General features: G+C 33.2%; 10 protein-coding genes and 2 long non-coding RNA genes across 19 annotated transcripts; 8 read left to right on the top strand and 4 right to left on the bottom strand.

Annotated features, from left to right (window-relative positions):
- Positions 1–2,532: 2,532 nt before the first annotated feature.
- Positions 2,533–3,630, top strand: LOC108212861 (uncharacterized). Its single transcript, XM_017384575.1, has one exon. It carries the CDS (start codon positions 2,533–2,535, stop codon positions 3,628–3,630), a length of 1,098 nt encoding a protein of 365 aa, XP_017240064.1.
- A 3,819-nt stretch (positions 3,631–7,449) lies between these two features.
- Positions 7,450–29,424, bottom strand: LOC108214180 (uncharacterized). Of its 2 annotated transcripts, none has more exons than XM_064089912.1 (24): positions 29,287–29,424; positions 27,232–27,588; positions 25,452–25,600; positions 24,291–24,530; positions 23,814–23,923; positions 23,435–23,512; positions 23,249–23,355; positions 22,284–22,378; positions 22,092–22,219; positions 20,202–20,305; positions 20,053–20,130; positions 19,870–19,948; positions 19,621–19,789; positions 16,571–16,641; positions 16,312–16,392; positions 16,161–16,231; positions 15,416–15,512; positions 15,268–15,327; positions 14,686–14,740; positions 14,206–14,600; positions 12,708–14,126; positions 12,010–12,576; positions 11,828–11,886; positions 7,450–7,833 (listed from the first exon to the last, which is right to left on the bottom strand). In XM_064089912.1, the coding sequence occupies exons 2-24, from the start codon at positions 27,573–27,575 to the stop codon at positions 7,626–7,628; spliced, it is 4,764 nt and encodes a 1,587-aa protein (XP_063945982.1). In that variant the 5' UTR covers positions 27,576–27,588; positions 29,287–29,424; the 3' UTR covers positions 7,450–7,625. The 2 variants fall into 2 exon arrangements, with proteins under 2 accessions (XP_063945982.1, XP_063945981.1); XM_064089911.1 differs by lacking the exon at positions 7,450–7,833 and adding an exon at positions 10,771–11,292.
- An 8,198-nt stretch (positions 29,425–37,622) lies between these two features.
- Positions 37,623–49,382, bottom strand: LOC108214846 (vacuolar protein sorting-associated protein 51 homolog). Its single transcript, XM_017387062.2, has 20 exons — positions 49,023–49,382; positions 48,042–48,181; positions 47,767–47,821; positions 47,547–47,654; positions 45,473–45,571; positions 45,263–45,340; positions 43,556–43,633; positions 43,095–43,247; positions 42,828–42,928; positions 42,640–42,707; positions 41,802–41,875; positions 41,533–41,599; positions 41,102–41,220; positions 40,478–40,738; positions 40,239–40,355; positions 39,290–39,361; positions 39,145–39,195; positions 38,748–38,978; positions 38,494–38,673; positions 37,623–38,255 (listed from the first exon to the last, which is right to left on the bottom strand). Exons 1-20 carry the CDS (start codon positions 49,212–49,214, stop codon positions 38,154–38,156), a joined length of 2,346 nt encoding a protein of 781 aa, XP_017242551.1. The 5' UTR covers positions 49,215–49,382; the 3' UTR covers positions 37,623–38,153.
- A 1,917-nt stretch (positions 49,383–51,299) lies between these two features.
- Positions 51,300–53,457, bottom strand: LOC108210596 (cytochrome c oxidase subunit 5C). 2 transcript variants are annotated; one of them, XM_017381950.2, is made up of 2 exons: positions 53,331–53,457; positions 51,300–51,818 (listed from the first exon to the last, which is right to left on the bottom strand). In XM_017381950.2, exon 2 carries the CDS (start codon positions 51,789–51,791, stop codon positions 51,600–51,602), a length of 192 nt encoding a protein of 63 aa, XP_017237439.1. In that variant the 5' UTR covers positions 51,792–51,818; positions 53,331–53,457; the 3' UTR covers positions 51,300–51,599. The 2 variants fall into 2 exon arrangements, with proteins under 2 accessions (XP_017237439.1, XP_017237440.1); XM_017381951.2 differs by having other exon boundaries at positions 51,300–51,811; positions 53,331–53,456.
- A 2,198-nt stretch (positions 53,458–55,655) lies between these two features.
- On the bottom strand, positions 55,656–56,585 carry LOC108214042 (uncharacterized). Its single transcript, XR_001805469.2, has 3 exons — positions 56,392–56,585; positions 56,246–56,303; positions 55,656–55,837 (listed from the first exon to the last, which is right to left on the bottom strand). It is a non-coding gene; the product is annotated as an uncharacterized LOC108214042 (long non-coding RNA).
- Positions 56,586–60,097: 3,512 nt separating this feature from the next.
- On the top strand, positions 60,098–63,302 carry LOC108214044 (uncharacterized). Of its 2 annotated transcripts, none has more exons than XM_017385818.2 (2): positions 60,098–61,945; positions 62,059–63,302. In XM_017385818.2, the coding sequence occupies exons 1-2, from the start codon at positions 61,071–61,073 to the stop codon at positions 63,173–63,175; spliced, it is 1,992 nt and encodes a 663-aa protein (XP_017241307.1). In that variant the 5' UTR covers positions 60,098–61,070; the 3' UTR covers positions 63,176–63,302. The 2 variants fall into 2 exon arrangements, with proteins under 2 accessions (XP_017241307.1, XP_017241306.1); XM_017385817.2 differs by having other exon boundaries at positions 60,272–61,945; positions 62,056–63,302.
- A 4,378-nt stretch (positions 63,303–67,680) lies between these two features.
- Positions 67,681–70,726, top strand: LOC108213565 (uncharacterized). 2 transcript variants are annotated; one of them, XR_010290198.1, is made up of 3 exons: positions 67,681–68,682; positions 68,788–70,104; positions 70,297–70,726. XR_010290198.1 is itself a non-coding variant. In XM_017385369.2 (2 exons), exons 1-2 carry the CDS (start codon positions 67,820–67,822, stop codon positions 69,911–69,913), a joined length of 1,989 nt encoding a protein of 662 aa, XP_017240858.1. In that variant the 5' UTR covers positions 67,681–67,819; the 3' UTR covers positions 69,914–70,271. The 2 variants fall into 2 exon arrangements, 1 of the variants encoding a protein (XP_017240858.1); XM_017385369.2 differs by lacking the exon at positions 70,297–70,726 and having other exon boundaries at positions 68,788–70,271.
- A 1,226-nt stretch (positions 70,727–71,952) lies between these two features.
- LOC108215267 (uncharacterized) lies at positions 71,953–74,718 on the top strand. Of its 2 annotated transcripts, XM_017387688.2 has the most exons (3): positions 71,953–72,605; positions 72,741–73,374; positions 73,493–74,718. In XM_017387688.2, exons 1-3 carry the CDS (start codon positions 72,500–72,502, stop codon positions 74,616–74,618), a joined length of 1,866 nt encoding a protein of 621 aa, XP_017243177.1. In that variant the 5' UTR covers positions 71,953–72,499; the 3' UTR covers positions 74,619–74,718. The 2 variants fall into 2 exon arrangements, with proteins under 2 accessions (XP_017243177.1, XP_017243176.1); XM_017387687.2 differs by having other exon boundaries at positions 71,953–73,374.
- Positions 74,719–83,139: 8,421 nt separating this feature from the next.
- LOC108215266 (uncharacterized) lies at positions 83,140–85,560 on the top strand. The gene is made up of 2 exons (XM_017387686.2): positions 83,140–84,159; positions 84,266–85,560. Exons 1-2 carry the CDS (start codon positions 83,285–83,287, stop codon positions 85,389–85,391), a joined length of 2,001 nt encoding a protein of 666 aa, XP_017243175.1. The 5' UTR covers positions 83,140–83,284; the 3' UTR covers positions 85,392–85,560.
- Positions 85,561–88,414: 2,854 nt separating this feature from the next.
- Positions 88,415–90,659, top strand: LOC135151436 (uncharacterized). Its single transcript, XM_064089885.1, has 2 exons — positions 88,415–89,358; positions 89,538–90,659. Exons 1-2 carry the CDS (start codon positions 89,332–89,334, stop codon positions 90,591–90,593), a joined length of 1,083 nt encoding a protein of 360 aa, XP_063945955.1. The 5' UTR covers positions 88,415–89,331; the 3' UTR covers positions 90,594–90,659.
- Positions 90,660–95,734: 5,075 nt separating this feature from the next.
- On the top strand, positions 95,735–101,689 carry LOC108210425 (uncharacterized). 3 transcript variants are annotated; one of them, XR_010290196.1, is made up of 7 exons: positions 95,735–96,018; positions 96,275–96,339; positions 96,537–96,620; positions 97,791–98,009; positions 99,024–99,316; positions 99,622–100,318; positions 101,248–101,689. It is a non-coding gene; the product is annotated as an uncharacterized LOC108210425 (long non-coding RNA). The 3 variants fall into 3 exon arrangements; XR_010290195.1 differs by having other exon boundaries at positions 95,772–96,018; positions 100,029–100,318; XR_010290197.1 differs by having other exon boundaries at positions 95,776–96,018; positions 100,121–100,318.
- Positions 101,690–105,927: 4,238 nt separating this feature from the next.
- Positions 105,928–107,544, top strand: LOC108210815 (uncharacterized). The gene is made up of 2 exons (XM_017382236.2): positions 105,928–106,247; positions 106,363–107,544. Exons 1-2 carry the CDS (start codon positions 105,940–105,942, stop codon positions 107,489–107,491), a joined length of 1,437 nt encoding a protein of 478 aa, XP_017237725.1. The 5' UTR covers positions 105,928–105,939; the 3' UTR covers positions 107,492–107,544.
- The last annotated feature ends 1,142 nt before the right edge of the window (positions 107,545–108,686 follow it).

The following is a 108,686-nucleotide window of genomic DNA, read 5'->3' as shown; positions in this document are numbered from 1 at the left end:
ACAATGTTTTAATCTTCCACAAAGAAAGAAAGTGATATTTTCTAGCTATATTAATTCATGAGTTTTAACATAACAAGTACAAAAAAGAACTAATAAAGCAGTAAAGTAAAGTCTGCAACTTCATGTTATTAAAAACAATGTAACTGAAAAACTTTGCTGGTGGTTCCTATAAAACCTTTAACATATAATGTATCAAGTGAATTAGAAAAACAATAAATAAGTTGCTTAATATTTTTGGAGGAAGCAAATTATGATCCGCTTTTCTATTCAATAAGGATTAAAATCAATAAATATGTCTTAAATACAGAACTAGGTGATTGAGGAGGTGTTAAGTGGAAGAGTTTAGCTCTCATGTGTTTATACTCACTCTATTGATAATAAGAGTGAGAGTCGGGTTAAGACTTAGAAGCGGCTGATCGGTTATAAGAAAATATGATTTAGGGCTCTGTCTTGAAATTTTTATTTTGTATGTAATATATTAATAAAATATAATATATTATAAGTAAATATAATATATAATATATAATATAGTTAAGCATGAATCGGATCGGATCGTTAACAGATCGGATTTGACCATATCCATATCCATTCTTTATCGGACCGGATTATTATCGGATCGGATTATTAGCAGATCGGATTATTTTAATAAGGATCCATATCCATTTATTTAACCACGGATCGGATCGGATCAGATCGGATATCCGATCCATTTACAGGCCTATCCATGGCCTTTCTTTCTTTTACATTAATTTATTTATTCTTATTTTTCATTCCTATACAAATTATGTCCACATCAAAATACTCCAGCCATTCTCTTCCGTAAAAGTTATTATCAAGATATTTATAATATGATAAGCATGTTTTAATTGAAGGAATATTCACATTGTCAATTGTTTGACATCATTTTCTTGCTGTATCTGTATTATTTGGATTTTGCTTATGTGTAGATTACCAGACTGTAATCTATCACCAATGTGTGTGTAATGTGTATAGTGGCTTTACATTAGTCTTGTGTCCCAATGAAAGGAGAAGAAGAAATTGATCTATTATTGAATGCTATGGTGGCTACTATTACTATGGCATGATCCAAAAATTGTTAGAATATGATATGATTCTCGTAAGCCCTTCTCCTAACCCCTCGTGATTTTGGGAGAATTGATCGCTTAACATGATATCAGAGTTCGGGCATGTGAAGACAATGATTTTGTGAATAGGCTTGGCTATAAACTCTGCTTCTACAGCCAGATTTGGCTCTATATTTGCTGAGACTTCATGTCTGAGTTTCAACTAGTCACGACTACGACAAAATAATCGCAGAAATGTTAATTGCAAGCACAACGCGAGCCGCAGAAAGGAAAATACTGATTTTTTTTATAAAAAAAAAATCAAACTGAATTGAATGATGTGTTCTGTTATACAAGTATGTGGCAAAAGAATCTATTCAACAAATCCTGGGAAATATTGTGCATTGTCCTAACCATACTCGAGTACACAACTGGAATTCAGGCCATGTCCAGCACATAAAAGATGAAGAAAACACCTCCAAAACATGAGTAAACATCTCACAACAAGTGTTCCAACACTCATGTGAAAACTTTGCCTTTCGCAAACACACGACTTGCCGCATGAAGTACAAGGTTTAAAGAACAATGCAATGCCTGTCCCAAACAAGCACAAATTTTACTGGAACAGCTCTCTTGGGAGCTTGTCAAGTAATCAGACACTATTTCTCTATGAACTTCTGTAATCTGTATAAATTATCTTGTGGGAGAGAGAGATGTAGATGATCCAAGGAAACAAGCTCGTTTTCCTCGTTCACAACAATCGATTGTCACTTGTAAAATTTCCTTACTGGTAAAGAGTGTTGTCTTCTATGCTTCCAAGTTGATGATCATGCTGCATATTGTCTTACAACTTGCATTATTAACTTATCTATAACAAGAATATATACATAGGCAAATTGAAAAGTATGTACACAAGAATCTTGTATTACCTCTGTTTAAACAAAGGATTTGCACCAACATAAAACTTTGACATTTCTAATAATACCTAACCATGAATTTTGCAATATCAACGAAATACAGAGCATAAAAAACTGATATATCTGATATATTTTGACAATTAACAAGTGCACCCTATTTATATAAAAATATACATGAATCTATATCGACAATGTTCTGTAACATATCTATATTGAGAATGTCCTTTCACAAAAGACTATATTGAGAAAAGAATCGCAATTTAACAAAACAAATTAAAAAAATGACAATTTAGAATTAACCATAGAAAAGCAGGAATTTAGGCAACATCTCATAATACCACAATTTGCTCCTTCTCTGTTGTTGCTTCCCCCTTTCTCTCCTCAAACCCTTTGTATCTCAAGAACTGCCATTTTCTTCTTGGTTGGGAGAAGAGAAGAAAAAAAGGTTTACAGCCAAATTTCTCTCTCTCCCCAGCCCATATGCCATGCTTTCATCATTCACCAGCGCCTTCAAATAAGAGCCATAGTTATGCAATCCTTAATAACGATCTATGAGAAAAATCTTGTTTGATCCCATTGGAACAACATTACCACCCCAATTACCACCTTCCCCTGCCCCCGCCCCTTCCCCTTCAGAACCATATTATCAACAATCAAATGACTTCTATGGTTCTGTCTACAACTACTTTTTACCTCCTGGTTTACCAGAGGACAGTGCATACGAAATGTCCACCATTTCAATAGTTATATGTCTGCTCATCCTCTCTATCTGTTCTCTCCTCTTCATTTTCCACCTCCGCCTTAGATCACGATGGTCTCACCATTTACAAAAGTTCAGCAGCGCATGGTCCTTAAGAGTGCTCCTTGTTATGTATGTTGCTCTTTGGGCATCCAACGAAATTCTCAGATTACCATTTTTCCGTCGGCGTTACATTTACCCGTATTTGCCACCTTTAAATCTAGCCCAAGAAGTCAATCTATGTAAAGCATACGTGGTATTATCCCTCGGACTGTACGAGCCTGCAATCCTGGCCACCCTTCTTTTCCTCTTACGAGTCTCAGTCAAGAAACGTTGCCCTAGTCAACTATCAGCAATCGCCAAGGTTGGTAGTATGTGCTTACCAGTTTTTTTGGGCCAAATACTTGTTGTCTACTTTTCTCCTCTCCAAGCGCAGCTACCAGAAATCTTCTACCGGGGTTCGGTGATTTCAAAAGATCTTCATGGGAACACCAATGTGTACTGCACATATCCTTGGTCAAGTACAATTGTCTTTGCATGCTTTGGAATGTCGTACACACTGGGATTTTCATTGTCATGCTGGGAAGTTTTGTCTGTGGTGATCAATAAATCAATAATTTATCGGATTAACTTTCTCGCCATGACCATCAATTCGACGATTCCTCTACAAATCGTGTTTCTTGGATTGTCTGCATTCTCGTCAACCGGAAAGGTAGCATCTGAAGCCATGCTAATCGCTATGTTCTTTTGTGCTGCACTCTGCGTAATTGTTGGGCTGGGTACTCTGGTTATCAAACCCACTGCTGATGCACTTGCCTCTGTAGTTGATTTTCACCGGTCAAATGCAAGGGTCCACATTCGGGACTTGGAGTTTGATAAAAAGCAAGAAGAAAATGAACAGAAACAATGACAATGAGCTTAGGATCATGGTGACTAGGGCATCATGGTCCTCTTGTAATTCACAGGGTCAGAATGGGAAAGTCTGAGGGGTTATCAGCCTGTGCAAAAAGCTTTTATTTTGTAACGATAGATTGGAACAGGAATATGCAAAGTGACTCTTACAAATTACATCAATCTCCCCAAAAAAATGTAGATAAGTTTTTTTTTTGAAATTTCTCTTCAGTAAAATAGCTAGAATTTTGAATGTTTTATAGTTGATAATATCTCTTTATGAAATTAAAAAACGTATATATATATAATCATTAATTACTAAAGGACACCAGCTGATATTGCTCAATGTTCATCAGAATAAATCTGGCTTCTTAATACGATCCTTTAATTTCAGTCAGAGCTGGGCACCCAAAAAGTGTTCCCAATTTTTTTTTCTCAAATCTGGTTCGCAATGTATGATTGGTTTTAGACACACTAGCAATAATGTGACCCCCTATATGAACCTAAACCATCCAATTAAACTTGGCTATCTGTCGTCATTTGCTAAAAAAATTGGGAACAAAATATGGGGTACGTAGCATTACTCTTTCCATTAATGTATGGATTGTTGATTAGCTATAAACTTGTTGAACAAAGATTTGACCACCTTAACTACCAGAATGACCTGGTGAAATTTCGCTACTGCCTACATTACTGCCCCAAACACAAGCATGTGGCTTCCGGTACAAAAGTATCTTCAGCTTAACAGAAACCTACATGGTTATACCCTCAGAAATGCAACACCAAACATAATGTCAAAATGTATCTAAGATTAATATATACAACCAATTTTACCTCAATTACGCTTCGGTATAATCCCACTGGACAAACCAAACAAATGCGATACCTAGAGGGGAGATAGAGAGGCGGTTTCTCTAAAAGCTAAAGCGTGTTTGGCTGAGCTTAAAATTGTGACTTATGACTTAACTGATTCAATATGATAAGTTGTGAGCTTAAAACGTCTGTTTGCTAATTTTGACTTATTAATGACTTATGGGTTATTAAAAATATAAAAATAAAAATAAAAGTGATATATGAGTAATTTATGACTGATGAGTAACTTTTATATATAAAAATAAATTTTAAAAAAATTAGATAACAAACAATTCTCAGCTTAAAGTCAGAAACAGTTTGTAAGTACCGACCATAAGCCAGTAATCATGTGCTATCAAGGAAAGAGAAGTGAACATATAGATATATGAAAATTCTTTATAATTCTGAGCATGTAATTATCCATAAGATAACCTATTCTGTGAACTTTTTGTATACGCAGACTAAGTACAGGTCATTCAAAGTTATCATCACCGTCGCCAGAAAGAATTGTTCAAGTTTCCTAGAGAAAAGCCAGCGAATTTACCTGCAATGATGATCAATAGTACGAATAAGCAAAAGCTGCTGGTGACGGCGGTTTGTAGTATCTGTCGCCGCCGTGGCTTCGCGATACGGCAAAGCTTCCAATTTCCGGCCATATATATATATATGTATGTATGTATATATAGCGTGTGAATTGAGTGATTACAGATCAAAATTGAGTTGAAGTAGCTGTATGCCTGTATGTATAGTTGTATGCAGAGGTGTGTGTATATATGTTCAGTGGACTGGGAGTGTGTTGATTATTATGATGAAAGAAGAAGAAAGATTAATGTATTTATATTTACATTATTAAATATGAGGAAACTATTTATTTATTTATTATAATAATCTTTTGGAAATTATGCATTATGCATTTGTTATTTTGTTTGGCTATACCGTCAAAAGACTCAAAACACAAAATATACTAGATAAATGGATAATAGTTTGGATATTAATTTGGGTAAATATTTTTGTTTTACACCGAGTTCTCTTGGAAAGTTTAGGAGGTCATGGACAAAATGGCATATCATCTTCAAAAATGTTTTTAAAATAACTGATTGTTTAAAAATATAAGTTGTTTGACTTTTTGATACACAAATCTAAATCCTTTGACCGCATAATTAAAATTGTTATTTTTAAAAATTTTTTTTTGAATAAAAGTACATGATTAATATTATAATTCGAAAAAAAAATTATAAAAATAATAATTTTAACAAGACAGTCAAAAAATTTAGAAGTGTGTGCCAAAAACTCAACCGACCTATATTTCAAAACAGAAGGAGTAACAGTGTAAAATTTGTTGAATTATACCCTCGTTTGCTTCTATGGTGATGTTAACATATGAAACGGTGGTCCCTTTATCATTCGACTCATATACATGTCAAAATTTCGACATTCAAAAGGTGTACTCTATCCAATTATTAAATTATATGTTTATGTGATTTTTGTTTTATTAGTGTATACAATTTCATATGTTTTAATAGTGTTTCGTTAGAACTCGGATTTTCTTATTATTTTATATTTGTGCATGATAATTAATTATTGGAGGTGGTGTACAATGATTTAGTTTTGTTTGTTGATTTATCTAGAAGATGTGAAAGTTGGAGAGCTTTAGTCAATATATTGTGTGCATAGTATGTTGTATTTTAACAATTTATTTCGAGTCACAAGTTTATTAGAATTTGTGTTTTTAGGCTTGTAGGGGTAAGAGTTTGTATATGGTTTGTGTTAGTGACAATGACAAGTTTTTGATGATTAGTGACAATGACGAGATTATGATGATTCATTGTCGATGATGATGAGATGGTTTTATCACTTAGTGTGATTTTGAATAGAATATTATTGATTAATTTGTTTGCATGATTTTAGGTTTTGTTTTGTAAAACTAGTAATTTCCTTTAATTTTATTGAATTGACTTTATTAGAAGTAAATGATGATTTAATTTTCAGTTATATTATATGGCTAGTTGACTTGCTTGATTGTTGTTTTTTTGAATTTATTTTGTTTCTCTTGGTTTTGCTAATAAATATTTGGTCTAAATGTTTTAATCATCATTGATTAGAGTTTAATGCAATTTATTAACTGGTGTACAATTACTTGCAGTCTTGATTAGGGAATTTATAGAATTTATTTGTACCATTTATTGGTGGCCATGATCGGTGGCGTAGATTTTGGCCTTCTATACGGCAATTTGGTGCCATTTTGTTGGCTTGATTATCATATTTAATTTATTTCTTAAATTTTTAGTTATTATTATATTTAAATACTTATATTATTAATTATCTTCTTAGTATTTATCTAGCTTGTAATATATATCTAACCAATGGTATCTAGCCAAAGGGTCTCCCTTTGGTTAGATATACTTTCTGTTTTTTATTTATCATCTTATTTTGACTAATTATTTTATTTATCTTTTATACACTATACCATCTTTTGACAGACTATTTTATTTTAATAATTAAATTTATTAATTTTCTGATATTAATGAATCGTATTGTTTCAGGGATGAGGTGGAAGTAGCGTGGATTTGGAGCTTGGGACATTTTATTTCGGACATTAAGTTTTATTGTCTAAACTTCCGGAGATATTTTCATGTCTTTTGGTTAGATAATAAGCTTTTTGAATGAAAGAAACTCCTCGGAGTACTGGCGTATTATCGATACGAGCAAGTGAATTTCTGTCAAAAAAAAAAAAAACTACTTTCATTAATAAATAAGATACCAACTGTTATCCATTAATTCATATTCACCAACTTTTGCCATTTTTTGTGTCAACAGAGATCAGAGCTATATTTATGTACAAGTTCGGTGATCTAAATAAATGAAAGTTCATAATTTCTTACTTTAAACATTGTAGCCATATCTTCACGGATTGTTACATTCATTTAACAATCTTTGAAAACAAACAAATTCCAACCAATTAGGGTTGCTTGTCGGAAACACTATCTAGCCGGAAGTTTCTACGTATGGTCATTGATTTCCTGTTTATATGTACCGTAAGATGAAAAGTTCTACAGATACAACCATTCCCTTCTTCCCTGCTATTTCTCTCTACAGCTGTGGGAACACGAATTAGTTCTACAAAACTGGACTCGTCAATTACAGGAGAAAATTACAGTTATATTAAGATCTTTGTTGGAGCTTTGAAAATGTATTTGTAAATGAGTCAGAGAGCCGGGAAAGTTTTCTTGAAAGTTCTGCATTTTTCCCAAAATAAAGCCGGACATTGTTTAGCATCACCATGACGTCATGTTCCATTGCTCTCAAGCTACGGTAGTAGTTGTTCTCTAACCTTTGCTCAATAATTATAAGAGACAACGGAACAGGAAACCTGCAACAATGAATACCAATGAACCTTAGAACAAAAGAAAAAAATCTCTACTGTTGCCTATAAATACCGTATTACCCCAATATTACATGCACAGTGGTGATATTTGTACCAGTTCAATTGTTTTTGCTGCAACACATTGCTAACTTTCTTCAAGATTACATTTTTAATACAAGCGACCTTTTTCATTTTTTTATAACAAGTCGAGGCAGACCCAAGAATGTCCAGACCCCAGGGTTTATGCATCTTTGGCTATTTGTTTAGGCCGATTGGTAATAACTTATAGGATTTATAATTTGACAAAATGTAAAACCAGGATCAAGTCATATTTACTACTGTTCAATTGTTCATGATCTGACAGTATCATATTGGTAATATTAATGTGGAGAAATTCCTATGAGAAACTAATTGGCTGCATCGATTGAAATAATCAAGCACATTGTTTATTAGCGACAAAATCCCTTGGTTGCCTCTAATAGGAATCCAAAAATTGTGTTGTATGCTTTATGTCCTCTCTCTGTTTCACAATAAACATTCTTATTCTTTCTTCCTTCTCCGAAAGTACATTCCCATGGTTTATATTTAATATCACTTTTAGGAATACCTGTTCATATACTCTGATTTCTGTGTAACTTGATTCAACTTTGCAACCCCGTACTTATCCTGTAGAAAAAACATCCCATTAGGTAGGAGGGATGGAGGGGGAGAGAGAGAGGGATGGAGGGAGGGGGAAAGAGAGGGAGGGAGAGAGGGAGTATATCTCTTGTGATTGTGTCCATTTCTGTTCTAAATACTGCAGCTATCTTGTGTCAAGGGCAATTATCTTATGTTTTATAAAATTAGAAAAAAGAAGCATGACTATACTATTACCCAGAGGGCCTTGATTAGCATATACCGGTTGATTATCAGTGCCATGATAAAATAAAAAGTTAGGTATAGTCAAGTAGGTTCCAGAAAGCTTTGGGCAGGACAAATTTTTCTTGCAGGGCAACAGTGTAAATTATCCATTACACTAGACCTTCCTCTTTGTTTTAGATATCTCTTTGGCCATGTTTGTTTGAAAGGATTATAATTTCGGGATAACTAAATTATTTTTAAAAAGGATTATAATTTCATGGGTTTGCATTGCAGTTACTTTTTTTTTATACATTTCCATGGATTTATAATACCTTCTCTCAAAATGATTATAATCCCATAAAAATGGGCTAAAACAATGATTGGGACAAGGATTCATGGGATTATAATCATATACAATTGAGAAAAATTAGGTAACAATGCGAGAATTATAATTTCTTCAAACCAACATGGACTTTATTTATTACACTGTCAAAATTACTGTGGTACTGCCTAAAATGTGTATCTGCGAGCCAATGAAGATATTTTATCCTGAATTGTTTTCTTGCCGATTTTATAGTCATTATCTTATGTGATATTTCTGTTAATTCTTTCTGTTGTCAGTTTTAAAGATAAATACCCTGTGATTATGTATTCGACGGATATTTATGTATGTTCTGATTTATTATTGATGTGTTTAGGTGGTTTCAGAATGAGTTGGCAAGAGATATGGGTTATACTGCTGCAAGATTTGGGCATTTATTGTTTCCTACGAATGTATACGAGCCTGTTTGCTCAATTAGGTCATACTGTTTGAAATAGGAGTAGCTTTATTGAAAGTTTTTCGAGTTAATACCTTCATTGCAATGTTGGCAAAATCCTTGTGTCCTTAGTGCTCTTAGCCCAATCTCATGTTTGTTTTGCTCAGGGGTTGGACTCTTTAATCCCTAATAAAACATGGTCGAAATGGGTATAATTTAGTCCTCTTTTACACGTAAGATTATTAATCTTACGCCCTGATTATCATTAAAAAGAATACTATGTAATATATTTATGAATGCATAGTGATGTCTGATATAGCAGTTGCTAGGGGTTAACAGTGGGTTTGCCAGTCCTTAGATTATGCACATTAGGACCTGATGCTTACCAGGTAACTGATTTCTTGTATTGTTCCTTGTTTGTAGTTGCACAGGATAGAAAATCTAGCACAAACATGGCCAGCAGTAGAACTGGGACCTCACAATCGCGCATTCATTATGTAAACTAAAGTGAGTTCTCTTTCTCGGATTATTCTTTTTGTTTTTTAAATGTAGTGTCACCATTATACTAACATGATTTCCTGCACATACATGACAGGTATATAAATTGATGAGGCAACAATACTGGTTCCAATTTCATTTTGCTCTTGCCACTAAGCTAGCAGATTACATGGCCAAAGAGCGCAAAGTCGCAAACACTTGAAATGTCAGGATATATTTGAAGACATAAAAACAAGAGCTGGTGCTTGTTGAATCTACATTTTACATTCTGACAGGTGCTTATCTTAGCTCATCTTCTCAAGGTTGTTTGGAGCGAGCATGTACCACCTTGCACCACCTGCAATGGCATGATCGAGCTGGGATGATACAAACCCAGACTTAGTTTGCACAATTTTCTATTCAGAGCTCTTGTTAGCAATCCAGGAGACTCTGCAAAACATAACTTTAAACAGACAGAATTTGTTTATCCCAATTTGTCGACATTTGGGCCTGAGATACACGAGGATATATCTCGTGGTTTAATTTGGCTACCAAGTCATCAAGATGTATTAGAAAAAGAAAGAATTGCATGATTGAAATCCCAGAGTATCTCCAAGAGAATAATTATATATAATTTTCTAAATTATAATTTTTCTTTGTTGCATTGTATATATTATCTCACTCTTCATACAACACTCTATCGAGCATGTTTCTATCGATCATATTTGTGTACGGCAAAAATAATATGAGCTTCATGCCAGGCCTATGCCTTGCACGGACACTAATAATGCTAGTTAATTCATATTCACCAACTTTTACCATTTTTTGTGTCAACTGAGATCAGAGCTATATTTATGTACAAGTTCAGTGATCTAAATGAAAGTTCATAATTTCTTACTTTAAACATTGTAGCCATATCTTCACGGATTGTTACATTCATTTAACAATCTTTGAAAACAAACAAATTCCAACCAATTAGGGTTGCATGTCGGAAACACTATCTAGCCGGAAGTTTCTATGTATGGTCATTGATTTCCTGTATATATGTACCGTAAGACGAAAAGTTCTACAGATACAACCATTCCCTTCTTCCCTGCTATTTCTCTCTACAGCTGTGGGTACACGAATTAATTAGTTCTACAAAACTGGACTCGTCAATTACAGGAGAAAATTACAGTTATATTAAGATCTTTGTTGGAGCTTTGAAAATGTATTTGTAAATGAGTCAGAGAGCCGGGAAAGTTTTCTTGAAAGTTCTGCATTTTTCCCAAAATAAAGCTGGGCATTGTTTAGCATCACCATGACGTCATGTTCCATTGCTCTCAAGCTACGGTAGTAGTTGTTCTCTAACCTTTGCTCAATAATTATAATAGACAAAGGAACAGGAAACCTGCAACAATGAATACCAATGAACCTTGGAACAAATGGGAAAAATCTCTACTGTTGCCTATAAATACCATATTACCCCAATATTACATGCACAACTATCAATTGTTTTTGCTGCAACGCATTGTTAACTTTCTTCGAGATTACATTTTTAATACAAGCGACCTTTTTCATTTTTTTTTATAACAAGTCAAGGCAGACCCAAGAATGTCCAATTGGTAAATAACTTATAGGATTTATAATTCGACAAAATGTAAAACAGGATCAAGACATATTCACTACTGTTCATGATCTGACAGTATTGTATTGGTCATATTGGTGGAAATTCCTATGAGAATACTAATTGGCTGCATCGATTGAAATAATCAAGCACATTGTTTATCAGCGACAAAAGCCCTTGGTTGCCTCTAATAGGTACCCAAAAATTGTGTTGCATGTTTTATGTCCTCCCTCTGTTTCACACTAAACATCCTTATTCTTTCTGGCTTCTCTGAAAGTACATTCCCATGGTTTATATTTAATATCACTATTAGGAATACCTGTTCATATACTCTGATTTCTGTGTAACTTGATTCAACTTTGCAACCCCGTACTTATCCTGTACAAAAAACGTCCCATTAGGTAGGAGGGAGGGAGGAGGGGGAGAGCGAGGAAGAGAGAGGAATGGAGGGAGGGACAGAGAGAGAAAGAGAGAGAGGGAGGGGGGGGGGGGGGGGGGGACCTGATTTTTTTCTGCTGATTTCCACAACTTATACAAGTAAGACATCATCTTATCTTTGCTCTCACAATCTATGGAGGGCTGCTCCCATTGACTGTCTGGGTCATGTAATTCCCATGGACTATGTTGCTGAAAAGTGCCTCCAATCGTATATCGAACACGAAATCTTTCCCATGGACTACCAGGGAAGTCAACGGATTTATCTTTAGATTCAACAATCCGACCATCCCACCACCTGCCGCCATTCTCATTATCTTCCCTCCACCAGATGCGACATTTATCTCTAAGAGCCCAGTTTCGATCAATAGCAGCATCATAGCGTGTTTTCTCAACAACGAAATCAGGGAAGTCAATCAGGTCTGGTAGGGTTAACTCAAATGTTTGGCCCAATAAGATTGAATCTGTAAATTTAAGTGTAACTTTACAACAGGTCTCCCCTGACCCTGGAACTGGGGCATAATCAAGACCTTCCACCAAACAAGTTTCTACGACTCGTATTCTTTCTCCAAACAATTTCCAAGGAACCTTATCGTATGAGCATTGGCTTTCATCAATATACTCCTCATGGCCCTGAAAATAATAGAATACCAAGCACAAATCAAGTGCACAGTAAATCAAATATGAATATTCAGAATTACAGTGTAGTGCTTCTGTACTAATAAACTTAAAAAACAAATGAAGAAAAATGTAGAACTGCATACCTGTCTCAAGTAAACCACTATGTCACCCGATTGAGGAATGTAGCGATGACCCTCCTGCTCCGACAATAATAGCCAATTAGATTTTCTCTGTGAAGTCTTTAAATTTCCAGCAGCCAACAGATGCTTATCATTATTGTTATCAATGCCTCTCTTGTTCCTGGTGGACCTAGGTCTGGCAATCGTTTTTAAATTAGACATCCATTCATCTGATCGGGGATTGTGAAATATTGTTTTAGCGTTTGCTGGTGTCCCTGCTTGGAGATTACCCTCTCCCGCCATGAAAGTGTGGCTAATGTCATTTTTCTCCCGTAAAGGTCCCTTCAGTCGCAAGGATCTTGTTTTAGACCTCACTCGGGGTACATCTTCACATTGCTCAGCTCCTGCATCCTGTTTACCATCACAATTATTCGAAGTACTTTGATCTATATTGATATTAAAGCCTTCTAGATTGTTTCCCAACCTATCCGAACTGAAAACAGCATCACTCATTTGTATGCTTCTATCAAAGTGCGAACTGGGCTCTAAACTACTTTTCGATTTAATCCTTAACTTTATAGGTTTAGGTGCGGGGTTCTCTTTTAATTTATGTGAATGACTAGTTCCAACAACAAAATCAGGGTCTGTACAAACTGTGGAATCCCCCGCCAGTCTCTGGCCTGAACCAGAGAAAGAAGTGCCATCATCATTCATACATATGCTCCTGTTGACGCCATTGATTTTACTTCCAGACCGACCATCAAGAGCCTCTTGATATTCAGTGCAAGATTTAACTGCATTGATATCCTCGCTTATTTCATGATCTTCACTCTGTCTCATTTTGTTCAAGTTATGGTTTCTTGACAGCTCTGGATCATTTACAAAGGAAGAAGTTTCTTCACTAGGTCCAGGAAAGAAAGATGATGATTCATTCTGGTTGTTGCCCTGGGATATGGTGATTTCTGAAGGCACAGATTTCTTCCGATCTTTAAGAGAAATTTTCAGGACCAACCTCTTCTTGTTTTCACCATTCATCTGAGTGACGACATGCTCAGGTGGCTTGATTACATTGCCAGACGTGTCCATTGATCCATGCTTGACTTTAGGATACTTTCTATGCACAGTCCGCACGTTTTCATCTGATTCATCGCTTTGACCATCCGAAGCTTGTAAAAATGACTCACTTTCAGATAGAACATCTTCCCACTCTTCTTCATCTTCTCCAGTAGTAGAAGCTTCAGAAATCTCGGAAAGTACATTTGATGCACTGCGTGCAGCTATTCGCTGTGGTCTTAATGACATTGCTGTGGATGACTTCCTCCTTTTGCTTAAGCGAGTGGGTCTAGATTTCTTACGTGGTCTTCTACTACTAGATGCATTGTCGTCATGGTCACCTAGTTTCCTACTCTTAACAAGCCTCCCAGGTGAAGTCATCGACCCAACCTAGAAACAAGGAGTACCAACCGTTAGCTAGTGAAGGCAAGGGATGCAGACTGACCTGCAATATAAAACTTGCTTCTACCTGAAGATTTTTTCGTTTTGATCTACGAAGGCCGTGTCCATGAATCCTTGCAGCCTTATTGTCTTCTTCACTGCACTCTGAATCACTAGAAGAACCATTACCTAAATTGCCCTGCTCATCACCACTGTAAATTTCCTCAGCTATATCATACTCTGAATCAGTATCATCATTTATAACATCATTTTCAAGTTCAAAGAGCGTAGCATCTAAGAATTCTGGAATGGGCTCAAACACCATGTCCAGGTCAGCTAAAGGCAATAATTGATATTCTTGTCCTAGGCCAATATATGCACCCGAAGAATAATTTATGGATGATGGGCGCCACTCAATACCCAATGCACCAAGTCGACGCCGCTGATATATATTTTGATAAGGTTCTGGATATGGAACCATACCTATATTTTTCAGTGGCAGAAGCAACAATTCAATAAAAATTATCTCACAAAGGATCATTATAAATGATTTGAACAACAAACATACTTGAATCGCAAAGTGGATCTTGAATATTTCGGCGATATGTAAGGAGTTGTGTTTCCTGCATCATGTGTAGTACTAAGAGTTAAGTTGCAATAATGCTGTAATGTTACAACAGAGGTCCTAAGAATGGTAATCATTAACATGCAAATGTCACACACGCTTAGAGGAAAGAATAATAAAGAAGCATTAGTTCAACTACTTGAAGAAACAACTTTCCAGAATACTACAACAGAAGAAAGTGTACAAAAGATGTAAACGGCCCGATACAATTTGAACTTATTAACAGTTCTGGAAGCTTAATAATATCTATTTAAAAGGGTTCTAAGGAGAGATGATTTAAAGAGGTCATATAGTAGCCAACTACGGTCTATGAAGCTTTAAAAAATACTCCTTTCAGGCTTCAACCCTTTCTATAATTTATTCAAATTTTCAGCCTAATATTTTTCTTCTTCCAAGGTCATGAACCAACATCCACATTGCAATAGATATTAAAATAGTTGCTTCTTTACCAATAGCAAATAAAAAAAGCACATGCACTGATGGCGGACGTCGAAGACACAATATTGGAAACAAAGAGATATTAACCTGATCAACAACATTTCCTTGTTCGTCCTGGATAAGGGGGAGGTAATCTCCAAGAAAGAACTGTAGAATTATAATGCGAAAAAATCAATATGCTGTCTCACAGAAACCAGTCATCCAAACAATATAAAAGATGTGGCAAATTATATACCTGATCATATTTGGCATCCTTTTGACTCTCTCCTTGGCCAGTGTTTATTAGATAGATTTGCCCCACGTCATCGGAAAGTACTATAGACGTCCCATCACTAGTTGCATTGCAGAGTAAACAATTCCAACAGAAAACAAAATGAATGCAAAAAAAAAAAAAAAAAAATTGTCATTAAAGTGTTGCAAGAGGTTCATTCCGTAACAGCTGGAAAAAAAATGCAGCAACTTCGTATTTTGCTAATGAACATGAACCAGGTTTTCAACTATAGTGTATTAGTAGTAAAATAGTCCTAGATTTTATGATGTAGATTTAATTTTAATTAGAGTTTTGACAAACTATTTGTATAATAAAAGATGCTAATCATAGTATTAACTGTGTTCACACGTTAAGCCGTGTCCCATGCTATTCCCAAACCACTCAACCTTCTCTAAGTTATCACTAAACAGCATCACCAGAAAAGCTCTTTGAGAGCTATTTATTTTTTTCAGTACAGCTAACCCACTCACTCTTGCAATCTATTATTCTAGTATTGTCAAAATTTAGGGTATTAATTTACAAGGTGGTAGCCTACAACGGAATAGATACCACATGATTCATAGTATGGAGAAAAAGTCCACAGCAATATAGGGAGAGCATGTAATGTCTCTATGTAATTTGCTTTACATTTCTAAGTAACAGACCATGTTCTCTTTTATAGTAATGAAAGAAGTGATAGAGATAAAAAGGTTCTCTGCAGATTACTTACGGTGAAAACTTCCCATCAACCAACTTATACCGTCCAATTTCATATATGTGAACAGGTGTGCCTTCCCATATCTAAAATTCATCACAGCACTGATCTTAACATGGGAATGACAAAAGAAAATATGTTACAATAAATAAAGAAAAAGGCTCACATCCCACACTATAGTTTTCCCATCATATCCAGCACTCATAGCGATTCGAGGATTAAAAGGATGAACATCCAGAACATAGGTCTGTCGAAAAGCATAAAGGACAAAGCAACATGAAACCAAAATGTTATAACATTCATACAAAGTATAGACTAACAGACAACCAACAAAATAGTACGAAGATTAAACTGAAGTAACAGAAACAACAGTTTAGAAAGAATTTGATTTGAGTCGACTGGCTCCATTAATAATAAGCACTCACAGATGCACTATGGCCAGTCAGAGAATGTACCAAACTACCATCACTAGCATTCCATACACATATCCTGCAATCTACAATGGATCAAAATAAAGCTTGTGAGAATAGAAAAAAGATCTATGCAGAAGAAACAAATTTAATGACTATGAAAAAAGTGGAAGATCAAAGTTTAAGGTTCAAACTTTAAGATATTTTATAAATAGAAAAGAAGGTATTTTATAAATGGAAAAGAAGGTTTCTATGGAATCATATCATAGCTATTAATAAGGTGACATTGGTTACAAATATCCAATTTATAATCTACTATAACACTTGCAGCTTAAAACACAGGTAAAATACACATGATTCTTGGATCCTCAAAAATGTATTCTCTTCATTACGTTAATGTATTTAAGTAAAAGTAAAAAAGAGGCTGCTACTACTGATTACAGTATATCAATTTCTACCACTCAGTTCCAAAGCATGAAGTTAACTAGCCTTCTCTGTTTCCTAAAATACATCATAAACTTGTACAATCTTCTAAACTCGCAAATTAACACCCTATATTAAATCTACCTTCTCTTTTATAGTTTTTTAGACCTTTAATAGCTTCTAATAGATAACAGAGAATATTTAATATACAACGAACAAAGTAGACGACTATACTTGCGGTCTACATTCTTCAATTACTAAAAGTAAGAACCGAATCATATATAATTATCCCATATGATGCACACCATTTCAAATATTTGATTACTTGTGTGCTAATACTTGATTTTACTGATTTATTTATTTTTGTTCTTCCAAATATTTCCAATCTTATTTAATATAATGTCCAAAAATAATTGTTATATTGTTAATCATGTCAATTCATTCATTTATATAATATGCTATATACTATTATAATTGAACCAGACAAGAGAATAATTTGTAGTTCGATCAACCCCTCATTTCATTTTTAGTTATCCTTTCCATTAACCGCAACTCCTAGATTTTCAAAACAAATAGATGAGAACTGTCAGATATAAAATTAAAAAACGATTCTATATTTTATTATTTTAAATACTATCAAAGCTTGGGTTCGAATCCCATCAGCGACATATTAACTTAGACATAACTAAATATAATTAGACCTGGCACTTTGCTACACGACGAGAAACGACTCGAAATACACAGATATCTAAGAAGCACGAACACGGATGCGGTGACACAGGAAACAAATACGAGGATACGGAAATTTACCAATTATTAAAAGTCCTGGATACAAGACTTGACAGAGGAAGTGATAATAATAAAATAGGATTTATATATGTCCAACTTCATTCATAATATAATAAAACTTTCTTCACAATAAATGGTGATTAAATATAAGATTCAAGATTCCATCTGACGCATGTTTATTCCTAGAATCCATCTGATGCATTTTCATTCCTAAAATCCAATTGATGCAATACTCGGGTCTCTTTCATTCCATGTTTGTTTGATTAGTATCAAGAATTTCTCTATACGAACTCTCTCTTTTTATAGAAGTGTAAAGCATTATTCGCAGATGAGAGGCTATGAAAAAGATGCATGGGGAGTCGGGACTTAACAGCTTATCGAGCCTTAAAAAGCATGTTATTGGGCTTTTTTTTTAAGATTGGTCAAGTCCATGGCCGTGTCACCCCGTGTCGAAGGCAATTCCACTGCATACAATGCGTACCGCGTCTATGACATCCATTTTGAAGAGTCCGTGCTTCCCGGAGAGATGTCGTTTTTGACTTTTAATAAACGAAACACGGGATTACGCGATAAATTTAGTATCAGATAGAGTTTCATTTGAGCACACAAAAGGACACGAAGTAAATATATTTACAAACAATTAATTATGCTTTTGTGTAGCATACACACACACATATATACACAATATATTTTCAAATTTTTATAAAATAGTAAGCATACACACACACACACATATAGTCCATGTTTCTTGTAAAAATTTATATTAATATTTTAATTTACTCTGCACAAAAAGTACACTACAAATTTCAGATCAAACATGGGTTCACATCCAATTATACAATTGCATTTCAGATTAAAAGGACATGACACGAGACGATTGTTGGGTCTACATATAACCAAGAAGCATAACTGTTCCAATATAAGCACATCTCTGGAATGAAAGTATATACAATTACAAAAATTAAATAACAAATATCAAATGTAGTTTGTGCGGTATATAAGCTAGTATTTATTAAAATGCCTGCATATGTATAGAAAATATTACAATATTTTTACTCGATTTGTTTTGATTAGTCAAACTTTGAACTTTACCTTGTATTAAATAGAATTATTGTATGTATGTTACACTTAATATTATTGTTCTTTTGTCTTTTTCCCATTAATATTACACTTTTACGCTTGTGGACAAGTAACAACCACGACTATGATTAACGTTAATCTATATTGTGGACCACACTACTAGACCCACCCAACACTAGCTTAAATTAACACACCAACACCGCAGTATAATTAGTGTGTGGGGGGTCCATACAGGTAAAAAATAGATTGATAAATATTAACTTTAAAAAAAAAACAAGAACAAAATATAATTATTAAAAGATATGCAATAGATAATGGTAAAATTCAAATTACATGGAACAATATATTTTATGTAAAAAAAAATTAAAATTAAAGATAGTTTTCCTTTAGAAAAATCATACAATTAAGAGTTAAAATATTTTTTTTAATAACCTATTATTAAAAACAACTACAAATAACTTGCAATATGAAAACCAAGAAAAAAATATCTTCGGCTCCAAAACTCGCAAACATATAAACAACTAGTGCCGCCATTTAATATAAACGGAAGCATAAATAAATAAATTTCCTTACTTGGAGAAACCTGGGAAGAGTTCTGCTAAAAAAGTTGGAGACAAAAATTTAATAGCTAATGCTTATGTACCAACTAGTATAACCTATCACCGAATCTGTAGCTATTCAATTATTTTCATGTGATAATAGATGTTATTTGCAAGTTCCTCAAGGATAAGATCTTCAAAGAAAAAAGAGAGTAGGTGTGTCAAGTGGACTACCCATGATGGCAGCAAGCACAAAGCGATTATCCAGGCTCCATACAATCATATTTACACCACGAGGAGTTGGAAGTAATCTCTGACGTGGGCCTCCTCGAGGAGGTCGAGGAGGCATTGGAGGAGGAGGAACTTTGAGATGATAAGCTCGTGTCCAGCGCCCTACTTTTCCCTGCATGTACCCAATAATTAAGACTAGAACAGGCAATCTTTTGAGAATCTGAGTTTGTATATCTTGCCAGTATAACTCACCTGAGATCTCCGTGTTCTTGGAATCCAAATGATTGCACTGCCATCACGGGAGCAGGTAACTATGTTCTCATGGTTATACCTAGAATTATAAAAATTTGGAAAGCTTAAGCAGAATGCTTAAGTAGGAATATTTTTCTCCAGAAGAGGGAAAACAAAAAAGGAAATCTCGATGGAGATACAAACCACGTATTTTTAAATTTAGGAATGTTTTCCTCCACAGAAGTATCCAAAATTGAAGACCTTGAAGCCACAGCTGTGCCACTGCACAAATATATATCAGGTATAAAATATGAACATAATCACGTTTTAGCTGTACAAAATGACTCACTAACCTAAACTGTACATAGTTGACATCATTTTCATGACCGGCCAACACATCAATCTCATGATACGGCTGCTCAGAATCATCTCCACTAATTTTGCCAGCACTCCAAACCTGCAATGGCGTGCTTTTTCATAATTCACTAGCCTAGGAGAACCTTAACATGTGTTTTTTATAATTCAGATATGTATGTATGTATGTATGTAGGGGCTTACTCCACTAGAAACCCACTTAAACTAGAAAATAGAAACCAATGATTATAATAACTATATTAGTGATTATTCAGTCTTATTAATTAAATAAATACATATATACAAATGGATCTTTGATCATCACCACCAGCAATGATCTCTAACCGACTATCACCATCAATTGTAGCTATTATCGATGAAACATCTCACATAAAAATCATTACTTTCACATATTACTTATAATTGCCAGATTTAGAGTTCAATCACTAATTTATATTACAAAAATCACTAACATGTGTTGTAATAATTACCGACTTATATTCACTAAATAATGAAACAGAGTTATTATATACATATATACACCATTATATCATCATCTCCCATCTCACCCTCATCGCCACCATCTCCAATGAAGCAGGTGTTGAAAATTTACAATCAAAATTCACGATGACTTACATGTATAGAGAAAAAGTGGACAAAAGAGAGGGAAAGTTGTCGAGAAGACGGGGGCGATGGTAGCGGTGGTGGTTGGAAGTCTTTGCAATATAGGACCCCAAATGCTAATTTCTTCTTCTAGAAAATAAATAAAAATAACTTTATAAAGTAACAATTTATAATTTTATATAGTAAGTTTCTTAATCTTTGAGCCAGTATATATATATATATATATATATATATATATATATATATAACACTATATATATATATATATATATATATATATATATATATATAACTTCTTTTGTTGGTTGGTGGGGGAGGGGGGCTGTAACATCCCACATCGGTTAGAGTAAGAAGGTTTGAACCCTTAATAAATACAAGTCAATGACGAATGCATACCAATTTGTCGGCAATTTGGGCCGACCTGTGGTGGGTTGTTGGGTTTAATATGCATTCAGATTCAGTTGTGGGCTTGGATGGTATAAATGGTATAAGAGCTTGGCTCGGCCAGTGCTGAGGCACATTCGACGAGGACGTAATCTATAATAAGGGTTTCTTGTAACATAAAATAAGAAGGTTTGAACCCTTTGCCGATACAAGTCGCTAACGAATGCATACCAATTTGCTAACACTTTTGGGCCTATCTGTAGTGGGTGGTTGGGTCTGGTAATACAGTCAGTTGCGGGCTCGGATGTTACGGGGGGTTTTACATTTTTTGCAAGATTTTAACCTAGATTGGACTTGTGCTATAATTTTTTTCTACCATCTCAACCAAGACAACATATAAATAGGTTGAAACATATTTATTATTATTAAATTTGAGATTTCGGTGAGCCCCCTCCAGACATATGATGTTCCCGGCTCTGATCATAAGATCATATATGACAGAGAAATTTAACAATGAGTCTCTTGGGCAATATATTTCGCCTAATGAGAGTGTTTAACCATCAACTAACAAATCAAAGAAAATCTTATACAAGATGTGACAGGGAGAGGACGGAGGGAGCTCATGAGAATAATATTTTTGTGCATGCATATAGATACCCAAATGTTTTCCAGGCTTTTGCAGATCAACATCAGGATCATGTAATATAAATTTCCAGAATACTAGACGGGGTTTCATTGGTGACATTTCTTGACCATGTAAAGCACATAAACACAATGGCAATTTCTCTAAATGCAATCCTCTCATGTCTTATTCCCTTGCGTCTATATTCCTGAATTGTATCACTGTATTGAACTATAAGAAAGCCAAGATTTAAACGTACCCTCGCAAAAGTATCAGAGCTACCAGTTACAAAGACCGTGCCATTAGCATTGTAAGCACAACATAATATTTGATGGCTATTTGAAGCAGCACTTGCTGGAACAGTACTTGAGGTGGCATTGTTTTTACCTGCATAAAGTTCAGCTTAGACACAGACATTTCACCACACCAGAAAATATAAAACTACAGTAACCTGCAATGCCATCTGTTCGCTTTGGTAAATAAATGCGAGGAGAACCGCCAGAGGATCTGGCATCCCAGATACGACAGCTCCCATCATCGGACGACCTACAAATATGTGGGAACAGCAATATGGAAATGAATGAAACAAGACAAAAAAGAAAGTTGAATTATCCTTTTTAAGTTTTAACCCAACAAACAGTGACTGTAAAGTAGAGCAGACTAGCATGAATAAGATGCATCAGAAAGTTTTCATGACAACTAAGTCCCATATGGGTGTAAAGTTATGCAAATGCGTGTATAGAAAACCTAATGAGTACTTAACTAACTAAAACTGTGTTCCGCAACTCAGAAAAGGAAAGGAAAGGATAGAAATGAGTTTCTTCCCTGATCTTTCCAGAAGAGGTAAGAAAATTTTGGAGACAAATATATAGGGAACTTTTTCCCAAACCTTTAGCTTTCATTTCCTTCTAAAAAATCACTTTAAAACAAGTAGTAGAAATCAATTCTGGAACACAATTTAAGCACTTGCAGGATTATAGGTTTCTGGGTAATGTAGAAGAATAACATGAAGCCCCTCTTAGCAATGATTACCAGCCATGTCTATGTTTAGTTCTGAGCAATTTGGCGATTGGTTAGGGAAGACAGTTATATAGATATCTTTTAAGATCCATAATTATTAACAGATTTGTACGAGCTACTAAATACAGAATCACAGAAGCCCTCTTTTGCGACAAACCAAGGGAATCACAAGAGATAAATAGCTACATAACTGCCTAAAAAAAAATATCTACAGATCATAGAATGCAGTGATTTATATGAATAATATTTCACATAGGAATCCCAAAAACAAAGGATTGTCCACAAATTATAGCACTGAACCAAATCATAGATTAGCAAATTGGGTAGAAAGCCTAAACTGATAGAACATAAAAAATTGTAGAGCTTGTAATATCAAGCCTACTTATGCGGACTCACGATAAGAGTTGGTAGACAGAATTAGGTCTGGGGCTGAATGCAATAGCAGTAACAGCTGCTGTATGTCCCCGCAGAACAGATATAGGCAACCCATCTGGTAAGCGCCACTGCAACATTTAAGAGTATTTTAAACTACAAGGATGTAAAGTGATTTCATATAAACTGCTAAATAAACAAAGTTCTTACAACTCGAATGATGAAGTCATTTGAAGCAGAAGCCACCAGAGCATTATTGGAACTTACAGCCAAGTCCGTTATGTCACCCTTCATAGTGAAAAAGCCACACAAATATCATAATCCACATTAATCTCAACTATTTTGCTACTTTGAGCTGTTAAGGTTTACATGCAAGACATCTTGCTGATTATCTTGTCATCTTTATCATTTCAGTACAGAAAGCATGTCGTTCAACACAAAAAACTTGAGGTTCAAAATTTTCAATTTTTCCCCAACACAAATTCTCAAGAAGTTGAACAGACACCTCGGTCTTATTAATTAGGAGGTGATTTCAAACAAATTGAGATGGAAAACTACATAATACAGACATCGATAAGTTTAAACTTACTTCATGTCCACGGCAGCTTACGAGGCTAAGGCCAGTCTCCATAGACCAAATCTTGACCAAGCGATCATCTGAACCAGTAATCACATATCTTCCAGTTCGATCAAAAATTGCTGCAGATCCATGTAACAACGTCGTAGATAGCAATTAATTTATATCTTGCTGTAAAGCTCTAAATTGATATATATATATATATATATATATATATATATATATATATATATATATATATATATATATATATACGGGACTCTATATAAGATGGTTCTCCGTGGAACAAAGGCCTATATATATATAACTATATATATACATGGAGACTATAAATGTTAAAAGGGAAACAGAAAATGTTCTGTTAATCAGAGCAACATCTTTAAATCGTCAGGTAAATTCATCACAAATCTAGGAGCTTATACTTATTAATGTCAGCTGGACACATAAAAACAAATCATCACTCTTAATAACTAAGTATGAAAACCCTACCACAATAGACAGCATTCCTATGTCCCCTCAACTTCTTTATGTTTTGCATCTTCTGTACCATGGTTTTTGGCTTAGCGACAGCATAACATGCAAAGCGAATGGATGGAGCACGATGGTGTTTACGGAAACCACCTCCAATTTCCCTTAAAGTTAGCCCGAGGACTTGATCAGCCTGCATGTGAGGCCATCTAAGGTAAGCTGGAAGAGGCGTTCTTTGCATGTCGGCTGTACATTTAGCACCTGCAGAAAAGTAGCAAAGCATTTCAAGATAAACACAAAGAGGACACGAAGAACTTTTTAAGAAAATTTTAAAATTAAAAAAAAAAACAGAATTTTTAATGATAAGCAGCAGAAAGCCTTCAAGCAATTATTCCACACCACTTCACATTAGGATAGAAAGCAATATTTAGCATTAATTGTATGTTTAACTGGATAAAACACATGCTAACCAACTATTTATTAAAATATGAGAAATAGAGCATAAATATCTCATATTAAATTAGTAAACAATACAGTACTATTTCATTGTCTTATAAAAAAGCTCTGTTTATATTCAAATGGTCGTATACCATTTTTAGAATAGACGTAACCGGAAGGACACATACGGATAACTTAGTAGCCTCTTCAATTTTTTTTTGAAAACACGACTCTAATCTTGGAAACAAAGAACAAGTATAGAGAATTCTTATAACTTTTAAGTTCTGGGTGTACAGCCCTTCCACCAAAGAAAAAGTATTGATTGTTAAGAACTCAAGATAGTCGAGTTAGTCAATCAGGACACTTATTTTGAGACAAGGGAAAATCTTCAACTATACCCACACCAACTGCAGCCTATTGCTTAAAAGAGCAAACCAGTCATGATTCTTAAATTTGCCGACAAGTTGATAATTCAAATACCTAACCTGAAAAGTGCATCCCTGAAAGTATATATTTTCCAACAAAGGCTATAATCTTAGGAAAGAAAAAAAATGCGTGTATGCATATTGCATACCAATCCATTATAATAATTAATGTTGGAAGAAGGTTCTTATGTTCTTGCTAGCAACTCAATATAACATTGTTTGCTCTAGCACATATTTAGCGGGGGGAGGGGGGGGGGGGGGGGGGGGGGGGGGGGGGGGGGGGGGGTATGGGACAGGATTTTAAGAAAGGAGCTGTAACCTAAAAGAGAGAAGGGACCATCCCCAAGCAGCGTTGGAACATCAGCAGCGCTTAGATCACATCTATCGTTTATACCCCGCAATGGTGTCGCATTCAGCATCAGTTGTTTCAGCAGCTTCAGCAGATGATCCTTTTCAATGTAAGAATACCTAATAGAGTGAACAAGTCACTGTCAACGGCATACTAAATATAATATTCTAAGGAAAAAGACAAATATAATATATGAAAACCGTAAAACAAATTGGCCTATAACCTAATATAAGACTACTATCAAGGTGCAGTAAGTTTGTGCAACTGCAATTCATGCTTTAACAGCTAATGGATATAGAACTCTTGCATGTATTTAACGGATTGGTAAAAAAATATTAGAAAAGTAAAGAGGCCATAAAATATGGGAGGAATGGTTTAACATCAAAGAGCTCGCAAACCTTAACCAACCTCTCTCAAATATATATATATATATATATATATATGCAAGGCTCCCTGAGATCCATAATAATCAATAATCATGCACTTACAAGATCAAAATGTTTAGATTTCCCACTATTATCATCTTCTGGTGTTTAAAGATAATGCGTAATGGTTTGATCAAGGATTGGCTGATTGCAACCTAGCTAAAGTGCTCAACTGTTATGGCCTTAAAGGAGCTGCTTTTTCAAGTTTTAAGAATTCAAATTTGTGGGCAAACCTTTTGTGAAAACTTCAAGGCCCAAAAACATATCAAAGCTCACACAAAAGCAGTATGTATGTCAACAAAAGTTTCCTCCCATCTTATTTGAATAGTAGCCCTTAACTTTCTTAGTTCTCAAGGAAGCATGCCCCACTCTATCAGAATGTAGTACGTATTAATGATTAAACCGTAGAAAACAGATCATAGTGAGGCATTTTTAAATTTCTTACCAATATCATGTGTAATAAAGTCATTTTTCCTCTAGAACTTGTATTTCTATAGGAAGTTGTTGTGACCATTAAGTAGAAATATTTTGTTTAGTTGACATATAGGAATTACCTCCCCATGGGAATGTAAGATAACAAAAGAGGTTGGTAAGTAATTTCCCATGTTGCAACTTGCAAGGGTTGTCGGGTATTCAAACTTACTAAGAATTTCTACTTCCCTTATTTATTTATGCAACCAAACAACATTGTAAGACGTTACCTCATGGTTATCTAGACGCGCAACTAAAAAAACACCAACTACATTAGTTTAGATTAACAACAAACCAAGAAGTACTTGAAACTTTATAGCAACTCCATTTGGCACCTCATGACACAGTTCCTAGGATATTGATGTGTGTGCTCATGATACTCATAAAAATTAATATATGCGTCAGCTAACAACATACTCTATGTCTACAGGGTACTGACTGAGATACATATATAAAAGAATAAGACATTTACAAATTTACATGCACGTCTCCACAGAAATGAGAATCTCAGTTAATATATGCTCAACTAAGAAAACCAAATGATTCACTTACTGGATAATGACAACATATACAAACAAAACCCGCATCCTAATGAAGTTTACATTTTCATATAAAGAAATAATAAACTACAGACATCTGTAGAAGCAACCTGTAATAACATCAACATATATTCCCATATGCAGCTAAGATGCAAAATGTAAGTCTCAAAATATCTACAAGAATCTGTATACGCTTGGGATAATAGGCAACAAATATAACTACAGAAAAAATAATTAAAAAAAATCATAAGCATATTTAACATGTACAAGATAACAATCTAAGAAGAATAAATCGACTGAAAGCATATTAAATACCTTTCAACTACTTCCTCATACGTTAAAGGAAAAGAACTGTCATCAACATTTCTATTCCCACTCATTGCATCACTACGTGAATACCAAGCGTGATATCTTCTTGGTAAGAGCTGATGCTCTCCAAGCTCACTCCAGAGCTGTCTAATAGTTTTCTGGCATGGCCCAGCAGATAAAAAATGCATGATAAGAAAGTAAACTTCGCTGAGATCAATATCCAGATCTTTTTCAACAGAATGACCGGAAATTTCCTGTTTCTCTTCATCCTTTACGTGTGCTTTGTGCGGAAAATTTAGAGGCACACTTAAAGGATTCTCATTGAAAGATGTGCACTTAAGGAGATCCATTTTCCGGTGCAATCTGAAGCAGAATAACATCTAATTAGAATTTCATTTCAAGAAACAGGAAACAAATCAGTCAGATAGGAAAGAGAAAACGTGTAGATTGATACAGGATACAGTATGTAGACAGCTTTCAAAATCATCATTCATGACAAGTCCAAAACGGTCAAAAATTACAAAAGCAATAGCAAGTCGCCTTTGAACTTGGTGCCTTCTAGAAAATTGCAGTTTGAGGTTTTTGTGGTAAAGTTGTATATTGTTTTCTAAATATGTTGTTTGACTTTTAGAGTCAATACGATACAAATAATTTGGAGATCTAGATTAACAAATAGAATATCGAAATGTTTAACAGCGCTTACAGGCCCTGACAAATGTATGACACTTAAAAAACAATGCACGGGAAATAACAGGAAAAAACCTACATACTATACCAGTTATGTTTTGCGTTCAGATGTCTTATGATATGAGCTAATAAAAAAGATACAGTAAACATTCAAGAAAATCCATCCTTAGAAAGCACAAAAACATAAGCCACTCTAGACAGTAAGAGACACTCTACCATTCTTTAGTGCTTATACAGCTTATATAATCCAGTTCACAAATCTGGCCATTTTCCTCTGTTTTACAAATCGAACTTGATAGTATAATTTATTAAAAGGGAATAAATTATTCTGTAGCCATATTTTTAATCTTTGATATTGTCGAGAAATTTCTTGATGTAATAATGAATCTCCATATAGCAAAGAGAATCAAATATGGAAAATGCAACTGGACCTCGTGGATCAAAAAAATAACAAGAAAACTCTGAAACAGAGAAAAGGTTATTGACATTTTTTCTGACACTCATGTTGTTGTGACATGCCACCTCTTAGCAACTGATATGCCAGTTGCACCAGTAGCATTTTATTAGGTTCACATATGGAAACTTACCAGCAAAACTGATACACGCACACACATGTGTGTGTGTGTGTGTTTTTGCGTGTTTTTAAAAATCACACAGTGGTATAGGTGCGACAACAAGATGAGATACGATACGAAGATCATCCAATCAGTTTGAAGGTATCAACCAACTTAGTATGTGCCGGGGTCCACTATCGTAATCGTAACATCTATCAAAGTTCACGCAAAAGCCATCTGATTCAACATCAGTGATCGGCAGCTTACTTCCACTTATCAACGAATCTAACTCAAAACAAACATATCCCCACACCTCCAAATTCAATGCATTGCAATGTGTTACCGCGTAGTTCCATAAAAATCTCAACCTCCTAAACAGCTGATGGTTTTGCTAAAACAATCATACCATAACAAACAATTACTTAAACAACCCTAACCCCTTGTCATAAATAGCTTAACAACACTTTCTTTAATCACTTAATCAGCCCAGATCAGCAATTACTACCAACAATCGAATCATCGAAAACAAACAAAAAATCGAAAAATCTATTCACCCAGCTGAACCCAAACAAAAAAAATGCAACAAATATATTATATATCCAACACTAGATACATCTAATCTAATCAAACATAACATAATCATAAAGCACAAAAAAATTATATTCAAAAAACCCTAAAATAAAAGCCCTAGACAAAAATAATTAATAAGCGTGTGTCTGAATATAAGCTACTCTACATTAATTAGAAATGATACGTGTAACAGATATAATTGTGTCTGTGTGTATACATGGAATTGTAAGTAGAGATCCGTTACACAAACCTTGTACGAACTGGAATCCTGTAAGAATCCGACAGAGGGTGGCTGTGTGTATATGTGTGTGTATATTTATCGAAAAAAATGGGGAAGTTGGAGTCAATTTGGATAGTGAAGAGAAAAGTTTTTAGGCGATTTTGTATCGGTGAGAGACTGGGCGAAACGGATAGTGAAAATATTTAATATTTGTTTTTCGTTGCCTTATGTGTTAGGTTTGAATTTTAGAATTGTGATAATTGGTCCGAATTTTAGGAAGTTGTTTTGTATATAATTTAAATTTAGTTTTCCAAATTAGATAATTTTTATACTTTGTAAGGTAGGAAGCTTTTGAATTCTGAAAATTCTTTAAGTTGACTTGTCATATTAAATTTCTAATATTTATAGTTTTTCGCAATTTTAATATTTTATCAAATTCAAATTTATATACATTTTGATTATGTCAATTTTGATATTAATATAAATTATTAATAATCTATTAATTCTTGATATTTTATTAAATTTATTAGGATTAATATTTTTATGAAAATAAAATTAAAAAAATATTATAGCTCTTGGAGACATTTTTATATTTCTAGAAGAAAAAAAACCCCGCTATACAAGGAAAGCGTAAATTTTAGTTTAGTATGTAAGTATAAATAATACTATAAACGTAAGAAATATCACCAAAATCTGCGATACATAGTTTTGTTAGACAATCTTAAAGGACAATAAAAAAACGCATCCATTCTATATTACGTTTCCACGTGAAAGTGAAATATAGAATTTAGTTTTTTTTTTCTTTCATTTCATGTAGGGCTGTTTAACGAACCGAGCTGTTCGCGAACAAGCTCGAGCTCGGCTCGTTAAGAGCTCGTTCGGCTCGGCTCGTTAAGTTAACGAGCTCGAGCTCGAACACAAAAAATTGTTCGTTAAGTAAACGAGCTCGAGCCGAGCTTTTAGTATGTTCGGCTCGAGCTCGGCTCGAGCTCGGCTCGAGCTCGTTCGGCTCGCGTTCGGCTCGTTAAAGCTCGAAAAAATGTAATATTTTCGGGTTTTTTTTATAATTTATATATGTTATTGGACTCAGAATTCAACATAATATATATATATATATAGGGGGAGGTTCAAAAGAGACCGAGGCACACCGAGAGACTCGAGAGACCACATATCCATCGTTAGATCAGTTTTAATCATGTGGTCAGAATTAATGTACATTAAAACTGTATAAACTCTCATTAAATCGTATAAGGGCAGTATAGGAACGTTTTAAACTACAAATACACATATACGGACGTTATTTTTGTAGCAATCACATATTGTTTCCCTTAATAAGTTGATTTCGAGTATAATTTATTCTCCTTTAAAAGATTGTGTCAAAGATTGTTTACATGTTTCACGCTCTGACATTTCAGTTTCCATATATGAGCAGTATCCATATAAAGATTATTAATTATATTGTTAAGATAACACATGTAACGGCTTTCTTTTATGATTTCATCAGTCATCACATATTGTTTCCCTTAATAAGTTGATTTCGAGTATAATTTATTCTCCCTTAAAAGATTGTGTCAAAGATTGTTTACATGTTTCACGCTCTGACATTTTAGTTTCCATATATGAGCAGTATGCATATAAAGATTATTAATTATAATGTTTAGATAACACATGTAATGGCTTTCCTTTATGATTTCATCAGTCATCACATATTCTATTGTGATAGAATATCGAGAACACAATAGATAATTTATTGTAAAATTATAAGTATCAATTTTAAACTGAATATCGAACACATACTAGAACACATATGAGTATCTAAAATATTTTATTGTGTTTTACTAATATTAGTTTATTACTCTTTAGTAAAGAATGTTATATTAGGATTCTCTTAAGTGTTTCATTAAGCTAATTTAATATTTTTCGATTGTCATTATATAGAAAGTTTAATGCATTATAGAATCTTTGTTAATGTATAACTAAATTATTTTAAATTAAATTCTATTTTATTTGAAAAATTAAAATAACAAATTAATATATTATATATGACCACCTAACAGACACCTAATAAAGCCTTTAGTAGAATCTTAACGTATTTATTAGGGGTAAGAAAACACCTAATAACTTATTTTCACAAGATTCTCTAAGGTGTTCATTAGAAACACGATAAGAATTTCACGTAGAGAATTGAAAAGGTTGCTATTAATGATTTAATGCTTTAATTTATATCGAGATTCCATAACATGTTCATGATGGTGATAAGAATAAATAAATTTTAATATTAAAAAAATTACAATGATAACAATGAGTTCTTGTAATATCTGTAAAATCTCTTGTATTTATTACTATATTTTCACTGACTAATGACTAATTTATACTTTTTTATATTAAATTATTAACTTAATTTCACAAGATTCTTTAAGGTGTTTTATTTCTCCTTAGTGTTCTTATAGAGATTCTATATTAGTCGAACACCATGCATATCAATATTTTAATTACATAATTTATATTTCTATTATAAATTTGAGAACACCTTAATGAATGTCTATACTAATCAAAATAATAAATTTTTATTAGTAAATTTTAAAAAAAACACAACTATGTATATCTATTATATGGCTACGTAACATGTTAAAGAATCTCTGCAAAATAACATATTGAATTAAATATCTGAAAATTTTAAATTAGTATGTAAAATAATCTATAAAGATATCGCACACTTGGCACGCTGGAGACTTAATGATTTTTTCTTTTTTTTGAATATACCATCTAAAATTAAATAAAACACAAATGTATGCCTAAGTTACATCATAAAGAATATCTATAAAATTAGTAACAAATAATAAATTTGAAAATATAAATTATTCAATAAGATATTTTACACTGGTCGAGAACTCGTGGATTAATATTAATCTTATTGAAATAATTTAAAATATTTATACCTTTTCATCTAAGTTCTAATAAAACAAGATAGTTGATCGTGAAATTACTATCATGTATCTAAGAAACACCTTAAAGAATTTTGTAAAAATAAGTTAGTAATTTTAAATTAAAAAGATATAAATTAATAGGTCAAATATACTATAACGGTAATGAAAAGAATGAGATTTTCCTCTTAAATTATAATAATAATAAATACAAGAGATTTTGCGGATATTACAAGTAAAACTTTATTGATATTATTGTAATTTTAATTTTTTTTTATTTTAATATTAAAATATAATTATTTTTATCACTTTCACAAACACGTTATGGAATCTCCATATAAAATAAAACGTTACATCTTTAATACTAATTTTCAAATCTCTATTCAAATTCTCAAAAAGTCCAGAAATTTTTTTCACATTTTTAATAATAATAAACATTAATTTGAATACCTATTGAAACATTTATTTGAAAAAATTTACTAACGTCAATATCTTAAATATTAAAAAAATATATTATCTACTTTCAACAGATGTTAAAGGGATTATTGATTTTTATTATGTATTTGAAAATTATTAAAGTAGGAATTCAATTTAAATCAAACAAAAATGTTTAATTATTAACCCTCCTTAACGAATCTCCTAATCATATCTTGTCATCTTCAACCACCTTAATAGAACAAGATATTTGAATATAAAATATTTATGGTTCCCTTAAAGAATTTTGTGAAAATAAGTTAGTAGAACACCCTAAAGAATCTTGTGGAAATAAGTTAGTATTTCACTCTATTGAGTGTTTATTTAAATGTTTCACTATATATAATTATTTAACACTTTATTCAAGTAAGTGTTCTATAAATTTAATATAATTTTAATATTCTACCAAAATATATTATAATTATTTTGAGTTCTTTAACTGGTCTACATATATCAATATTATATTATTTAGTAGATTAAAGAATCTATGAATCTTGTCGTGAGATTTCTTTTTTTTTGAATGAGTTGGAGGTTTAGCTCATAAAAGACAGCATATCCAATGAGTTATAAAAGATTTATATAATTGAAACATAATATACACCGACATTAATGGATTACCAAAAATATAAAATTTGTAATCAATTCATTACCAAAAATATGAAGAGTCTTGAATATTTACATATCTTAAAATCAACAAGTACTGCCATAATGTAATGTAATCTCTTTTTTTAAGTATAAATAGATATGTACGTTTCAATTTTCATTACTCATAATTAATGTTAATTAATATTGACTATAAATATCTTTGTACTATAAACTACAGTACTCGAATTCTTTACTTAAAACGTTAAATAATTTTTTGAATAATATGTTCTTTTACTTTAAATTCGGCGAAATTCTTCAACATGTTCTTTATTGAAATCTTATTGTAATATATATGTTGTACTAAGCTTTTTTTAAACGGTGACATGTTTTTAAAAGTGTTCACTTAAGAATTCAAAATTTAACATCCAATATAGATGGAATACAATCAAGAATCCAAGAACAAACCTCCAAGCCGTTAAAAAATTTGAGAACACCAGATAACTTAGGTACAACATCTGTATCTTTTCTTCTACATGAATTTTATGGAAAGCGAGTTATATAGGTTAACAAAAAAGTATAATGACACAAGAAGATGATTGATCATAAATCTTTTGGTTTGGCTATCCAATCGCAGGTGGCAAAGGAGGCAAGATAAATATAATTACTGATCCATATGATAGTGACATCATTAATCCCAAACATGGTTAATGCCAATCGTGGAATCTCACAACTTGCTTCGCAATTCTGCCAAACAAAAACACATTGTCTATGAAAAAAACATTAAGAAACACTATAATGAATGAAAGATAATTCTATTAAGTGCTCTCTCTAATATTTATTTGATTCTAATAAAACTATTATGAAAGTACCTTTGCTGCGATTTCTTCACCTCCAGGCCTGCACATATGGCTCTCTCATGCCTGCACATATGATACACAAGAAAATAAGATACGCGATTCTTTTTAGAGTTCCCTCAACGATTCGTATAATAAAAACAGTATGCAGAATACTTATTTTTTTTCATTAATAACTCAAGAACAAACCTTCTTGTATCCATGTCTGCTGCACTCGTTGTGTTAGGGTTCTGCGCAACTTTGTTTTTGTGCATCTGGTATGATTATGAGATTGTTTCTGATATGGTTATGAGATTGTTTTTTCTAATATGCAGCTGTGCAAAACTTCCAGAAATAAATAAATCCATGATTGACGCGGGCAGCCTAAAATAGGTCAAAAGGTTTCCTTCCTTGCGCCGTACAAGAATCGTATATGTATATCTGATTTTAGTATTTTGCACATCAGGTTGACAAGCGTGCCCTTGAGCCTGTTAAGAGTATACAGATGTAATCAATGGTTGATATTGAGTCTCTTGGGTCTCTCGCAAAGTAAGGTCTCTCTGGAACTCGACCCATATATATATATATATATATATATATATATATATATATTTTAGTGATGTAAACAAAATTTTAGGAAATAATAATTTTATTTGGTTTTTAACAGGCAAGTAGAAGTTTGACTAGTACCGCTAACTAGTGTTTAATCCTAATTTAGTGTTTCAATATTTTAAAAAATATTTTTTACCGATCCAACTGTATGGATGTTAACATATATACATTTTAGTGATATAAACAAAGTTTCAAAAAAATTGAAATTATTAGGTTAGCTATTTTAAGAGTCAACTAGCGGTTTGTCCTTATTTTTTTTCTGGCTCGGCTCGACTCGACTCGACTCGGCTCGGCTCGTATTTGTTCGCGAACAAGCTCGTGTTCGGCTCGTTAGTTAACGAGCCGAGCTTGAACACAATTTTTGTTCGATTAAAAAGCTCGGCTCGGCTCGGCTCGGCAGAAAAAAAATTAAAGCTCGGCTCTGTTCGGTCAAAACTCGGCTCGGCTCGGTTCATGCCTATTGATGTTTCAAAAGTGTCTTTTCGAAGTCATGAGGAGGAAGATGTATCGTGCGTTGACGTAGTGCGACTTGGGTCATACAGGATTTCCCCGTTCTCTCCGCCGATCGAGATATCCTCTATTTTGCCCAAAAAATATTAATCGAATCATCAAAAATTTGGAGCGTGGAGTGAAATTAGATCCATTTTGGAGAGTGAGATATTATCTTTCTACTTACTTTAAATTTTTAAAAAAAGAACTTAGATTCAAGATTAATCTCAATTGTCCTGTATGACCAATCACGCTCTCAAAATTTTATCGCGAAAATTGTCATAAACACGCATGGTTATATCTTTTGGTCCAAAATTGGCACAAATATGGTCAATTCTGAAAATCGAATCGGGGTCGAATTTTTTGGTCCAAAATTAAACGATTATAACTGAATCGATTTTCGCTTTTGATTTATGAAAAATGCATGTTTGATTCGACCCGAACCGTGATCGAAAATACCGGTAATAAATGAAATGGACATGTTTCCTTATTTAAAATACTTTTTTATAATATCAAAAATCAAGTTATCGTGGTGAATTAAGAATAAATTCATACAGAATCACAACGAAGAATTTAAAATTCTTCATTCTTCAATCTACAACAATCACAGATAGGATAATGTACAATTATTAAATGATTATTAACCAAATATATTCACATTGTTATCTTGGAATTGTCATACTATAATTGCGATATCAGATATTTTTCTTTTTAGATCACATTAACTAGTTTCTTTCTTAAATCACACTAGCCCGGTAGTCAAGACGTTAAATATCTTGCATATATTTGTGTGTTATCTTCAAGAAATGAAGCCGGTGAATTTACATGAAATTATTTTGGTTGTTTGTGCGACAATACTTATATAATTGTATGTTATAATTCATATACGGGTTTTCGAGACTTTCTGTAATCTTATAATCCTAAAAATTAATATTTTTTAGGTTCAAACTGGTAATGCATGTTCCTGATCCAAATGGAAAATTCAGTTTTTTTCATCATGAGATCAACCTTAATATCAACAATCATAAACAAGATCATAATTAAAGGTAAACACATACTGCATACGAATTAAAGACATTATAATCTAAGGGTCGCGCTCAAGAGAGAACCAGTCCTTAAAATAGAACCATAGAACCACTAAGGTTCTGCTGCGGAATCCTAAATTTCAAATAGATTTTTAGGATCTAAATCTAAATACATGTTTTTTTCCATATTTTTTCATCGTTGTGTGTGTTCAAAAATAATTTTAAAATCTAATACATAGATATTAACATTTTTTGCATGTGAAGTTCTGTTGCAGAACCCTAAGTCATACTTAAGTTCTGCTGCAGAACCCTGCCTTATAAGGTAAGGGTTCTATGGTTCTCTCTCTAATGGTTCTCTCTGGAACCTGACCCTCTAATCTAATCTGCATGATGTTACTGTTTTCACAAGATTTAAAATTATTACAGAATGGGAAAAGAGAACAATTCTTAGAAAAGTTGAAGAACGTCATAGGAAAAAGCCTTCAAATCATGTCATAAAGTGTGGAAATTTAAATTCATATTATTGATCGACATATTTATTTACCATCAAATAAAACTTTATCATTTTAAGAAATGACAATTATTTTTATCACTTTTGCGGGTACAAGATTCACCTCTCAAGTCTCAATGTTGATCGTATTATAAAAATCAAATTCAATATCAAATGCACACCCTCACCATAATGATGATGAAGAGAAAAAGAAAAATAAATCTAAATTTGTTTAGATCCAAACTATTTTTCTTTAGACATTATCAATTTGATGTAGAGTTCTGGCAATGACTAAGAAGATAAGAAAGGGACGTTTACGTTGGTATGGACATGTTCGGCGCAAATGTAACTCAGCACCGGTTAGGAGAGTCGAACACATATCACTTCGAGGCAAGAGAAAGAGAGGTCGACCTCGGCAAACATGGGCTGATCAATTAAGTTTGGACATGGGAGCTCTAAATCTCACAGGTGATATGACGTTAGATAAGAATTCTTGGAGACGGCGTATTAGAGTAGTTGAGACTCAATCTCATGGTTTACAGAGATTATGAATATTGTGGTGTTATATTTTAAGGGTATGGTTCAGCTCAGACATTGATAGATGCATTAGCGACAGGAGGTTTGGAACATTGTGGAACTCTGTTTTGAAGACAAAGCTCGAATCATTCATTACCAGATATATTCACGATAAAGATAGGTCCCATGTGTCAGTAATCATGGCCAAAATACTATTTACATATATCTCACGCAATATGAAACAACCTCCCTACTCTTCCGCGTAGGGGTATGATCTACGTACATCTCACCCTCCCCGCGTAGGAGTATGGTCTACGTACATCTTACCCTCCCCAGACTCTGCTCTAAGCGAGATATACTGGGTATGTTTACTATGGTTTGATTTATGACAATGTTATTTATTTATTTATTAAAAAAATAAAAAGAATAACGTACGACAATTTCAAATACCATGAATACAAATATTTGGTCTATCTACTTGAGTTCTACAGATCGCAATCGGCAAAATACTACATGACAAGTAACAATATAAAACTGTAAAGCTACATGAGTGTAGAGATATGACAGAGGACTACTTAAATCAATTTGAAGATTCTGCAAATATTACAAAGACCACACGATGAGGAGAATAAATATAAACTTCTTTAGAGATGCTTTTGTTAAAGGAGGACGGTTTCAGGCTTGGGAAAACAGCTGCATCTTCACTCTCTTCAGACTAGTATGCATAAAAAACCAACGAGTCCAGGTTGATCACCAAAATACTTTGGGAACACATTTCTCCTGTTTCCCATAATAAGGCATCTCCTTTTGTTTTTCGGTAGAAAGATGGCAGATCAGACTTTAGACGGATCAGGTAATTGAGGAAGACATAGTAACCCAAATGACATATATGTAAGAGAATATTTACAGCACTGATTCATCCTCCAGTCTATGGGTAAAATTTTGGTTTCTATTCTGAACTCTTTTTTAACTTGGCATGTATAAGTTTGTCTAAAATTGGGGTCTCCAAAGGAATTGGATCAAGACATCGCTCCGCTGCAGCAACAATCACCTGCACGACAAGAATTTCCCACTCAGTTACAGCCACACCCGAACTTGGTTTAAATATAGAAGTAGCAAAAAATTAACTGTAAAAGTTACTTAAATATAGTGATTTTATTCAATCCTTGTTATTTGTGAAAATGCATGGTATTCCTTGAGCACTACGCTAATCAAACCAATCACCAGGCAATAAACGGATTCAAAATAAGAATCAAGGACCGACAAATCCTCGTCACCTTATATATTACCTCATCAAGCAAAAAATCTACAGCGGCTTCATCTTCAGTGATTTCCTTGAATATAATAGTCCTTAGGAACTGAGTATCCAACTGAATCTGCTGAAAGCCACTCCGGTTAAATGTGTGGAGCCTGACAAACTCTTGCAAACTCTTTAAGCAAAGTTTTAGGATAGTTGTTAGAACCGACCCCTGCAAGAAATAAGAAGCTAAGTGATTACTGCTCTACTGCTTAGAAGAGATTTTTCTTAAATCAAAATTCCTACCTGTGTATGTTCAATTTTAGTAAATATTTCCATTTTTTGCTTAAACAACTTTGCCAGATGGGTTTCTAAAAGCTGACTCCTAGCCCTATGTGTGTTTGAGCGGCCCATTCTATCATCTCTTAATGGATTACTGCGTGAAGAAGTTGTGCTTCCATTGCTGTCATTGCGGCGATGCTTCCGATGAGGGCCTTCAGGTAGAATTTGCTTTACTTCAGTTCCTATTACTTGTACCTGGCACAAGAATATTCATTAGTTTCGCAATCAATACATAATATAAAAGGATGCGTGCACTAGAGCTGCATAATATATATAACAGATTAAGTTGTATAATAATCTTAGTCTAGAAAACATGACTACCGAAACTGTAACAAAAAACACTAACAAGAACAGTACTCACCTCCTGAAGTAACAAATCAACAAACATATGAACTTCTCTGGGTTCCTTATGCTGGAATGAATACATATATATTTTAGCAAATATTGATAATAAAGCATCAAGCAATGTCTTTGAAAGTAAAGAATAATTCTACAACCGTACCAACCTTGGCCCAATTTGGCGTCATAAACCTATTTCTCAGAAGACCTGATATATTTTCAGTCCTCATTTTTATATACTGGAGAAAAAAAAGAACAAACATGAGTTTTTAAACTGCATGCATATTATTGTAACAATACTTATATTGTCATTAGTCATTATCATGTAAAACAGAACCAAGCTCAAGAATATAAATATGTGTCCAATGTTGTTAGTGACTATGCACATTCTAAACTCTACATAAAATGCAAGTCCAGTCATGTATTTGCCAGTGAAATAATCATCCTCAATTACTCAAAAAGTATCATGTCAGAATGCATGTTGACACAGATGTGAAGTTCAGTTATGGTTGCGAAGGCTGCCAACCATAATCATCGAAGGACTATTCATCCATATAACTGTGCTGCCTAAGAACTACTTTGACCTGATAACACATTCATATTTCATAGTTATCAAGTTGCCGACATGTCTTGATTGCAAGATGCGCCAACATGGTATATTGTGTGGTACTCCCTCTGTCCCAACCATTTCTTTACAGTTTCCTTTTTGCGATGTCCCATCCAATTCTTTACATTTTAAAACTTACCAAATATAGTCAATGGGTCCCACCACTTTCCCACTTTCCTCCCATTTCACACTACTTTTACTCCACTATCTCCCTTTTATACATTAAAAATCAATGGGTCCCACCACTTCACCCACTTCTCTTTCTCTTTTCCACTATTTTATACCTATTTCTTAACCTACATGCCCAAACCAAACATAAAGAATTGGCTGGGACGGAGAGAGTATTACTTAGTAACAGTCTAACCTGATTTAATGAGAAAATTATCGTTGGAAACTTAAAAAGTTCTTAAAGTCAAATATGAAGGACAAGAAGCCGGTGCGTTAATTAAAAAAATAATTATTAATCACATTATCATTTATCAACAATAGAGCATAGATCGGGAACATACTAGGTTCAAGAACTTTTCACTGGATAAATGGAAATTGCGACAAATTTCTGCAGGTACAAAAGCAGGGCCATATTCATGGCCTCTAGCACTACCTCCAGAAAAAGCAGCAGCTATTTCCTGCAAGATTGGTGATGAAAATTTAAACATGATAAAAGAAAAGTTCCATGTACAACTGTTGATTGTTGTATATTAAAATTCAATAACAGATACAAAAAATTGTTATTCTAGTTGCCACTTGCCTCTGTAATTCTTGGGACGGCATTTTGCTCAACAAAAAGCGAAAGTTGAGCCATCACAAGAACTACTCCGGGAAGAACTTTGTCTCCCTGTAATCCATCTGCTAATCCTTGACTGACCAATGAATACTTCCCAGAGAGTGAGTGAAAGCGTTTATCAAGTTTTCCAAAAAAGTCTTGAAATCCTTCTTGTACCCAGTCAATAATCAAGCTTTTCATATTCAGAAGTAGGCCAAAAGTTTCTTCAAGAAGCTGGCGGAAGTCCTAATACATACAGATCAACAAAAAACAATTAGAATGCTATAGTAACAAAAGCTGGAAAACAATTTCAAACTGAGAAAGCCAAAGAATCCCTCCTTGCTCCAAGAGATAATATATACTCCTTCCATCCACTAATCGTGTCCACATTTCCTATTCTCTGTCCCAAAACTATTGTCCACATTCAATTAATATAATGAAAAGGTTTTCTACACTAGGGGAGCAACTTGTATTCTTAATATTTTATTCTTTTCCCCAATTCATTATAGATAAATTTTAGTTGCTTCTGACTTGATGGTGTATCCAAATATGGACAAGAGGATTGTAACACGCAGCACAAACTAAAATGAATTCAAAGCTCAAGTTTACCAGTAATTTCTCGATACTGCCTTGGAGTACAGCTTTTTTACTGGCATCTAAAGCAGCTTGCAAAGAGTAGTGTTCTTCGGAATTCTCCTTCGGCCTAGATTGAAGTTTCGTAACAGGTTCTGCCAATTCAGCATTTTAAGAAAAAACTCTTTTTATTTCCGAAACAAGCATTACAAATGAGAAATTCGGAATGTTTAAGAAAAGACCCAGATAATGTTTTTTACAGATAACAAAAAATTATATAGACAACTTCTGTTTTTATAGTGCAACAGATCAAAAATTCAAAACAGTATAAAAGAAAATAATCAAGAATCAAAAGTCATTCATAATTCCCATCCGCTTCAAAATTCATATGTTTAATAATGTAAAACCTTTAACAAAATGATTCTCGCTTTAAAATCTAAACTCTTAAAAGTTCTGGTGTGACTTACCTAAGATATCAAGTAGAAGACAGGAAAATGCACTTGCAAGATATTTCTTGATAGCAGTGTGAGCAGCCTGAAACCATATAGTCATTAATCAATACCAGATGCCAACTTTACTATCTTTTCTGATATTCATGCTAAAATAGTAAAATACATTGAAAAATCAAAACATCTCAGAGATAGATAGAGAGCAACTTTGACTGCAGGACATGATTGTATAATACAAATGATGGATAATCATCTCAGATACAACTGAAAGACATGAAAAGAAAGACCTCCATAGCAAAAACAGGGAGAGAAGCCTCAGGTAAGACTTCATCCATCAGGAGCACATTGGTCCATACAGCACCTGCAAGTAATGATTCATAGTTGCACTCGGATTGGAATTAAATAAGAAACAAAAAAAGGAATTAAATAATTTCAAGGCTGAAACCAGATAACATAGCAGAGATCTCCCGAACCATATGAGAACAGCTAACAGTTATGATCAGAACTCACAAGTTAGTGGTAGAGGATTCAAAATGCTGGGCCACTTACTTTTTATATAATTATGGTCGGTATTCAAGCTATAAACCTATGGGTAATTTCAGTGTGTTTAATCATCTAACCAAGCTCGACATTGTCTTGGTTATGGCATCTAACCATCATATTACTTAATTTAGATAATAGTGAGATGGAGATTGAAACAGAAAAGGGTTATTAACTTGCATAGGAGGGATGAAGGATTAAACTTTGATACCATAAAAAGATTTACTGGACACCCAGAAAAGTAATGTTATGCGTCTTGTACAAGAAAAACAAAAGAAAGCAAAATCGAAGTGGTCTCCGAAATATGAAATATCGTTTCCTACATTGTGTGTGTGTGTGTGGGGGGGGGGGGGGGGGGGGGGGGGGGGTTATAATACTGGAATATTGTTATAACACTAACAAGCATGTGCCTATTTCCTTCCTTCAAGCTGTAACCAAAAAAAAGCACTGCTCTCACCTTAAAGTTGGAATGTTTTTAAGGGTCCCGATGACCCATATTTCTTAACCATAGCAGGTGATTAATTAAATGGCTAAATGAAGTAGCTTATCTAGCAGGAAACTTGTATGGTAGGTGAGTAAACTTACGTAGCATTTCCAAAAGATCTTCAACCACAACATGTTTCATGATATGATTTTGAATAGCGTCAAAGTGCCTACAAACCAAGCACGGTTTTCAGAAAAAAAAAGTCATAGGTTGATACGTGAGCCGTTAGTGAAAACATCAAAAAGGACCTTAAAACTTCTTTTTTTTTAAATGATAGTTTTACGCATACTTCATACACAGATCCTTCAGAAGATTAATTAATTGCTCTTTCGAATCAGGGAATATTGCCCCATAAGCACGAACAGCTTCCACAAGCTCCCGGGTAGAAGCCTAGATTATTATTTAAGAAGAAATATCTATCAATTTGTTAGGCAACAAAGAGCCGCATGAGCACAATGACAATCAAACTCTATCACAAGAAAAATAAGATAAGTTGGTATACGTAAACTGTAATACAATATTTAGACAACTACGATCATTTCATATTTACACTTACCCCATGAGCACTAGAACTTAGGTTAGGAGTATTTTTTTGTTCAGGATCTTTATCAAGATTAGTTGGTTCTTGGGTTGCTTCTGCAGATTCTAAATCCAAATCAACAAGGAACTGCTGTAGCTTTTCTAATAGTTTATCTTTCAAACTGTCAACCTGTAACATCAAGGTCAAATGTAGCAGTATCAATAAATGACATATTACACTTAGGTAAATTCCATGTTATGTCCTTTTCCGTGGGGCAAAAATTTGTTACAACTTCTAGATGCATAATAGTAATTGTCAACAAAACACCCTTTGGTTTGACAGTGTAACACCAAAGTAGACCGACTACATGATACATCAACACATAATCACAATTTGTCCAGGAAAATGAAGAGTACGAATGTAACAATAGAAGAAGGATATCAGAATCAAATAATCAAGCATATCTAGATCATAAAATCTGAAACCTAAAGCAGTACCGGGATATCCAATTGCTTCAATAGCATTACAGATTCAGCTCTTATCTGTATGGACTCAGAATCTGAAAATACTTTTCCCTGAAAGGAAGAAAGGAATGTAAGGCAATCTTTCTAATTTATCAGAGATCTAAAAGGAGGTGTATTGGCACTTGACAATGTCACAGGAAAACAAATTCACCTATGAGAATAAAACAATGACAGACTCTTTTAGAAAAAAGAAGAAGCTAATTGACAGACTTCAAATATTTTAGATAGTTTTAAAAAAAAAACCCTCCTGTAACGTACATCAAGGAATTCCAGGTCTAGATTAGGCTCAACAAGAGTATGCTCATCTAATCACTTAATTAGTAGAAGTTAAACACATTGTCACAGTGCTCGACTAGTCAGTTTCAAAGGGTCCACTGTAGAGGCCGAATTGTGAATTGTCGACTAGTCTGTAGACTGGTTCAAAATCCAGTCAAAATTAAATAATAATAATAGAAAATTGTATCTTTTACAATCCTATTCTACATGTACATGTTAATCTCAAATTTTCTTCTTTTTGCTTTTATTCTCATGGAATTGAAACCAAAATATATACGTTTGTTCTGTATGTGCAAGTGTGTATAAATTGATTATTACTGATATGGAATATAATGATGAACATAAACAAGTGATGTTTGTAATTTTCTTCTTTTCGTTTTATTCTCATGGAATTGAAACCAAAATATATACGTTTGTTCTGTATGTGCAACAGTGCAAGTGCGTAACTCTGTATAAATTGATTATTAGTGATATGGAATATAATGATAAACATAAACAAGAGATGTTTGTTCTCTATGTTTGTAATGTTTGTGATTATTAGTTATTACCGTATGTGATGATGATGCTACAAGATTTTAGGATTACCACGATGGACAGGGACAGAGCCATAAATCATAAGCTAGGGGGCAAATATCAGAAAAAGAGCAACTCTATATGAATTAAGGCATTAATAATAACTATCCTTTAAAAACCTCTACAACAAGACGTTTATTTTTATGTTTCACTATCTATATAAAAATATGTCACACTTGTAATTTCCTATACATATACCAAAAACCAAATATGGGCAGAGAACTCAGAGCTTTACAACATTATATGCCTAAATAATAATAAAACTAAAGGGACAATAAATATTACAAAAAATGTTATACTAAAATTTACAAGTGATCCAGCTTTGGACATTCTTGACATTAGTATCCTGAAATATGCAATAACCCAAGTTTTAAGGAAAAAATATCAAGTACACAAATGCTCACACACGTTTATATATAATATATGCCAATACCAATTGGTGGAATGATATCAATCGATACTTTAAATCATGGCTCCATCAGCAATAGTGTATACAGATACTGATATGAGAAAAGAACTCCAAATCACTCGAAGATCCAATTCCAGAAACCATAACACCCATTCCTGGAATTACTGGATGATTACTCCTTAATATATCTTGTGAAACATTTATATAATGCCTACTACAGACTACCTATAATAGTTTCCTCCAATTTTAACGATAAACCCTAATTATTATTTCTTATTTTATTACTACATATACTTCAAAAACTTTCTGATAACATACTTTCTTGCAAAATAGTTTTCATACAGGCCAATGCAGCAGTAAAAGGTAAATAGGAAGGCTGCAACAATCTATATGCAATATCATCAGAGAAGGAAAGAGCATACCTGCAAGTTTTTTATAATCACATGAATAGCTTCTTCAGACGCTCTCTTGCAATCCAGAAATGACGAATCTCCGTATGCCTAAAGAATTTCGGATAGTAATTTCTTGGAGGAATTAGTATTTTCATACACAAATATAAATATAAACCATGAATAGAAATGAAAGATACAGAGATTGGTTGGATATTTGCAGAACCAAGTGAGAAACTTAACCTCAAATATTGGCATGGCACCTTTGTACAACCTCACTGCATCAGCATAGGATTCAGATTCGATACACTTCCCAAGTCTTGTAGGTAAATCATAAATGAACTGCTCTTTTCCACATAAGATTAATTTTAGCAACTCATAAGTGGCGAGAAAATAAAGTTTACAGGATGTAAATAAAAGACAATATATATATTACTGTTACGTACATTCCATAAATAATTGTCCACATGCGGATCAATCAGAAGTTATACTAACTAAATTACATGTACTTTGTTCAACAAATTATCCAGAAAATAATACTTTGTCAAAAACAATTTATTTTTCGTGGAGGGAGTGAGGATTATGGTAAAAGACTATTGACGTTGGCAGACAAGTTTAAAAGTTAAAACCAACTTATATGCAGTGGGGGACTTTCCTTGGTCTTAGGTTAAAACCAACTTATATGCCCTAGGCCCACCCTAAAATTAAGGATTCTAACTAGTAATGTACCAAGTCATTATTAAAGTGCAGTTGTCACAGCGGTTATGCTTGTGTTTTTGCTTTAGTATGACCAGTGTTCGAATCCTATGACCCCTACCTTGGGCAGATATTCTAATTATAAGGTTTGGTAGACTAATATTATTTAATATGGCTAATATGTTTTTAATGGTGTGTGTCCACATATCTGACATAATGACAATCAAGTAAAAGCTTTGCTAGCAGATTTAAGTTGTGTAGTGGAGTTGTGGTTTGGTCATACGAGGCACATGGGTATTAAGATCCAATCTTTGCTACGACAGAGTTTTTCTTTCCCCAAATGATGGCCCTCTATAAATTTCAGTTATGGGTCCACCACTGCCTATAGGTCCAATTTAACATAATTGGTCTGTTTGTCAAATAATGACTTATTGATTTAAACTGACTTTCAATTAAAATTAAAAAAACAAGCCGCAAGTACTGATTTGTTCACTACTCCCTCCGTCCCAGCCAATTCTTTACATTTGGTTTGGGCACGGAGGTTAAGAAATATGTATAAAGTAGTGGAAGAGAGAAAGAAAAGTGGGTGAAGTGGTGGGAGTCGTGGGACTTATTGATTTTTAATGTATAAAAGAGAGATAGTGGAGTAAAAGTAGTGTGAAAGGGAGGAAAAGTGAGAAAGTGGTGGGAGCCATTGACTACTTTTGGTAAGTTCTGAAATGTAAAGAATTGGATAGGACATCCCAAAAAGGAAACTGTAAAGAAATGGTTGGGACATAGGGAGTATTTGTCAAGATCATAGTAGAGGTAAAAAGAAATAATATTACTCTAATGTAATTTATGGCCTTTTTGGGAACTTGGATTTCATTTGAAATTCTGAGGATTTGATCAAATGACATCTTTGGATACACAAAAAGGGTGGGATTTGAATTTCATTTTGAAATTCTGGACATACAAATACTAGTATAATGCTGAGAATTTGAATTGTCTCTTCAAATCATGTCATTTGAACTCCAAAATTTAAAATGAAATATTATGTTACTTTGTTATCAATTTTTATATTTGAAACCTTGAATCATCAAAATATATAGAGTAATTGTTGCCACTCCTATCCATTAACGCCGCATAAAACTCTCTGTTCTACTGCGCTTTTATCCTTTTGTAAAAGGTCATTCGAGCTTTTCCAGAAAGGAAGCATGGGTTACTTCACCGGTGGCAGGGAGAGTCAATTTACTACTAGTAATTGTCAATTAAAATACCCTAACATATAATAGCTTGAGAATAAGAATTTAGTTTTACTTTTAAGTCATGGAATATCTTCAACAAGTGATTTTCATATAAGCCAAACAGGCAATATTATGGTTTATATATCCTCTTCAAATCAAGTCCGCAAAATCCAACCACTTAACCTACTTCATTGCCCCCAACCCTTTCTCGTACCTCTATTGAAACAGAATGGTTTCATGTTCTTTCATCGATTGGTTATTCCTCTCCGTTTGTATCTCTTCCTCCAATTTTGGTCTCAATTAGTTCACAAGATTGAATGGAAGACAATTTCGAGTATAACAATGGACAGTCCGAGTATAGCTAAAAATATGGCTTAAAAAGCTGGAAATATTACCTGAATTTTACGCAGAAGATTACGTGTGCGGTGCAATTTCTCTATGTGTTCTCTCTTTCCGTACAGAGAAGTATTGACCCCATCACTTCTAGATTGCACAGATAATATCTGTGATTATAAAGAAGAAAATATTAAAGCTTTATCCATATGCAGTGTTCTTTCTCTCTAACTTAAATGACAATATGCAATCAATAGTAACATAAATTTATTTCTATATAACCTTTTCCAAGAGCTGCTCCATATTGACTTCCATGCCCACAATATTACTTTTCATTCTGAAAAATCAATTAGAACATCCATTACGGTTCGAGTTCAATCAACAGTTCTATACTATTTATATAAAACAATGAATTCAGGAAATATTATTACATACAACTAGTTGACAATTTTTTTTTGCTGCTAAATTAGAGAGCGATTTATTATTGACTACTACTTCTACAGAACTGCAATAGAAGTATAGAACAAGGAAATTATATAGTGAAGGGGTTACTCAACCTTTTTATTGTGTCTGTAGCACTTATAAATTTGCTGTAATTTTCATAGACTAACATCTGCAAGTCAGTGTCGAGATTCTTGATCTCAGCCGCCATTTCAACATGTTTTTGAAGTAATCCATTTAAATTTGACTTTTGAACCTGTAAATACAGTAACAGTTCAGTGAGTGACAACAAATTATAACCAATCTAGAAACCTAAGACACAAACAAAGCATTGGAGACTCAATTGCAACCCCTATTTGTATAGTCTTAGTTTTTTGTTGCAAAATTAACTCAGTGAGCATATAATCAAAACATTAACCTACTTCCCAATAGCCTTGCAAGTTTCAACGTAAAAAGAAGACAAAGTGTGCATAAAATGTCAACATTAACCTAAATCCCAATAGCCTTAAAACGTAAAAGGAAGACCACCAATACTGAAAATCGAAAGGTTCACTTCCTTTTTTTGAACTTCATTTAGTTCCATTCAGCTAGGCAGCCTCTGCGATATATAAAAAGATTTCTAACACTAATTTAATGTCAAGTAAATCAAGTCAATACCTCGCTTAACAGTGCTAATGATGCAGATGGCCTTGCCTAACTGTATTCCACTGTTCTAAAATATACAAGGCCAAATTTAACTACAATCGTATCAACTATCGAGTCATTTCAATATAGTAAACAAAGTTAAAAAATACACTGTATCAGTCAGGACAGATAAATAACACTACTTCTATTGAGGTTATTATCGATTTCTGTTCAAATAAAAGTAATATATAATTCTAACTAATCATTTAAATCCCTAACCTCCGCCTCATATCAATCACAACTGCTTTTATTAATCACATAATAACATGTATTTCTAATTCTAATTTTTCTTCTTCTTAATTTACAAAAACCAGCTCAAATTCGCAAACACGTAAACACAACAATGCTAATGCAATCAAACAAATCAGATCCACAAATCAGCGAAATTACAGAGCAGTAAATAGAGAGATTACGAGAAGATTCATGTACTGATCGGCATCGAAACCGGTGGTGTTGATAGAATCGAGCGTCACGTATCTGACAGATGCGTTACTGGCGTCAACTGAATCGGAATTAGAAGTAGAATTGTCTTGAGCGTAGAAGCTTGAGAGCAGATCTCTCATTCTCTTGGCTTTATCGTCTATTGGCGCGTCGACTACCTCCATTTCGGTGAGTTTGTGTGTATAGGTTGTATGTATAGGTGTGTGTAATGTGAGAGAGGAGAGATTGTGAGGGTGGTGGTGGTGGTGGGTTTTGGGGTGTTCGATCGGAGGTAGGGCTGCACATGGGCTGGGTTGGGTTGGTTTCGGCCATTCAAGCGACCCAACCCATTTAGTACGGGTTAGAAAAATTTAACCCATTAATCATAAAAAGAATTAGAAACCCAACCTTACTAATTGTATGACGGGTTGGGTTGGTTAGGGTAGGGTTGATCGGGTTGAAAATTTTGCAAGATAAGCATAATCCAAAATATGTTTTGCACCATTTTGTTGTATACAATTAGCAATAACATAGGACACTGCACCGATACAAAATATCAGGTGCTTTTAGAGTGCAGATATTCTCTTCATACTGAGGTGGACAGCTGAATCTTAATACACTAATAACTATTAAAAATCATGTTTCCGCCATGATATATAATCATAAGAACTAGCAATGTGAGTCGTTTGATTTGAATTATAAAGCTTTATTTCTAATTGTTTCTGCACACTGCACTACACTCACTGCACATCTTATCATCAAATAAGTAAATATAGTTCCGTAAGCAACCAAAAATATTTATCAGAGTGTTAAAGATATATTTTGACCGGGTTGGGTTGGTTTAGGGTTTTTAAAAGTCATATTTCGACCCAACCCATTATAAACGGCTCAACCAAAAATCAACCCAATTAACCCACGGTTTGGAATGGGTCGGGTTAGTCGGCCTAGTTCAAGGTTGGGTTGGGTTGGTTTGAACGGGTTGGACAACCCATGAGCAGCCCTAATCGGAGGTTACGGGGGAGAGAGCTGGGTTTTTTAATTTTCTGGGAAACAAGATGGATCTGTAGAAATTTGGGTGCGACGTCGTTTAAGCCGAGTTTAATCGATTAGCTTGTTGAACTTTAAATATTTTATGGAATAAAATTTGAATTTTAGAAATTACTCTGTCCTTGTGAGCTAATTGATTTTTAATATTTACATATTATAAAATAATGTTTAATATCTAATACAAAAATTACAAACTAAATCTACATAGAATTCAAGTCAAGTTTATATTCATGTTCGAGTTTTTGTTGATATTAATATATTCAAATCATTAAGGGGTCGTTTGGTTCGCGGAGCGGTATTGGGTTGGAATTAAGAATCGGTTTGGAGTGGTATGGGGTTAAGGTATCATTCCTGATATCTTGAGTTTGGTTGAGTGTTGGAATGAATGTATTTAATTAAAAATATAATCATGTTATTGATTAAATTAAATTATTTTATTAAATAAAAAATTATAAATATTTTTATTATCAATAATAACATTTATTTGTATCTATAAATATTTTATTTATTATTATTCATATTTAAAGAAAAGAATATTAATACTGATACCCATACCAGCATTTCATACCCACCCCTCTACTTAAGTTTTAAAATGTCATAATCCGGAGGTTTCAGCTATGGGTATGAAGATAAAAAAAAATCCAACCAAACACTAGATATGGGTTTGGCTGCTTTCATACCCATACCTGATTCCCCATGCCACCCAACCAAACCACCCCTAAGTATATCAAAATTTGGTGGTTGTGACTTCAAATTCAGAAAGTATAATTTATTAAAGTTTTTAGACTCATTTCAAACGTAGATTAAATTGAACTTCAATCTCAAAAATTAGTACCAAGTATTTAAACTCGAGATGGCAGCATCAGACTCGACTCGTACCCATCATATGTGTGATTTTTAATTAATTAAAATTTAATAAAAGAGCTTTTTGTATGAAGAAAAATGTAGCGCAAAATAATAATGAGGTGAGAAATAAGTAGATAAACACAATCACACTCCTATTCCAGTTACTTTGATCAAACTCTTTGGTTTCCAATTTTTAACTTGTCACAACCAATTTTCACAATACTAGACATGAAGATGGCTGTGTAACGAGCTCCCACAACTATTTCCATAAGCACTGCAAGACTACATAACAGGTTCAAAGCAAGCCAGTCCTGCCGGCTGCCGGGTACTTCCCAGAGACCACAGAACCAACATCAATAAGTTGAATCTGATGAACATATCATAAAGCAGAGAAGCTTCTTTAGAATCTTAATGTGTATCTTACAAAAAGGCAGATGTCATGCGATCTTTTTGATATAAATGGTGCTCTTTTTCAATAAAAATAATAATTTGCAAGGGTATCAGAAACAGAACCCGATACTTTACAAGTCTTTACAAGAGCAGTAGAAAATAACTAGCACCATACAAATGGATCTGTTATTCAATTCCGAGAGGGTTTCAGCTTCAAATGTGATAAAAGACAACAAAACGCAAAACATGCTCTAGGTGCCAAGTATGGTCACTTCGGCCGTCAGTATTCACTCTTCGACAACCACACCAATTTTGCCTTTCTCAAGAAGGTCGTAGAACGTTCTAGTTTTCTTCTGCTCATTCCAATGATGCATCTTCCATAAACCACCTGCACACATGCCAAGAACAGTTGCAATAACTATCTCCTTCACCACACTTGGTCCCGTCAAGGTAGCATGAGCAACCCTACCGCCAGCCATTTCACTTTGCAGTCAGAAGCCTGTAAACTAAAGAACTAACAACTAAAGTTACTCTTTACACTTGTAGTTCCAAAGAAGCAAGAATTAAAACATCAGCACTGTGTGGAACGTCAGCAAGTTAAAGACATGAGGTGACCATTAAACTAATCAACCCTAGTATGGAAAATAGAGCCTATGCTGCATCTATCTCACAGGAGTAGGCATAAATTCCAACTATTTTCTGTGTTCTCTTTTCACTTTTTAAGCTATGAAGTTGTCATATATAATAAAGTGATTGTGTTTTATTAGTAGTAGACAATATTATAAAATATGTAGGATCAACTTTTTTAAATAGGTCATGTTCGATTTGACAAGTTATTTAAGGAATTCACAGAGCAATTTTTTCTACCAAGAAGCTACACCCAACCACTCTTTTCTATAGCTAATCACATTAACCTTGCTTTTCATTATTTGATCAAATATCGCATGCTTATGTTTACAAGCCTAGCCATTTTTTGCAAGATAAATTTAATCACGGAGCACAACAATCCTAACACACTATATATTCATCAACTTATAATCCAAGGGGATAACTACAGCTCACCTCCTAGCCCCTTCTTCAACTTCATAAACTATGCATCAATTTAAACAAGATAATAACACCAACAACAAAGAAAAAGTAATCCGCAAAGCAAATGGCATCAAAAAAGCATCAATATACCTAATATGCATACCTAGGTAGACAATGACTTTTAATTTCTAATCAACTAGGAGGGTCCCGATATTCCCACATAACATAGAGCCTGTTTGGCTTAGCTTAAAATTGTGACTTATGACTTAACAAATTGTGACTTATGACTTAACGTGACTTAATATGATAAGCTAGAAACTTAAAATGTCTGTTTTGATAATTTTGACTTACTAATGACTCATGGGTTATTAAAAATGTAATAATGAAAAATAAAACAGATTTATGGGTAACTTTAGGTAACTTTTATCAAAAAAAATTAAAAATCAAGTCATTGAAAAAGTAGCTCAACCTAACTGCTCGCTTCAAATCAGTTTCGGGCTTATTCTGGCTTTAATCCAATTTCTGGCTTATTACACGAACTGACATTTTTCAGCTTAAAATCAAAATCGGCTTTGAGCCACACAAACATGCTCATATTCACATTGTCAATTTCTGTTAATACCCGAGAATTCGAAAAGAACTTGCTAATAAAATCCTTCCCCTTCAGATATGTTTCTAAATTCCAATACTCTATTCATTTCCCCAAACATGTTCCCACCAATTCATATTTACTCTGTTTTTACGAAACAATCAGCTAGATAACAATTATGCAAAATCGAAGATCCGTTCACTCCAAACAGAATTAAAAACAGCCAGTCTAGGAAACAATAACAGAAAACAGTTATTGCAACAAACAGTCAGCAACAAATTCCAGATCTATCAATTGAAACAATATGTATTTAATACAATTAAGCACGAAAAAAAGAGAGGAAAATATATGAATCTAATTAGTACAAGAAGATGAAACTGATGGGAAAGAGAGAGATGACCTGTGGATTAAAATCAAACCCTAGTCGCGAGCAAAATGAAAGCGTCGAGACCCGCAAAATGAGTATAGTATGGTGTCTGGGTAATAAAATGAGATTTGTAGTCAAATTTTTTTTTTTTTTTTTTTGTCACAAGATACTTTCTCGTATAACGAATTGTATCAGAATACAAGAGCTGCTGCCAGGAGTTTCTTTCGTTCAAGAAAGTTTATCATCTAACCCTCGGACATGCACAGATGACCGGGGACACTTAGACAATAAAGCTTTAATGTTCGATAAGAAAACACCCCTAAAGGTTCCGCTACCATCCTTTCTTCCACTCGCATACCCTGAAAAAACACAACAAAATAAAAGAACATAATAAGTTCTTACATACAATAATAAAATTCTTATAAACGATAATGAAAAAATTCAAACAAACTCATAATTTAGAAAAGTTTATGAAAATAATATAACTCTAAAGAATAGGGAAATATGATATGAAAATATATGTAAAACAAGTCAAAAAATCTACACCAAAGAGACGATGAGATCTCTTTGGTTAGATACTTAAGAAAATAAATCTAAAATATAAATCTCATTAGAAAATAATTGATGGATATAATAATAAAAATTTAAAATATAAATAAGAAAAAAACTGAAATTAAAATATAGCTAAGATATATCTATTCAAATAAATGACAAAAATCTTGTCATAAGATGCGATTTTAGCTCAAAATCATTATCAACACGATATATATTTGGTATACACCAATAAAACAAACAGCCATTAATGCCGCAGTAATACCTCATTAAGACACAATAAAGCCATCTTTTATGACCCCATGAATAATGAAATTCAGGTACAAAAATTAACCATAAAGGCTATCAATTAATCTTTAATGAGGAAACAAAATTCAAATCATATCATTAAGAGAAAAGTCAAATTCCACATATAAATGAATTTAAATAAGTCAACTAACCATTCAAAAAATACTAAAATTATGATCTACGATTACTAGTATTAAAACCTAACAATATTCAAATTACAAAACTAAAACTAAAAACAAGCAAAAAAATTAGTTAATTTGAAAAATCTAATTACACCACACCCACTAATTAGGTCACCATCTCCGCCACAACCATCTAAGAACTGCAAACATCATGAACACTAGCGAAACAAAGAATCAAAAAAAGATATAGAATACCTAAAAAACTGATCATATAATACAAGATTAAAAACACAAATCCAAAACTACTCAAAATCGGACTAAAACGGATGAAAAGATGAAGTTGTATACAAACCAATCCATACAAAAATAGATTTAAGCCCACAATTATACCGAATCATGAAAAATGAAATATGAATCAAGTCATAATAATATATACCATAAATCAATGAAAAATTACATAATCGTGTAGATTTATATCTTGGAAAGATCACACCTGTTTTTCTTGATCTTGAGTCTTGATTCAAGAGCAGAATGGCGTGGTTTTTCCATATGAATAAAAAGCATGAGAGGAGTATCTTTTTGCAACCTTGGATACCCATTCTTGCATCAGTGAAACCTCTTTGGTGATACACAGCTCGGGCCTACCACGGTTTTTCGGTGCACCATCCACAGGGAAGAAGGGGGTGCCGCGTACACAATTGATACACACACAAAGGCTAAAGCAATTTATATCTCTTCTCTATATGAGCATGGTTACTTGAAGCAACCTCCATGTGTTTGCTCCAAATTAATCGAAATCAGAAGTGAATAATATACTGTAGAGGTAAGGATGTAAATATTTTATATGATTCTGCAAAGTCGTATGGTGAGTAGGAATCTGAGAATCTGAGCATGTCTGGATTAAAAAAATGGATTGCATGGCTTTAACCTTGAGGTAAAGAGTTTGTGGAAATTTGAAATGATAATATGATGTATCTAGCTGTTTTGTTTGTTCTGGAGATAAACTGTGTTTTCTGGTTTTTAGATTTGTAGTCAAATTAGTATCAAAGAAAATATCTAATTCCTTTTCATGACTTCGTGTAGTAATAAGAGTAACAAGAGAATACTGTAATACCCTTCATTTGTTTTCCGTATATAGGGATGACAATCGGATCGGATCGGCTCGGATATGGCTACCATACCCGAACCTGAAAAATACCCGAAAATGAATACCCAAATCCGATCTAATGGATTTCGGATCAGGTTCGGATATACCCGAAATCCGAAATATTTGTAATGAATACCGAAAACCGAAATATGAAAACCGAATTCCGAAAACCGAAACCCAAAAATCTGATATTTAAAATTTAATACAACAATGCGTAAATAAAATTGGAAAATAAGCAAATGAGTTATTTAAAGATTACAAAGTACAACATTTCTCTCAAAATACATCAGTTAATAAGACCAAGATTCCAAGAACAAGTGAACAACAAAATAATTTCATAGTGCATTCCAGTAGAACAGCAATATGTCACCACCTTAAGAAAATAGCTTGTTAAGTGCTTGCTTGAACAGAATTCCTCCAAACCTAATTACCTGAAATACATCAACAATAACACAATATCACAGGAGTCTTCAATTTCAACTAAAGAATCAGTGAGGAAATTGCCAAACTAGCTTTAGTCAACCTTTTATGTTTGTTATTATATCCTCAGCCACCCAAGTCAAGTATATATACACTTTTACTACCACACTACATGATATCAAATTACATGAGCCCTTCCAGTTGCCTATACAAAATACCAAGCATAAATGGAGTGTAGAAAGTTTGAGATTAATTTAATCAAAGCATAAATGGAATGTGTGCGCTGCAGCAGTGCACCTCAAAAACCATACAAACATATCACCTCAAATTAAAAAACAAAAGAAACAAAACCATACAAACATATCACCTCAAAAAGATTAAAAAAACAAAAGTATGAACAGAGCACCTTTATTTTTTACCTTTGATTGCAGCATATCAGAATCTCAAATCCTCATGTACGCTGCTGCTATTCTATACCTGAAACAAATAAATAAACAAGTTAAGCAGAAGAGATGCAGACTACACAATACTACCACAGAAATAAAGGATAATAATGTGTAGTTACCTCACGTGTAATACACGAATCTTCGAGTTCCATATCATTATAGATGTTGCATATCCTATAGACGACTCTCCTGAAAATATACATTAACATTAATAGGTTAAAATTTCTTAAATTACAGAGCAGATTGGCTGAAACACAATGAAACAATAAATCACCTTGCATTTCAGCAGCCCACAACCAACTTTGAGCACCAATCTTTGTGCAATTAGTCAATTCAGCATTTAATACGATCACCTGGTTTCTTCTACAATGATTTACGTAATAAACATTTATTTAATAGAAGTACCTTGTTTACTACTTTTGAATTGAAAACTGTTCAAAATATCTTATAAATAAACTGTTCAATTATTTCTAAAGTTTTTTTTGTAGATAATGTGAAAATATCTTATAAATCATAAATATATACGAAACATTAGAAATAATTTTCTATGGGAACATGAATTAAATTATATTTATATTAAATTATTATATTTATTAACTCTAATATATGGATTATTTTTAAATACTTTATTTTATCAAATATCTTAATTGTTACTATTTTTTATATTTTATAATTTCAAAATAGAAAAATACCTTTATTTATATGTTTAAATTAATATTATAAAAGTTAATTTTAAAATATTGTTGATTGAAATCAAAATATAGAATTTTGCCTAAACACGAATTTAGTTTTTTTTATATTGATTTTCATTTTTTTGATTTGAAAATTCAATTTTTTAATTAAAAAATAATCAATTATTGTGGTGAACAGATTTAAAGTTATATTTATATCCAATTATTAGAATTTGGTATAAAAAAATATTTTGTTTCGAAAATATGCTAAAAAAAATATATTGAAATAGAAATATATTTCATATTAATTTATATATATGTGTATAAGTAAATTTATAAAAATATATCACACGTTACAAAAAGATAATATATGAATATAAAATTTAAGTAAAACGTGCATTAAAAATTAAAAATGTAAGTAACACGTGCATTAAAAACTTAAGATGTTAGGTTTATATTTAATGATATTTAAACAACTAGAGGGCTAAGGAGGTAATTCCTGATTAGTGCACTAAGTAAAATTTTACTGCATTTAGCAATTCTTTTTTTTTTTAGCTCTTTTTATTTTCACGGTTGTAGGAACAATCGGAACTTGACCCGACGTTTTATAATATTAATTAAAGAAGTTCGAACAGAATATTAATTTTAATCGCTACGGCGCAAGCGATTCAAATCCACGTCTTCTACTGTATTTTCTGATTCTCCTTGGACGAAGTGTGGTCTTCGATCTGCCAAGATGTACCTCTCCTTAAAGTTCCAAAATTCCAAAACCCTAACTAGCTCCTTAAAAAATAGTTGCATCTTTCATTTATTTTTAAACCAGTTTTCTATATAAACTATCATATATTTGAGTGCTCAAAATACTTTTTTCAATAAGATTTGATCAAAATATTATCAATATTCACTAAGTAGTGTGTAAATTCATAAGATGATAACACGAGTACAATAAAATCTCAATAAGTTAATATTATTGGGGAAGGGAAAAAATATTATTTTAGCAAAGTTATTAGTTATCAATTAATAAATATTTTATTTTTTATAGTATACTAAAAATTTGTTAATTAACATAATAATATTAAATTTATTTAGTATTGGTTGATCAACCATAATAAAGTTAATATATATTCATTGAATTTGTTAACATATATTGATTGTTTATGGATGAGATGTCTTTGGTTTTTGTCCGAATAAAATATTCCACTTCAAGAATAGTACTAGGTAATAATGGAGCACGACGTCTGATGTCATGGAGGAGTGGTGTGTGGACTGTGGTGATAATGGAGGACGATCTCTAATGTCCCTTCAAAACGTAATTTTGTATTATGTTTTAATTTTTTGAGAAAACATAATTTGAAGTTGCATTTCAGTTGAAAACCATAACTTTAATTTGTGTCGTTGTCTGATATTATAAACACGACATGAGTTTGCGTTTTGAAATGATATTTTGGGGCTTTTTTTAAAAAGTAACAATAAAAATCTTTTATTTCTAAATAGTAAATAGTGACATTTGAGACGAACACTCCTGCCGGGAAGAGGAGAGCGCCATTTCCACGAAATAGTATGCACAGCGGATCCAGTGACAGAATAAGGGGCTGTTTGGAAAAGTTTAAAAAAAAATGCTTATTGCTTGAAGTAAAAAAGTGGACTAGAAGTGAGAAGTAATTTGAGACTTATAAGTGAATTAAACTGTTATGAAAAAAAGTAAAAGTCGTGAAACAAATACTAATATTATTTATATTTTATAAGTGCTTCTGAATTTTTACACAGAAGAGTGAAAAAAATAAAAGCAGTCTTTTTATAAAAAAAAGAGCTAGAAGTGGCGTTAGTCAATCATGCACCAAGTCTCTCCTTCCATTTTTTTTTTCTTACAGGGATGAAGGAACTATCCCAGTTATTTGGCATGCTCTCGTGTTAGATGAACGATTCCTTTCCTTTAAACATTGTATTTCAATACAATTAATTGAAGTGAAAGTATTATGACAAAAACAAATTATTTTAGAAGCATATATACACTTAAAAGAAAAGATTTTAAGCGATCCTCTTTCTTTAAAAGTTGAAATCTAAAAATTATCAGTGCCTTTATTAAGCTAGTTAATTTCAACTTATATTTAGCAGAAAAAATATGAACGTCTAGATCTAGTTTGGAAGACGAATATAGCACGTCCAAAGGTAAGTGCAGTCTGTGATTGCATGGGATATATATAAGTCGAGGTTTGTTAACTTGCAGTGATGCAATCTGCACTGGCATGTGGTATAACGTTATAACACATGCCCTGACCCGAAATTCACTCAGTATAATCTTCACAGAAAATTGTTTGAGCTGTCAGTTCTCGACCTTTTTTTTTTTTTTTTTTGCCGAATCAGTTCTCGACTTTGGTATATATCTTGTCATCTTATTAATATCTCAAGACTCCAAACACAAAATTATCCAAGCATCAAGACTGTAAGCAGGGCTGTCCGGGACTTTTTCGAGGCCTGTGCTAACTTTAAGAATGAGGTCCTTCTAAATAACAAAACAAAATTTTAATATACTTAAAATAACAAGATATCATAAACAAAATCGTACTACTACAACTGAAAAATTGTTTGTTTTTTGGGTAGTTAGACTTAAATATGTGTGTGGCCGTGTGGGATTTACTGCTTGTACAGTGTGCTAATTAGTGTTTAAATAAAATAATGATAAAAATTAAAAAGAGATTAATTTATCATGAGTATACTAAAAGATAGAAAGAAGTAGTCATAGATTGGGGGTCCTAAATTTCTATAGGCCCTGTGTTGTTGCACTTGGTGCACTTGCTCAAAACCGGCCCTGACTGTAAGAATCAGTCTTCCCTCACCCAGAAAATGAAATCAGTGTTGGAGTCCTTCACCAAAATTATCAGAAACAAATTAGCAAAAAAAAATAATTTTCAAAAAAAAATTATTTATCAGAAACAGTGCTAAATGCCATCATACAAAAAATTAGCCGAAGGCTCTGTTGCTTATGTTTGCACCAGGCATAATGGAATTCAAAGTTGTACTTGCACAAGACTTGTGCAGAATCATCCAATCGGTTTATTTACATGAGCACCCATTATGTTTAAAAGAGAATTTTATATTTGGAGAGGATGCTGATTGCTGCATCCGATATTCATATAGCATAATCGATCCAACTGAAGACAAGAAGGAATGAAGTTAAGAAATGGGAATCGCATGTGAATGGTGGCCGGTGGGTGCATCTACAAGTGCATATGTGGTATAATGTTAATCGACACATGCCTTGATCCAGAATTTACTCCGGTGTTCGCTCCAAGAAATAAACAAAGTAGTTGTTTATTTCGGCTGTGGTCTTATAAATATGTTCTACCATTAACACCAAATTATCCCGGCCATTTAGACTGCAAGAATCTTGAAACCCATTCTTCTTTTTGTCACATTTGAAACCCATTTTTAAATCTCTTCTCTCAGCCAAAAATGATTTCAGTGTTGGAGCTCTTCAGCAATTCGGGCCACACATTAATAGAGAGTACTGTTACGGGAGGCGATGCTGTATGCCATACGTGCAACAAATCAGTTCTAAACTCTGATGTATATTTATCAGAAACAGTGCTAAATGCCATCATACAAAAAATTAGCCGAAGGCTCTGTTGCTTATGTTTGCACCAGGCATAATAAAATTCAAAGTTGTACTTGCACAAGACTTGTGCAGAATCACCCAATTGGTTTATTTACAAAATTACATGAGCACCCATTATGTTTGAAAGAGAATTTTATATTTGAAGAGGATGCTGATTGCTGCATGCCATACATACATATAAGATTGTTTTTGTAAACAAAAATTAATCATATAGCATAATCAATCCAACTGAAGACAAGGAGGACAGTTGATTATGCAGTTCAGTTAAGAAATGGGATTAGCATGTGGTATAACGTTAATCCACACATGCCTTGATCCAGAATTTACTCCGGTGTTCGCTCCAACAAATAAACAAGTATTTGTTTATTTCGGCTGTGCTTTTATAAATATGTTCGACCCTAAACACCAAATTATCCGGCCATTAAGACTGCAAGAATCTTGAAACCCATTCTTCCTTTTTTTTTTTTGTCACTTTTGAAACCCATCTTTAAATCTCTCCTCTCAACCAAAAATGATTTCAGTGTTGGAGTTCTTCAGCAATTCGGGGTACACATTTGTAGAGTGTACTGTTAGGAGAGACGATACTATATGCCATACATGCAACAAACAAGCTCAAGGCTCTCATATATATTTCTGTACCAGACACAATGATCTTCAAAGTTTCTACCTGCACATTACTTGTTCAGAATTACCCATATCAGTTTATCTACATGACCATTTATTAAGTTTACAAGAAGATTTTATTTTTGCAGAGGATGCTGCTTGTATTATGTGCAAAAAACGAGTCGTAGGCTCTGCTACATATACCTGTGGTAGTTGTAATGACGATGTTGATTGTCAAAATTTCTACTTGCATAAGCCTTGTGGAGAATTTCCGCAGCAAATAAACCACCATAAACACACCATTCATCCTCTTTCTCTCCTTCCACGCCCTGATCGTTTCACCTGTGATATTTGTTATCGTGAAATAAAGGTCTCTTATGCATGTGTTGATTGTAACTTTGATGCGTGTGTGTTTTGTGGTTTGGAACAGAGGCTGCTTCATCACGAAGGACACAAGGAGCACGCGCTGACGTTAATGAACAAGGAAGCCTTTTTTGAATGTGAAGCCTGTCATGAGAAAGCTAACGACTCTTCATATGTTTGCACCACCTGTGAGTTCTGGATTCACAAGACCTGCGCCTTTTCCCCCGCCATTATTCAATCGCCTACTTATCACCATCACCCCCTCACTCTCGTCTACTCTGTTCCTGACATTCATCTCGTCTTTAGCCAATACTGTGGTATCTGCCGCCGATTTGTTTACCGCAGGAGCTGGATGTATTATTGCCACAAGTGCACATATTTTGTGCACATGAAATGTTCAACATCCACAATGTCTATTGTGTAAGTACCTTTCAATTGTTTTTACTTTGCTATTCACATCATTTCTTCTCTAAGTTGTCATGAGCTCCTGTGTTATCATCTCTGAATTAATTTTAATTTGTTGTTTTCAGAAGTGAGAATGAAGCAGATGACATGGATAATGAACCTGACCTGGTACTATTTCCTCTGCCTAGCCGGGAATCAATATTTGATCTCATTGTGACTCAGTGTTGCAAGTCCCAAGTCAACTTTCAAGGTGAAATCAGTGTTGCCATGTCACTAACATCTATTGATCCACACAGTATTGAAAAGCACTGGAGTCACCAGATCCATCCATTACAACAGCTCCAGTTTACTATCTGTGACAACGACAGCGATGACAGTGATGGTGATAGGAGAGAGCTGATATGCAACGGGTGTATTCAACCTATAACTGTTTCTCATCCCTCTTACTACGCTTGTATCCAGTGTGGTTTCTTTCTCCATTCCTTCTGTGCAACGAAGTTACCACAGAGGTTGCCTGTAGGAGCATTGCATTTTCACCCCCAACATTCTCTCTTGCTTCAGATGAAGGATAAATTTTATGATATTGTGGTTTGTGGAGTTTGCGACTATTCAACAAATGGATTCTACTATCACTGTCAGGATTGTGATATCTATGTTGATATCCGTTGTGCATTCTTACCAACAAGAATAAAACACGAATCTCACAAGCATCACTCCCTTGTTCAGCGGCCAGCCTCGAATTCTACTTGCAGCATAACCAGGTATCGAAATGAGGTCGGGGTGGAATATGGATGTGAAAGCTGCAGTAGTTTCCTAATTGATATGCGCTGTATAATAATACCAAGTAGGACGAAACACAAATATGATGCTCACCCCTTAACCTTGAGAAATCCACCATTCTTCTACGAGGGAGCATTCTACTGTGAAAGCTGTGAAGAACGAGTTAGCAACCAAGATTTGCTCTTCCATTGCAGTGAATCTGAACATTCTTATCACTATGCTTGTGGGTTTTGGCTCAACACTGTCAAGTTAGGAGGGACAATTAAAGTTTTTATTGCAGATAAACCACACACACTTGCATTAGTTTTCAAGAGTCCTACAATAAAGAGGCCCATACACACTTGTTCACGGTGCTTCACTTTTTTCCATTCCTACTGTTTTCTTCTGGAATGCGATGGTTGTGGACTTCTTTCATGTTTGGAGTGTCCACTCTCGGGCAAGTTGCAACAGATTACACTCATATAAACTTTTGTCGTTCTTTTAGAATGTGCATTTTTCTGTTCACTTGCTTTATTTCTTTTGCTTTGCACCCCTGTCACTATGCATGTCTTTGTAATTTATTTTTGAAGCAATGCTTGTCTTTGTACTTGAATCGCCGGTTTTTTTCATCAGCGTCTTTTTTGGCTTAAACTAATTAAGTTAACAAGGCAGGGTATTAAATTCGTAGCAGAAGACCAGATTTCAGGAGTTAGGAATATCGTATACATGAGTTAAATGAATAAAAATTCTGTTAATGGTATAATCATCCCATAACAAAAGCTCGTATGAAAGTGTATTCATATGGTGTATTATTAATTAAAGATTAAATTATTAAAATTTTAAAAATTAAAATGAATAGTTTTGTTGAAAATATAATTTGTTGAATTTATAATAGTATAATAATTATTATACCAAATAAAAATATTATATGATAATAATAAAATTAGAGTTGTTTTGTAAATTAAATTATTTGAGTTAAAATTTAAATGAAAAGGTTTGTTGACTGTAATAATATATAAATTATAAAATCGTAACCAATACGAAATTTTTTTCATAATAATTTAATGATTATTATTATTAAATGAAAAAGTTATATGATTACAAAATTCTAATAACTATAAAAATCGTTTTTAATTATAATATCTTAATCAATTAATGAATATTATAAAGTCCTGACCAATTTAAGTCTATTAATGAGAGTACAATACTTTTAATAGGAGTATAATAATAATAATAATAATAATAATAATAATAATAATAATAATAATAATAATTAAATATGATATAAGATGACCAAATTTTGATAATTTTGGTACTGATATTCCACTGAAATCTGGTTTGGCTTATTAATAAAAGGTATTGATTGATTGATTTGACTAAAACAATACTCCCTCCGTCCCTAAATACTTTTCTCATTTGTACTTTTCACGTTTGCCAACACACATTTTTAATCAATAATATCTTTAGTTTTGTATTAGTATTAAATAAAAAAAATTCACTGTATTAAAGTACTTATAAATACGAATCCAACAAGATCACTCATGACTATATTTTATCTTATAGATTAGACGTAAATTAGTAATTTGTCTCATGTTATGAACAGTGCCGACATTTCAAACGAGAAACGTTTTTAGAGACGGAGGGAGTAGCTTATACTCATAGTCGATAGTCGAAACTAGATGAATGATTGAAATTCAGTTTTATTAATACGTAAAAAAACAATAAATATCACTAATACACACAATACAGAAAATGACTGATCATATAAATTATCAAAAATATATAAATCAAAAACACAAAAGAACTCTACCAATAATTCGTGCAGGCGTGTAGTCGTCTAATATTCCCAAAAGCCAAAGACAAAGTAAGCAGTACCGGTACCGCAGCAGTTTAATTAAATAATATCTGTAAGGAGGATTAGGTATCAGTTTTTTTTAACAAGGATTAGGTATCAATTGTTTTTAACGAGGATTAGGTATCAATTTAAAAAAGATTATCATTAATGCTTCCTTGTCCATGTTATTACTTAGGGGCGAGTAGGAAAAACCGAAACCGCAAAAAAACCCTAAAAAAACCGAAAAACCACATCGAAAAAAATCGAACCGCAAATAAAACTGAAAATAACCGAGATAAAAAACCGAAATTAGTGGTGCGGTTTTATTTTCGGTTTTATGCTAAAACCGCACCGAAATTAACCGAACCGAAATATATATATATATATATATATATATATATATATATAGGGTAACACTCCATAGCATACCCTCTTATATGGAGTTACGTAGCACACCATTATAAACATATACATAATATATATTCTATTATATTTTTTTATGAAATATAATTGCAAATTTTGATTATTAAACCGAAAACGAAGTTATATAATTTTTTTTATTCCAAAGATCATCTAAAATTATGCAATATCTCAACATGATTCTATAACAGAATAATAATTATCCAGAATTATTCTGTTGTAGAATCAGTTTCGAAAATATACTTTTTTTCATCAAATTTTAAGTGTTAAATTAATTAAAATAGATATATTTTATAGTATTCTATATTAGAATCACGTTTTATATGTATTCTATAACAGAATTTATAATAAAATTGATAATTTATAGTGGCGCACTATGTAACTCCATATAAGGAGTCCCTCTCTGGAATGTTAGCCTATATATATATATATATATATATATATATATATATATATATATATATATATATATATATATATATATATATTAATAATAGTAATAAAGCACCTCAGCCATTTTTAAAATTCACATCTAATTTTAGGGTTAATAATCAAGTGAGTCATCAAAGTGGGCTTGATATATCAAGTTGGTCACCGAACTCAAAACGGTCTCAAATTGGTCACTCAAGTCAGTTATATGTATCAGTAAATATGAATTCAAGGAGTAAAGATATTATTTATAGAGATTTAAATATTATTTTTGAATGTTACCACAACTAAATACAAGATTATGACTTCTCGTATTTATGAAAATATATTTAGATTTTATCAAGTTTATTTACTATTTATTTTTTATTATATAGTTTTTTTCTTTATTTTAATTATAAATATATAGTAAATAAACTTGATAAATCTGAATATATTACCATAAATATCAGAAGTCATGATCTTATACTTAGTTCTGGTAAAATTCAAAAATAATATGTAAACCTCTATAAATAATATATTTACCCCTTCAACTTATATTTACAGATACATATAACTGACTTTAGTGATCAATTTGACACCGTTTTGAGTTCAAGGACCAACTTGATATTTTGAGCCCACTTTAGTGACTCACTTGATTATTAACCCTCTAATTTTATATGGAGGTTCTTCTTCCACAGACCCGTACTTGCATACTTACTGAGTCACTTAAATAACCGGGCACCCAAATATTTGGAGGAGCGCTTGATCGAAAACTAAGGCTATTGTGATTTGCCATAGAGCAGAAATATTTCTGCTGTTAATCTGCTGATCAAATTTTATTATGAAACCTATTCTACTTTTTTTATTTATGTACTTTTTGAAAAATTTTTATTTGAATTTCATAATTAGTTGATTTTGGGTAATTTTATTGACTTGACATCATCTAATTTCTTGTCAAAATATGTATGTTTTAGTTTTTATTGTGTATTAAGGTTTTTTAAATGAAAGTATGTAATGTTTCCTATATCCTCATATAGAAACAGTAGTAAATACTAACCGAACATATTGTACATGTTCATGAAAATTTTATATTTTTTTGAAAATATCATTATACACAAGAGTAGCAAATAATAGTGGAAAAACCGAAAAAAACCGCAACCGACTAATGGTTAACCGCAACCGAAAAACCATTTTAATTACGGTTAATGATGATTAACCGAACCGAACCGAACCGCATTCATCGGTTTGGTAACGGTTAATGTCTGGAACCGCACCAAACCGCACCATGCACAATAAATTAGTTTTGGCTGGACTCAGTAGACTTGGTATAATAACAAGAGTAGTGCATGTTTTGATCGAGAGTGCCATGCATAAAATTTTCAATAAAATGACATGTAATTCAGATGAAATATTTTAATGAATAAGTTTCAGAGTTGTGGTCAAAGTTTGCATCGATTTTCAAAATATTGGCTAGAGTTCCAAATTTTAAAAAAGATGGCCAAACTTTGACTTCACTTTTTAAAAGTGTGGCTCCCGTTAAATGTCACTAACAGGAGCAATATTTTTGAAAAGCGGACAAAAGTTTGGCCACTTTTCTGAGAATTTGGAACTCATTTTTAACCTTTTCTTCATTCCAAATTCTCAAAAAAATGACCGAAATTTGGTCCGCTTTTAAAAAATGTGACTCCCGTTAGGCTCCTGTTAATACATTTATCGGGAGCCACACTTTTAAAAATCGGAACCAAAGTTTGGCCATCTTTTTGCGAATTTGAAACTCTGGCCAACTTTTTAATAATCAGTGTAAACTTTGGTCACAACTTTGAAGTTTACTCTATTTTAATTAATGTTATTTATGTAAATATAGGGTTTCGTTCTAATCAAAATTTAACACATATCATTTTTTATCATTTTATAAAAGATTTTGTACTCAATTTTGTACGCAACATATTTTAACTTTTATTTTAGTTAGTGTTTCATGTGTTAATTAGGATAAGATACAATTATATGATTATTAGGACATGAATGAATGAATTTATTAATGCAAATGTGATGTGAAAGGTATCTAAGATATTATTATAGACATGGTAGAACGAAGTATACTAATTCAAATGGAAGGTTACAAATGGAAGGTGTGACGTGAATGTGATATGCAACAACTATATGTGATCTTACGTTATTCAACATATGCCTCCAGGCGGTAAGAAAAATATGAATTGATACTTATTTCAGGATCCTAAGCACTTCCTATAAAGAAAGATGAATTTATAATATTAAATATTTCTGACAAAATATTTTAATATTATTGACCTCAGTGTCGAATTTAGCTTCAGATGGCAGAATATCTTGAGCCGGCCTACTCTCTATGAAATTATAGAAGGGATGCGAATTTAGTTCAACTCTGGAACAAAATTGTTAGGCCACTAAGAACCTTGAAACCCATTTTTAAAAATTTCTCCTCTCAATCAAAAATGATTTCAGTGTTAGAGTTCTTCAGCAGATCCGGGTACATATTCGTAGTGTGTATTGCTAGCGGAGATGATGTTATATACCATACGTGCAACAAATCAGTTCAAGGCTCTCATGTATATTTCTGTTCTAGACACAATGATCTTCGAAGTTTCTATCTGCACAAGTCAAGTTGTGCAGAATTGCCCATGTCTGTTTATCTACATGAGCATTCATTAAGTTTACAAGAGGATTTTATTTTGGGAGAGAATGCTGCTTGCAATATTTGTAAAAAACGAGTCCTAGGCTCTCCTACATATACCTGTGTTGATTGTCAAAATTTCTACTTGCATAAGAGTTGTGCAGAATTCCCACAGCAAATAAACCACCATAAACACACCAGCCATCCTCTTTCTCTCTTTCCACGCTCTGCAGATGGTTGCACCTGTGATATATGTGGTCGTGATATAAAGGTCTCTTATGCATGTGTTGATTGTGACTTTGATGTGTGTGTGTTTTGTGCTTTGGAACCGAGGGTGCTTCATCATCAAGGACACAAGGAGCACGCGCTGACATTAATGAACAAGGAATCCCTTTTTGAGTGTGATGCCTGTCAGGAGGAAGCGAAAGACTCTTCGTACGTATGCACAACCTGTGAGTTCTGGATCCACAAGAGTTGTGCCTATTCCCCCTTGATTATTCCATCGCCTACTTATCACAATCACCCTCTAGCTCTAGTCTACTCTGTTCCTGACATTCATCTCTTCTTTTCCCAATACTGTGGTATCTGCCGCAGATATGTTTGCCCCAGCTACTGGGTGTATTATTGCCACAAGTGCACATATTTTGTGCACATGAAATGTTCTACATCCACAATATCTATGGTGTGAGTACCCTTAAATGTTTTTAGTTTGTTATATTGGTTTTTTTTTAAGTTCCCATGAGTTCACGTTTTATCATCTCTGAATTAATTTTGATTTGTTGTTTTCAGAACTGAAATTGAAGCAGATGATGACGTCGATAATCAACCTGATCTGGTACTGTTTCCTCTGCCTAGCCAGGAATCAATATTTGACCTCCTTGTGACTCGGTGTTGCGAGTCCGAAGACAACTTTAAAGGTAAAGGTGAAATCATGTCAATAACATCTAGTGATCCACACGTTATTGAAAAACATTGGAGTCACGAGATCCATCCATTACAACAGCTCCAGTTTACTATCTATGAGGATGATAGCGACGACAGTGATGATGATAGGAGAGGGCTGATATGCAATGGCTGTGTTCAACCTATAACCGTTTCCTATCCCTCTTACTACGCTTGTATCCAGTGCGGCTTCTTTCTCCATTCCCTCTGTGCAACTAAGTTGCCACAAAATTTGCCTGTAGGAGCATTGCATGTTCACCCCGAACATTCTCTCTTACTTCAGATGAAGGATAAATTTTATGATATTGTGAGTTGTGGTGTTTGCAAATATTCGACAAATGGATTCTACTATCACTGTCAGGATTGTGATATCTGTGTTGACATCCGTTGTGCATTCTTACCGGCCAGAATAAAATACAAATCTCACAAGCATCACTCCCTTGTTCAGCGGCCATCTTCGAATTCAACCTGCAGTGTAACCAGGTATAAAAATAAAGTTGGGATGGAATATGCCTGTGAAACCTGCAGTAATTTCCAGATCCATATATCTTGTGCAATTGTACCAAGTAAGATGGAACACAAATATGATGTTCACCCCTTAACCTTGAAAATTCCACCATTCTTCTTCGAGGGAGCATTCTACTGTGAAATCTGTGAAGAACGAGTTAACAACCAGGAGTTGCTCTACCATTGCAGAGAATCTGAACATTCTTATCACTATTATTGCGGGTTTTTGGTCAGCAATATCAAGTTAGGAGGGACCATTAAAGTTTTTATTCAAGGTAAACCACACACACTTGCATTAGTTTCGAAGAGGCCTACAAGAAAGAAGTCTACATACACTTGTTCCCTCTGCTCAGGTTTTTACTATAACCTCTGTTTTATTCTCGAATGTGATGGTTGTGGATTTCTGGCATGCTTGAAATGTGCCCAAAAACTCTCACGCGAGTCGGGACAGATTGCACTTTTATAAAAATCAGATGTTTTGGGATCTCCATTGCACGCATATATTAAACAATTAGGGTTAAAAATGGGGCGAGTTCGGTGCCGGAACTTCACTTTCAGACTTCAACAGGAGTTACTATTGCCGGAACTACCATCAAAACTGGTGATGATTGTGTGTCAATTGGTCCTGCTACTAGAAATATGTGGACACGGTATCAGGTGATTCCTTCTTTATTTTTTGAAGTAGCAAATACTTTTTGCTCTGACATAATATCTACTAGTCTATATGACATAGTTTAGAAACTTATAATATATGGCAAGCCGCCATACTAGTTGTTACATTTTACATTTTGCAAAAACAATAATCTTCTACCTTTTAAAGTCGATTGATGGCCATTTCTACGATTACAGCATTGGAAGTTTAGGAAAAGATGCGAATGAAGATGGTGTGCAGAATATCACATTGATAAACTCCGCATTTAATTCAATCATGGCTTGCGAATTCAATCATGGTTAGGCCTACCAATTCCTTTGTTAGAAATGTTGTTTATCAAAATATTCGATGAGAAATAAAGGGCTTTACGATTAAATCATGGGCTAGGACTACTAATTCCTTTTTCAGCTCCGGAAAATATATATGAAAAAGTATTTAAACTGTGCAAAGACTGTTAACTTTAACGGTCAACTTAATGGAAGATGATAAAAGAGGTGTAGATCAAAGTGCTTTTCAAACAGTTGGGTGCGTATTGGAAAAATAATATTATTTTATTTAAAACTAAATCAAAAAATGCGCTTAAACTTATGGGTGAAAAGCGTAAATTATTCAGTAAATTATCAGAAATATATAGAGACTAAGAGCATCTCCAAGAGCCTCCTTGTTGGCTCCTAAATATAATATAAAATATGTGGTTCTTAGCAATTTAGGACAAAGTTAAGAGTGTAAACTCCAACAATACTCTCTACATCTCTTCTCTATTTCATATTTTATTCATATATTGGGCTCTACTATAACAAAAGAGATGGAAAGATGGAGGTGAATTGGAGGAAATGATTTTTTTACTGTGAAAAAATAAGTTAGGAGCAATGTGGTGGCTCTTAACTTTGAGGAGAGAGGAGAGAGAAACAAGAGTCTCTTAGTGATTTAAGAGTCATTTAAGAGTCTCTTGGAGCAACATTTTTCCTCTCCGTCCTCAAATCTCAAGTTAGAAGCCTAAATGAAGAGCCTTTTGGAGATGTTCTAAAAACACAAAATGACTCCCAATAATTCGTGTAGACCGTGTAGTCGTCTAATATGTCCAGAAGCCAAAGACAAAGTAAGCAGTAGTTTAATTAAATGATCTGGCACCATCTGTAAAGAGGATTAGGTATCGATTTTTCTTTAAACAAGGTTAGGAATCAATTTAAAAAAGAATTTATATGTCAAAACTTCAAGCACCACATTATCCAAACATCAAGACCCTAAGAATTAGGGGCCGTCTGGATGAGTTTAAAATAAGTGTTTCTTGGTTAAAGTAAAGAAGTGGATTAGAAATTAAAAGTAAGTTAAAACTTATATGTGATTAAATTGTTTGAGAAAGAAGTAGAAGTCATTAAACAAAAGCATGTCGGGGCTGTTTGGTTTAACTTAAAAGAAGTGCCTTATTGCTTAAATTAAAGAAGTGAAGTAGCGTGGCAAAAAAAAAAAGAAAAGAAGTGAAGTAGAAGTGAGGAGTAAATAAATTAATAAAGTATTTGGAAAAAAAATAGAAGCTGTGAAAGGGAAGCTAGCATTTTCAATTTCTTAATAGCGCTTCTACTTATTCAGACAAACGAATCAAGAAAAGCAGAAGCTAAAAGTAGAAGTTGATTCTGCAATACAAACAGGCACAATATTCTCAACTTCTTATAAGTACTTCTTGACATTTTACACAAACGGTACGAATAAGTGCTTTTAACTTATAAACCTACAAGCCGGTTTTTTAAGCCTGGCAAAATCAGTGTTGGAGTCTTTCACCCAAATTATCAGAAACAGTGCTAAATTCCATCATACAATAAATTTTTTAAGCCTGGCAAAATCAGTGTTGGAGTCTTTCACCCAAATTATCAGAAACAGTGCTAAATTCCATCATACAATAAATTAGCCGAAGGCTCTGTTGCTTATGTTTGCACCAGGCATAATGAAATTCAAAGTTGTACTTGCACAAGACTTGTGCAGAATCACCCAATTGGTTTATTTACAAAATTACATGAGAATTTTATATTCGAAGAGGATGCTGATTGCTGCATGCCATACATACATATAAGATTGTTTTTGTAAACAAAAATTAATCTTATAGCATAATCAATCCAACTGAAGACAAGGAGGAAAGAAGACAGTTGACTATGCAGTTCAGTTAAGAAATGGGATTAGCATGTGGTATAACGTTAATCCACACATGCCTTGATCCAGAATTTACTCCGGTGTTCGCTCCAAGAAATAAACAAAGAATTTGTTTATTTCGGCTGTGCTTTTATAAATATGTTCGACCCTAAACACCAAATTATCCGGCCATTAAGACTGCAAGAATCTTGAAACCCATTCATTTTTTTTTGTCACTTTTGAAACCCATCTTTAAATCTCTCCTCTCAGCCAAAAATGATTTCAGTGTTGGAGTTCTTCAGCAATTCGGGGTACACATTCGTAGAGTGTACCGTTAAGACAGAAGATAATATATGCCATACGTGCAACAAACCAGCTCAAGGTTCTGATATATATTTCTGTACCAGACACAATGATCTTCGAAGTTTATACCTGCACATGACTTGTTCAGAATTACCCATATCAGTTTATCTACATGAGCATTCATTAAGTTTACAAGAGGATTTTATTTTTGCAGAGGATGCTGCTTGCATTATTTGCACCAAACGAGTTCTAGGCTCTCCTACATATACCTGCGTTAGCCGTCATGATCATGTTAATTGTCAAAATTTCTACTTGCATAAGAGTTGTGCAGAATTCCCAAAGCAAATAAACCACCACAAACACACCATCCATCCTCTTTCTCTCCAACCACGCCCTGATGGTTGCACCTGTGATATTTGTCGTCGTGATATAAAGGTCTCTTATGCATGTGTTGATTGTAACTTTGATTTGTGTGTGTTTTGTGGTTTGGAACAGAGGGTGCTTCATCATCAAGGACACAAGGAGCATGCGCTGACATTAATGAGCAAGGAAGCCTTTTTTGAATGTGATGCCTGTCAGGAGAAAGCTAATGACTCTTCATATGTTTGCACCACCTGTGAGTTCTGGATTCACAAGACCTGTGCCTTTTCCCCCTTTACTATTCCATCTCCTTCTTATCACCATCACCCTCTCACTCTCGTCTACTCTGTTCCTGACATTCATCTCTTCTTTCACCAATACTGTGGTATCTGCCGTGAATTTGTTTACCCCAGCTGCTGGGTGTATTATTGCCACAAGTGCACATATTTTGTGCACATGAAATGTTCTACATCCACAATATCCATGGTGTAAGTACCTTTTAATTTATTTTTAGTTTTTACTTTGTTATTCACATCATCTCTTCTCTAACTTGTCATGAGCTCATGTGTTATCATCTCTGAATTTATTTTAATTTCTTGTTTTCAGAAATGAGAATGAAGCAGATGACATCGACAATGAACCTGATCTGGTACTATTTCCTCTGCCTAGCCAGGAATCAATATTTGATCTCATTGTGACTCAGTGTTGCAAGTCCCAATTTAACTTTGAAGGTGAAGGTGATATCAGTGTTACTACGTCATTAACATCTAATAATCCACACATCATAGAAAAACATTGGAGTCACCAGATCCATCCATTACAACTGCTCCAGTTTCGTATATTTGAGAATGACAGCGACGACAGTGATGATGATAGGAAAGAGCTGATATGCAACGGGTGTATTCAACCAATAACCGTTTCCCATCCCTCTTACTACGCTTGTATCCAGTGCGGTTTCTTTCTCCATTCCTTCTGTGCGACTAAATTGCCACAGAAGTTGCCTGTAGGAGCATTGCACTTTCACCCTGACCATTCTCTCTTGCTTCAGATGAAGGATAAATTTTATGATATTGTGGTTTGTGGAGTGTGCGACTATCCGACAAATGGATTCTACTATCACTGTCAGGATTGTGATATCTATGTTGATATCCGTTGTGCATTCTTACCAACAAGAATAAAATACAAATCTCACAAGCATCACTCCCTTGTTCAGCGTCCAGCTTCAAATTCTACCTGCAGTGTAACCAGGTATCGAAATGAGGTTGGGGTGGAATATGGATGTGAAACCTGCAGTAGTTTCCAGATTCATATATGTGGTATAATAATACCAAGTAGGATGGAACACAGATATGATGCTCACCCATTAACCTTGAGATATCCTCCATTCTTCTACGAGGGAGCATTCTACTGTGAAATCTGTGAAGAACGGGTTAGCAACCAAGATTTGCTCTACCATTGCAGTGAATCTGAACATTCCTATCACTATTCTTGCGGGTTTGGGCTCAACAATGTCAAGTTAGGAGGGACAATTAAAGTTATTATTGCGGATAAACCACACACACTTGCATTAGTTATGAAGATGCCTACAACAAAGAAGTCCATACACACTTGTTCACAGTGCTTCAGTTTTTTCGATTACTTCTGTTTTCTTCTGGAATGTGATGGTTGTGGACTTCTTGCATGCTTGAACTGTCCACTCTCGGGCATGTTACAAGAGACTGCACTCATCTAAACTATTGTACTTCTCTTTGGAATATGCATTTTTCTGTTCATTTGCTTTATTTGTTTGCTTGTACCCCGTGTCATTATGCATGTCGCTACACTTGAATCATCGGTTTTTTCATCTACGTTCTTTTGGCTAAAGTAATTACGTTGACAAGGAAGAGTATTAAATTCATAGTAGAAGACAAGATTTTAGGAGTTTAAATATCATATGAAGTAAAATTAAAATTAAAATTAAGTAATAAGAGTTAAGTTCAATGAATACCACATTTTTAATAAATTAATACTTGAAACAGCCCAAACATAATATCAATACATATTTAACCTTAATTAATTAATAATCAGATGATAAGAAGCGGATAAAGATTAATCTGGACTTCAAAGTATAGGAAATCTTTCTGTCATGATGGTCAAGACACACCACATTGCTTATCTCTTGGTTTATTTTCTGGTTGAGTTAGCTCTGGTGTTACCCGCTATCATTGCTACTGTTGAGAGAGTTTTTTGTGCTACGAAAACAATCAAGACTTATCAGCGTAATTGAATGGGAGATGAATAACTGAATGATAGTATGATGATATATATTTAGAAAGCTGTTTATGGAAGTGTGGATAACGGAAATAGTTCATTCCCCCTAATTCTTAGTAATAGAGTGCAGGGGTATATTGAATATCACTATTAATTGAGGGAAATGTTATTTCCAGAGCAATCTTTTAATATCCAGAGTAATTTGTAAGAATTTGTATTGAATGTGTATGATTTGTATTAACTGAGGGTGTTTGTGTCTTTTCTTGGTTATGAGGACTCTATTACAAAGAGGATGCTATATGCCGGGCTTGCCAAAAATCAGCCATTATCCTCTACTTCAATTGTTTCTTTACTAATTTTTCATGGGTGAAAAAGTATGAGAAACAAGACAGAATATTGAACTCATGGTTGACGGTAGACATCACATGTTTTATTAATCATGCCAGTTGCCGGATATTTTTTGATGTTTTAATCTACATTCTTTTTTTGTCTACACAGCGGCCAATTTAAAATAGATGGAATTTATATTACTGGAATCAAACAGTTGATGATGTGCTACTGATGTTTATCAATTCTAATTCTGAAATACTGCATATAATTATGCCGGGATTTCTACTTGCAAAAGAGTTGCGCAGAATTGCGCATTCATATAGGCCATGATTAGCACAACAGACACCCTCGGTCTCTCGTACCACTTCCTGATGCTCACACAGTCACACTCATGATGTTTTCTCGTCCTGTGAAGACCTGTTATGTGTACGATGATTGTGATATTAATGCACCGAGAGTGCTTCATCATGAAGGAAGGAGCACTCGCTGACATTAATGAAGAAGGAATTGGTTTTTGAGTGTGATGCCTATAATGTAAAATATTAAATGTATATTTTAAGGGAGACTAGGTTGAGGACAAGGAGGAATGAAGGTAACCAATGCAGTCCAGTTCAGAAATGGGAATAGCTAGCATGCCAATGGATGCGATCTGCAATGGTATGTGGTAGATTATATCCCTCCCTTTCAAAATATATGTCCATTTTAGAAGAAAAAATATTGTTCTAAAATACTTTTCTACCTCAACTTTCAATATAATAAATTTCCAGAATCAACTCTCATTCACATATTGCTAATTCATATTTCTATGATCATCCATACCACATAAACCAAACCAAACATACCCAGTATATCCCGCTTAGAGCAGGGTCTGGGGAGGGTAAGATGTACGCAGACCATGCGCTGAGGAATAAGAAAGCTGTTTCTGTGAAGAACACCGGCTTAGTGCAAGACAAAGTATTACGTGAGATATATGTAAATAGTACCTTGGCCAATGATTCTTGACACATGAGACCTACCTTTATCGTAAATACAGCTGGCAATAAATGATCCGAGCTTTGTCTTCAAAACAGAGCTCCACAGTATTCCAAACCTCCTGTCTAATGCATCTGTCAATGTCTGAGCTGAACCTTACCCTTAAAGCATAAACCATAATACTCATAATCTCTGTAAACCACGAGACCGAGTCTCAACTACTCTAATAAGCCGTCTCCAAGCATTCTTATCTAACGTCATATCACCCGTGAGATTTCAGGCTCCCATGTCCAAACTTAATTGATCAACCATACCACATATTATGTTCAATTAATAAATTAATACAACTCTCTTCTATCAAAATCCGTTTTTCTTAAATTATGTGATTATTAGAAAGTGGAAGTGTAATTTGAAACATGTCTGTAATATTAGGTTTTCGTGTAGGTATGACTTGTGGTCTATTAAATATGTTCGCCCTAACCCCAATTATGAAGCCATTAGGACTGTAAAAAGAATCTTGTAACCCATTTCTAAATCTCTTCTCTCAACTAAATATGAAGTCAGTGTTTGAGAACTTTAGCAATTCGGTGTCCACATTCATCGACTGCACTATTTGGAAAAAGGATGCTGTATGCCATACCGGAAATCTGAAATTCTTCATTTAACTGTTGTCCACTCGGTACTTAGGAATTGTGGGATGACACAGAATTTTTGGGATTCTTCTTTGGTAACATTTGCCTATTAAAATTATAAAATAAATATAAATTAATTTTGTAAATTTAATTAATGATTAAAGACCGTACAAGCCCGTTGTAAAATATATTTTTTCATTTTTTAGAAATCATAAAGGACATAATGATTTTATTAAAATAAAACATATGATTCTGAAATAAATTCATATCATAACATGTACTTGGGAATAAGATTTTTAGTAAAAATTAAGATCTATAGTATGATCAAATTTCAAGAATAGAAAGTTTTATATTTAAAAAGAAGTGTGTATAAATATACTAAGAAGATGATAATATAATCAAATAATAAGAAATTATAATTATAATTATAATAAATAATAAAATTTCACAAACTTCAACTAGTAAGAGATGATTTAACTATCCCGAAATTTTATATATTTGATTGCAAAAAAGTAAAATAAAACTAAAGATTTGGGACGGAATACCCAAAAATATTTATAAATTTTTTTCCCACATTTGGTTGGCATTATATGATCGATTCCACTTCCACTCATAATAATATTATGAACCGTTGTATGCAGATAAATGACCCAACTAAAATTAGCAAAATAATTTTAAAAAAAAATATGGGAATAAAATTTGTGGTATGCAGGCTTACTCATAAATAAGTCTGGTAAATTGCGCATGTATTCACTTGAGCATTTTCAATGGAGTTGGCTAGAATTGTTGGCTAAATTGGACATATAAAATGTTATTTAAAATTTGCACCTGTAGAACATTGTGCTTCGATGGTATTGACTATATTGGTTGGCTATAATTTAAAAATGGTATGTTATTAATATTTGGATTGTTATAAATAGAATATATTAGTTTAATATAGTAATTAAATCTCTACCCACATAACAAAAAACTTAAATGAAGTTGATCACGAGCTCGTTTGGTGAGTTTGTGACTTATGGCCTTAACATGACTTATGTGATAAGGTGTGAGATTAAAATGTCTATTGGGTAAATTTAGTTTATTAAAAATTTATGAATCATTAAAAATGTAATAATAAAAGTAAAAATGATTTATGGATAACTTATATCTTATGAATAATTTTTATCAAAAAAAGGTTTAAAAAAAAATGAAGTCACTGAAAATAATACTTCAAACTAACTTCTGGCTAAGTCAGTTTCTGACTTATTTGAGACTTTAAACTGACTTCCAACTTTTTACACAAACAAATATTTTTCAGTTTAAAATTAGAATCAACATTACGTAATCCGGGACAAACAGGCTCGAGGACACACGCCCGAAGATGACACCATTATCAAAGAAAATACTGTTTGTTATTATAAAGCAAGTCCAAGGGTGTCTTAGTTGATGCCCTAAATATAATATAAAATATCATGTATTAGTATTTTAGGACATACTTTGCCAGCTTGAACTCCAACAATGTGCCTTATTCTTACAAGATGTTTAATATTTTATTATTAAAGACTCTCTTCCATCATTAAAGCATAATATAAAAATAGAGAGAGAAAGTGAGTGTTGATGTGATTTTATAATAAAATATGTTATAGGGCAAGGAGAGAGGTGCCTCAAAAATAGGGCTTGAGAATGTTGTCCTAGTGATATAAGGCATCACTAGGACATTGTTGGAGCAACTTTTTCCAGCAAATGCCCTAAACAATAATTTAGGACATGAGATAGGGCATCTCTTGGACTTGCTCTAAGTCCGAGTGTCGAAAAAGCAGAATAGAGGTAGCGTCTGTTAGCGAGTTAATAACGGTTTTTACTATTTTTGATCCGTTTGTATATGTAAAAAATCGAAATATTTATAAAAAATTGAGAATCTTAGTTTTTGTGTCATGACTTTTATTTCTTTCTCAAATAATTTAATCACATATAACTTTTAATTTACTTCTCATTTTCTCACTTTTAGTCCACTTCTTTATTGTAAGCAAAAAAAATACTTTTTTAAGTTTACATAAATGACCCATAATCTTCGTAAAATTTATACGCCCATAATCTTATGATCGAACATCCCTAGTTAAAGCACACACATGTATATATATTGGCACAAACAAAAAATATATATTTTTAAGTATTTTACATAATTACATGACATAATTTAATAAAAAATTGTATATCAACATAATCATAATCGATATTTTTAAGGACAATTTTTCATAATCGATAAAATTATAATTGAATAATTTTGGTATTTTTTAATTTTAATTATTTTTTGAATCTTTTATAAAATTAAAACTAATAAATTTTAATAAGAAATAAAAAATAATTTTTTATAATTGAACGAATTTTGACCGATTTTATCGAATTTTTCAAAAAACAATTTCTTATCAATTAACGATTAATGGAGACGTTTTCTGTCTGAACATCGATTAATCTGACTTTTAATACACCGGTTAAGAGTGAGATTTTATGTAGATATGTAAGTGTCACATATTCATGTGAATAAGCAATAAATTAAATCCAAATACATAACTTCATTGTTTCTAAAAGTTATTCCTCTATCATTTTGCAAGTGAATTTTTCACATTTACCATATATAGACTATGAACATAGTGCCTGCTTGGATCGACCGCTTCTGACTTTTCCTGATAAAATGCCGGCTTTTAATTTTTTTTTTACCAGTTTATGTAAAAAGTCAGAAACATTTATAAAAAACTGAGGTGTTAGCGCTTTTGTTTAAGGAATTCTACTTATTTTTTAATCTAAACAGTTTAATCACTTATAATTACGATCCAAATAAGTGCGTATCGTTCCCTCCGCCTATACAACTTAGAGTGACGGAGGAGCAGTTACGTGCATAATTAATCGAGTAGTGCCCTGACTGCCGTCCATCTGGTATCAATTTAGAAGAAAACATCATGTTAATTAATGTTGATTAAACTCAGTAGACTTGGTATAATACTCCTTAACGAGAGCAGTGGAGTCTTTCATTTCAGCTAGTGCTCTCCATCTGTGAGTATAAGCTTTTCATTTCAGCTAGTGCTCTCCATCTGTGAGGATAAGCTTTTCATTTCAGCTAGTGCTCTCCATCTGTGAGGATAAGCTTTTCATTTCAGCTAGTGCTCTCCATCTGTGAGGATAAGGTATTATATGGTTGTTAAGATCGACTAAGATTGTTATAACTTAATCCCTCTCCTCCAGGCACACAAGGGTTTGACACGCATTCTAATGTTTTTAGAAAATATAGTTCTGTAATTTAGTTTTTAATTTTATTTTTTTTGAATAAAAAATTGATATTTGAATTTTTATGCACAAAAAAAATTATCAAAAATAAGTTACAAAATTATGTTTTATAAAAGTCTTAAAATACGTGTCGAGTAGTGAAAAAAACTGTAAAAAAATGAGAATAACAGAAAGAGTATAATCTTAAATCAATTTCTAAACCTCTTCCCTCGCCCGAAAATGATTAGAGTATTCAAGTTCTTCAGAATTCAAATCAACATCTATAGACTCTCTAAACATAAAAGGCTTGGTCTCAGGTCCACCACTCCGGCTTTTAAGACTCGAAAGTAACATACTTATTCATATCAAGCATGCCATTAAAGTGTATCAAAATTTGTATTTTGAATCTAGATAGTATAAAAATAAAAGTAATGTCAGATTTCGGTGTTCGAGTTATTTAGCAATTCATTAAGTTTACAAGAGGATACTCCCTCCGTCTCAATTTATAGGTCCATTTTGGAATAAACACATGTATTAAGAAAAAAATTGGTTAGATGGAATATTATCATATGTATCATTAATTAGTGCATTGATAAGTGAGAATATTGTTGAGTTTCAAAAAAATCACAATAAATATAGAGATTTAGTGCATTGAGAAATGAGAATAATGTTGAGTTTCAAAAAAATCACATTTAAGATGTAGATAAATTTGTATTGAAAGAAGAGAGGGACAAATATTTTGGGACAAATTCTTTTTCCAAACTGGACCTATAAATTGAGACGGAGGGAGTATTATTTTTGGAAAGGATGCTACATGCAATATTTGCAAAAAACAAGTTGTACGCTCTCCAAAATCATTTGGATCGGTTCAGTCGGACATCTCTCGGTTCGAAAACTTTTGTCATCCCTATACATGTGTTGACTGTGACTATATTATAAAAAGATTTGTATATTAATTTTATTTTTTAATTATTATATTATTATAAAATAAATTCATATTGATTAAAATTTTATAATTAAAGATTTCAATATTGATTAGGATTTGTAATTATTATTATACTATTATGAATAGACTTCCATGTCGGTTGGGATCTTGTAATGTACCGACTATCCAACTAACAAAGTTAAATCCCTAACATAAATATGCCTTTTATTTTTAACTCAAATAATTTAACTTATGAAATAATTTTATAAATTTCATATCATGTTTGAAACCCCTTTCACCGGAATATGAGCAGATATTAATTTATCAAAATTTGGTTATCGTCGTATTATTTTATTTGATTATCATCATATAATTGTTTTTATTTAACAATTATTACCAGGTTTTTTTTTCACAAATATGCAAGTAAAATATTTTTGCAAAAATATTGACATTTTTTTTATAAAAATACGGGCGTTACATTTGCAACTATATCTGCAACTGCTAGCAACTTTTATGCAATTATAAATGTAATTTTGAAAAAAATTATTGAAGATTATTTAATTACATAATAAGTTGTAAGTGGTTGCAAAATTTGAAAACAAAATAATCCTGCGAGCAACCAGAACATCAACTAAAATCAAACTCTCCTATTTTCATTGCTAATAAGTTGGTATTACAGGTTCTCCGATGAAACTGACTTTATTTTCGTTGACGGCTTTTTTCTAGGAGCAAGTCCAACAGTGTCCTAGCAAATGTCTTATAAATATAATAAAAAATAGTGTCATAATAATTTAGGACATCTTTTTCATGCATGAACTCCAACAACATGCTTTATAATTGTGCCTTATTATTAAATTAATAATTTATTTGAATTAGAATTGGAGGGAAGTGAAAAAGTAATAGGAGAGAGATATATTGAAATGGTGGGAAATTAATATTTTAATGAAAAAATTAGTTTAGGATATGCCTAGAAGTGCCTCAAAAATGAGGCAATTTTTGGATGTCCTAGTGGTTTAAGGCACTACTAAGACATTGTTGGAGCACACATTTCATCCAATTGCCTTATATTTTAACTTAAGACATCAATTTAGCACATTATTGGACTTCCTCTAATATAATAGATTTAAAACACAAAATGACTCTACCAATAATTCGTAAGACGCGTAGTTGTCTAATATCGCTAAAAGCCAAAGACAAAGTAATCAGCAGTTTAGTTAAATAATCTGGCAGTGCATGTTTAGAGGAGTATCAATTTAAAAAAGAATATCATTACTGGTTCTTTATGCATATTATAAATTAATATTGACTAGACTCACCGGACTTGGTGCATTAAAAAAACAGTGCATTATTGTCATTGATGGTGCTATATGCATAAAAGTGGCTTGATAGGATGATTTAATAATTGAGATGTAATATTTTAATTAATAATAATTATCTGGAGTAAACTTCAGAGTTGTGACCAAAGTTTGCAGCGATTTTCAAAGTGTTTGTTAAAATTCCAAATTTTCAAAAAAATGGCCAAACTTTGGCTCCGCTTTTTAAAAGTGTGGCTCTCGTTAAATATCGCTAACGGAAGTCTAACGGGAGCCACATTTTTGAAAAACGGACCAAAGTTTGGCCACTTTTCTGAAAATTTGGAAATTGTTTTTACCATTCTGTCCGTTACTCCGTTATTGACATTTAATGGGAGCCACATTTTAAAAAGGGGAGTCAAATTTGGCCACAATTCTGATAATTTGGAACTCTGGCCAACTTTTTGAAAATCGGTGTAAATTTTGAATACAACTTTGAAGTTTACTCTATTTATCTAATATAAGGGGGTCTATTCGAATCAAAATTTAACACCACATTTTGTGACAGATGTTTTGCTTAAAACATTTTGCTTTGATTTTAACTAGTGCTCTAAGATATAATTATATGATTGTGAGGACATGAAAGAATGATGTATACTAATGCAAATGGGATGTAAAAGGTCCCTAAGAACAAAATTGTTAGGCCCCTAAGAACCTTGAAACCCATTTTTAAATCTCTTCTCTCAACCAACCAAAGATGATTTCAGTGTTCGAGCTCTTCAGCAATTCCGACTACACATTCGTAGAGTGTACAGTTGTGAGAGACGATAATATATGCCATACGTGCAACAAAGCAGCTCAAGGCTCTGATATATATTTCTGTACTAGACACAATAGTCTTGAAAGATTCTACCTGCACATGACTTGTTCAAAACTACCGGTTTCGGTTTATCTACACGAGCATTCATTAAATTTAGAAGAGGATTTAATTTTTGGAGATGATGCTGCTTGCAATATTTGCAAAGAACGAGTTGTAGGCTCTCCTACATATACCTGTGTTAGTCGTAATGACGATGTTGATTGTCAAAATTTCTACTTGCATAAGACTTGTGCAGAATTCCCCCAACAAATAAACCACCATAAACACACCATCCATCCTCTTTCTCTCCTTCCACGCTCTGATAATGACAGCTGTGAAATTTGTCATGGTAATATAAAGGTCTCTTATGCATGTGTTGATTGTGACTTTGATGTGTGTGTTTTTTGTGCTTTGGAACCGAGGCTGCTTCATCATCAAGGACACAAGGAGCACGCTCTGACATTAATGAAGAAGGAATCTCTTTTTGAGTGTGATGCTTGTCATGAGGAAGCGAAAGACTCTTCATATGTTTGCACCACTTGTGAGTTCTGCATCCACAAGAGCTGTGCCTTTTCACCCTTCATCATTCAATCGCCTACTTATCACAATCACCCTCTCACTCTAGTCTACGCTGTTCCTGACATTCATCTCTTCTTTAAGCAATACTGTGGTATCTGCCGCCGATACGTTTACCCCAGCTGCTGGGTGTATTATTGCCACAAGTGCACATATTTTGTGCACATCAAATGTTCTACATCCACATTACCCATGGTGTGAGTACCTTTCAATTGTTTTTACTTTGCTTTTCACATCATTTCTTCTCTAAGAATGAGCTCATGTCTTATCATCTCTGAATTAATTTTTATTTATTGTTTTCAGAAATGAGGATGAAGCGGATGGCATGGATAATGATCCTGATCTGGTACGATTTCCTCTGCCTAGCAAGGAATCAATATTTGATCTCATTGTGACTCAGTGTTGCAAGTACCAAGACAACTTTAAAGATGAAGGTGAAATCAATGTTACCATGCCAATAACATCTATCGATCCTCACATTATTGAAAAACACTGGAGTCACCAGATCCATCCATTACAACTGCTCCAGTTTACAAACTGTGAGAATGATAGCGACGACAGTGATGATGATAGGAGAGAGCTGATATGCAACGGCTGTATTCAACCTATAACCGTTTCCCATCCCTCTTACTACGCTTGCATCCAGTGTGGTTTCTTTCTCCATTCTTTCTGTGCGACTAAGTTGCCACAGAAGTTGCCTGTAGGAGCATCGCATTTTCATCCTGACCATTCTCTCTTGCTTGAGATGAAGGACAAATTTTATGATTTGGTGGTTTGTGGAGTTTGCAGAAGTTGCACAAATGGATTCTACTATCACTGCCCGACTTGTGATATATTTGTTGATATTCGTTGTGCATTCTTACCAACCAGAATAAAATACAAATCTCACAAGAATCACTCCCTTGTTCAGCGGCCAGCTTCGAATTCTACCTGCAGTGTAACCAGGTGTCGAAATCAGGTTGGGGTGGAATATGGATGTGAAACCTGCAGCAGTTTCCAGATTAATATGTGTGGTATAATAATACCAAGTAGGATGGAACACAAATATGATGCTCACCCCTTAACCTTGAGATATCCACCATTCTTCTACGAGGGAGCATTCTACTGTGAAATATGTGAGGAACGAGTTAACAACCAGGAGTTGCTCTACCATTGCAGTGAATCTGAACATTCTTATCACTATTATTGCGGGTTTTGGCTCAACAATGTCAAGTTAGGAGGGACAATTAAAGTTATTATTTCGGATAAACCACACACACTTGCATTAGTTTTGAAGACGCCTACAAGAAAGAAGCCCATACACAGTTGTTCACAGTGCTTCGCTTATTACAGCACCTACTGTTTTCTTCTGGAATGTGATGGTTGTGGACTTCTTGCATGCTTGGAATGTCCACTCTCGGGCAAGTTACAACAGATTGCACTTCTATAAAATTCAGATGTTTTGGGATCTCCACTGAACTTATTGTACTTCTCTTTAAAATGTGCACTTTTCTGTTCATTTGCTTCATTTCGTTTGCTTGTACGCTGTACCCTTTGTCATTGAAAACAATATGAAGAGCTCCAGTGTCGACAGATGAATGTCGAACTCCAGTTGATCATATATCTTAGTCAAACAGAGAAAATCATTTCCTCTCAACTAGAGAGAACAAAAGAATTATTCCAGCTTGCATAGCCGGCTATAATACACCATAGTAAGGACCTTAATATATTCCATCAATATTCCACGCGGTTGGAAGACAAATAGTATTTCATATAGCCGTATGTGAAAGGTGATTGCGATTTGCAATTAAAACATGCCTTGATAAGTCTGTCACAAAAATAATGCAGAAGAAATTTCATGATCATCTATCTCTTCCCTCAATGATTTCAGGATATTTTTTATCATAAGGAGGACTATATACATGTTTTTATCATCATGCCAGTTGCCGGATATTTTTGATGTTTTAATCTACATTCTTTTTTTGTCTACAGAGCAGCCAATTTATAATAGATAGAATTTATATTATTGACATACTGCATATTATGCTGAGATTTCTACTTGCATAAGAGTTGTGCAGAATTGCGCATTCAAATAGGCCACCATAAGCACAACATACACCATCTGTCTCTTGTACCACTTCCTGAGGGTCACACTTGACACTCCGTGATGTAAATATTAAATTTACAAGAACTTCAATTAGCATTACACTTAATAATATTTATTAAACGTCTAAATATAATTATGAATTAAAAATTAAGTTGTACTAAAGATTGAATACCCTCTCAGTCAATTTATATATGCTGGTGTTGAATTGTTTTCCATGTATTTAGAATCAAAAACAATATAATGATTTTATTTAAATAAAATGTATTATTGGAATAAATTCATCTCATAATATATATTATGAGAATATTTTTTTTGGAAAAATAAAATTTAAACATAATCAAATATGAGTATGTAAATGTAATAAGTTTTGTATCTCGACAATAATAATTTAAATAATATATCAAAAATATTAAATTCCAATAAATAATAAATTTAAAAAATTTATATAATCTCGTGCTTGGACCGGTCATAAACTAGTATATTAAAAACACAAAATGACTATCAATAATTCGTACAGACCTGTAGTCGTCTAATATCCCCAAAAGACAAAAGACAAAAGTAAGCAGTAGTTTAATTAAATAATTTGGCAGTCCATCTCTAAGGAGGATTAGGTATCAAATTTATTTAACAAGGATTAGGTATCAATTTAAAAAAGAATATCATTAGCGCTTCATTATACATTAAAGACTCGGTAGTCTTGGTATAATAATAAGAGTGCATGTTTTGATCGGAAGTGCTATATATAGAAATAGGTATAAAATTTTGTATAAAATGACATGTAATTGAGATAAAATATTTTTAATGGAAAATGCTGAAGACCCCAAACAATTGTTCCAAATAATTTTCCCAAATGATGTGTCCAAATCTGATTGGCTGAATTCACTCCCATAATAATGAGACCCCCTGCAGATTCATCAATCACCCAATCATAACTAGCCACTTGTTTGCCACATCATTTGGTAAAGATTTTTGAGAATTTTTTTAGGGGTCTCTAGCATTGCCCATTTTTAATTGATTTTATTTATGTAAATATAGGGTTTGTTCCAATCAAAATTAACACATCATTTTATATAAGATTTTATACTCAACTTTTGTGAGCAAAAAATTTTACTTTCATTTATGCTAGTGTTTTGCTCTCCATATGTTAGAATAAGATATAATTATATGGTTGTTCGCATCTCCAACCATACAAACTCTTTAGCTAAAAAATGAGCTGGCATTCCAAATATAGAAAATTTAGCCGTTGAAAAAAATCATACTCCAACCACGTGAACTTGTTGTCTATAATTTTAGCCAACCTTCTATGGATGGCTATATTTGTCGAACCTTGCAGGTCTGTCAGAAATCTGTAGGATGATTGCACATCATTTATTACCATATTAAACTGATATATTTTATTTTAACAAACTAAAATATTAATAACATTCTATTTTTAAATAGGTTCAGCAAATTTTACCTAATGTCTTACTGGTTCAATTTAGCCAACAATTATAGCCAACGCTGTTGGAGATACTTTTATAAAAGAATGAAGTATATTAATGTAAATGGGGTGTGAAAGGTATCTATCATATTATTATATGGTTGTTAGGAATATTAGATTGGAGTATACTAATGCAAATGGGATGTGAAAGGCGAATGCGATATGAAAAAATGAAGTATATTAATTCAAATGTGATGTGAATACAACAACGATATGTGATCTAACGTTATTCGACATATGTCCCGATGCATGAGAAAAATATAAATTGATACTTATTTATTTCTTGATTGTGGACTCTCGTGCATATCATCTGCTCCCTCCGTTTCAAATTAGATGTCCACTTTAAAAAAATCACATAGTTTAAGAAAAGTGGATGTTCACAAATTAATTGTATTAAATGATCAAAATATGTGAAGTGAGATTGATCTAAGAAATATAAATAAGAAATATGTGGAGTAGAAATGATTTTGGAAATATGATTTTGCATTGAAAGTTTAAATGGACAAGTAATTTGAAACAAAATTTTTTCATGGAAGTGGACATGTAAATTGAAACGGAGGGAGTATGTATATGTACATATATCTCTTTAATTGCATAAAGGAAAGATGAGTTAATAAGATTAAATATTTTTGACAAAATATTTTATTATTATCTTGAGCCGGCCTGCTCTCTATGAAATTATTAAAGAGATGCGAAGTCAGTCTACCTTTGAGCCCTTGAATAGACCCAAGTCACCCAATTGAACTGTTTTTACAAGTTTTATTCGACCCATGCCTTGATCCAGAATTAATTTACTCGGGTAACAGTATAGTTTAATGCTGTTAATTAGTTTAGTTTTTCGGTGTTAATTAATATAGCCGGCTATCGTCTTATATATAAATATGTATGTTCGACCCTAGAACCCCAAGAACAAATTTGTTAGGCCACTGAGAACCTTGAAACCCATCTTTAAATCTCTTCTCTCAACCAAAAATGATTTCAGTGTTGGAGTTCTTCAGCAATTCGGGGTACACATTCACAGAGTGTATTGTTGAAAGAAATGATTTTATATGCCATACGTGCAACAAATCAGTTCAGGGCTCTGATATATATTTCTGTATTGGACACAATGATCTTCGAAGTTTCTACCTGCACAAGTCGACTTGTGCAGAATTACCCATATCTGTTTATCTACATGAGCATTCATTAAGCTTACAACAGGATTTTATTTTTGCAGAGGATGCTGCTTGCATTATTTGCTAAAAACGAGTCGCAGGCTCCCCAACATATACCTGTGTTAGTTGTAATGACGATGTTGCTTGTCAAAATTTCTACTTGCATAAGACTTGTGCAGAATTCCCCCAGCAAATTAACCACCACAAACACACCATCCATCCTCTTTCTCTCCTTCCACGACCTGATGATTACACCTGTGATATTTGTTATCGTGTCATTAAGGTCTCTTATGCATGTGTTGATTGTGACTTTGATGTGTGTGTGTTTTGTGGTTTGGAGCAGAGGGTGCTTCATCATGAAGGACACAAGGAGCACGCTGACGTTAATGAACAAGGAAGCCTGTCATGAGAAAGCGAACGACTCTTCATATGTTTGCACCACCTGTGAGTTCTGGATTCACAAGACCTGCGCCTTTTCACCCTTGAGTATTCCATCGCCTACTTATCACAATCACCCTCTCACTCTCGTCTACTCTATACCTGACATTCATCTCGTCTTTAACCAATACTGTGGTATCTGCCGCCGATTTGTTTACCGCAGGAGCTGGGTGTATTATTGCGACAGGTGCACATATTTTGTGCACATGAAATGTTCTACATCCACAATATCCATGGTGTAAGTACCTTTTAATTTATTTTCACTTTGTTATTCACATCATCTCTTCTCTAAATTTTCATGAGCTCATGTGTTAATCATCTCTGAATTAATTTTAATTTTTTGTTTTCACAAATGAGAATGAAGTAGATGACATCGATATTGATCCTGATCTGGTACTGTTTCCTCTGCAAAGCCAGGAATCAATGTTTAATCTCATTGTGACTCAGTGTTGCAAATCCCAAGTCAACTTTGAAGGTGAAGATGAAATCAGTGTTGCGATGTCAGTAACATCTAATGATCCACACATTATTGAAAAACACTGGAGTCACCAGATCCATCCATTAAAACAGCTCCAGTTTCCCACCTGTGACAATGACAGCGATGACAGTGATGATGATAGGAGAGAGCTGATATGCAACGGGTGTATTCAACCTATAACCGTTTCCCATCCGTCTTACTACGCTTGTATAGAGTGTGGTTTCTTCATCCATTCCTTCTGTGCGACTAAGTTGCCACAGAAGTTGCCTGTAGGAGCATTGCATTTTCACCCCCACCATTCTCTCATGCTTCAGATGAAGGATAAATTTTATGATACTGTGGTCTGTGAAGTTTGCGGCTTTTGGACAAATGGATTCTACTATCACTGCCAGACTTGTGATATCTATGTTGATATCCGTTGTGCATTCTTACCAACAAGAATAAAATACAAATCTCACAAACATCACTCCCTTGTTCAGCGGCCAGCTTTGAATTCTACCTGCAGTATAACCAGGTATCGAAATGAGTTTGGGGTGTATGGATGTGAAACCTGCAATAATTTCCAGATTGATATATGTTGTATAATAATACCAAGTAGGATGGAACACAAATATGATTCTCACCCCTTAACCTTGAGATATCCACCATTCTTCTACGAAGGAGCTTTCTACTGTGAAATCTGTGAGGAACGAGTTAACAACCAAGATTTGCTCTACCATTGCAGTGAATCTGAACATTCTTATCACTATACTTGCGTGTTTTGGCTCAACAATGTCAAGTTAGGAGGGACAATTAAAGTTATTATTTCGGATAAACCACACACACTTGCATTAGTTATGAAGACGCCTACAAGAAAGAAGCCCATACACACTTGTTCACAGTGCTTCAGTTTTTCCGATTCATTCTCTTTTCTTCTGGAATGTGATGGTTGTGGACTTCTTGCTTGTTTTTACTGTCTACTCTCGGGCAAGTCACAACAGATTGCACTCATATAACTACTGTACTTCTCTTTAGAATGTGCATTTCTCTGTTCATTTGCTTTATTTAGTTTGCTTGTACCCCGTTTCATGATGCATGCCTTTATACTTCAAACACCGGTTCTTTCATCTACGTTTATTTGGCTAAACTACTTACGTTAACAATGCACCAAACCCACATATTTAATATCACACCTGAAAAGGCTGGGACATGTTTTCTAGAGGTTGAGGATTAGGTGCCAACATGTGTGTAACTTGTTCTTAGGTAAGATGTATTGAGTTTATGATCCAAGTGAAGAAAACCTGTAGAAAGCAAAGCACTATATAACTGAGTCTTGAGTCTGTTGTTAGATAAAAACCTTCAAACTTTGGCTATGCAAACTTCCTCTTACCAATACAACAACAAACTCATAAATTATAAAAAAAACAGAAGTTTGTAATGAATATACAATCTGCAGGCAGGAGTCGAATAAAACATAGAAGAAAACAAAAGTTTGTAATGAAATATATATAGAATCTGCAGGCAAGAGTCGACTATGTGCTGTGGGCTAAAGAAAATTTGTAATGAAAGATACAATCTGCAGGCAGGAGGCGACTAAAACATAGAAAAAAAACTGCTGCAGGCAGGAGTCGACTAAAATTCCTAAAGTTCTGTGCTGTGGATATAGGAAGGAGTCGAACCCCTGCTATATCCAGTAGAGGCCTGGGCAAAGCTGCACCCTACAATGTTAATTTATACTCCCTCCGTTTTTTTTATATGACGCTTTGACTTTTGGCACACATTTTTAAGTGCTTTGACCGGGTAGTTAAAAATATTATTTTTTAAATTTTCTTTTTCTGAATAATAATATATAATCAAAATTTTTATTCAGAAAAAAAATTCAAAAAATAATATTTTTAACTACCCGCTCAAAGCACTTAGAAATGTGTGCCAAAAATCAAAGCGTCATATGAAAAAAACCAGAAAGAGCATGACATAAAAATTAATGTACTCACACGGTAGTGGGGACAAGTAGCCCACTGTCCCTGAATATAAGTGCACTTATATGAAATTCAGGTGTTGTTTTTGGATCTCCGCTGATTTAATTCACCAGTTCTTTCATGTATTTAATTATTTGGCTAAAACAATAGCGGCCACAAGTCAAGAGTATTGTGTTCAGAGTCAAAACAAGATAATGAACGATTGAAATTCAGTTTTGCAGTGGATGAAAGCACAAACATGATACAAACCCTCCACCAGATTATGCTAAGCGAGCAAGTGATTGGAAGTTGTTAACTTAAACTGCTCCGTTGTTTTACAAATATTATTATAATCAGAATTTACAAATATTATTGTTATAATCGGAATTTACAAAAATTATTGTTGTAATCGGAATTTACAAATATTCGAATTCTTTTTTACAAATATTAAATAATCGAATTATATTTACAAATAGGGTAAACATAATAGATGAAATCGGAAAAAAAAGAGAAAATATTTGTAAAATAATATTGTTATAATCGGAATTTAAAAATATTATTGTTATAATCGGAATTTAGAAATATTATTGTTATAATATTTACAAATATTTGTAAAATAATATAAGTAATAATCAGAATTTTATAAAAATAGTCGAATTTAATGAAAAATAGAAATGAAAATATTTTTAAAATAAAAAAAGTAATACTCGGAATTAATAAAAATAATAATCAAAAAGAATAAAATATTAAAAATAGTAGAAAATTAGTAAGAGTAATAATCAAAATTAATTTTAATAGTAATTGAAATTAATAAGAAAATGAAATTGATATTAATAGTACATTTTCCAAACACGAAATTGATGATAATAGAAATAAGAGACATTTCAACATCCTCCACAGTTTCTTAGCATGAAAGCACAATCTGAAATTACTAGTTCTTGGAGTTGTAGACTTCTAAAGCCTGAGAAAGTGAAAAGAGCACGGGTCGCTCGTGCTAGGGCGATCCTAGCCCCTCAGCCATAAACACCACGGGTCGCCCGTGCTAGAGGCGACCTACTCTTCTCTCCCCCACTTGGGGTCGTCCGACTTCCTTAGAATTAGGTTGGTTAGTTTTGAAAAGTTGAACGTAGGCCGGTTAGTTTTGAAAACTTTACGTTCAAACTGGTTAGTTTAATAAGGAGCCTGAATCATTGCAACAGTGTTAATTATTAGGTTTTTCTTGCTCATGAGCACATCAGCTCACACTTAGGGCCCGCTGTTCAAAACTTAAGATAGGTCCCTGTAACATCCCGAATTTTCGGAATATTAAAACTAAATCCAAAACTAAAATAAACACAATTTATTAATCCAAAAACCTCTTACAAAGGTGACTATTACAAAAGCGCAGCTAACGGAAGTCCAAACATCAATCAAATCTAATATCACCGAACTCCAAATCCAATGCACATCAACTCGCTCTTAAATCAAACCTGAAAAACTGTAAAAGGGATGAGCTACACAGCTCAGCAAGTAACAATTTGACTAACAAATAAATCTTGAAAATCAGTGGGTGTTTTTTATAAAATATTGTTTCTGAAAACAATAATAATTTTTGAAACATTTGTAAAAGCAAATCAAACCCAAAGTTTATATTTTAAAAACAAACAAAATTTAAAACAGAATAGAAACAAAAATCTTATCAATACTACAACAGTCTTGCCCTACGGCCACACTTTCCCAGTGACCGGGATCTTCTTCTTATTCTTATTCTTTTGCCACACTTACCCAGTGACCGGGATCTAAAATTCAATAATCACGCGCCCTTAATAGGTATCTGAAGTTGCACACTTGTGGGCCTACTAAGGGTATTTAAGGCTAGTTCCGGAACTATAGCGTAAATTACGAACAGGTTCGAAACGTAGAGACTGGGTCTTCAAAGATTCTCGTGTCTTATATCTTATAAATTTCGAAACAAAATTCTTATATCTTATACAAAAATTTGAAATTCACAAAATCAAAATATCTTTTCGGAAATAAAAGTCAGTCAAAAAGTACTTACCTCAAAGTCGACACTTAAAATCCGAAATTAATAACACGAACAAAGCCTATACATTTAATTAATAAACAAAACATAATTAACATGTAGTACTCCTTAAACAATCAAGAGCAAGGCACATAACAAGTCTTAACAAAATTCAAACTTTAACAACTAATAACAATTAACACAACTTCATTTATCGAATAAGATAAATAACATACATGCTGTTACAAATCTCAATCTTAACCAAAGATAACTTCTGAATATGAGAAAATAGTCAACTGGAGAATTAAAGTAGATTCAACAAGGATTCCAAAATGACCAGATTCATAAATAACGGACAGATAACGAATTAGTTATGAATTTTAGAAGTTCAAGTTACACAACAGAATTTTACTCAGGAACAGATTACATACAAAGCTGATTTTGACGATTCAAACAAACTGATCTCAATTAGACTATAACTAAACACTTAAAGAGCATTCTCATAGGTTTCATAATTGGTAAAGATAACAATTTTATGACAAATAACGAGGGAGATACGAATTTTTAAACACGGAACAACTCAGCAGAAAAGTATAAACAGCCCTGAATCTTTGTAAGTCAGTTTAGATAATTAAATCAATTTAAACAACAAATGGGTATGACTGATAATGAAAGATTATATCTTAAGCTTTTCAGATTGGTATCATGAATAAAGTTTCGACGTACGATCAATTTATAGCGAATTTTTGAAAATGGGAAAAAGTTTCGCGACTAAGAACTGAAGGGTAACAAAGAATGTGATTTTTAGCATAGATACATTACGAATTTCGACAAACTGCCTGAGATAAAAGTTGTAGGTATCGAAGAGAGCTTTTCATAATGTCCAGAATCAACAAAATGCGATCAATTTTCAATTTACTACGATTTTTACAACCCAACTGATCCACAGAAAATATTATATACGAATTTCAGCATAAACAAATTAAGCAAATAAGAAATATTTACATCAAATACACATGACAAAGAGTAAGAAATCAATATCTCAAATCAACATATACTTGCAAACATATATTAGCCCAACTTATAAAATATAACATATTTATTTCTTTGAAATTATTTTTAACATATATTAGCCCAACTTATAAAATATAACATATTTATTTCTTTGAAATTATTTTTAAATTCAGAATATTATACATATATATTATTTATTTAAATTGATTCGGTTTTTCATTTTCCGATATCATCATATCAATTTTGAATCGATTTTTTCTGACTCGATTTTTATCGATTTCAATTTCGATATTTTTTTCAATTTTTTGCTCAGTCGGTGCTCATCAAACAGCACCACACTCTTCTGTACAGGCTTGGCATGTTACCGGTTAAAAGGGGAGTATAAAACAATATTATTCACTCATGACTCATCAGTGCTCACTGCTCATGTTTACTTGTAGTACATGTTAATAATGTTGACTGGACCCTACTAGACTTGCTGGAGTAACAAGAAGAGCGGTTTTTCTAGCGTGTGCTCATGGGCACACAGCACCAAATTTTATAAGTTTGGTGATTTTTGATTGGCTCATGTTTCTTTATAATGGTGGACCTCCTGTAAATTCACCAACCACACCAATCAAAATCCACCAAAATTATAGAATTTGGTGCGTGCCCATGTGCACACACTAGACAAACCCTAAGAAGAGTAGTGCAGTCCTTTCCATTTTAGTTAGTGCTCTCCATCTGTCAGGATGAGTTATCATTATATGGTTAATATATCCTGTGAGATTGTAATAAGAATCTTGAATCAATTTCAATATTTCTTCCATCGCCCAAAAATGATCACAGTGTTGGAGCTCTTCGCCAATGTACAGAAGAACGCCTTAAAAAGGAAAAAAAATGTGAATTAAATTCTAATTTTAAATTATTTAATTTTTTATTATAAATAATAATAATGTCTAACACGTTTAATAATAAATATGAATTAAAAATATCATGATTTTATATTAAATTAATCATGCAAAAAATATATATATGATTTTATTCTGGATTCTGTTCTGGATTTTATAATATTTTATAATTATAATTTGGATATACTTGGATGTTAGATTTCATCTATCAAGTTTTTATGTAATCTACTTCTATATATTAAAAGGCGACCAGGGGCAAAATGAGCCTGAAAAATGCTTGTAAAATTACCAGCATGCCCTCAATATTTCTTGAATTACAAAATTGTCCTTGGGCGTAACCGCCGTCAGGCGTCAGCTCGGTCCATATCCCTTTCAATGAATTTAGCAGGTGACTCGGGTATATTCACATGAGTCATATGTCTATTCTGGACATGGTGATAGCTTGCTTGTATAGTTGTATGTGCCCGTGGTGTTTATTGGTGTAATTAGATTAGTCATACAATTCGGGTCAGGATATGCAGAGAAAATGGCAAGCGTGTGGGATATACTGTGAAGGATAGTGACTCTGAAGCAGACGGTATTTATACTTTGATTTTTTTTTTTTTTGTTTTCTTTTTCCCCCTGTAACCCTTCTCTCAGTTTGTACTCGAGGGTTTAAACTGAGACCAATGTGTTTAGTGGGCTTTATCTGTATATCATGAATTTTCATATAATTTAGTAGATACGCACTTGTCCCAATGGATGGATTGATAAATGTATTTTGGGGAATTCTGCCTTTAGCAAAATGTTATGTTCTGGGTGCTGTTGTGCCTTAATGTTATGACTTTTTTCAGCTTATAATGGAATGGGATACTTGTATGTTAAAGGTTATGGAGCGGAGAAGAAGAACTTTACCAAAGTAAGATGCCTACTTATAGTAATTACATGTTCAACATATTTGCATTCTTGCATTTTGGGGATTGCATTAGTAGACAATGCATACTCTTGTTATCTTATATATAGTTTTTATGGTACAGTCTGATTTATATATTACCGTGAAGAAGCTATCATATGTCATTTAAGTTGGATTATTAAGTTCTTTTTGGTGATTCTTAGATCATAGAGAAAGAACTGCAAGGGGAGGAATAAAGGCGTTGTAGGGCTTGTGTTGGCGAGGCAGAGGAAGAGACATGTGTCGAGGTAATCTTATCCGCTCCTTTCAATTGTATCTGTCGATGTGTTGCTGATTGGTGTGCAATAGATTTAATCATATTTTGCTGTTGAAACTTAAAAATAAAGATTTACTCACTTCCGTGTAATTATCCACTCCAGACTGTATCCTTGTGCTTTCTTTTTTGCCAATGCCCTTCAAAAGGTCATCTCTTTTCAAGATATTTAATAAACACAATATCGTATTGGCATCATTAGTCGTAGCAACTAGCAAACCTTGAAAAAGAACAAAACAATAATTCTTCTGTTTGAATATTTATTTCTTATATACAATGATGGCATATATCTGGTTTTTGTACTTAATATTATATAGTAATAATTTTGGCTCTGGCTCTACATTTCATTCTACAAAAAATAAAACTAAAACATAAAACTTGTTTGGTACTATGTCGGAAGCTGAAAGAAAACGTGTTTGATATTATATAGTTATTGTTTTGTTCTATTTTATATGTTAAGTAATAGAACGCCTTTCTTTGATGTGAAAGATTTCATGTCCCTGTTATTACACCTCCCTTAAAGTTATTGCTTAAATCTCTTGCACTATGTAAATTGTAAAAATTGGAAATCTTAAACCTTATTAGTAGTAAAAAAGTTTCATCGCTTCTTAGTATTTATAATTAAGGATTTTTCTTGTTTAGGCTTATTGCTGACTTGAAGAATTAAATCAGATTTTTATTAAAATAATATATTAAATTCGGGAATATTTTGAAAAAATCACCAAGAATATTACTTGTTATAACTAAAACTAGGGGTGCACCCGAAAAATTGGTTCTTTGACTGTTTTGTTCTAATGCTATTAATATTGTATTTTCATTTCACAATTAATTCAGGAAAAGCTGTAGAACACCTAATTACTAAATATAGTGTGCATATTTTTCAAATTTAATAAAAAAACCAAAGTGGCTTGTTTTGATTTCGTGTTAATAAATTTAATGTTGTTACATAGGTATAAAACTTTGTAGTGATCGCCTAGGTTTAGTCATTCTTAGTAAAATATCAACTTCTTCAATAAAATATACATGAGGTATGCAATATGACTCAAGTATTTGAGATCTCTTGCAACATACATGATCTGTTTTCACCATAAAGTTTGTAAACTTTGCAATATGAATTATGTGTGTATTTTATTATGGAATTTAGAGAATGGAACCCTATGCATGGATTTAAACTTCTGATGGTTCTATACAAGAAGTGGAACGAGAGATTGCAATGTTATGCCCCACTGCTGTTCATGAAATGGCATCAGGACTTGGATCGTCAAAGAGCAATCCTATATCACTACCTGCACGAGTTAAACCTACTTCTTTGAGCTTAGTTATTGAATACTGCAGATTTCATCTAGCACACCGCTCTTACCAGGTCAGATGCGATTGCTTGAACCTTATAGTTGGCATGCGCTTTCTTTTCTTTAGGCCTGATGTAAAGTCTTGTGTACTTTTCCGATCGGTAAGATGTGTAGTTAGAATAATGCATTACAGAGTAATCTACTTTCCTACTTTGGAAAAAGAAATAGAATGGGGCTACGGGAAATTCATCTTTGAAAGGTTATTAAATGTGCAGTATACTTCAAATGCATTATATTATGATGCAACCCTGGAATATAACTCTGTGTATGGCAAAGTAATCTGATTGGTGCTAGATACGTGTACATGAAGTTAATTATAGACTGAGGAGTAAATAGAGGTAATTTTTTATATTAAACTTCCAAATTATTATAGATTAAATTTTATCTATGCTGTATGAACTTCTGAATTACTGTGGCTGTTCTTTCATAAAAAGCACTATTATCACCATATCTTTGAACAAAAGAGCATCCTGAAATTGTTCCGATTATTATCATGAGTCATATAACATTCTTTGATAATTTTCACAAGTCGATATCTCATGAATATTGAATTTAGGCTGAGGATAATGAGATTCTTTTAGTACTACTTTTAGGATAGATCTCCAACTTTTATAACCATAAGAACCACCTAGAAAACGATGGTATCACACTTGTCATTTTCTTGAACAATAGTGGTCAACTAGACATAATACCCGATCACACCTCAGATTAGAGTTGGGGAAATTCTTACATTGTTCAATGAGAAAACCTGTTCTTAAACCTAAGAGGCATTCTAACTTCTAAGATAAGCATGGAGACATCTTTTTCGTTATTCAAAGATGAGATAATTATATCATATTCAATTGTTCAAATGTCTCCCTGCAGTGTAAGATTATTATTACTCATTTTAACTGATATGCTTGCTAATACTATGTCATAGCGTGTCTTTAACTAAATTTCTAATAATTTAAAATAGAGGGTGCTGGTTGTATAGAGAGCTGATATATTGAATGGGTGATATACTAAAGTTTTAATACAATTGTTTTCAGGACCAAGATACAAAAATCTGCAAGATCATACTCAAGATGTCTATAGTGACAAAGTTACGCTGTATCACTCTGGATGTTACTGGCACATTAATAGCTTACAAGGGGGAGCTTGGTGAATACTATTGCATGGCAGTCAAATCTGCAGACTTCCGTGTCCAAACTACAAGCGTGTGCATGAGGGCTGTAAAATTGCATACACAAACACGGCAAAAGAACATCCCAGTTTTGGGTTTGCAGAGAAAATTCCCAACATTGTGTGGTGGAAAACTTGTGTTAGAGACTCTTTTGTAAAGGTAATTATTTCGCCTTATTTTCTAGATCTTCTTGCATGTTAGATCTTTAAAAGCTATACATGTGTGGTATTATTTCCTCCTCGCTAAGCTAAATCGCCAGATGTTTACTAATACTCTGGCTTTTCATGAAAGAGCAACACCTAAGATTGTTGCATTGCAATTCAAGTAAAATTTAACAGCATAAGAAAAAAGAAAAATGTAGTATTCTCAGTCACATTTATGAATCACTGAAAAATGATAGATCTTACCGCCAAGTCAATAACCCCTAGGTAAATTTAAATTGGTGTGTGTGAGTATATTCTCAGGGTGCAGGCCATACAGCTCCAGAATGTTATGCAGCTATGTTTGAGAGATAGATAACTTTCAGTTAACAATCTGAGCTATATGTGCTTGGTACCAACTGGCGCAGGCTTGTCATATATGTTCGGATGCTGCAACGAGGAGCTTGTTGCCATTTCTAATTAAGTATATTTATTCAGAATTAGTTTTGTTACAAAAGATATAAACCTTTGGTAGATGGTAGTATTAAAGGACGATGACATCTTTAATTTACTAATATCTTTTCAATTTAAGCATCAGTTTTTGTTTGATATTTTTTCCCTTAGGTAAAATATTCAATGTGTGTGTGAGAATTTGGCCAATGGAAGATTTTTGAGAAATGAACCAAGATTTATAATATTTTTAAAGCCCGAGTCATATATTATATTTTCAGGCAGATATGATTATGATGAGGAGATATTTGATAAAGTTTCAAACGCATATACTCCACCTTTGGCTCTGTTTCTCCTTATACTATGTTTTCAGATTCCAAGCCTTTCCTAAGATGGGCCAAGGGCGAACAACCACTTACTGTTTCCTCATTATTTGTTCACAAATAAGGGATGAAAGTCATTGTAGCTTTATGGGAGAGCAAGGCAACCACCTTCCTCGACTTATTGCCAAAGGAAGGAAATGAGCCTGTTTTTGTGGTTATAACTGGCTTAATGGCCAAAAAATACTCAGGTATTCACTAACTATTACCAGTTACATGTTTCTTATTTGCACATACAAGACTATACAGGAGTTATCCTCCACTGTTGTTAAATTAGCTAAATGTCTAACCATTCACTACTGCAACCGGCATATTTTTGAACTTCATGTTTCTTAACCGATTACATATTGCACCCTAATATTATAAGGCCGCAGCTTTTGTTTGTAATATTACTTATACCAGAACTAGGAACTGGTTCATGAGATTCTTTTTAAATTTTTAAATTTAAAATTAACTAGCTTTTTTATTAAGGCACAGGCACACAAATTATAAATTTTAAAATTTAAAATTAAATAGCTTTTTTTATTAGCTATTAGTTAACCATTCATGCACAGGCAAGGATGAAAGTAGTGGCTTATAACTATAAGCTTACATAGAAACTAATGATATTGTTATTCTTAAAGAAATTCGTAAGGGAACTCGTCAGTTTTGACAAATCTGTCTAAGATGATGTTGAGGGTGTATACAAGGAAAATCCGCAAGCATTTTTTTAGTAAAACTTAATGGAATATAGTTGTAATTATCTTATGTTATCTTACTTGTGATACTTTTGGCACTTTTTTTGGTTCATATGATTATTCGAAAATGATTTTAGCATTTCCTTCGCTTTGCTTTATATTTGCTTCATAGCCTAAGTGGCACTTTGTAGTTTGAAAGATGCAAGGTGCTTTTAATTTTCATTATGCAAACATCAGAATTCATGTGTTTTATCCATTCCCATTGTTTAATAAATTATGTGCACTTGATCACCGAGAACAAAGCACAAGCTTTAGAAGAAACCCCGCGTCGCTTCAAAGCGTACTGCATTAACTGACTGTGAGAAATAAACCGGTTCGATCTTCTTTGTTGTCTATCTACAAAAAGTAGGTTCCTGCTAATGAGAAAGAGTATAACATTTCAGATAAAATGTCAAAGGAATTACTTCGACAAATGAGGGTAAAGAACACCATCAATGAGGCTGAATTCAACTCAGATGAAAATCTTTTCTTCGACCTCTTTATCAAAGCAAATTACGGAAATGATGCGCCCGACTGTGAGGTGCTGGATATGGAGAAAAATTGGATCAACGGAGAACCAGAGGTACTCCTGGGACGGGAAGTGCCCATCAGAGGAATGGAAAAATGAGAAATGTGGTGAATTAGATGAAAATAGACAAGAAGTAGCATTAGATTTCGAGCGTGAGATTTTCACTTCTTTGGTGAATGATCTCATTGTCAGTTTTTGAAGAAATGGTTTAGCTATACATTTTTTCTCGAAACCGAATAATTATTTGCGTGCTTGAAAAGTGTCGCATGAATCTGAGTTATTTGCTTTTACACTAATGATATATGATTTTATGATGATCCAACTTCTAAGGTAAACATCTTTTACAAACTAAAATCTTTTGCAAGTTAAAATCTATATATTAGGTCGTGATTTAATCATCTCATGTTCGTGTGAACTGTTATGTCCATTTAGCATGGAAGCTAACATATATAGCTTGGTCATGACAATACAACAATAGCCCTCCATGATTTTAAATAAAAAAAGTTTTACTGCAATGCCCGTGCTTCTACGCTAGTTACTAGCTTATAACCCGTGCAATGCACGGGCGGTTAATATATTTGTTATTTTATCGTATATATTATAAATTTAATTAATTTTATAATATTTTTTAGTTAAAAGATTAATTACTATATTGCTCGATTTTATTTTAGAAGATTGAGTTTTTTTAGTTATAAAATATAAAAAGATAATATATTTAAGTTAAAAACAATAATTGGTTATATAAATAGACTCGTATCTCGGCCCACATATCGACCGACCGGCCAAAATTTTAATGTTTCGCTTTTAATCGTATAATAATAGCTTATACCCCGTGCTATGCACGGGTGATTATAACATTCGTAGTTTTATTGTTTATATTTTAAATTTAATTAAAATACAAACTGATTATACTGACCGAATTCTTAAATGTTTTGAGTTAATTAATAATAAAAAAGTTTATCAGACACGTTATATATTAAGGAGACCCGTAAAATAATACCGATCAGCTGATAAAACTCGACAGATCAATAAAACTATTAATATATTAGTTTTAGTAGAATAATAATAATAATATATAGTATAATATAATATAAATAGATAGTATAGATCTAGGATATTACTTTTAAAGTGATAACGCAGAGTAATTAAAAATAATATCAACGTACTTAGTTGAAACATATCATCGGTTGTACATTAATAATAATATATAATAATATTTTTTTTATATGTACGTTGCATGTGTTATTTTTAGAAAATCGGTCTTTTAGTTTGGAATCTGAAAAAGATAATGTATTTTAGTTAAAAAGGATAGTTGATATGAAGTTCGATATTATCTTTAAAAAATTGAGTTTTTTTAGTTAGAATTATAAAAAAGATAATAATTTTAGTTAAAAAGGATAATCGATTATATAAGTAGGCTCATAATTTGGCCAAGTACCGACCGACCGACCAAACTCTTAATAACCAAATTTTGAATATTGTGTTATTAAAGATAATATTGTATAATGATATATATTATAGTGTACGTAGATAGTATATTTTTATAATATTATTTTAAAAGTCAGGTCATTAAAATATTTAAAAATAATGTTATTTTAGTGAAAAAGTATCGTAAATTATTTATTTATAATTGTATATTATAATATGACCTTATATATGTATATGTGTGTGTATGTGTATTGCCCATATTTTCTTTTGAAGGTCGCCGTTTTTAGTTAGAAAATCAGAAAATATAATGTATTTTAGTTAAAAAAATGTAATTGGTATGTTGCCTAATGTTATTTTTATAAGATTGAATTGCTTTAGCTTGAAATATAGAAAAGATAATATGTTTCAGTTAAAAAGAATAATTGATTATTTAGTAAAAAGAGATAATTGATTATATAGATAGACTCATAATTCGGCCAAAATACTAATGACCAAGTTTTTAATGTTTTGGTTTTGACCAATCATACTACCAATTTTTTTTAATATTTTCACAATTTTGGTAAATAGATAATAATAAAAATCATTAGAACATTTATAAATTAAAGAGGTCCGTAAGGTCAAATATCAATCGAATGACCAAATTTTTAATATTTTAGTATTATTGTGAGGTCGTTAGAGTATTTAAAAATAATTTTAATTTTAGTTGAAAAATATCATCGATTATTTATTTATAATTATATATAATAATGTTATCTTTTTATATTATATTGCCCGTATTATTTAGAAGATCATCGTTTTCGTTAGAAAATTTAAAAAGATGATGTGTTTTAGTTAAAAAAAGGTAATTGATATGTTGCTCAATGTTAATTAGAAGATTGTGTTGTTTTAGTTTGAAAATATAGAAAGGATAATATGTTTGGGTTAAAAAGGATTATTGATTATAATAGGCCCATAATTCGGCCCAAGTACCGACCGACCAAACTTTTAATATTTCGGCTTTAATAGTATAGTATAGAAGTATAGATATGCGGTCGTTTGGGCAAACTTAAAAAAAGTAATTCCTTACTTAGAGTAAAGAAGTGGATTAGAAGTGAGAAGTAAATAAGTTAATAAAGTGTTTGAAAAAGAAGCAGAAGCTGTGATAGAGAAGCTAGTATTTTCAGCTTCTTAAAAGTGAATCTGCTTTTTTACACAAACAGGTCAAAAGAAGCAAAAAACAGAAGCAGCTTCTGCTTCTTCCAACCAAACAAACACATAATCTTAACAAATCATTTTTTATGAAAAAAAAAATGATTTCTTACTTAAAAAAAATAAGTGGATTAGAAGTGAGAAGTAAATAAGTTATAAAGTGTTTGAAAAAGTAGTAGAAACTCTGAGAGAGAAATTAACATTCTCAACTTTGTAAAAATATTTCTACTTATTATTTACACAAACAGGTTAACAAGAGCCTAAGTCAGAAGCAGGAGCTGTTTCTACCAAACAAACGGAAACAAACGGACGCATAATCAATCATAGATATACAGAATAAAAAGAAAAAATCACTCTACCAATTCCTTAAGAAAAACAACAACAACTCTACCAATAATTCCTACAGCCTGGAGACACGAATATGCCATGGAGCCCAAAGACAAAAACTTACTGTAGCAGTTACTTTCTACTTCCATTTTAATAGCTTGTTTGTCAAAAAAAAAAAGTTCTCATATAAATTTATGTCCCCCTTCTTTATTCAATATAATTTTATATTATTTTCAATATTGACTCTAATTAATTCACATGATTTTCAAAATTTTTTAAGTAAATAACTACTCCCAATATTTCAAAACAATAGTCAATTTGATTTTGTACACGTAATTTGAGATATAAAAAAAATGTACTTTATGCATTATATTTCAAATTCCTGTTTTCGAATAAAAGTTAAACATCTATATTTTTATTCAAAATAAAAATTATAAAAAATACTATTTTTTTATATCAAAGTACGTGTAAAAAATCATAGCGACTACTCCTTCCGTCCCAATTAACACGTCCCTTTAGCTTTTCGAGAAGTCAGATTAACTAATTTTTGATCAATTATTAAAAACATTTATTTATTATTTTAAAACATAGAAAGTTACATACTAAAATAGATTAGATTTATTTTTTGATGGTATTTTTTTAGTTGTTTTTCAATTATATAATAAAAATATATATAAATTTTAGTCAAAATGAGGTCAATTTGACTAGTCTGAAATCAAAAAAGACATTTATATTACGACGGAGGGAGTATTATTTTGGAATGGAGAGAGTATAAAATTTTCATAAAATACATGAAAACTTGGTTATATTCATGTATAATTATTATAAATTTAATGATTCGAATATGATAAAACATCATCATTTTTAATATGTGTGAGATTTGACTATTAAAATATGAAAGAGGGGTAGATTACAAATCTAGCAGTGGCTTGTCGGCTGTGGGTCTAATAATTTTGAGGAACACGCCTGCCTGATCTGCAATTCAGTGGTCAAATTGTTAGGCCACTAAGACACTAAGAACCTTGAAACCCATTTTAGATCTCTACTCTCAACCAAAGATGATTTCAGTGTTCGAGCTCTTCAGCAATTCGGGCTACACTTTCACAGCGTGTAGCGTTGAGAGAGATGATCTTATATGCCATACGTGCAACAAATCAGTTCAAGGTTCTCATACGTATTTCTGTACTAGACACGGTCTTCGAAGTTTCTACCTGCACAAGACTTGTTCAGAATCATCCATATCAGTTTATCTACATGAGCATTCTTTAATTTTAGAAGAGTATTTTATTTTTGGAGAGGATGCTGTATGCAATATATGCAACAAACAAGTCGTTGGCTCTCCTACATATACCTGTGTTAGTCGTGATGACGATGTTGCTTGTCAAAATTTCTACTTGCATAAGACTTGTGCAGAATTCCCGCAGCAAATTAACCACCATAAGCACAAAAGACATCCTCTTTCTCTCCATCCACGCTCTGATGCTTGCACCTGTGATATCTGTTGTCTTCATAGTAAGGTCTCTTATTTGTGTGTTGATTGCGACTTTGATGTGTGTGTGTGTTCTGTGCTTTGGAACAGAGGGTGCTTCATCATCAAGGACACGAGGAGCACGCACTCACATTAATGAAGAAGGCATCCCTTTTTGAGTGTGATGCTTGTCATGAGGAAGCGAAAGACTCTTCATATGTTTGCACCACCTGTGACTTCTGCATCCACAAGACTTGTGCCTTTTCACCCTTGATTATTCCGTCGCCTACTTATCACCATCACCCTCTCACTCTCGTCTACTCTGTTCCTGACATTCATCTATGCTTTAAGCAATACTGTGGTATCTGCCGCCAATCTGTTTACCGCAGCTGCTGGGTGTATTATTGCCACAAGTGCACATATTTTGTGCACATGAAATGTTCTACATCCACAATATTCATGGTGTAAGTACCTTTTCCAATCTATTTATTTACTTTGCTATTCACATTATTTCTTGTCTAAGTTGTCATGAGCTCAGGTGTTATCATCTCTGAATTTATTTTAATTTCTTGTTTTCAGAAATGGGAATGAATCGGATGACATTGATAATGAACCTGATCTGGTGCTATTTCCTCTGCCTAGCCAGGAATCAATATTTGATCTCATTGTGACTCAGTGTTGCAAGTCCCAACTCAACTTTAAAGGTGAAGGTGAAATCAGTATTACTATGTCAGTAAAATCTGATGATCCACACATTATTGAAAAACACTGGAGTCACCAGATGCATCCATTACAACTGCTCCAGTTTACTATCTGTGAGAACGATAGCGGCGACAGTGATGATGATGATAAGAGAGAGCTGATATGCAACGGGTGTATTCAACCTATAACCGTTTCCCATCCCTCTTACTATGCTTGTATCCAGTGTGGTTTCTTTCTCCATTCTTTTTGTGCGACTATGTTGCCACAAGAGTTGCCTGTAGGAGCATCGCATTTTCACCCCGACCATTCTCTCGTGCTTCAGATGAAGGATAACTTGTATGATGTTGTGCGTTGTGGAGTTTGCAACATTTTGACAAATGGATTCTACTATCACTGTCAGGATTATGATATCTGTGTTGATATCCGTTGTGCATTCTTACCGACCAGAATAAAATACAAATCTCACAAGCATCACTCCCTTGTTCAGCGGCCATCTTCGAATTCTACCTGCAGTGTAACCACGAATCAAAATGATGTTGGGGTGGAATATGCATGTGAAACCTGCAGTACTTTCCAGATCCATATATTTTGTGCAATTTTACCAAGTAAGATGGAACACAAATATGATGATCACCCCTTGACCTTGAGAGTTCCACCATTCTTCTACGAAGGAGCATTCTACTGTGAAATATGTGAGGAACGAGTTAACAACCAGGAGTTGCTCTACCATTGCAGTGAATCTGAACATTCTTATCACTATTATTGCGGGTTTTTGCTCAACAATGTCAAGTTAGGAGGGACAATTAAGTTCATTATTGCGGATAAACCACACACACTTGCATTAGTTTTGAAGAGTCCTACAAGAAAGACGTCCTCATTCACTTGTTCCCTGTGCTTCGGTTTTATGAATACCCTCAGTTTATTTTTCGAATGTGATGGCTGTGGACTTCTCGCATGCTTGCGCTGTGCACTCTCAGGCCAGTTGCAACAGATTGCACTGAAATGAAATTCAATACTTCCTTCGAATGTTCATTATTCTGTTCATTTGGTTTATTTTTTTTGTGGGTTAATTATCAAACTCATCACTGAAGTCGACAAATGGTATCAATTTCATCACTAATCTCCACGGGGTCTCAAGTGGCTCATTAAACTCGCTTAATGGCATCAAACTCATCACTGCCGTTAAAAAAAGTAACGGAAGTATAGAGGGAATGACACATTAGTTGTTGACGTGACACATTAATAAAAAAGACTTGAGAAAAATAAATGAAAGAAAAAAAAAAGAAAAAGAAAAAGTAGAAAATAGAAAGAAAGAAAGTAGACAACAAGAGTAAAAACATACGTCAACGATAACTACATACACTGACATATACTGCTGCTTCATACCGCAGAAGAGACGAAGCGTCAAAAACATTGAGAGCGAATAGCATATAAACCCTAATCCAAATCAAGCCTCATCAACACCAAATCTTAATCAGGTATGAAAATCCTAATCTTTTTTACATTTTCGTATCGTATCTTTATTTATGTATTCTGTAAGCAAATGTTTTTTGGCTTATATGTGTTTTATGTACATGTTTTACATCATTGTTACAATGTTGTGTGTTTGTAGAATGATGGTAGTTGATATTTTTTTTGCCAACAATAATATTCACATAAATAAAATTTATTAAAAGAAAACATTTCAATATTATTCAAAAATAATTATAATCTAATAAAAATATAAAAGTTAATCTTGGATTTTTAGTTAATTATATCTTAAAATTTAGTTCCATGCATTTATTTAGATAATTATATCATAAAATTAATTTAATAAAAAGATTGCATACTTTTATTTCCATATAAACTTCAAATTATGTGGTCTGCCACATGTCAAACCCTAAGTCCAATGTGTCATTCCGTCTATCCTTCCGTTACTTTTTTAACGGCAGTGATGAGTTTGATACGAGTTTAATGAGCCACTTGAGATCCGTGAAGATCAGTGATGAAGTTGATACCATTTGTCGACGTCAGTGATTTTGATAATTAAAACTTTTTTTCTGTTTGTAGCCTATGCATGTGTTTATACTTGAATCACCGGTTTTTTCATCTATGTTCTTTGGGCTAAACTAACAGCGGGAACAAGGCAGAGTAAATAACCCATATAGTAACTGGTTACTGGTTAGTGTTATAATAAAATTCTATTAAATCAATGTTGTGTG

The sequence above is a fragment of the Daucus carota genome, chromosome 3 (assembly GCF_001625215.2).
Source record: "Daucus carota subsp. sativus chromosome 3, DH1 v3.0, whole genome shotgun sequence".
NCBI lineage: Eukaryota > Viridiplantae > Streptophyta > Magnoliopsida > Apiales > Apiaceae > Daucus > Daucus carota.
This window is presented reverse-complemented; position numbering and strand designations above follow the sequence as displayed.

What these genes read in the sequence shown, in the direction of transcription:
- LOC108214044 (XM_017385817.2), top strand. Translation starts at nt 61,071, where the DNA reads ATGATTTCAGTGTTGGAGTTCTTCAGCAATTCGGGGTACACATTTGTA. An exon ending in ACATCCACAATGTCTATTGT is followed by an intron (nt 61,946 to 62,055) that starts GTAAGTACCTTT and finishes TGTTGTTTTCAG; the next exon opens with AAGTGAGAATGAAGCAGATG.
- LOC108215267 (XM_017387687.2), top strand. Translation starts at nt 72,500, where the DNA reads ATGATTTCAGTGTTGGAGTTCTTCAGCAATTCGGGGTACACATTCGTA. An exon ending in ACATCCACAATATCCATGGT is followed by an intron (nt 73,375 to 73,492) that starts GTAAGTACCTTT and finishes TCTTGTTTTCAG; the next exon opens with AAATGAGAATGAAGCAGATG.
- LOC108215266 (XM_017387686.2), top strand. Translation starts at nt 83,285, where the DNA reads ATGATTTCAGTGTTCGAGCTCTTCAGCAATTCCGACTACACATTCGTA. An exon ending in ACATCCACATTACCCATGGT is followed by an intron (nt 84,160 to 84,265) that starts GTGAGTACCTTT and finishes TATTGTTTTCAG; the next exon opens with AAATGAGGATGAAGCGGATG.
- LOC135151436 (XM_064089885.1), top strand. Translation starts at nt 89,332, where the DNA reads ATGTTCTACATCCACAATATCCATGGT. An exon ending in ACATCCACAATATCCATGGT is followed by an intron (nt 89,359 to 89,537) that starts GTAAGTACCTTT and finishes CTGCAAAGCCAG; the next exon opens with GAATCAATGTTTAATCTCAT.
- LOC108212861 (XM_017384575.1), top strand. Translation starts at nt 2,533, where the DNA reads ATGAGAAAAATCTTGTTTGATCCCATTGGAACAACATTACCACCCCAA.
- LOC108210596 (XM_017381950.2), bottom strand. Translation starts at nt 51,791, where the DNA reads ATGGCTGGCGGTAGGGTTGCTCATGCTACCTTGACGGGACCAAGTGTG.
- LOC108214180 (XM_064089912.1), bottom strand. Translation starts at nt 27,575, where the DNA reads ATGGATCTCCTTAAGTGCACATCTTTCAATGAGAATCCTTTAAGTGTG. An exon ending in AATCAGCAGAAAAAAATCAG is followed by an intron (nt 11,887 to 12,009) that starts GTCCCCCCCCCC and finishes TTTTTTGTACAG; the next exon opens with GATAAGTACGGGGTTGCAAA. An exon ending in AAATCAGAGTATATGAACAG is followed by an intron (nt 7,834 to 11,827) that starts GTATTCCTAATA and finishes TCATTGTTGCAG; the next exon opens with GTTTCCTGTTCCGTTGTCTC.
- LOC108214846 (XM_017387062.2), bottom strand. Translation starts at nt 49,214, where the DNA reads ATGGAGGTAGTCGACGCGCCAATAGACGATAAAGCCAAGAGAATGAGA. An exon ending in ATCTTCTGCGTAAAATTCAG is followed by an intron (nt 45,572 to 47,546) that starts GTAATATTTCCA and finishes GGAAAAGAGCAG; the next exon opens with TTCATTTATGATTTACCTAC. An exon ending in TCTTCTACTTGATATCTTAG is followed by an intron (nt 41,221 to 41,532) that starts GTAAGTCACACC and finishes CTGAATTGGCAG; the next exon opens with AACCTGTTACGAAACTTCAA.
- LOC108210815 (XM_017382236.2), top strand. Translation starts at nt 105,940, where the DNA reads ATGAAGAAGGCATCCCTTTTTGAGTGTGATGCTTGTCATGAGGAAGCG. An exon ending in ACATCCACAATATTCATGGT is followed by an intron (nt 106,248 to 106,362) that starts GTAAGTACCTTT and finishes TCTTGTTTTCAG; the next exon opens with AAATGGGAATGAATCGGATG.
- LOC108213565 (XM_017385369.2), top strand. Translation starts at nt 67,820, where the DNA reads ATGATTTCAGTGTTAGAGTTCTTCAGCAGATCCGGGTACATATTCGTA. An exon ending in ACATCCACAATATCTATGGT is followed by an intron (nt 68,683 to 68,787) that starts GTGAGTACCCTT and finishes TGTTGTTTTCAG; the next exon opens with AACTGAAATTGAAGCAGATG.